This window comes from Mustelus asterias, unplaced genomic scaffold (assembly GCF_964213995.1).
Source record: "Mustelus asterias unplaced genomic scaffold, sMusAst1.hap1.1 HAP1_SCAFFOLD_449, whole genome shotgun sequence".
Lineage (NCBI taxonomy): Eukaryota > Metazoa > Chordata > Chondrichthyes > Carcharhiniformes > Triakidae > Mustelus > Mustelus asterias.
The window spans coordinates 213,695-357,873 of NW_027590402.1; the positions used below are offsets into that span (position 1 = coordinate 213,695).

A 144,179-nucleotide genomic window follows, 5' to 3' on the forward strand; every position below is an offset into this window, starting at 1 on the left:
ATTCCCACAGCTTCATTCACACAGCACACCAGCACTCTCTCAGCCGCACATGGGCTCTTGGCTGAGCAAATTCTTTGTTCTTAAAATTCTCATCTTTGTTTTCAAACCCCTCCATGTCATAAGGTTAAGGTTGCATAAGGTTAAACCTCACGGGATCCAGGGTGAGACAGCCAAATGGATACAAAATTGGCTTGATGATAGAAGACAGAGGGTGATTGTAGAGAGTTGTTTTTCAAACTGGAGGCCTGTGACCAGCGGTGTGCCTCAGGGATCAGTGTTGGGTCCACGGTTATTTGTCATTAATATTTGGATGAGAATTTAGGAGGCATGGTTAGTAAGTTTGCAGATGACATCAAGATTGGTGGCAGAGTAGACAGTGAAGAAGGTTATCTCGGAATGCAACAGGATCTTGATCAATTGGGCCTCTGGGCTGACGAATGGCAGATAAATGTGAGGTGATGCATTTTGGTAGATCAAATCAGGGCAGACTTACTCAGTTAATAGGAGGGTGCTGGGGAGAGTTATAGAACAAAAGAGATCTAGGAGTACAGGTTCATAGCTCCTTGAAAGTGGAGTCACAGGTGGACAGAGTGGTGAAGAAGGCATTCGGCATGCTTGGTTTCATTGGTCAGAACTTTGAATACTGGAGTTGGGACGTCTTGTTGAAGTTGTACAAGACATTAGTAAGGCCACACCTACAGTTCTGGTCACCCTATTATAGAAAGGATATTATTAAACTCGAAAGAATGCAGAAGAGATTTACGAGGATGCTACCTGGACTTGATGGTTTGAGTTATAAGGAGAGGCTGGATAGACTGAGATTTTTTTCCCTCGGGCATCAGAGGCTGAGGGGTGACCTTATAGAGGTCTATAAAATAATGAGGGGCATAGACCAGCTAGATAGTCAATATCTTTTCCCAAAGGTAGGGGAGTTTAAAACTAGAGGGCATAGGTTTAAGGTGAGAGGGGAGAGATACAAAAGTGTCCAGAGGGGCAATTTTTTCACACAGAGGGTGGTGAGTGTCTGGAATGAGCTGCCATATGAATGGAGTAGGAATGGAGGGATACAAAAGAATGGTCTAGTTTGGACCAGGGAGCGGCACGGGCTTGGAGGGCCAAAGGGCCTGTTCCTGTGCTGTATTGTTCTTTGTTCTTTGTTCTTTGTTCAGAGGTAGTAGTAGAGGCGGGTACAATTTTGTTTTTTAAAAAACATTTAGACAGTTACATGGGTAAGATGGGTATAGAGAGATATGGGACAAATGCAGGCAATTGGGATTAGCTTAGTGGTAAAAACTGGGTGGCATGGACAAGTTGGGCCTGTTTCCATGCTGTAAACCTCTATGACTCTATATCCTCACCCCTCCCTATCTCTGTAATCTCCTCAAGCCCCCAAAATTCTCCGAGATATCCACACTCCTCTACATCTAGTGTCTTGATCATCCCAATTTTAATTTTACCACCACTAGCAGCCTAGGCCTTAAATCTAAATGTTAAATAAATCTGCAAATGAAAGCCAACAAGGGAACTGCAGACCTGAAATCAGTCATCGGGAAAATACTAGACTCTATAATAAAGGGTGTGATAACTGAACACTGAGAATAGTAGAATTGGACAGAGTCAATGTGGATTTATGAAAGGGGAATCATGTTTGACAAATTTATTAGAGTTTTTTGAGGATATAACAAGTAGAATAGATAAAGGGGAACCAGTGGGTGTGGTGTATTTGGATTTTCAGAAGGCTTTCAGGAAGGTTCCACACAGGAGATGAGTAAAGAAAATTAGAGAGCATGGGATTGGGGAAATATACTGACGTGGATTGAGAATCAGTTAATGAACAGAAAACAGAGAGTAGGAATGAACAGGTTATTCTCAGGTTGGCAGGCTGTGACGAGTGCAGTTCCACAAGGATCAGTCCTTGGGTCCCAGTTGTTCATAATCTATATCGATGATGTGATGAGTTGGATGTGTGGATCAATTGTAATATGTTCAAGTTTGCTGATGATACAAAATTAGGTGGGAAAGTGAGTCGTGAGAAGGATGCAAAGAGGTTTCAAGGTGATTTAGACAGGCTCTGTGGGTGGAATTCCCATGGCAGGCTGATGGGAAACCACACCATCCGCGATGTAATTAATTATGCGTCCAGGGGTTTCACGCCATCTTTCCTGGCAGGGTGGGCTTGACGGCGCACCTCCTGCTGTCATCCCCTCAGATGCCAGATTGAAAAGGCACCCATCACTGGCCTACCATTGAAGGAAGAAGATGGATTTCTGGGAACGGGCGGCACGGTAGCACAGTGGTTAGCACTGCTGCTTCACAGCTCCAGGGACCCAGGTTCAATTCCCGGCTTGGGTCACTGTCTGCGTGGAGTTTGCACATTCTCCCTGTGTCTGCGTGTGTTTCCTCCGTGTGCTCCGGTTTCCTCCCACAGTCCAAAGATGTGCAGGTTAGGTTGATTGGCCATGCTAAATTGCCCCTTAGTGTCCTGGGATGCGTAGGTTAGAGGGGTTAGCGGGTAAATATGTAGGGATATGGGGGTAGGGCTTGGGTGGGATTGTGGTCGGTGCAGACTCGATGGGCCAAATGGCCTCTTTCTGCACTGTAGGGTTTCTATGATTTCTATGATTCTATGAACTCTCTGAGACTGGAATATGGACTTCCATGACTTCCCCCCACTCTGTCCTGCTCTGCTCTGGTGTTCCAGGTCCAGGGTCGCTGGCGGCCTCCATCTCGAATTCCAGAGGCAGCTCCAAGCATTGTTCAATAAGTCCCAACTCCTGCACATCAACTTGTTCCAGACATGTTCTGGACGTGTTTTCCCGGTGGCGTTGTGGAGAATCAGGAGTCGGGGGCAAGATTTTGGTCAGGCCTTTGTCAACATCCCATTAGCAGGAAGCAGATTAGTTTCACACTGGCCTCCAGCACGATTCCCGATCTACGCTGGTGAGCAGAATAGAAAGATCCCATTGTAATTTCACAGGAAGGTGGTGGCATTATGGTACGCCAACATCCCGCTGAATTAAATGCCCTTCCTGCCTCGAAGCTCGCCAATAGTGAGCGCAGAAGATCCTGCCCATTAACTCTGTTTCTCTCTCCACAGATACTGCTCGACCCACTGCTGTTTTTCGAAGAATTAGCTCTGGAGTGAGAAAGATTGAAAGCTTGGGGAGAAAGGTTTAAAGTTTATTAATCAGTGTCACAGGTAGGCTGACATTAACAGTGCAATGAAGTTACTGGGAAAAGTGCAGTCGAGAGTAATCAATACAGGTGTCTTGAACCAAATGGCCATTTCTTTTTTCTTAACCTCCCCCCACCCCCCCAACCCCATTCCTCAGTAGGAATTATCTGGCAGTGTCCATGCTGGGACAATAGGTCCCCAACCGTATATTGATCATTTACTGGGAATGATAACTTGATTAGGTGTACTGATGATATATTGATTCTCGATTGACCATGATACATGAGTATGTGATACAGCTCATGGCAAAGATAATTCAAGATTTGTGAAATCCACTGAGTTGTTAAACATCTTCAATGTTTTTCTCGACAAGGTTATCATTATGTTACTTAATAACAGGAAAAAGTGAAACTCTCAGATAGTGGCAGCTTTCCAGAGGGACAGGGTTCTTTTAATGAGAGGATCGTGTCCATTTGAACTCACCCATTTGACAGTTCTTTTTGATTTGTTTGTGCTTTTCTGTAATAAATCGGTTAATATGGAAAGAGAGCAATTTCTGACCCGCTTATCTATTAATAAACTAATAACATGAAGAAATAAAATGTAAAGAGGCAGAAAAAAATCTTCTACAATGTAACATTCTTTCAAAACTAAAACATTATCTTCTCCTACACCCTGGCTGTTGTTCCTTCCGATGAGTGGAGTCACTGACCAGGATGCGACTGACTCACACAAATCCACGAGCGGGATAGACCTCGCAGAGGGGGTGGCACAGTGATATAGAGTCGGGAGGGAGTTGTCCTGGGAGTCCTCAACATTGACTTGGACCCCATAAAGTCTCTGGTATCTGGTCAGACATGGGCAAGGCAACCTCCTGCTGATTACATCAGTAAAGTGTTGTAAGCGTTATCAAGCGGCACTTACTCAGCAATAACCTGCTCACTGATGCTCAGTTTGGGTTCCGCCAGGGTCACTCAGCTCCTGACCTCATTACAGCTGTGGTTCAAACATGGACAAATGAGCTCAACTCCAGAGGTGCGGTGAGAGTAACTGCTCTTGCTATCAAGGCAACATTTAACTGAGTGTGGCATCAAGGAGCCCTCGCAAAACTGGAGTCAATGGGAATCAGAGGGAAACTCTACACTAGTTGGAGTCATTCCTGGCACAAAGGAAGATGGTTGTGGTGATTGGAGGTCAATCATCTCAGCTCCAGGACATCTCTGCAGGAGTTCCTCAGGGGAGTGTCCGAGGCCCAACACTCTTCAGCTGCTTCATCAATGACCTTCCTTCCATTATAAGGGCAGCAGTGGGGATGTTCGCTGATGATTGCACAATGTTCAGCACCACTCGCAACTCCTCAGATACTGAAGCAGTCCATGTTCAAATGCAGCAAGTCCTGGACAATATGCAGGCTTCGGCTGACAAGTGGCAAATAACATTCACACCACACAATTGCGAGGCAATGACCATCTCAAAAAAGAGAGAATCTAAGCATGGCCCTTGACATTCAATGGCATTACCATCACTGAATTTGCCAGTATCACCATTCTGGGGGTTACCATTGACCAGAAATGTGGCTGGATTGGCCATATAAATATTGCGGTTACAAGAGCGGATTAGAGACTCTGAATCCTGCGGTGAGTAACTCACCTCCTGACTTTCCAAAGCCTGTCCATAATCTACAAGTCACAAGTCAGGAGTGTGATGGAATACTCTCCACTTGCCTGGATGATTGCAGTTCCAACAACACTCAAGAAGCTTGACACCATCCAGGACAAAGCAGCCCCGCTCAATGGACACCACATCAACAAACATCCATTCCCTCCACCACTAACGCACAGTGGCAGCCGTGTGTACCACCTACAAGATGCTCTGCAGGAACTCACCAAGATTCCTTGGGCAGCACCTTCCAAACCCACGATCTCTACTATCTAGAAGGACAAGAGCAGCAGATACCTGGGAACACCCCCACCTCGAGGTTCCCCTCCAAGTCATTCACCATCCTGACTTGGAAATGTATTGACCGTTCCTTCAGGGTCACTGCATCAAAATCCTAGAACTCCCTCCCTAACAGCCCTGTGGGTCTATCTACACCACATGGACTGCAGTGGTTCAAGAAGACAACTCATCACTACCTTCTCAAGGGCAATTAGGGATGCCCACGTTCCATGAAAGAACTTTGGAAACACATCCATCAACATTCCCCTATCCTCCAAGCTAGTGACCTCCTCAAAACTTTCAACTGGATTAGTCAGACATGATCTACCCTCACCAAATCTTCTGGACTTCTCTTTGATCAATTGATCCAAGTCCCTGAGGATAAATTCCACTCCTGGAATAAATAACTAGAATCCTACAGTGCAGAAAGAGGCCATTTGGCCCATCGAGTCTGCACCAACCACAATCCCATACAGGCCCTATCCCCATATCCCCACATATTTACCCACTAATCCATGCATCCCGGGACACTAAGGGGCAATTTAGAATGACCAATCAACCTAGCCCACACATCTTTGGACTGTGGGAGGAAACCGGAGCACCCGGAGGAAGCCCACGCAGACACGGGGAGAATGTGCAAACTCCACAGACAGTGACCCGAGCCGGGATTCGAACCCAGGTCCCTGGAGCTGTGAAGCAGCAGTGCTAACCACTGTGCTACCGTGCCGCCCCTGTCTACACTGTGAAGTGTAGACAGATTTACTGGCCTTCCTGACCTCAATGCTTTTCGAGCTTTCAGCTTTCGAATGTGGAATTTTTCAGTTGTTCACCTCAGCTTGGTCAGGTGTTGTTAATAATGAAGTACCTGGGCGCTCGTTCCCCTCAATGTCTCACATGTTCTCCTTCCTATCAGAAGCTCCCCCCTGGCCGGTTTCATTCTCTGCCTTTCTGTTTTATGTATGCAAGGACTGCAATGCAAGGTCACTTCAGACTGCAGGAAATATCTGGCATTTGTTTTTAGCCTAGTTTGATTCCTTCCAGAACTTTCCGTGATCCCAGTAGCCACCAGGGTCAAGTCCATGAGGCAACTGCCCTTATTAAAGTTTTCCCTGACCTCTCCCTGTAACTACACCACCAAATATAGGAAAGATGTTATTATTGGCCTTGAGTTGCGTGACCGAGATGATTTAGAGGATCAGGAATTTCAGTTGAGGGGAAAGGTTGCCTTTGTTTTTCTTTTGAAGAAGAGGAGGTTTCAGTGTGAGCTCATTGGGAATTTGCACATTGATGAAGTCAGTTTAAGTAAATTGTTCTCTGTGGCATTGGGTTTACATCATTCACACATAGAAGCTGGAAATCTTCATCACGCCCAGTGGTGTAATGTTGTACTATAAGATTATTGGGCTAGATATATAAGATATAATTGTGCTTGAAGGTACAATTGTGCAAACTGTACACAAATAAACCTCACTATCAATCTTTATAGATTCAATCCCTGCTACCTTTATAGATAAATCGCACTATCTCTATCCTCGCTGGCTCTATAGATAACCCCATTAACTATCTCGATATATAATTATCATTAACCCAACTCTGTACAGATAATCTGTGATTCCATGGCACAATGATGGGACATGAGTCTGCGGGCAGGATTTAATGCCCTCTCCCAAGACGGGAGTCATTTATTCAGGCAGGAGCATGTCAGATGGGGACTCCTGCCATTTTCCCACCTCTGTCCTAATTAATCCCATGCCAGAACAATTAGTGAATGGCCTTCCTGCCCTGATACCAAGTTGGCAATGAATCATCCAGCGGTGGGTGGGGCAGTCACTGGTTCAATGAGCAAACCCTGTTGAGTTTGCCTGTGGAATGCTGATGGGGAGGGGGTCGTTCCTTATCATCGCGGGTCCCAGCACTGGGAAGAGAGGGGTTGTTTGAGAGCCATACCCCTTCCCTTTCTTCTAAACACCCTGCCCTCCCCCCTTGTCAGTGAAGCCCCCCATTGTGAGCACTATCCTACCCTTACATGACTCTCAATGGCAATTAGGGATGGGCAATAAATGCTATTTTTGTCAGCAATGCCCAATCTCAATGCCACATTCAGAGTGGCCTGGGTCCCTCACTGATCCTGGGTCCCTCACTGATCCTGGCTCCCTCACTGATCCTGGGTCCCTCACTGATCCTGGGTCATAGAGTCATAGAGGTTTACAGCATGGAAACAGGCCCTTCGGCCCAACCTGTCCATGCAGCCCAGTTTTTAACCCCTAAGTTAGTCCCAATTGCCCATATTTGGCCCATATCCCTCTATACCCATCTTACCCATATAAATGTCTAAACACTTTTTAAAAGACAAAATTGTACCCGCCTCTACGACTACCTCTGGCAGCTTGTTCCAGACACTCACCACCCTCTGTGTGAAAAAACTGCCCCTCTGGTCACTTTTGTATCTCTCCCCTCTCACCTTAAACCTATGCCCTCTATTTTTAGACTCCCCTACCTTTGGGAAAAGATGTTGACTATCTAGCTGATCTGTGCCCCTCATTATTTTATAGACCTCTATAAGATTACCCCTAAGCCTCCTATGCTCCATGGAAAAAGGTCCCAGTCTAACCAGCCTCTCCTTATACTCAAACCATCAAGTTCAGGTAGCATCCTACCAAGCGGTACCTTGTCAAAGGCCTTACTAAAGTCCATGTAGACAACGTCGACTGTATTGCCCTCACCTACCTTCTTGGTTACCCCTTCAAAAAACTCAATCAAATTTGTGATTTTCATGATTTTCCACTAACAAAGCCATGCTGACTGTCCCTACTCAGTCCTTGCCTCTCTAAATGCCTGTAGATCCTGTCTCTCAAAATACCTTCCAACAACTTACCACTACTGATGTTGGGCTCATTATTCTGTAATTCCCAGGCTTTTTCCTGCAGCCCTTTTTAAACAAATATACAACATTTGCCACCCTCCAATCTTCAGGCACCTCCCCGTGACTATCGATGATTCAAATATCTCTGCTGGGTACCCGCAATTTCCTCCCTAGCCTCCCACAATGTCCTGGGATACATTTCATCCTAGAGTCTTGGTTGCCTCCACAGAAACGCCTGTCCATTCCCCTTATAATTGAGGTTCCCTCACTGATCCTGGCTCCCTCACTGATCCTGGGCCTCACTGATCCTGGCTCCTTCACTGATCCTGGCTCCCTCACTGATCCTGGCTCCTTCACTGATCCTGGCTCCCTCACTGATCCTGGCTCCCTCACTAATCCTGGGCCTCACTGATCCTGGGTCTCACTGATCCTGGCTCCCTCACTGATCCTGGGCCTCACTGATCCTGGCTCCCTCACTGATCCTGGCTCCCTCACTGATCCTGGTCCTCACGATCCTGGCTCCCTCACTGATCCTGGCTCCCTCACTGATCCTGGCTCCCTCACTGATCCTGGCTCTCTCACTGATCCTGGCTCCCTCACTGATCCTGGCTCCCTCACTGATCCTGGCTCTCTCACTGATCCTGGCTCCCTCACTGATCCTGGCTCCCTCACTGATCCTGGGCCTCACTGATCCTGGCTCCCTCACTGATCCTGGCTCCCTCACTGATCCTGGTCCTCACGATCCTGGCTCCCTCACTGATCCTGGCTCCCTCACTGATCCTGGTGATGCACTATCAATCAGGTCAAGACTAGTTGTGAGCAAGACAAATAGGCTTTTATTAGCAAGAACTTGGAGCCATCCCTGTCGGAGATCTGGTCTGTACTGAAGGCTAGGGGGAGGAGCCACTGCCTTTATACCCAGACCAGGGGGAGGAGTCTTGGGCGGAGCCGACAGGGATGTGCCACTTACACAGGTAACAATAAATACTAACTAATAGTGGTTAACCACAACAGATAACAGATAACAGTGGTTTACCACACCTGACTCCCTCACTGATCCTGGCTCCCTCACTGATCCTGGGCCTCACTGATCCTGGCTCCCCCACTGATCCTGGCTCCCCCACTGATCCTGAGCCTCACTGATCCTGGCTCCCTCACTGATCCTGGCTCCCCCACTGATCCTGGCTCCCCCACTGATCCTGAGCCTCACTGATCCTGGCTCTCTCACTGATCCTGGCTCCCTCACTGATCCTGGCTCCCCCACTGATCCTGGCTCCCTCACTGATCCTGGCTCTCTCACTGATCCTGGCTCCCTCACTGATCCTGGCTCTCTCACTGATCCTGGCTCCCTCACTGATCCTGGCTCTCTCACTGATCCTGGCTCCCTCACTGATCCTGAGCCTCACTGATCCTGGCTCCCCCACTGATCCTGAGCCTCACTGATCCTGGCTCCCTCACTGATCCTGGCTCTCTCACTGATCCTGGCTCCCTCACTGATCCTGGCTCTCTCACTGATCCTGGCTCCCTCACTGATCCTGGCTCCCCCACTGATCCTGAGCCTCACTGATCCTGGCTCCCTCACTGATCCTGAGCCTCACTGATCCTGGCTCCCCCACTGATCCTGGCTCTCTCACTGATCCTGGCTCTCTCACTGATCCTGGCTCCCTCACTGATCCTGAGCCTCACTGATCCTGGCTCCCCCACTGATCCTGGCTCTCTCACTGATCCTGGCTCCCTCACTGATCCTGGCTCCCCCACTGATCCTGAGCCTCACTGATCCTGGCTCCCTCACTGATCCTGGCTCTCTCACTGATCCTGGCTCCCTCACTGATCCTGGCTCTCTCACTGATCCTGGCTCCCTCACTGATCCTGGCTCCCCCACTGATCCTGGCTCCCTCACTGATCCTGGCTCCCTCACTGATCCTGGCTCCCTCACTGATCCTGAGCCTCACTGATCCTGGCTCCCTCACTGATCCTGGCTCCCTCACTGATCCTGGCTCCCTCACTGATCCTGGCTCCCTCACTGATCCTGGGCCTCACTGATCCTGGCTCCCTCACTGATCCTGGGCCTCACTGATCCTGGCTCCCTCACTGATCCTGGGCCTCACTGATCCTGGCTCCCTCACTGATCCTGAGCCTCACTGATCCTGGCTCCCTCACTGATCCTGGCTCTCTCACTGATCCTGGCTCCCTCACTGATCCTGGCTCCCTCACTGATCCTGGCTCCCTCACTGATCCTGGCTCCCTCACTGATCCTGGCTCTCTCACTGATCCTGGCTCTCTCACTGATCCTGGCTCCCTCACTGATCCTGGCTCTCTCACTGATCCTGGCTCTCTCACTGATCCTGGCTCCCTCACTGATCCTGGCTCTCTCACTGATCCTGGCTCCCTCACTGATCCTGGCTCCCTCACTGATCCTGAGCCTCACTGATCCTGGCTCCCTCACTGATCCTGGCTCCCTCACTGATCCTGAGCCTCACTGATCCTGAGCCTCACTGATCCTGGCTCCTTCACTGGTCCTGAGCCTCACTGATCCTGGCTCCCTCACTGATCCTGAGCCTCACTGATCCTGGCTCCCTCACTGATCCTGGCTCCCTCACTGATCCTGGCTCTCTCACTGATCCTGGCTCCCTCACTGATCCTGGCTCCTTCACTGGTCCTGAGCCTCACTGATCCTGGCTCTCTCACTGATCCTGGCTCCCTCACTGATCCTGGGCCTCACTGATCCTGGCTCTCTCACTGATCCTGGCTCCCTCACTGATCCTGGCTCCCTCACTGATCCTGGCTCCCTCACTGATCCTGGCTCCCTCACTGATCCTGGCTCTCTCACTGATCCTGGCTCCCTCACTGATCCTGGCTCTCTCACTGATCCTGGCTCTCTCACTGATCCTGGCTCCCTCACTGATCCTGGCTCTCTCACTGATCCTGGCTCCCTCACTGATCCTGGCTCCCTCACTGATCCTGAGCCTCACTGATCCTGGCTCCCTCACTGATCCTGGCTCCCTCACTGATCCTGAGCCTCACTGATCCTGAGCCTCACTGATCCTGGCTCCTTCACTGGTCCTGAGCCTCACTGATCCTGGCTCCCTCACTGATCCTGAGCCTCACTGATCCTGGCTCCCTCACTGATCCTGGCTCCCTCACTGATCCTGGCTCCCTCACTGATCCTGGCTCTCTCACTGATCCTGGCTCCCTCACTGATCCTGGCTGCCTCACTGATCCTGGCTCCCTCACTGATCCTGGCTCCCTCACTGATCCTGGCTCCCTCACTGATCCTGGCTCCCTCACTGATCCTGGCTCTCTCACTGATCCTGGCTCCCTCACTGATCCTGGCTCCCTCACTGATCCTGGCTCCCTCACTGATCCTGAGCCTCACTGATCCTGGGCCTCACTGATCCTGGCTCTCTCACTGATCCTGGCTCTCTCACTGATCCTGGCTCCCTCACTGATCCTGGCTCCCTCACTGATCCTGGCTCCCTCACTGATCCTGGCTCTCTCACTGATCCTGGCTCCCTCACTGATCCTGGCTCCCTCACTGATCCTGGGCCTCACTGATCCTGGCTCCCTCACTGATCCTGAGCCTCACTGATCCTGGCTCCCCCACTGATCCTGGCTCCCCCACTGATCCTGGCTCCCTCACTGATCCTGGCTCCCTCACTGATCCTGGCTCCCTCACTGATCCTGAGCCTCACTGATCCTGGCTCCCTCACTGATCCTGAGCCTCACTGATCCTGGCTCCCTCACTGATCCTGGGCCTCACTGATCCTGGCTCCCTCACTGATCCTGGCTCCCTCACTGATCCTGGCTCCCTCACTGATCCTGGGCCTCACTGATCCTGGCTCCTTCACTGATCCTGGCTCCCTCACTGATCCTGAGCCTCACTGATCCTGGCTCCCTCACTGATCCTGGCTCCCTCACTGATCCTGGGCCTCACTGATCCTGGCTCCTTCACTGATCCTGGCTCCCTCACTGATCCTGAGCCTCACTGATCCTGGCTCCCTCACTGATCCTGGCTCCCTCACTGATCCTGGCTCCCTCACTGATCCTGGGCCTCACTGATCCTGGCTCCCTCACTGATCCTGGGCCTCACTGATCCTGGCTCCCTCACTGATCCTGGCTCCCTCACTGATCCTGAGCCTCACTGATCCTGGCTCTCTCACTGATCCTGACTCCCTCACTGATCCTGGCTCTCTCACTGATCCTGGCTCCCTCACTGATCCTGGCTCCCTCACTGATCCTGGCTCCCTCACTGATCCTGGCTCCCTCACTGATCCTGGCTCCCTCACTGATCCTGGCTCCCTCACTGATCCTGGGCCTCACTGATCCTGGCTCCTTCACTGATCCTGGCTCCCTCACTGATCCTGAGCCTCACTGATCCTGGCTCCCTCACTGATCCTGGCTCCCTCACTGATCCTGGCTCCCTCACTGATCCTGGGCCTCACTGATCCTGGCTCCCTCACTGATCCTGGGCCTCACTGATCCTGGCTCCCTCACTGATCCTGGCTCCCTCACTGATCCTGAGCCTCACTGATCCTGGCTCTCTCACTGATCCTGACTCCCTCACTGATCCTGGCTCTCTCACTGATCCTGGCTCCCTCACTGATCCTGGCTCCCTCACTGATCCTGGCTCCCTCACTGATCCTGGCTCCCTCACTGATCCTGGCTCCCTCACTGATCCTGGCTCCCTCACTGATCCTGGCTCCCTCACTGATCCTGGCTCTCTCACTGATCCTGGCTTCCTCTTTGATTCCCCCACACAGTGACAGGACTGTGATACCCCCACACTGCGATGGGACATTATTAACTGAAATATCACCGGGTTAAGTTGTCAAACTGTTTGTCAATTCACTATCACCCATTTCACACTAACTCACAATTTCAGAATTATCCCCTTCGTTCCCAAAATAACTGATTGGAGAACAGATGTAAATGCTCAAAATTCTGTTTCAATACCACATGTTGTCCTAATTTGGTTTCACGGGTCAAAGGGTACAGAATTAAGCAAAATTCTTCTCCTGTAATCCCTCAGTCCCTGTACTTCTATTAATTAGGCCTATTTTAAGAAGGTCTATAATTCGCTGTTTGGATTACATTGAGTTATCCTTTCTATTGGCCTTTTACTGGTCAGAAAGAAGCGAGAGAATTTCAAAATTTTTTAATGTTGTTTAAAAGAAAATTGGAAGCAAAAAGCTGGGTAAAAGTGACAATGAAGCTGTCAGGTTGTCACAGAGACCCAACCTGTTTGCTGATGTGGAAATCTGGCATCCTTACCGGTCTCAGATTCAATGTAACTCCTGACCCAACCAATGTGCTGGACTCTTATCTGAATTGTGATCAGTGAAACTCTTCCATTTAATTCTACTCTCCACAGGATTCCCAGCCTCTGACCTGGTCTCGTTGTCACAGTATTTCTATGGCTAGTCCAGTTTGGTTTCTGGTCAATGGTAACCCGCAGGATGATGATACTGGGGGATTCAGCGATGACAACGCTGCAGGAATGTCAAGGCCGATGATCTCTCTTGTTGGGGGTGATCATTGTCTGGCACTTGACACAAAGGTTGGTGGATTTGCGGATTGCGATGAGGACCATCAGAGGATACAGCAGGATATAGATCAGTTGGAGACTTGGGCGGAGAGATGGCAGATGGAGTTTAATCTGGACAAATGTGAGGTAATGCATTTTGGAAGGTCTAATACTGATAGGAAATATACAGTAAATGGCAGAACCCTTCAGAGTATTGATAGGCAAAGGGATCTGGGTGTACAGGTACACAGGTCACTGAAAGTGGCAATGCAGGTGGAGAAGGTAGTCAAGAAGGCATACGGCATGCTTGCCTTCATCGGCTGGAGCATTGAGTTTTAAAATTGGCAAGTCATATTGCAGCTTTATAGAACCTTAGTTAGGCCACACTTGGAATATAGTGTTCAATTCTGGTCGCCACACTACCAGAAGGATGTGGAGGCTTTGGAGAGGGTACAGAAAAGATTTACCAGGATGTCGCCTGGCATGGAGGGCATTAGCTATGAGGGGAGATTGGTGAAACTTGGTTTGTTCCCACTGGAGCGACAGAGGTTGAGGGGAGACCTAATAGAAGTCTACAAGATTATGAGAGGCATGGACAGAGTGGATAGTCAGAAGCTGGTAGGCTGGTGAAAAAGGTTGGATCTCATGGGATAAAGGGGGAGGTGGCTAGATGGGTGGAGAACTGGCTTGGTCACAGAAGACAGAGGGTGGTAGTGGAAGGGTCTTTTTCCGGCTGGAGGCCTGTGACTAGTGGTGTTCCGCAGGGCTCTGTATTGGGACCTCTGCTGTTTGTGATTTATATAAACGATCTGGAAGAAGGTGTAACTGGGGTGATCAGTAAGTTTGCGGACGACACAAAATTGGCAGGACTTGCAGATAGTGAGGAGCATTGTCAGAAGCTACAGAAGGATATAGATAGGCTGGAAATTTGGGCAAAGAAATGGCATATGGAGTTCAATCCTGATAAATGCGAAGTGATGCATTTTGGTAGAAATAATGTAGGGAGGAGCTATACGATAAATGGCAGAACCATAAAGGGTGTAGATACGCAGAGGGACCTGGGTGTGCAAGTCCACAGATCCTTGAAGGTGACGTCACAGGTGGAGAAGGTGGTGAAGAAGGCATATGGCATGCTTGCCTTTATAGGACGGGGCATAGAGTATAAAAGTTGGGGTCTGATGTTGCAGATGTATAGAACGTTGGTTCGGCCGCATTTGGAATACTGCGTCCAGTTCTGGTCGCCACACTACCAGAAGGACGTGGAGGCTTTGGAGAGAGTACAGAGGAGGTTTACCAGGATGTTGCCTGGTATGGAGGGGCTTAGTTATGAGGAGAGATTGGGTAAACTGGGGTTGTTCTCCCTGGAAAGATGGAGGATGAGGGGAGACTTAATAGAGGTGTATAAAATTATGAAAGGCATAGATAGGGTGAACGGTGGGAAGCTTTTCCCCAGGTCGGTGGTGACGTTCACGAGGGGTCATAGGTTCAAGGTGAAGGGGGGGAGGTTTAACACAGATATCAGAAGGACATATTTTACACAGAGGGTGGTGGGGGCCTAGAATGCGCTGCCAGGCAAGGTGGTGGAGGCGGACACACTGGGAACATTTAAGACTTATCTAGATAGCCATATGAACGGAGTGGGAATGGAGGGATACAAAAGAATGGTCTAATTGGACCAGGGAGCGGCACGGGCTTGGAGGTCCGAAGGGCCTGTTCCTGTGCTGTATTGTTCTTTGTTCTTGTTCTTTTTCCCAGGGTGGAAGAGTCAATTACTCGGGGGCATAGGTTTAAGGTGCGAGGGGCAAGGTTTAAAAGAGATGTACGAGGCAGATTGTTTACACAGAGAGTGGTGGGTGCCTGGAACTTGTTGCTGTGGGTGGTAGTGGAAGCGGATACGATAGTGACTTTTAAGGGGCGTCTTGACAAATACATGAATAGGATGGGAATAGAGGGATATGGTCCCCGGAAGGGTAGGGGGCTTTAGTTAAGTCGGGCAGCATGGTTGGTGCAGGCTTGGAGGGCCGAAGGGCCTGTTCCTGTGCTGTAATTTTCTTTGTTCTTTGTTCTTTGTTCTTGTGTAGCACATATGTTGCTGGCCATTTATCAGCCCATACCTGATTTGCTCAGATAAAGCCAAAATACTGCGGATGCTGGAATCTGAAACAAAAATAGAAAATGCTGGAAAAACACAGCGGCTGGAATCTTGCCAGCATTCCCGCCCCGATTCCAGGGGCAGGCGAGGCTCGCAGAGCAGCATTCTCTGTTGGCCTTGGGGCGGGATAGTACAAACCTCAAGTGAACATGCTGGTAAAATTCCACCCAGCAGGTCTGACAGCATCTGTGGGGAGAGAAAAGAGCTAACGTTTTGAGTCTGGATGATCCTTCGTCAGAGAGGTCAGTTTGGATTTTGGAAATTGTAGGTAGTTGAGAAGGTTCCGTCCAGGAAATTATATGAGATTGTGAAAACAGAGGTAATCCTGTGTTGCTGGGGAGCTGAGAATTGGGATAGAGGGGTTGTCCTCTGATTGGTTGAATGTGATGTGTGATGTTCTCAGGAAGCTGTTTGAGGACAATAACTTTCACCCACAATCACTAATGACCCGGATAAAGGATTAGGGAACTGTATTTTAGATGGGTGGGAAGTGATGTGGATGGGAGCAGGAAGTTACAAAGGGACACTGATGGACTCAGTGAACGGACCAAACTGTAGCTGATGGAGTTCAATTGGGAAAGTGTGAGATCATTCACTGTGGGCGTGAGAAAGACAGAGGAGAAGGTGCTCCTCGTGGTGAGAGACTGGGAGCTGTGGAGGAGCAGAGAGATTTGAGTGTCTGTGTACGCAAATCACCAAAATCCCGTGGACAGGTCTAGAAGGTAATCAAAGAGTCCAATGGGATGTTGGGCTTTACCTCAATGGGATTGGAATTCACTGGGGAATGAAGCGATGATTCAGTTGTACAGAGACTTGGTCAGAGTCCACCTGGAGTAACTGGGTTCAGTTCTGGGCCCCACACCACAGGAATTGATGAGCCAATTAAATCCAGGAACTGAGCCACTATACTAAATCACTATAATCAAATAATCTGTTAATACTCACTGTCTGGGCCCACACATGAGGAAGGGATACTCTTGAGTAAGGTGTTAAATACTAACATCCTTCTCAAAGTCAGGTCCACAAGCATTCAGGCCAAACTGTTTTCCCAACTCTCAGATGGCCAGCATTCCAGGGGAGGACAAGAAAATGCTACAAGGTCAACCTGGGGATGGGAGTACACGCACCTTTACTGTGATTCCTGTATGTCACTAGAATGAATATTTAATATAAAACTTACATAACAAAAAAAACTTGGGTAAAAATGCCTGGAAACACAAGCTAGCACGCGATGCAGGAAACAGGAAAAGAAAGGTTGACCTACAATGCAGGTCACTGAATGATTAAAGCAGGCATGCTGGGGGTCACCAGGGCTATATAATATTATAAGTGTTGCCAATTTCTTTTACAAGTAGATTAATGAGCTTTGACATGTCAGAAATCGACTAATTGTTTTCAACAAGACGGAAGTATAAAAAACAGGCCTGAATGACTCCCTCAAGGTAAAATCAAAACACATTAGCATTGCCCTACAGCCTGGCTGCCTTTCACAACATAGCAAAGAACAGCAATTTGGATTAAATATTGGACTGTGTGTTATACTTGTTATTCTGGCAAACTCCTCTGATGATATTTTAAAAATTTAATCCTTGGCATCGCCGGCAAGGTTGGCATTTAATTGTGCCAACTCTAATTGCCCCTTCAGAAGGTCATGATGGGTCTTGGACAGGTGTGGTCCGTGTGGTGGAGGTGCACAGGGGGTGCATCCACACCCCCCAGCAACACCCGGGGCCAGATGCCACTTCTATGAGTTATGCCATCGTCACGCCACTCAGGGTCAAATGCCACTACTAGTTTTGCATTTTTTGAAGAGTTTGCATATCTTCAGGCCACCTTTACAGCCAAGGTAACACTTATTTTGAAACGCAGTCACTGTGGTAATGCTGGAAATGTGGCAGCCAAATTTTGGACAGCAAGATCCCACTTTTCACTGTATGTTAATACATGTGACAATAATAAATCAAATCAAAGGCCAGATAATGACCAGAGAATATATTTTTTGCGAGTGGTTGAGGGATAAATATTGGTAGGAAAACTTCCCATACTCTTATTTGAATAGTGCTATGGGATTGGCAGGAGTTCAGCAGTATAGTATTTTTACAACACTAGGTATTGAATAAGAACACTTCCTTCCAAATAATGCCATGGCATCCTTAATAATAATGTTCTTTATTTTTCTTTTCTTTATAGTTGGGGTGGATTGGCCATGCTAAATTGCCCCTTAGTGTCAGGGGGACTAGCTAGGGTAAATGCATGGGGTTATGGGAATAGGGCCTGGATGGAATTGTGGTCGGCGCAGACTCGATGGGCCAGATGACCTCCTTCTGCACTGTAGGATTCTTTGATTCTATGTGGGCATGACTGACTAGGTTATCACTTATTTCCCATTCCTAATTGCCCCTTGAGAAGGTGGCGGTGAGCTGCCTTTTTGAACTGTCTTGTCTGGAGACAATACACATCTTTTTAGCCTGTCTTGATGCTCTCTCCACTCCCATTGTTTATTAGTTGTAAGTATTCGCATTCCAACCATTATTCATGTAAATTGAGTCTGTGTCTTTATAAGCTCTGTTTGTGAACAGAATTCCCACTCACCTGAAGAAGGGGCTTAGAGCTTCGAAAGCTTGTGTGGCTTTTGCTACCAAATAAACCTGTTAAACTTTAACCTGGTGTTGTTAAACTTCTTACTGTGTTTACCCCAGTCCAACGCCGGCATCTCCACATCACATTTTTGAACTGCGACAGTTCATCTGGTGTAGGTACACCCACAGTGCTGTTAGGGAGGGAGTTCCAGGATTTTGACCCAGTGGCAGTGAAGGAACAGTGATATATTTCCAAGTCAGGATAGTGAGTGGCTTGAGAAGGCGCGGGGGGGTGGGGGGGGTCTTGCAGGTAGTGGTGTTCCCAGATGTCTGCTGCTCTTGTCCTTCTGGGAATAGAAGTCACAGCTTTGGAAGGTACGGGAAGGAGTCATGGTGAGTTGAAATTATTTCTGTGAGAAGTGCTCTCTGTTTCCATGGTGCACCGATGCTGGAGGGATTAAGGAGGTGGATGAGATGTCAATGGGGTTAAGAAAACAAACCTTAATATCATACCCTTCTCTGCAATAGCTGCTCAAGTGCTGGAGAAACCACAACCGACTCAATCAGGCTGAGGGAATCACAAGCTGAGCTGAGCTGACACACTGGGGGATGTTCCAGTAGGAGTTGTACTGGAGTCAGAGGCTGGGGAGTGAGGGTACTCTGCCGTAGCTCCATCTCTGTCCCACTCCTGGAGAACACCACACTTCCTCTTTGTTCCTTCAGGACAAACCTCTTTACTCAGAGAGTGGTGGGAATGTGGACCTCTCTACCACAAGGAGTGGTTGAAGGCAATAGTATAGATATGTTTGAGGGGAAGTTAGACAAGCAAAGGAGTAAGAAAGGAATTTGAAAGTTATGGTGATAAATTTAGTGAGGAAAGATGGAAGGAGGTTTAATTTGAGCATCAACACAGATAAGATTGATTGGGTTGAATGGCCTTTTGTATTGTATCCACCTCAAACCTATCTAATCCTTCTATTTTCCACTTCTTTTCTGCCCCTTTAGACTTGCCCCTTTAGACTTTCCCCATGTTCATGTCACTTGTGGAATAGAACATTCACCAGCATTACCTACATTCCTACATCTTTGAAACATGCCATCCAATTGGCCAAGGTCTGGATCCAAAGATTGATTCAACAGCCAATCAAACACCAGGACACTGCTTGCAATGGTTGTGTCATTGAGGAGATCAGATTGAGATAATGATGATTATTCTTATAAAGGGTCCAGTCTCCACACCCCCCCAGCAACACCCTGGGTCAGATGCTACTAATATGAGTTATGCCATCGTCACGCTACTCAGGGTCAAATGCCACTTCAAAAACAGGTATTTCTGAGTTTGTTCCAATGGGCCTTACTAAATGAACTATGTTACGGGGAGAAGTTGGAGAAATGGTACTAGGTGGATTCCTTGTTCAGAGATCTGGCCCAGACAAAATGGGACAATTGGCCTCCTGTGCAGTAACAATTCTGAGATTCCATTACCCGATTGATCAAAGCTGGAGAAACGCGGTTTAAATACTTTCATTGTGATGTCACAAAAGAGTGATAGTTAAGAACTGCCTCCATCTCTCTGGGTGCATCAACAAATGTTATCCTTTGGACAACTGAAGCTTCTATTTCTCCTGATTACTTTGCAATCTTCCTTTACCCAGCCACGATGTTTCATAAAATATGATTCTGAAGTGAAATACTACTTAAGCCTTTTATAACTCCAAAGTTCAAAGAATATCCAAAAGATGTGCTGGTTAGATGCATTGGCCATGCTAAATTCTCCCTCAGTACCCAAACAGGCGCTGGGGTGTGGCGACTAGGGGATTTTCACAGTAACTTCATTGCAGTGTTAATGTAAGCGTACTTGTGACTAATAAATAAACTTTACTTTAATTTTTAAGATGTGCCGGTTAGGTTGACTGGGGGGTCATGCTAATTTGTCCTTTATTGTCCCTTAGTGTCAGGAGGACTAGCAGGGTAAATACAGGGGGTTACAGGGATAGAGCCTGGGTGGGATTGTTGTCGGTGAGGGTTCAATGGGCTGAATAGCCTCCTTCTGCACTGTAGGGATTCCATGATTCTATGATTCTGTGATTCTATGATTCTAAAACACTGGTTAGGCCTCGGCTGGAGAATTGTGTCCAGTTCTGGGCACAGCACTTCAGGGAGGATGTCAAGGCCTTGGAGAGGCTGCAGGGGAGATTTAGTGGAACTGTGGCAGAGATGAGCAACTGTGGATACATGGAGAGACTGGTACTGTTTTCTTCAGAAGGATAAGGGGAGATTTCATAAAGATATTCAAAATGATTATAGGTTTTCCATGAAGTAATGACAGAGAAACCAAATTCACCAGTAGGAAAGTCAGTAAACAGTGGACACATGATAACTAGCAAAACAAATATACACGGGAGTGGGGGGGGCGTTGTGGGCAGAGAGTTGTTATGCAGCAAGTTGTGTGATCTGGAATGTGTTGCTTGATGCAAATTTAATAACCTTTAAGCAATTGAATATATATTTGATGGCTCAAGATCTGCAGGACTACAGGGAAAGAGTTGGGGAAGAGTGGGTCTAATTGGATAAGTCTTTCAAAAAGCCAGCACAGCCAAAATGGGCTGAATGGCCTTCTTGTGCTGCCTAATTGATTCTGCCATTGTTTTGGGAGGCTGGTGGGGTGTCCCCCAGCCCTTCAGATGTGTGAGGATGCTTTGCCTCGGCTGGAAGGTTATTGATATAAATTCCGTTCTCGAAATATTTTATTTTCTCTCAGTCTTGCCAGTCAGTAAATCTGATGGTTGGTATGGGAACCGGAACGTTGGTAAACTCTGACAGCACAATGCCTTGCTCACGACCTCCATTTTAACTCAAATGAACAGGCTTCAAGTGAAGAAATTCTGCTCCAGACCCAAATCAGACTGAGAACATGATCCCTTCAGACAGGAGCTGGAGGAGCGCCTGATTCAGAATGAGCAGAAATGGAGAAGGATTGTTTTATTGGGACAATTATCAGAAGTGGGATGGTCAAATTCTCCATGGTGGCAGAAATGGATTCTGCTGTGGGTGGGGGAGCCATTGGGTGAAAGTTGACTTGACAAGATACAAGTATGGATAAATATCACATTGCTTCATAGTACGGCAAAGAAACAGACCTGTCTAGGCTTCATAATTGCAATGGGTCTCCCTGCATTGTATCGACTTCATCTCAGCCTTTCAACAAATCTTTCTATCCCTTATTCTCTCGTCTACTTATCTCGTTTCCGGTATCTGATCTATTTGCCTCAACCACTCTCTGTGGTAGCGAGTTCCACAGTCTCACCACTGCTTGAGTAAAGAAAGGTCTCCTTATTTCCCTATTGGATTTATTAATAATTATCTGTTATTTATGGCCCCTTGTCCCACAGGGGGTAACAGCCCCTCCACACTTCAATGCATTCATCATTTTAAATTCCTCTTTTTTTTATATTTGTTCATAGGCCAGGGTATATTGCCTATCCCTACTTACCCTTGAGATCTCCTGCAAGTCATTTTCCAAAAGCAAAAACCCCAACCGATTCAATTTCTCTCGATAGCGACAATCTCCCTGTTATGGTAACATCCCTGAAATACTTTTTGCACTTTTCCCAGTTCTTCCATTTCTTTCTAATAGCGTGGATTTGAGAAGAGTGCCCAGGGCTGTCGTTGCAACCTCATCAGGCTGCTACCCATGTTCAACATAACTTCAAGACATATTCTGGAGATTTGCATTGATTGCCTTTTAGGGGTGGGTTCGTATTCAGGGAAGCATTTTAGGGGCGGCACAGTGGTTAGCACTGCTGCCTCACAATGCCAAGGACCCGGCTTCAATTCCAGCCTCGGGTCACTGTCTGCGTGGAGTTTGCACATTCTCCCCGTGCCTGTGTGGGTTTTCTCCACGTGCTCAGGTTTCCTCCCACTCTCCAAAAATGTGCAGGTTAGATGGATTGGCCATGCTAAGTTGCCCCTTAGTGTCGGGGGGATTAGCAGGGTAAATACGTGGGGTTACAGGGATAGGGCCTGGGTGCGATTGTTGTCAGTGCAGACTCACTGGGCCAAATGACCTCCTTCTCCACTGTAGGGATTCTATGATTCTAATCATATCGAAAATATCCTCTACAGCGATGGTGAGTTGTGGGAGGTGCAGCTACACATGGGCCTTGATCAGGAGGCAACGCAATGGACGGAATTCTGTCCATTCCTAGGTTTTGCTGAGGGTTAAGGAGCAGATTTATTGGTCCATTGGATTTTTAATGGAAACTTTGTCTCATTCCCTCCCTTTCCTTCTCGTGGGCTGTCAGTTATTCCTCTCTTTAGCTGTTGCTGCTTCTCTGCACCAGATCATCCTCAGGGCAGAAAGAAAAACCTGCATTTCTGTAGCGCCCAGTACAACTTCACAACATCCCAAAGTATTTGAAAGACAATGAAATGTTTATGGAGGGTAGTCACTAGTGCAATGTAGGAAATGCAGCAGCCAATTTCCACACAGCAAGATCCCACAAACAGCAAGGTGATAGTTCCGGATAATCTGTTTCAGTGATACTGGTTGAGGAATAAATATTTGCCCCAGGTCACCAGGGAGAAGGCCACTGATTTTTACCCCACTGACAGAGGTTAGATCTTTTACAGCCACCTGGGAAGGCAGACAGAGCCTCATCCATGGTCTCATCCGAAATGCAACACCTCTGACAGTGCAGCTCTCCCCGAGTACTGCATTTAGATTGCCAACTTGTACTATATGCTCAAGTCTCGAGAATGGGACTTGAACCCAAAACTTTTTGGCTCAGAGATCTTTGACAGAATTGCAGAATTTTACATCACAGGAAGGGGTCATTCAGTCCATCTAGTCTATGCTAGCTGCTTGTAGAAACAATTCAGTTAATTCACTACGTATGCTTTCCCTATGACTTATGTATATTTTCCTTTCAACAACCTATCCAATTCTCTTCAGAAAACAGCTATTGAATCTGTGTATACATGTGCGTTTTGTATGCATGGCTACACATGTATCCTTGTGTTTGAGCACATGTGTGCATGTTTGATTTGATTTATTATTGCCACATGTATTAACATACAGTGAAAAGTATTGTTTCTTGCACGCTATACAGACAAAGCATACCGTTCATAGAGAAGGAAACGAGAGAGTACAGAATGTAGTGTTACAGTCATAGCTAGGGTGTAGAGAATGATCAACGTAATGCAAGGTAAGTCCATTCAGAAGTCTGACAGCAGCAGGGAAGAAGCTGTTCTTGAGTCGGTTGGTACGTGACTTCAGACTTTTATATCTTTCTCCCAAAGGAAGAAGGTGGAAGAGAGAATGTCCAGGGTGCATGGGGTCCTTAATTATGCTGGCTGCTTTGCCGAGGTTGTGGGAAGTGTAGACAGAGTCAATGGATGGGAGGCTGGTTTGCGTGATGGATTGGGCTACATTCACGACCTTTTGTTGTTCCTTGCGGTCTTGAGAAGAGCAGGAGTCATACCAAGCTGTGATACAGCCAGAAAGAATGCTTTCTATGGTGCATCTGTAAAAGTAGGTGAGAGTCGTAGCTGACATGCCAAATTTCCTTAGTCCTCTGAGAAAGTAGAGGCGTTGGTGGGCTTTCTTAACTATAGTGTCGGCATGGGGGGACCAGGACAGGTTGTTGGTGATCTGGACACCTAAAAACCTGAAGCTCTCGACCCTTTCTACTTCGTCCCCATTGATGTTCTCCTTTGCGCTTCCTGAAGTCGATGACAATCTCCTTCATTTTGTTGACATTGAGGGAGAGATTATTGTTGCCGCACCGGTTCACCAGATTCTCTATCTCATTCCTGTACTCTGTCTCGTCATTGTTTGAGATCCGACCCACTACGGTGGTGTCGTCAGCAAACCTGAAAATCGAATTGGAGAGAATTTGGCCGCACACTCATATGTGTGTAAGGAGTATAGTACGGAGCTGAGGACACAGCCTCCAGCCAATTCGATTCACTCCACGCGATAGTAAAAAAAAGTAAAGACAGTGTAAAACTTAAAGAAAAAGCATAGATTTGTGCAAAGACAAGGAGTAGATCAGATGATAGGATAGAATATAAACACGTGCAAAGGACAATAAAAATATTAACAAAGAGAAAAAAATTAGAGTGTGAGAGAAAGCTAGCCAGAAATATAAAGACACATCGTAAGAGTTTCTATCGATACTTAGTGAAATTTGGTTCCATAGAAAGTGAATCTGGGAAATAATGGAAAATAAAGAGATGGCAGATGAATTAAACAGGTATTTTGCAACAGCCTTCACTCTGGAGGATACAAGTAACATCCAATGAACAGCGATAAACCAGGAAATGGGAGGGGGGAGGAACTCAGGAAAATTACAATCACCAGAGACATGGTACTGAGTAAATTGTTGAGGCTGTGGGCTGAGAGATCCCCAAATGGACTTCATCCTCGACTTCATATTAATTCATTCATCGTCTGTGGGTGACGCTGGCGAGGCCAGTATTTATTTTCTATCCCTAATTGCCCCTTGATAAGGAGGTGGTGAGCTGCCTTCTTGAACCGCTGCAGTCCATGTGGTGCAGGTACACCCACAGTGCTGTTAGGGAGGCAGTTCCAGGATTTTGACCCAGCAACAGTGAAGGAACTGTGATATATTTGCAAGTCTGGATGGTGAGTGGCTTTGGGGGTGGGAGGGACATCCAGGTGGGCTGTCAGTTATTCCTCTCTGGTGTGGCCGCACTTGGAGTATTGCGTACAGTTCTGGTCGCCGCATTATAGGAAAGGGTGCAGAGGAGATTTACCAGGATGTTGCCTGGTATGGTGGGAAGGTCTTATGAGGAAAGGCTGAGGAACTTGAGGCTGTTTTCGTTAGAGAGAAGAAGGTTAAGAGGTGACTTAATAGAGGCATACAAGATGATCAGAGGATTAGATAAGATGGACAGTGAGAGCCTTTTACCTCGGATGGTGATGGCTAGCACGAGGGGACATAGCTTTAAATTGAGGGGTGATAGATATAGGACAGATGTCAGAGGTAGGTTCTTTACTCAGAGTAGTAAGGATGTGGAATGCCCTGCCTGCAACAGTAGTGGACTCGCCAACATTAAGGGCATTTAAATGGCCATTGGATAAACATATGGATGATATTGGAATAGTGTAGGTTAGATGGGCTTTAGATTGGTTTCACAGGTCGGCGCAACATTGAAGGCCGAAGGGCCTGTACTGCGCTGTAATGTTCTATGTTCTATATGCCTTCTTCACCACCTTTTCCACCTGTGCTGCCACCTTTAAGGATCTGTGGACTTGCACACCCAGATCCTTCTGTGTGTCTATACTCCTGATGGTTCTGCCATTTATTGTATAGCTCCCCCTGCATTAGATCTACCAAAATGCATCACTTCGCATTTATCTGGATTAAATTCCATCTGCCATTTCTCCGCCCAATGTTCCAGCCTATCTGTATCTTGCTGTATTCTCTGACAATGCTCATCAGTATCCGCAACTCCAGCAATCTTTGTGTCGTCCGCAAACTTACTAATCAGACCAGCTACATCTTCTTCCAAATCATTTATATATATCACAAACAGCAGAGGTCCCAGTACAGAGCCCTGCGGAACACCACTAGTCACAGACCTCCAATCAGAAAAAGACCCCTCCACTGCTACCTTCTGTCTTCTATGGCCAAGCCAGTTCTGTACCCATCCAGCTAGTTCACCTTTGATCCCGTGAGATTTAACCTTTTGCACCAGCCTGCCATGAGGACAATGTGATAATGACCAGGTAAACACACTAGCAATGTTGTAAGGAGAATAAATATCAGTCCAGGAGAAATCCCAGCTCTTCTTCAAAATAGGGACCGCTTGGGAGCTCGTATATCCACCTGAGCAGACAGGTGAGGCCTCGGTTTAATATTTCACCTGAAATACAACAACACCCACAGTACTCACTGAAAAAAAACCAGATAGATCTGGTCATTTATCTCCTTGTTGTTTGTGGGATCTTGCTGTGCATTTGTTTGTCATTGTCTTACAATAGTGACTGCACCTCAAATAACATTCCATTGGCTGGGAAGCACTTTTGGGACATCCTGAGGTTGTAAAAGGTGCTACAGAAATGCAGGTCCATGTGTCTTTGCACTTTATCCTGATTGTTAATCTGACTCCCCAAAGCCTATTCACCATCTAAAAGGCACAAGTCAGGAATGTGATGGAATACTCCTCACTTGCCTGGCTGAGTGCAACTCCAATAACACTCATGAAGTGCCACACCAACCAGGACAAAACAGCCCACTTGATTGCTACCCCATCCACCACATTCAACATTCACTCCCTCCACCACCGACACACAGTAACAGCCATGTGCGTCATCTACAAGGCGCACTGCAACAACTCACCAAGGCTTCTTAGACAGCACCTTCCAAACCCTCCACCTCTACCATCTAGAAGGACATGGGCAGCAAATACATGGGCACACCATCACCTGCAAGTTCCCCTCCAACCCACTCACCATCCTGACCATTCCTTCACTGTCACTAGGTCAAAATCCTGGAACTCCCACCTAAGAGCACTGTGGGTACCTATACCACATGGACTGCAACGATCCAAAAAGGTGGCTCACCACCATTTTCTCAAGGGGCAATTAGGAATGGGCAATAAATGCTGGCCTAGCCAGTGACACCCACATCCCACAAATACATTTTATAAAATTGGACAAACAGGAAGGAGAAAAGGCAGAGCAATAGATTTGTTTGCAGCATTGGAAATGCCTGACTTCATCACTGCCTCAGCTCATCTTTTGCTGAAATCCTCATCCATCCTTTTGTCACTGTCAAATTTGACTGTTCTAATGTTCCCCTCCACCCACCCCCTCCCCCCCTCCCCAGTCTATATAAACTTCAGCCCATTCAAATCTCACAGTAAGGGGTCACCCATTTAAGACAAAGATGAAGAGGAATTTCTTCTCTCAGAGGGCAGTGAATCTGTGGAATTCTTTACTGCAGAGGGCTGTAGAGGTTGGGTATGTTCAAGGCTGAGATAGACAGGTTTTTAATCAGTAAGGGAATCGAGGGTTATGGGGACAAGATGGGAAAGTGGGGTTGAGGATTATCACATTAGATCAGTCATCATCTCATTGACTGGCAGAGCAGACTCAATGGGCTGAAAGGCCTACATATGCTCCTATGTCTTATGGTCTTATAGTCTCTGCTATATCCTAACACATTGTAGGTGCTGTTCTGCTTTCACCATTATGCTCACTGACCGACACTGACTCCCCGTTAAACAGCACCTGGAGGTTAACGTTCTCATCCATGTTTTCAAATCCCTCCATTGTCTCATCTCTCTGCTTCCTTCAGTCCCAAAACTCTCCATGATATCTGTGTTCATCTATTCCTGCATCTTCAGCACCCCAATTTCCCTCACTCCACCACTGGCAGCCATGCCTTCAGCTGCCTGGGCCCCAAACTCAGGAATACCCTCCCTAAACCTCTCTCCACCACCTCTCTCTCTCTCCCTCTCTCTCACACACCCCTTACCTCCCTCTGTGATTCAGCTTTTGGTCACAATCTTAATCTTTATGTAGCTCAGTGTCAAATTTAATAATTTATGTTCCTGTGTAGTGTTTTGGGATGTTAAAGATGCTATATAAATGCAAGCTATTGTCATTATTGTGAAGAGGAAGATTGGAAGCAATCCGGAAGCTGCTAAAACTCACAGGGCTGTGGTAGGAGTGAGGTAAAATGGGTGCCCTGATGAGACAAAATGGGTGCACGAGATCACACAGCAGGATTTCCTGTTTACTGTGCTCACAGACAAAAACTCCTGTGTCTGCTATTCTAACACCAGGCATTAAAATAAACCTGTTAACAATCGTATTAAAACCCTAGTTCACTAACCGAGGGGTTAACTAGTGCACTGCCAGCAAGGAATGAGTGAGGACATGACTGCAGGCTCGAGGGAGAGGATTAAGCTAGATCTTCTCCCCAGCCCCACAAACAATGAGAGTGGCAGTAACTGCAAAGAGTACAATTAAATCGAAGTGGGCGGGGGGAGGGGGGGGGGGGCAACCGGACTGGGAGGGTAAAGGTGGGGGATGTGGAAAGGTGATCAATTCCTGACGATCTCCACTCTGAGTCCCAGGCTGCAGATACAGCCCATGTGACAAGGAGCAAGAGATGAAAATAGTCAACGGGAATGCATTCATTCTCCCTGGGTCCAAGGGCAAACCTTGGGGCTTGTTCGATAAAACAGGCAAGACGGATGTGAAGGGATGGTGAGCTCTGTGTGGTTCTGATAGAAATACTTTCATTGCAGCTCTTTTTCTGGGCGTGTGTACGTTTGAGTCTGTGAATAGCTATGTAAGTGTGTGCCTGTGAAAGTACTTCTGATATCTGTGTTAATGTGTGTGTGTGTGTGCATGTCTGATGTGTGTGTTTGTATCAGTGTGTGTGCCTGTGTCAGTGTGTCTGTGTCACTGTGTGTGTGCGCCTGTGTCAGTGTGTGTTTGTTAATGTGTGTATGTCTGATGTATGCGTGTCTGTGTTTTTGTGTCAGTGTGTACGTCTGGTATGTCTGTGCCAATGTGTCTGATGTATGAATATCTGTGCGTGTGTGTCTCTGTCAGTGTGTGTGCATGTTTGTGTCAGTGTGCATGTGTCTGTGCGTCTAATATGTCTCTGATGTGTGTGTGTCAGTCTGTATACCAAGAGTACCATCTCCCCCTTCTGTTTAAGTACCAAGGCTGCTTTCTCTCTCTCTCCCTCTCTCTGCAGTGTGCCAATTTTACGTCGTGACGCACAGAGGCAGCTCTGCTCTGGGTTTTTCCACTCATGCATGAGGTTAGTGCTGAAGGAGGGCTGCTTAAGAACAGGCCCCTATAAATGAAATTGACTCCTTCTCCAGTCACCGATCCAGTTGCAGTAAAACTAACCGAGAGATCTGTGGCCAGCTCAGGGATCCTCCAGCTCCTGGGATCCCAGACACAGGTAATCAAGAACAATTCAGGGACATTCTTTTTGAGCGAAAGATACATTCGATCTTTTTAAACATGTAGCGATAATGATGAATTGTAAGCATTGTTAACTTGCAGAGTGTAAAATTGATTCCTGGGGCTTTGTGTGTGTAGGTTGGGAATTATTTTTCAGGGACAAATTTCTTTATAAAACCCAACCTGACGGAGAGAACTCTGAATTTAAACATATAATACATGATATTAAAGAATTAATTCAGAGGATTCATTCTGCGCTGGTGTGGTTGAACAGGCGGAACCGCTTGATGTTTCCCAGCGAATGAAACAAAGAAACCATCAGAAATCCCCAGCTAAAAACCATTGAAAGATATCCCGAGCGATGTTAAATATTGCTCAGCTCATTTCCCTCAGAGTTTTGATAATTGGAAGCTGGTATATTTGAGGTTTAAAGGATTTTTACAGTGGGGGAAACATGTAGCTGATGTATTTTCCGTGTTTGTTTGCGAATTGTACTATAGATCCTTTTCCCGGCATTGTATTCTCTCTCTCTCGTTTTTTGTTCTTTTCTGGTTTTTTTTCTTTATTCTCTCAAACAGAAGGCTGGACAAGTGTACTGGACGGAGAATAAGGGCGTTATTCCCGGAGTACAGTACTGCTTTTGTTGTATGTATTGTTGATGTAGCGAATTACTGACTTACATTATTTGTTTTTTTGTTTAAAAAAAACACACACAAGACAAAAGACACGAAAAACATGATTCTTTTAAAAAAGAGTAGACACTAGCGTTGCTTTTTAATTAGGAAAATGAATCAGGGAATTACAGATAATCGTTTCTTTTTTTAAAAAAAAGAAGGGGAAACAGTTCACATTTGGGGGCGGTGGGGGAGGTTTGAGGTATGGAGGAAGAAACGTGGGGAAGTGAAATGAACTGCGTACAGAGAGGGGGAGATGCAGTTAGCGGAAACGGGGCCAGATTCTGGGGTTAAAATGAGATTGGAAAACAATCTTTTCTTTGTTTTTTTATATTAATCGATGGGACAGGGTGTGAAGGCATTGGAGGACGGGGGCGAATTGAAATTTGGCCATGGGGAGGGAAGGGGGCGGGGGAGAGGGGGCGGGTAACAAGAAGGCGAGGTTTCTGTATATATATCTTATAAGCAAAAAAAATAGGCAAAATGGAGATTGGGTCAAGAGGAATCTCTTTATGGAATGAGCTGGCGTGGGGGAGAGGCAGATTAATAAAAGATGGTTGAGGGATAACTATTTGAGACAGATCAGTTAGTGTAAAGGGCTGTGTAGTTGGTTTTGATTAAGGGCTATGCTCAGATGATTTGTGACTTGCTCTTTTGCATGTTCTACCGGGGATATTGATTTGAGTCCTCTGTCTTTCTCCCCCTCTTGTGTGTGTGTGTGTGTGTGTGCGTGCGAGACCAGGAATGGCCCGGGGTGAAAAAATGCATTGCTTAAAAGATTTTCACAAAGACATCCTGAAACCCTCTCCCGGAAAGAGCCCAGGCACTCGACCTGAGGATGAAGCGGACGGCAAGGTGCAGCGAGAAAAATGGGCCAACAAGCTTGATTTCATCCTATCTGTGGCTGGGGGGTTCATCGGACTCGGCAACGTCTGGAGGTTTCCCTATCTCTGCTACAAGAATGGTGGAGGTAAGCGTCTGCGGAATACTAGCTCTGCTTTCAGGCTTTTTACCCCTTCCCGGTGAGGGGGGTAAGGGTGGGAATAGTGTCACCGTCTGTGGGGAGGGGCTGTGTTCTGATATCTGAAAGTGAAAGGCAGGCAGGGTGCCTTGCTGCTGTCATCTGTGAAATGTTAGTGTGTTTGTCTGGGAAGGAAATCGGCTACATTTGGACAATTGGGAATGCACATGTTAGAATCCTGCTCAGTAAATTAAAACCCTGGCGACAGGCTGTACATGTCATCTCAATATCTCTACACCAGGTTAAATGTGACCTGCATATGCACTTACTGATAAAATGGTGGAAGTGTGTGTGTGTGTGTGGGGGTAGGGTGGAGGGGGGGGGGGGGTATTGATCGCTGTGGCTGCTTTACACCCTCACTGAATGTGGCAGGTGTTTTCTTAAGCAAATATCCAACTGGCATTCACTCAATGGGCAGAATGGCCTCCTGTGCTGTCTCTATTATTTGCAAGGTGTCCATGAAAACAAATGCCTGAGGTTAAAATGGGGTCAGCAGTTTCCACTGGACAATGCTGATCTGTAAAGGCTTTATTATCGTGTAGGTTACCACCTTGTGCACTCACACAGAAATAAAAAACAACGGTTTGCCAAATTATCTTTCCTCCACTGAAACACAGGTCCTTCAATTTGAAGATGATTTTAATTACCAGATGGGATTGCAGGTTTGCAATAGCGATGCTAATGCTGCAAGGAGCAAAAACAGCGTCGGAGAAGCCAGAGTTAAAACTATCTGCTCCGTGCCAGTATTTATACTCCCGGGAAAACCTCTCTCCCTCTAATTAACTCTCTACCCCCCCTTTCCTTGACATACGCACCAAACACACAAGCACAATCTGTAACGTCACAACCCAGCATATTCTCCTCTCTACCATTACAACCAAGCCAGGCGATCATGCCTGGTTCAATGGAGAGTGCAGGAGGCATATCAGGAGCAGCACCAGGCGTACCTAAAAATGAGTTGTTAGTCTGGTGAAGCTGCAACACAGGAATACTTGCATGCCAAACAACATAAGCAGCAAGTAATAGACAGAGCTAAGGGATTACACAACCAACGGATCAAATCTAAGCTCTGCAGTCCTGCCACATCCAGCCATGAATGGCTAACTGGAGGAGGAGGCTCCACAAATATCCCCATCCTCAATGATGGAGGAGCCCAGCACATCAGTGCAAAAGATAAGGCTGAAGCATTTGCAACAATATTCAGCCAGTAGTGTTGAGGGGATGACCCATCTCGGCCTCCTCCGGAGGTCCCCAGCATCACATATATCAATCTTCAGCCAATTCAATTCACTCCACGTAATATCAAAAACAGTTGAAGGCACTAGATACTGCAAAGGCTATGGGCCCTGACAATATTCCGGCAATAGTAGTGAAGGCATGTGTTTCAGAACTTAGCAGGCCCCTAGCCAAGCTGTCCCAGTACAGCTACAACACTGGGATCTACCCAGCAATGTGGAAAATGTCTGTACACAAGAAATGGGACTAATCCAACCCTGACAAGTACCACCCCATCAGTATACTCATCAGCAAATTGATGGAAGGGGTCATTAACAGTGTTACCAAGCGGCATTTACTCAGCAATAACCTGCTCATGGACGCTCAGTTTTGGTTCTGCCAGGGTCACTCAGCTCCTGACCTCATTATAGCCTTGGTTCAAACATGGACAAAAGATCTGAATGCCAGAGGTGAGGTGAGAGTGACTGCCCTTCACATCAAGGCAGTATTTGACCGAGTGTGGCATTGAGAAGCCTTAGCAAAACTGGATCAATGGGAATCAGGGGGAAAACTCTTCCCTGGTTGGAGTCATACCTGGTACAAAGGAAGATGGTTGTGGTGGTTGGAGGTCAATCATCTCAGTCACAGGACATCACTGCAGGAGTTCCTCGGGGAAGGTGTTTCATCCGTGACTTTCCGTGCATCACAGGGGAGCATGTTTCCTGGTGATTGAATGTATCCAGTTCCATTAGCAATTCCTCACATAGCGATATAAAAGCAAAATGATGCAGATGCTGGAGATCTGAAATAAAAACAGAAAATACTGGAAATACAAAGTAAGTCAGGCAGACTTCTCTGTGGAGAGAGAAACAGAGTTAGTGTTTGTTTTATTTATTTTACGGGGTGTGACGTCACTGGCTAAGCCAATATTTATAGCCTATCCCTCATTGCCCATGAGAAGATGGTTGTGAGCTGCCTTTTTCAGAGAGACCTGTTTCAGGTCAATGGCGTTTGATCAGAATTCTACAAGATGCACTCCAACAACTCAGCAAGGCTCCTTCGACAGCATCTTCCAAATCCATGACCTCTACCAGCCATAAGGACAAGGGCAGTAGATGCATGGGGACACCAGCACCTGCACATTTCCCCACCCCAAGTCACTCACCATTCTGATTTGGAAATATATCACCGTTCCTTCACTGTCGCTGGGTCAAAATCCTGGAATTCCCTCCCTAACAGCACTGTGGCTACACCACAGGAACTGCAGTGGTCCAAAAAGGTAGCTCACCACCACCTTCTCAAGGGACATTTGGGAATGGGCAATAAATGTTGACATTCACATTCTTGGAATGAGTAAAAAACTCAGGTCACTATCTGGTCTTTTCTTTAATGTTGTAAGCAGCCCCAAACCTGTTCAGTTTTTCCCGACCGTTGCAACTTCTCAATTCTGGTATCATTTATTAAATCGTTTATGCACTTCTTCAATGTTGCAGCATCCATTTTATAATAATGAGTAGAAGTGTACTCTGAAAGCAGTCCGTCAAAGAAACTATCGAGATAGATTGAAACATTGCTTTGTTTCTCTTGATGTGAACCCCTCTTCCAAAAATTTACACCCATTATCAACCAACGTGGTTACTTTTCATTATTTCGTGCCTCTATTCCCAGATTTTGTTTCTCCTCCACATTAATTACTTTTATAATTTTCCTCGGAGTGTTTCCTTCTTATTCCTGCTGCTGAATTGCATCATGTGACATCACTATATTGAACTTCATCTGGTATTTTATTTAAATCTCTCACATTCCGCCAGTCTGTGTACTTTGGTACAATCCTCCATATTACTAACAGTATGCAACACCAACACCCTGCGGCACCCCAATCTCTGACTGGTGCCCCAGTGGGTATCACTTTTGTTTCTGAGTCAGAAGATTGTGGGTTTAAACCCCACTCCACAGAGACTTGAGCACGACAGATCCAAGGCTGGTGCAGTGCTGAGGGAGTGCTGCACTGTTGAAGGTGCAATCCTTTGGATGCAATGCCCAGGCTGCCCTCTCAAGAGCAGGGGTGTTCTGCTCAATCTCCTGATCCATATTTATCCTTTGAACAAAATTGCCAAAACAGGTTAGCTGATCATTTGCAGATAACTCCAAATTGGGTAAAACAAGAAATACTTGTCTATCCATAATGCCTTTCCAAACCACAATACCTCCCAAAGAGCATTACAGATGATGAAATATTTTCCATGGGTAGTCACTGCGGATGCTCTGGCCATTGCCACGCTGTTGTTTGTGGGATCTTGCTGTGCGTAAATTAGCAGCTGTGCCTACATCACAACAGTGACTCCACTTCAGAAAAGTAGTTCATTGGCTGTACAGTACTTTGGGACATATTGAAAGGCACGGAAGAAATGCAGGAACTTTTGTTCCAGCTTGCTATCATCTGCAAATGTCGACATGGTTTGTGTGATTGCTGAGTCTAGTTTATTTCTGTATTTGGTGAAGTGCAGTGGTGCCAGCACTAATCCCTCTGGGACGTCAATTCCCCACTCGCTTACAACCCCACAAACTTCCCTTCGCTCACAGCCGTTGGTTCTCTTCTGTTTTTGTAGCTGCGTTGAACCTCAGAAGGCATTTCCTGTACGTTTCTGGTTGCTGAAACTTGCAAGCGTTTCCTTTTTGCTGCAAGATATTTTGTTGTGCTGCCTCTGGCCTGTAATCAGTTTTCTGTATATTTAGAAGTGATCACACAAGCAGAGTGGCTGCAATTTGCTTGAATAAAATAATAGGGTTTAGCAGAAACAGTTATTTAACGAGGCCTGTGTGTATCTCGTGTAGATTCTACAAGAAATATCTCCCACCCTCAGACCCCTCCCCTTGCCATCGTTAGGTGGGGCTGACTGGAGCTACTGTGCACTTAACACAATGCACCTCATAACAAGTTTGGACAGATAGCTTGTGGTTGGACAGATGCTGATAGTGGAAAATTGGCACGGAGGAAATTGCAACAGAGAACTGATATTCCAAAAAAGACATTTGCAACCTAGAGATTGCAGAAAAACATCCAATCGTCATGCAATTTTTTTTTTTAATGAAGGGGCTTTTGATAAGCGAAATGTACAGTGGATGTTTCCAATTATCCAACATAAGGAGCATACATAATCACTAATAAGTCCAATGGGGAATTCAGGAGAAACGTCTTTACCCGGGGAGTGGGGAGAATGTGGGACTCGCTCCCACAGCAAGTGGGAGAATGTGGGACTCGCTCCCACAGGGAGTGGGGAGAATGTGGGACTCGCTCCCACAGGGAGTGGGGAGAATGTGGGACTCGCTCTCACGGGGAGTGGGGAGAATGTGGGACTCGCTCCCACAGGGAGTGGGGAGAATGTGGGACTCGCTCCCACAGGGAGTGGGGAGAATGTGGGACTCGCTCCCACAGGGAGTGGGGAGAATGTGGGACTCGCTCCCACAGGGAGTGGGGAGAATGTGGGACTCGCTCCCACAGGGAGTGGGGAGAATGTGGGACTCGCTCCCACAGGGAGTGGGGAGAATGTGGGACTCGCTCCCACAGGGAGTGGGGAGAATGTGGGACTCGCTCCCACAGGGAGTGGGGGAATGTGGGACTCGCTCCCACAGAGAGTGGGGAGAATGTGGGACTCGCTCCCGTGGGGAGAATGTGGGACTCGCTCCCACAGGGAGTGGGGAGAATGTGGGACTCGCTCCCGCAGGGAGTGGGGAGAATGTGGGACTCGCTCCCGGGGGGAGTGGGGAGAATGTGGGACTCGCTCCCGGGGGGAGTGGGGAGAATGTGGGACTCGCTCCCACGGGGAGTGGGGAGAATGTGGGACTCGCTCCCACGGGGAGTGGGGAGAATGTGGGATTCGCTCCCACGGGGAGTGGGTAGAATGTGGGACTCGAACCCACAGGGAGTTGGGGAGAATGTGAGACTTGCTCCCAGAAAGAGTGGGGAGAATGTGAGACTTGCTCCCAGAAAGAGTGGGGAGAATGTGGAACTCACTCCCACAGGGAGTGGGGAGAATGTGGGACTCACTCCCACAGGGAGTGGAGAGAATGTGGAACTCACTCCCACAGGGAGTGGGGAGAATGTGGGACTCACTCCCACAGGAAGTGGAGAGAATGTGGAACTCACTCCCACAGGGAGTGGGTAATGTGAATAATATCGATACATTTTAAGGGGGAATTTGGATAAATACGTGAGGAAGAAAGAGTGAGATGAAGAGGAGGTGGGAGGAGCCAACTGGAGCATAAACACCAGCATGAGCCAGATAGGCCGAATGGCCTGATTGAATTTACAACACAGAATCCAATGTAACTTTCTGTGATGTTAATGAGTAACATTGGCATAAGCCTTGGCAATACTGACTCACTGGTTGTGTTACAGTGATATCCCGAAATGTTTGAAAATCCTGTCAGCAGTGGATCTGAGGTGTCAAGACTATAAATGGTATTTTGTGCAAAGGTTTGAAATTGATTTTTAAATGAGTTAAATTGTATGCCAGCCAATATTACACAAACAATAGAGAGTGCCAGTTATATAACACCTTGAATCTTGGAACACAAAGCAAAAACCTTCATGGGAAGCAGGCTAAGAATTGGACATTGCAGTAACTTGGCACCAACACATACATCGAGCCACAAAAAACAATTCACAGCCAATCCAAAGCTGGGTTAAAGTTCAAAGGAGCATCTTAAAGAAAGAGGGACAGATGGAGAGGTTTAGGCAGGGAATTCCAGAGCTTGGGGCCCAGACTGTTGAATGTACGGCCACCAACGGTGGAGCGGTTAAAATTGGATATGTGCAAGCTGCCAGAATTGGAGGAGGGCAGAGGTGATGGAAGCACAGGACAGAGCAACCGAGCACTTTCAGGAGCAGAGAAAACAAGCGGGAGCAGCGCAACCTGCTCTCGGAGGTAAGGTTTCCATAATGACTACTACACCCCAGTGTTATACAGTGACAGCCCTGTCCCCACCAGTACTGTACCCAGTGTTATACAGTGACAGCCCTGTCCCCACCAGTACTGTACCCAGTGTTATACAGTGACAGACCCAACCCCACCAGTACTGTACCCAGTGTTATACAGTGACAGACCCAACCCCACCAGTACTGTACCCAGTGTTATACAGTGACAGACCCGTCCCCACCAGTACTGTACCCCAGTGTTATACAGTGACAGACCCGTCCCCACCAGTACTGTACCCAGTGTTATACAGTGACAGACCCAACCCCACCAGTACTGTACCCAGTGTTATACAGTGACAGACCCAACCCCACCAGTACTGTACCCACTGTTATACAGTGACAGACCCGTCCCCACCAGTACTGTACCCAGTGCTATACAGTGACAGACCCAACCCCACCAGTACTGTACCCAGTGTTATACAGCGACAGACCCAACCCCACCAGTACTGTACCCAGTGTTATACAGTGACAGACCCGTCCCCACCAGTACTGTACCCAGTGTTATACAGTGACAGCCCTGTCCCCACCAGTACTGTACCCAGTGTTATACAGTGACAGCCCTGTCCCCACCAGTACTGTACCCAGTGTTATACAGTGACAGACCCAACCCCACCAGTACTGTACCCAGTGTTATACAGTGACAGACCCAACCCCACCAGTACTGTACCCAGTGTTATACAGTGACAGACCCGTCCCCACCAGTACTGTACCCAGTGTTATACAGTGACAGACCCAACCCCACCAGTACTGTACCCAGTGTTATACAGCGACAGACCCAACCCCACCAGTACTGTACCCAGTGTTATACAGTGACAGACCCGTCCCCACCAGTACTGTACCCAGTGTTATACAGTGACAGCCCTGTCCCCACCAGTACTGTACCCAGTGTTATACAGTGACAGACCCAACCCCACCAGTACTGTACCCAGTGTTATACAGTGACAGACCCAACGCCACCAGTACTGTACCCAGTGTTATACAGTGACAGACCCAACCCCACCAGTACTGTACCCCAGTGTTATACAGTGACAGACCCGTCCCCACCAGTACTGTACCCCAATATTATACAGTGACAGACCCAACCCCACCAGTACTGTACCCAGTGTTATACAGTGACAGACCCAACCCCACCAGTACTGTACCCAGTGTTATACAGTGACAGACCCGCCCCCACCAGTACTGTACCCCAGTGTTATACAGTGACAAACCCATCCTCACCAGTACTGTACCCCAGTGTTATACAGTGACAAACCCATCCTCACCAGTACTGTACCCCAGTGTTATACAGTGACAGCCACGTCCCCACCAGTACTGTACCCCAGTGTTACACAGTGACAGACCCATCCCACCAGTACTGTACCCCAGTGTTATACAGTGACAGACCCATCCCCACCTGTACTGTACCCCAGTGTTATACAGTGACAGACCCGTCCCCACCAGTACTGTACCCCAGTGTTATACAGTGACAGACCCGTCCCCACCAGTACTGTACCCCAGTGTTATACAGTGACAGACCCGTCCCCACCAGTACTGTACCCCAGTGTTATACAGTGACAGACCCGCCCCCACCAGTACTGTACCCCAATGTTATACAGTGACAGACCCATCCCCACCAGTACTATACCCCAGTGTTATACAGTGACAGCCCCGTCCCCACCAGTACTGTACCCCAGTGTTATACAGTGACAGCCCCGTCCCCACCAGTACTGTACCCCAGTGTTATACAGTGACAGACCCGCCCCCACCAGTACTGTACTCCAGTGTTATACAGTGACAGACCCATCCCCACCAGTACTGTACCCCAGTGTTATGCAGTGACAGACCCATCCCCACCAGTACTGTACCCCAGTGTTATACAGTGACAGACCCATCCCCACCAGTACTGTACCCCAGTGTTATACAGTGACAGACCCGTCCCCACCAGTACTGTACCCCAGTGTTATACAGTGACAGACCCATCCCCAGCATTATTTCACCTTTGTTTAATACACTCCCTGGACCCAATCCAGAAATCATGGATCAACGTTTCAGAGTTCTCGGGGACAGCGTGGAACTGGCATCTCCGCATTCGGATCATAAAAGCTCACATCTAGGAGCGTTCAATTACATAACTATTGATGCCCCAAAGTTTCTGCTAACCGCCTCAAAACCAGCAGCACGCTGAAAATCCCTCTCAGCCAGAACAATGACACGCTAACTCCCAGTGACAGCACACAGATTGGAATCAAATTCACCTTGACTTTTATTCAGTTGCTGTGTTCATTCATGGGATTGGAGTGTGAGTGCCAAGTCCAGCATTCAATGCCCAGCCCTCATGGGTTTATTTCAACCCATTCAGGTCGGTCTTGGTTTTTGTTTTCCGGAAATCCGGTGTTATTTTCGTTGTTAGAATTTGGTTAAATGTTCTAACTTTGACAGACTCATCACGGACCAAAGATCAGAAGTAGTTTGTTAAATATCTGTGACTCGTGCTGATGATGCTGGTTTGAAATGCCTCTCAAAGTGAAGTCACTGGTATAGTCTAGGAAACGCAAGAGTTAATTGGTGCACAGCAAGATCCCACAAACATCAGTGTGACAAAGCACAGGCAATCTATCTGAGCAATGCTGGTTGAGGGATTCGCTCGGGACTCCGTGGACAAACAGCTCTTGCCCTCTGTGAGAGAGAAGGTGGGACCTCAGTGTATCCGCACAGGTGAAATGAATAGATTCTGGGTACAAAGGGAATTCTTTGAATCCCTACAGTGCAGAAGGAGGCCAATCGACCCATCGAGCCTGCACCGACTCTCCAAGAGAGCATCTTACTAAGGCCCTTTCCCTATAATCTCACTAATCGCCCTCACCTATACATCAATTTAGCATGGCCAGTCCACCTAACCCGCACATCTTTGGAGTGTGGGAGGAAACCGGAGCACCCGGAGGAAACCCACGCAGACACGGGGAGAACATGTAAACGCCACACAGTCACCCGAGGCCGGAATTGAACCCGGGTCCCTGGCGCTGTGAGGCAGCAGTGCTAACCACTGTGCCACCCTGTGTAAGGTGGGATAATGAGTTGGTGCAAAAGATCAGCCATAATTGTATTGAAGGCAGAGGCAGCTTGAGGGACTGGACGGTGTATTCCTGCTTGTATTTTTTAATTTGTTTTGCGGGTTTAAGAAGGCAAATCACCATCTTTTTCTCAAGGGGCAATTAGAGATGGACAGTAATTACGGGTGTAGCCAGTGAGGCCCACATCACCTTCTCAACTGAAAGATGGCATCTCTACACTGCTACCCTCCCTTAACATTTCAGTTTTGTTTCTGCAATGTTAAGATTCAGAGATTAGGGTCCACCCACTAAACCATGGCTGACCCAGGGATTCTCACATAGCCGCATAAACAGGGATGACAGATGGAATGATCCAATGCAGGAGTCAGGGTGGTGGTGTGCAGGTCAGGGTGATGTTACTGGGCCAATAATTCAAAGACCCAGTCTAATCCACGGTGGCACAGTGGTTGGGTGGCATGGTTGGCACAGTGGTTAGCACGGCTGCCTCACAGCGCCAGGGACCCGGGTTCAATTCCAGTCTTGGGTCACTGTCTGTGTGGAGTTTGCACATTCTCCCCGTGTCTGGGTGGGTTTCCTCCGGGTGCTCCGGTTTCCTCCCACACTCCAAAGATGTGCAGGTTAGGGTGATTGGCCATGTTAAATTGCCCCTTAGTGTCAAGAGGGAACTAGCTAGGTTGAATAGGGGATAGGGCCTGGGTGGGATTGTGGTCAGTGCAGACTCGATGGGCTGAATGGCCTCCTTCTGCACTGTAGGGATTCCATGATTCTAATCCAGAAAATCTGAATTAAAATCTCACCGTGGCCCATTTAAAATTTGTTTTAAAATGGCTGATGGCGATGATGCTGTTGGATTGTCGGAAAAACCCCACCTGGTCGCGGCTAAGTGGGCAGAGTTGCCATAGGCGGGCTAATGACATTTCTCAAGGATGATTGGCTGAGTAACACTAATTGAGTCCTTTTAGTTGACCAGTTAGAGATGAGATCACCGAGTGATCCGGGGATGGCACATTTAGACAAGTGAAAGTGACAGTATCAAATGTATCTCTCAATCAAGAAGCCACTTCAGAGGCTATTTCTACACTCAGAACTCATCAAGCAGTTTGCCGTGAGCACGTGTGTATGAGTGTGCCTGTCTGTGCAAGTGTGAGCATGTGCATGTTTGTGAGAACGTGTGTGTGTGCGGGCACGTGTGTATGGGAGTATGGATTAAACAGGACAGTTGGTGAACAGATGTGCGTGTTGTCAGGGATTATATAACACTCGGGGATTATCCTCACTGTAAAAGAACAGAATGGATTTCTCTTTCCAACATCATTCCTTCATAAATACATTATGAATAAATCTGAAGGTAGATCCTGACTTTGTACAGTGATGTGACACTGGGTATTAGCAAATCAAACATTTCACATCCCTCACCAGTTTTGTTTGCTGGGAACACCACTGCACAGTGGGTAGCTCCCTTTCACCCCTCAGTCAAACAGTTGTGGTTTCCAGTCTCACTCCATGGACCTGAGTACAATGCAGGTCCTGAGGGAGTGCCGCACTGTCAGAAGGTCAGTGCTGAGGGAGTGCCGCACTGTCAGAAGGTCAGTGCTGAGGGAGTGCCGCACTGTCAGAAGGTCAGTGCTGAGGGAGTGCCGCACTGTCAGAAGGTCAGTGCTGAGGGAGTGCCGCACTGTCAGAGGGTCAGTACTGAGGTAGTGCTGCACTGTCAGAGGGTCAGTACTGAGGGAGTGCCGCACTGTCAGAAGGTCAGTGCTGAGGGAGTGCCGCACTGTCAGAAGGTCAGTGCTGAGGGAGTGCCGCACTGTCAGAGGGTCAGTACTGAGGTAGTGCTGCACTGTCAGAGGGTCAGTACTGAGGGAGTGCCACACTGTCAGAGGGTCTGTACTGAGGGAATGCCGCACTGTCAGAAGGTCAGTACTGAGGGAGCACTGCACTGTCAGAGGGTCAAAGAACAGTACAGCACAGGAATAGGCCCTTCAGCCCACCAAGTCTGTGCCGACACAGATGCCTCTCTAATCTAATGTTTTCTTGCCTCTACATAGTCCATATCCCTCTATTCCCAGCCTATTCATACACCTATCCAGATGCCTCTTGAACACTGTTATAGAATCTGCTGTGTTACCAGAATCTTCCTGACCACTTGCTGTACCTGCGTGTGATTCATGTACCTGGACACCCAGATCCCTCTGTACCTTGGTTCTGCAATCGCTCTTAATTTAAACAGTATACTACTTCTCTATTCATCCTGCCAAAGTGGGCAAGTTCACATTTTCCCAGAGTATACTCCATCTGCCAATTTTCTGCCCACTCACTTAACCTGTCTAGATCCCTTTGCAGACTCTCTATCTCCTCTTGACAACTTACACTCCTACTTGGTGTTATGGCGAATTTGTTTGGCATTCTTTCAGTTCCTTCATAAAATTATAGAATCACCACAGTGCAGAAGGAAGCCATTTGGCCCATCGAGCCTGCACTGACAACAATTCCGCCCCTCACCCAGGCCCTATCCTTGTAACCCACAAATTTACACTGCTAATTCCCGTGCCACTAAGGGACAATTTAACATGGCCAATCAACCTAACCCACACATCTTTGGACATCTACATTCAAATCATTGATGTAGGTTGTAAATTGTTGAGGCACCCGCACTGATCCTTGTGGGACTCCACTTGATACAGCTTACCAACTCAAAAATGTCATTTATCCCTCCTCTCTGTTTCCTGTCAGCTAACCAATCCTCTGTCCATACTAACATATTACCCCTTATATTGTGCAGTAACCTTTGATGTGATATGTGGCACCTTATCAGATTTCTTTTAGAAATCCAAGTACACCACATCTACAGATTCCCCTTTATCCATCCTGCTTGATACTTCCTCAAAAAACTCTAATAAATTAGTTAAACACAATTTTCCTTTCTCTAATCCGTGTTGACATTGCCTGACCATATTTGTGATTTCCTAAGCATTCTGCTATCATCTCCTTGATAATAGATAGATACCCTACAGTGCAGAAAGAGGCCCTTCGGCCCATCGAGTCTGCACCGACCACAATCACACCCAGGCCCTATCCCCATATCCCACCCACTAATCCCTCTAACCTAGACATCTCAGGACTCGAAGGGGCAATTTTAGCATGGCAAATCAACCTAACCTGCACATCTTTGGACGGTGGGAGGAAACCGGAGCACCTGGAGGAAACCCACGCAGACGAGGAGAATGTGCAAACTCCACACAGACAGTGACCCAAGCCAGGAATCGAACCCAGGTCCCTGGAGCTGTGAAGCAGCAGTGCTAACCACTGTGCTACCGTGCCGCCACTAATGGATTGTAGAAATTTCCCCATGGCAGATGTTAGGCTAACTGTCTTAAAGTTTCCTGCTTTCTGTCTCCCCCACTTTCTTGAATAAAGATTTGCTATTTTACAATCCACTGGGCCCCTTCCAGAATTAAGGAAACATAGAAGATTATAACCAATGCCCTTACTATCTCTGCAATCACTTATTTTAAGGCCACCAGGACCTGGGCACTTGTCAGCCTTTAGGTCCAGTGCATTTTCCAGCACCTATTCCCTGACAATGGCCATTGTTTTAAGTTCCTCCCTCTCACTTCTTGATTTTTCAATTTTTCGGTGAAGTTTTCTAAGTCTTCTACAGTGAAGACAGACACAAAAGTGACCTATTCAACACTGGCTTTAGTAACTCTTTTCCTTTGCAAATACTCGTAGAAAGTCTTCCTATCTGTTTTTTATAGAATTATAGAATCTCTACAATGCAGAAGAAGGCCATTTGGCCCATCGAGCCCGCACCGACAACAGTCCCACTCAGGCCCTATACCTGTAACCCTAACATATTTACCCTCCAAACTCCCCTGACACTAAGGGGCAATTTAGCATGGCCAATCCACCTAACCTGCACATCACTGGAGTGTGGGAGGAAAACAGAGCACCTGGAGGAAACCCAAGCAGACACGTAGAGAACTTGCAAACTCCACACAGTCACCCAAGGCCGGAATTGAACTGGGGTCCCTGGCACTGAGACAACAATGCTAACCACTTGCCACCATGGCGCCCATTTATATAAGGCCATAAGATATCGGAGCAGAATTAGGCCATTCGGCCCGTTAAGTCTTCTCCACCATTCAATCATGGCTGACAAGTTTCTCAACCCTATTCTCCCGCTTTTTCTCCATAACCCTTGATCCCCTTACCAATCAAGAACCTATCCATCTCTCTCTTAAATGCACTCAATGATCTGGCCTCCACAGCCTTCTGTGGCAATTAATTCCACAGATTCATCACTCTCCGGTTGAAGTAATTCCTCCTCATCTTGGTTCTAAAGGGTCGTCCCTTTAGTCTGAGGCTGTGCCCTCGGATCCGAGTCTCTCCTCATAATGGAAATATCATCCCCACGTCCACTCTATCCAGGCCTTTCATTATTCTGCAAGTTTCAATGCGATCCCCCCTCATCCTTCTGAGCTCCATCGAGTACAGACCCAGCGTCCTCAGACGCTCCTCATACGTCAAGCTGTTCATTCCCGGGAACATTCTCATGAACCTCCTTTGGACCTTCTCCAAGGCCAGCACATTCTTCCTTCGATACAGGGCCCATAATTGCTCGCAATATTCTGAATGTGATCTGACCAGAGCTTTATAAAGCCTCAGCAGTGCAACCCTGCTTTTGTATTCTAGTCCTGTCGAAATGAATGCTAACACTGCATTTGCCTTTCTAACTACCGACTCAACCTGCAAGTTAGTCTAAAAAGAATCCTGAACCACGACTCCCAAGTCCCGTTGTGCTTCTGATTTCTGAATTCTCTCCCTATTTAGAAAATAGTCTATGCCTCTATTCTTCCTACCAAAGTGCATAACTTCACACTTTCCCACGTCGTATTCCATCTGCCACTTCATTGCCAAGCTATGTCGAGCTATCTTTCTCTTATATTCTTAATTTCCTTCCTTGTTTCTCCAAAGCTTCCAGTCTCTCTAACCATCAGGAAAATATTTTGATCAATCTCTCAGAACCAGAGAAAACGGCTGGAATTTTCCAGCCATTCATGCCAGGTGGATTCTCCAGTTCTGCTGCAGTGAACAGAGATTTGGCTGAGCGCCAAATTCTCCGTCCTCGCTTACAGCAACCGCGGGGCGTAAATAGCTGGAAAATTCCAGCCCACACATTGGTGCACTGCCATTAAGCTGTTGTTCCAGTGGAATAGGAAGATGTATGATGGGGTAGGTTGCAGGTTTGGTTTAGCTCAGTTGGCTGGACGGCTGGTTTGTAATACAGAGCAATGCCAACAGCACGGGTTCAATTCTTGTACCGGCTGTGGTACCTCAAGGCCCCGCCTTGCCTGAGGTATGATGATCTTCAGGTTAAATCATCACCAATCAGTCTCTCCCCCTCATAGGGGAGAACAGCTTCTGGTCATCTGGGACAGTGGGGACTTTGCCTTTATTTACAGTGAAGAGCAGTTGCCCATATCAGTCTGTCCGGACAATGAACATGTTGGCTTTTCAGTGAGGGTGTGAGTAATAAATATCATCCTTTGCTTGGACTGAGGCAGTAACCTAGGTCAGCACAATCTTTCAAACAGAAGCTCCATCTGCCCTCTCAGGCGGATCCTTGGACACTTTCTTTGAAGAAGAGCAGGGGAGTCCCGGCTAATATTTCTTCCTCAATAGCACAAAGTCCGAGATTCTCTCTGAATGATCACAGTGCTATTTGTGGGAGCTTGCTGTGCGTTAGTTGGCTGCGATGATTCTTACACGACAGCAGTTGTTACACTTCAGAAATACTTCACCAGCTGTCAAGTGATTTGGCATATCCATGAGGTGGTGACAGGCGCTACAAAAATGCAAGTTCCTCACTGCTGGGGTGGGCCTGGGAAAAAAAATTGGTTGAAAATTCATACGCTGACAAATCAAAAACCGAATTCAAGGCCTTAAAAATAGTTTTAAGAACTATTAAATAAGCAGTAATGCTGCAGGATTTTAACAGATAACCTGTGTTGTCGTGTAGCTATAAGTATTGTAATATGAGATGTTTTTATTGTTGCTCTTGGCAATACTCTGGCAGACCGTGTTTCCAATTCTTACTGGTCAGAGGGGAGCAGCCATTTTGTGAATTTTTTCCTGTTGCAGCCTGCCAGGGTTGTCTTGTAAATAAATAATTGGTCATCTCTTGGGAGGTGGTTTAAAAAAAAAGGCTCAGCTGGGCTGGCCCTGCAGCACTCCCCTCCCACCTCCGCACACCCGCATCCCAGAGCCAAGACTGAGTCAATATTTAACAAGGCCACTCTGCGAAGGGTCCCGTGTGCAGGAGGAGCAGTCGGGTTAGAGGACACTCGTGTCCCTCACGGTCTGTGTGACACAGCTGGGTGTCAGCGCCCTCTGTTTGCAGTCAGTCGGACAAGGGGTCTTTGATAGCCGCAGGCACGGCTGAATGGAAAACTCTGGGAGTGTAATGTTTCCAGTAAGTGGCGAGCTGTGAGCATACTTATTCTAATCTCCTGCCCACCCACATAAAACTTCTTCTAAATATTTTCCAAAAAGAACTCAGCATCGTTTACATGCCTTCATTGTCCTGGTCATTGGAAAGCTGGCTCAGGGGAACAATAGTGAGCTATCAGGGAAAGGCGGGAGTGAATGAAATTAAACCCCACAGAATGAGGCTATTCAACCCATCATACCAATGCTAGTCCTTTGAGTGCTGCTCAATTCCACTGCCAGGGGGATTCAAACAAAGCCGCTTCCCCCTGGCTCTCTCTCTCTCCCCTGACTCCAGGTTCATGACACTGGGTTCCAATGATGTCTGCTACCTTCACTCAAACCTGACTGACGCAACAGGCTTGGGCGTTATAAGTACTGACTGCTAACTGGAGGCTTGAGTGACGAGGTCATTCTCTAGATAGGGAGGGAGCCTGTGCCTAGCCACTGCCAAGTCAGCAACTGGATACTCTCATCAGCTTTGGACTGAATGAGGGTTAAAGCAACAAGTTATTGGTCACTGCAACCCCTGACCTCCTAAACCCTAATCTGAAATGTGGGCAATAATTTCTCCGTGTGTGAGTGTGACCGTGTGTGAGTGTGACCGTGTGTGAGTGTGACCGTGTGTGAGTGTGACCGTGTGTGTGTGTGACCGTGTGTGTGTGTGACCGTGTGTGTGTGTGACCGTGTGTGGGTGTGTCTGTGTGTGGGTGTGAATGCTCGTTCAGCTGAGTAACAATCGCTTCCACTCAGAACCCTTTGCAAACACACAGGGGTCAGAGCGGGGCAGCTGAAGGGACAGTGAAATAATTAGACAGGAGGGATTCTACCGGGATGGTGGGATTCTGCTGCAGGTTAATACAAGAAAAATACACAAAATCGCTTTTAGTTTCGTCCAGAGAAATGCAGAAACTCTCACCCATCTTTGCAAGTTTTTGCTGGGACATTTTGGAATATTCGGGCAAAGGGAAGGCACGAGAGGGTAAAAGGGTGATACAGAATGGGGGTAGCAGGGTGATACGGATTGGGGGTAACAGGGTGATACGGATTGGGGGTAGCAGGGTGATACGGAATGGGGGTAGCAGGGTGATACAGAATGGGGGTAGCAGGGTGATACGGAATGGGGGTAGCAGGGTGATACGGATTGAGGGTAGCAGGGTGATACAGATTGGGGGTAACAGGGTGATACGGATTGGGGGTAACAGGCTGATACGGAATGGGGGTAGCAGGGTGATACGGAATGGGGGTAGCAGGGTGATACGGAATGGGGGTAGCAGGGTGATACGGAATGGGGGTAGCAGGGTGATACGGAATGGGGGTAGCAGGGTGATACGGATTGGGGGTAACAGGGTGATACGGATTGGGGGTAACAGGATGATACAGAATGGGGGTAGCAGGGTGATACAGAATGGGGGTAGCAGGGTGATACAGAATGGGGGTAGCAGGGTGATACAGATTGAGGGTAGCAGGGTGATACGGATTGGGGGTAACAGGGTGATACGGATTGGGGGTAGCAGGGTGATACAGAATGGGAGTAACAGGGTGATGCAGAATGAGGTAACAGGGTGATACAGAATGGAGGTAGCAGGGTGATACGGATTGAGGGTAGCAGGGTGATACGGATTGGGGGTAACAGGGTGATACAGAATGGGGGTAGCAGGGTGATACGGATTGGGGGTAGCAGGGTGATACAGAATGGGGTAACGGTGATACAGAACGGGAGTAACAGGGTGATACAGAATGGGGTAACAGGGTGATGTGGAGATGCCGGCGTTGGACTGGGGCAAACACAGTAAGAGTTTTAACAACACCAGGTTAAAGTCCAACAGGTTTATTTGGTAGCAAATGCCATTAGCTTTTGGAGCCCTGCTCCTTTGTCAGATGGAGTGGAAATCCATCTGACGAAGGAGCAGCGCTCCGAAAGCTAATGGCATTTGCTACCAAATAAACCTGTTGGACTTTAACCTGGTGTTGTTAAAACTCTTACTGTGTAACAGCGTGATACAGAATGGGTGTTTGTGCTGAGAGAGGGGATGTCAGGCGGGGAGAGGAAACTTCCTCCAGAGTTCCAGCAGCCAATCACAATTCAGTGAGAGCTGATGGAAAGTGTGGGCATGGCTGCTGCGAGAGGATCTTTAAAATGTAACAGTGATGCACCACACAGTTGAATAGTCAGGCAGCGCTCACTACCTGGGCTTGCTTTGGATGGGTGATGTTACCAAAATGATCACATTGCCAGCCGTAAGTGTTTTGGAAGAAGGGAGACAACAAATCTGAACAATTTTTGACTGCTTTGATTGAAAAATTGCTCTGCCACTGGGAGCTGGTAGCCTAGGTGGAGAGGGAAGAACTTGGAGACACCCTGGTGTGTGTGTGTGTCTCCAGCCAGAACTGTTAAAGTCATTGATGAAGTCTAGTGTTTTTCATTTGAAACCATTTGGGATTGTGTACTGATGTGAGGATGGCAGGAGGAAGTGGCTTCACAGTGAGATAACTTGTTGGACTGGCACTCACTCAAATATCAGCTTAACTGATAGCAAGAGTCTGTAAAATGGAATGCAAACAGTTTGAAGCACACTTTGCTGAAAGATCGAATCTCAGTCACAAAAAACAAGCTCAAGATGGATGTTCTAAAGCATCTCTTCCTGCTTCAGCCCTGTTCCCTCTGGGGCCCCCAAGGGTCTACGCTTCATCGCTGCTATTTCTCATCTACATGCTGCCCTCAGCAACACCACCCAAAGGCGCAGTGACAACACCCAGTTCTCCCTCAGCACCACCTCTGTCAGGCTCGGAATGGTGAACAGAATTCCCACTCACCTGAAGAAGGGACTTGGGGCTCCGAAAGCTTGTGTGGCTTTTGCTACCAAATAAACCTGTTGGACTTTAACCTGGTGTTGTTAAACTTCTTACGAGGCTCGGAATGATCAGACTGCTTATTCCACATCCGGATGAGCAGAAATTTCTGCCAATGTGTCCAGGCCCCATTACAAATTCCAATTCTATTCCCCTCCCTGCCAACAGGCCTCAGGCTAAAGCAGATCATTCACAACCTCGGTGTCACCTTTGACCCTGAGGTGAGCTTCTGACCTCACATCCTCACCATCGCCACGAATGAGCTATTTCCATCTCCAACGTCACCTGATTCCTTCCTGCCTCAGCTCTTCTGCTGCTGAAATCCTCACCCATACCATTGGTTCCATTGGATTTGACAATTCCAACACACACCATAGAAACCATAGAATCCTACAGTGCAGAAAGAGGCCATTCGGCCCATCGAGTCTGCACCGACAACAATCCCACCCAGGCCCTATCCCCGTATCCCTACATATTTACCCGCTAATCCCTCTAACCTACGCATCCCGGAACACTCAGGGGCAATTTAGCATGGCTAATCAACCTAACCCGCACATCTTTGGACTGTGGGAGGAAACCGGAGCACCCGGAGGAAACCCACGCAGACACGGGGAGAATGTGCAAACTCCGCACAGACAATGACCCGAGCCGGGAATCGAACCCAGGTCCCAGGAGCTGTGAAGCAACAGTGCTAACCACTGTGCTACCGTGCCGCCCACCTGGCCCAACTCCTACCCATTAGGTCAGCCAAAACTCTCCTGACTGTGTCCTAATCAGAGGTGGACTTACACCTTTTGGGGGGCCACGCTCTACCTTCATGCTTGGCACCCCCCTCCCCCCCCCCCCCCCCCTTGGCATCATGCCCCAACCCTGATGTGGCACTCCACATGCTGTGACATCAAGTCCTGCCCACCAATGATATCAAGCCCCGCCTCAAATAATATCAAGCCCCACCCCAAATGACATAATTGTCCTCCTGACCTTGCCCACCCTCTGCTCACACAATTCAAGGCACAAAAATACAGAAAAGTTCACAAATCACTGCTCGCTGCTTTGTAACGTATGAAAACAAGCCTGTAATCGATTAATTCAAATCCAAGCCTACCTGTTGTCAGCATGACGATAGGGATGGTAAATATTGCAATCTCTGTATCTTGAAGCAAGCAAACATGGAACTGGTCGATGAGCAACGAAATGGAGAAATCAGCCGATGATGCCTGCAGCACAGCACAGGCCAGTGCGGGACAGAATGAAAAAGTCCAGTGTCGGAGCAAGTACTCCAATCAAGTGTAGTCCAGTGAGTCCAAGTCCAATATCAGTGGCTTTGCTGGCAGCTGTCTGACAGGATTCCTTTCTTTGTCCAAAAGAGACTTTCTGAAGGCCAGTATTGAGAGTGATGGGGGATGGCAGTAACTCACCTGTTATAGCTGTCCACAAGTGACCGCCAGGACATCAGACCAGCAAATAATGGCCCCATTTAAACAAGAGAATATGGAAGAGGAACATATTAACATTTTCTTGCTTCATCAGTTTAGAAAGCTTTTTTTGACATTTTATCTTCACAAAATTATCAATAACATCATCATAAAGAACATTCACCGGAAGCATTTGTGACAGGTATTGTTATTTTCAGAATGGTTTCCACATTTGGCAAGGTTGCCTACAAACCGTTGTGTACAAGTTTGTACAAATCAGCTGGTGATCTCGAAGGACAGAACTCATCATTATCGATTAAATGAATGAATTGTTTCATTTCAGCTTCACAAAGATTTGTGTCTATATCCTCCTGATTTGTGTCTATATCCTCCTGATAGAATTCACTTTTTTTTTTACTGTAGTTGGTTTTAGCATTCTCATCCAAACTTCTGTTGAAAAGCATACAAAATAAATCAACAATTTTCTTCAGAGATTCACTTCTACTCTGCAATTACACCATTATTGAGTCACAAATAACATTGGCAGCAGCAATGATGATCTTCTCTTTCTCTTTTAAAATGAATTTATTGTCTCTAGTTTCATCAAAACAAACTTCCTGTGACTTGTGCGCTTCTCATCATCAGAGGGACCTGTATGTTTTGTTGGTTAGGGTCTCTGCTTCCACTGGGATATAGTCATTTAGAACTTCCATGACAAAACTTCCAGCTAAGGCTAATTGTGGGGAATTTAATAAAGTTGTATCAAAACTTTGCAGTGATTTGCTGATGGCATTGATTCTTTGAATTAAACAGTTCCACAAAATAGCAATATCATACTTTTCAATCTTCTCTGCTAAAGATTTTGCTTCAGCTTTCACACGCGGTTTTTCTGAATTTGATGCGGCTATGTCTGATAAGCATTTCTTTATATTGAACAGTTCAGTTTCAAACCCAAAACAACATCTGCATGAGCGGACCACCTGGTATCACAAATTCTTTTGACCATCAAAACGTTTTCCATGCATCTGTTCCAAGCATGATTGCAGCATATTCATCAAAGTTAGGAAACCAAAAAAATAAAGGCATAGAGATTTTGAACAAAATCAAAAAAATGTACGGCTCTCCCACGGGATTCAGCTGCAGCATTGCAGATTAAATTCAAGAAGTGACTGAAACATGGGATGCATAGTGCCACACGGGCTTGCACAGAGTATGGGCCTCGGCCTTGCCCTTTGTTTCCCAGTCCTCCTCAGCCTTGGCTGGGTTCATGCTGCCCCTGCTCATTCAACAACCTCTGGCTGCCTGACCTCCTTACATTGCCCTCGGCTCATTGCCCACCGGCCTTGCTGCCGGCCTGGTGGGGTCGCCCCGCTGTTCTCCTCAACAACCGCTGGTGCCTCCTCAGCTCTCACACCTCACCTCTGCTCGACAGAGACCTCAGGAAATGTGCTCGCTCACTCACTGGCTGCCTGATCTTCAGTTCATTGCCCACCAGCCCTGCTGCCCTTGTGGAGTTGTCCTGTTGCTCCCCTCAATGACTGATGGCTCATTCTTGGCTCTTGCACCCAAAGGAAGCTCATTGTTGGTTCAAGCTGCTGTGGCCTCCTTAGACCCCTTGGGGTCTCCACCAATCAGAGCCCAATGTTGCTGACAGGTTGATTTCCTATCAGCAAATTCAGAGCTCAGGTTTGATTGGTGCTCCAAGGCCAACAGACAGCATGGGGCCGCCCCATTGGTCAGGGCCCTGCATGCTGCACTGTAACTGCTCAGTTATCACCTCTCCCATTTGCTGACCTACATAAGCCACTGGTTAAGCTGCACTTCAATTATAAAATTCTCATCCCTGCTTTTAAATCCCTCCATGGCCGACCTTCTCCTGAGCTCTGTAACCCCCTCCAGCCTCCGAGCTGTTTCACCAGATGTGTTACTGATGGTGTGAGTCTTTCCAGAAGTTGCTGCAGTAATGTTGATGCCCACAGTCTCATCAAATGGAATTAATGGGTCGTTGTGTGTGTTCTGGAATATTTATGAGTGAGGTTGTTCTCTGGATCTTGATGTTTACAGCCTTACATTAACAAACTGTCTTCACGACATTCTGAAGGAGCTGGCTCCTGGACTTACAGTGAGGTTTCTCTAGATTATCACTGAAAGTGGCGAAGCGTGTGCTGAATTCACATCTTACGTGAAACACAAGAAATAGGAGCAGGAGTTGGCCAGCCCCTTCGAGCCTGCCCTGCCATTCACTACAATCATGGCTGATCTATGCCAGCCTCAACTCCTTTCCTGTGCCATTTCCCCACAGCTCTCTATTCCCCGATCTATCAAACATACATTCACCTCCACTTTAAATATTTCTAATGATCCAGCGGGGTGCCCGGGTGGGTGGGGGATTCAGCAATGGTAATGCCATTGGATATCAAGGGGAGATGGTTAGGTTCTCTCTAGTTGACGATGGTCATTGCCTGGTACTTGTGGTGTGAATGTTACTTGCCACTTGTCAGCCCAAGCCTGGATATTGTCCAGGTCTTGCTGCATTTGGACATGGACTGCTTCAGTATCTGAGGAGTTGTGAATGATTCCGAATATTGTGCAATCATCAGCGAACATCCCCACTTCTGACCTTATGATGGAAGGAAGGTCATTAATGAAGCAACTGAAGATGGTTAGGCCTTGGACACTAACACCGAGGAACTTCTGCAGTGATATCCTGGAGCTGAGATAGTTGATCTGCAACCACCCCTCTTATCTACTTGGGATGAAGATAATTTGGCTCACAGAAGGTGCATTTAGGCAGTTAATCAGGCTGTGAATCATTCCACTAATTTACTCTGTGCTCTAATGGGAGGTTGTGAAGATTCTTGATTATGGTGTGAATGAATCTTCTACTGGCCCTCCTGAAATTCCAATCTATCTGAATTCAGGGGTCATTGGAAGAGAAGATTTTACATTGGTGTTGTGACTCTTGCCTTGTTCTTGCACTGGCTGGAATTCTCCAACCTTCTCCGATCGTGCCTGTAGCTGGAGTTCTTCAACCTCGCCCATAGCTGAAATTCTCCGACCGTGCCCGTAGCTGCAATTCTCCGATCGTGCCCGTAGCTGGAGTTCTTCAACCTCGCCCATAGCTGAAATTCTCCGACCGTGCCCGTAACTGGAATTCACCGGTGGTTGAGCGCCAAATTCTCCAATCTCGCTGTCAGCGGCAGCGGAGGTGTGAGAGAAGAGAATTCTGGCTCCTGACTGAAGCTCAAGCAATTAGTGCCGTCTTGCTGCAGTGACTGTGCTTGGGACCATAGCTGCTCCGGAGCTGTCGGGAACTCGATGTTAACGACGAGGGAACCCTTCATGCTGGAACCTCCAACCCACAAGATCACAGGAGCAAGACCGTCAGAAATTACCAAAATATGACAGAAAAACCAAAAACAAATATCTGATTGCGGAAAGGCCCCGTGGACCGTGGATTAACAAGGTCTTAATGAGGAATTAACGAGCGACTACGGATTAGCGAGGGATTAGGGATTAGCGAGGGATTGGGGACTAGCGAGGGATTGGGGATTAGTAAAGGATTGGGGATTAGCGAGGGATTGGGGATTAGCGAGGGATTGGGGATTAGCAAGGGATTGGGGATTAGTGAAGGATTGGGGATTAGCGAGGGATTGGGGATTAGTAAAGGATTGGGGATTAGTAAAGGATTGGGGATTAGCGAGGGATTGGGGATTAGCGAGGGATTGGGGATTAGCGAGGGATTGGGGATTAGTGAAGGATTGGGGATTAGCGAGGGATTGGGGATTAGTGAAGGACTGGGGATTAGTGAAGGATTGGGGATTAGCGAGGGATTGGGGATTAGCGAGGGATTGGGGATTAGCGAAGGATTGGGGATTAGCGAGGGATTGGGGATTAGCGAAGGATTGGGGATTAGCGAGGGGTTGGGGATTAGCGAGGGATTGGGGATTAGCGAGGGGTTGGGGATTAGCGAGGGGTTGGGGATTAGCGAGGGGTTGGGGATTAGCGAGGGATTGGGGATTAGCGAGGGATTGGGGATTAGCGAGGGATTGGGGATTAGCGAAGGATTGGGGATTAGCGAGGGATTGGGGATTAGCGAGGGATTGGGGATTAGCGAGGGATTGGGGATTAGCGAGGGATTGGGGTTTAGCGAGGGACCCGGATTAATGAGAGATTGGGGATTAGCGAGGGATTGGGGATTAGTGAGGGATTGGGGTTTAGCGAGGGATTGGGGATTAGTGAGGGATTGGGGATTAGTGAGGGATTGGGGTTTAGCGAGTGACCCGGATTAATGAGGGACTGCAGATTGACAAGGGATTGGGGACAGGGAAAGATTCGATGTCAGCCACTGACGATAGAAAAATCTGAGAGTGGAAACTGAATGTGCAAAATGAGAATTGACATGAGCCCTGGGGGGGACAGTTCCTCGGAGTCTGTGAGACCCCCAAAATGGAGTTAATATGCAGATCAGCCATGGTTGAATTGTTTTGAGGGGCTGAATGGTCTCCTGTTCCTGATGCATTGAGATTTCTAGGAATCAGAAAGATGTTCAATGCGAGACCGTGTCCTTGCCATAATGAGAATGAGTCACGGTGGCGCAGTGACAACCATTGCGATTATATTCTCACCCTATTTACATCCCGTGAACAGCTTCTACCTCATCTGTTTACTCCACCCAACCAAAGCAGCTTCCAAAAGAAATAAATTCCACCCTTTGGGAAATTTGCTGCAGCAGTTCAGGTTTAGCGATGAGGATAATTTGGGAATTGCGACCAGTGTTGGCTTGGCATACTTTATTCTGCCTCCAATTCTATCTGTAAAACTTTACACCCACTGCCACCTCCACACTACCTCAGCACAAACGTGTAAATCACCCTGGGAACAGCCTGTCATGTTGCTTTGACGTACTCTCCACCTCTCTGCCTGCTCCCTCCCGCTGCCCTGTCATTGTAATTCACTGTACAGTCCTTCACACTGATATGGCAAGGGTAAATGTTCTAAATATAGGACAGCACGTAGCCATCAGCCTAGTAATAAAAATCCATCGAGGGAGCTGAGCTGAGCTGAGCTTGTTGATGCTTTCACTTATGTTCCGTTCGAGCAGCTTGTGTTATAGCATCAGCCCCGTCCCAGAAAAAAACAGCCTCATTTGTTGTTGCTGTTGTTCCAGTGATTGTTTTCTGATGAGTGACTGATGATATTATATCCACTCAATTCAGCAACAAAATGTTTATCTAAAAGATGTCCATATATAGCCCCTTCCCTTTCACCCAGCAGCTCACGCACTTATGCACACACATTCTCAAATGCTCACTCACACGCAAACACGCATTCACTCACACTTGCTCATATATACACCATGCACACACACACGCTCACACACACCCACACACATACACGCTCACACCCACTCATACGCTCACACTCACACACACACATGCTCACACACACATACATGCACTCACACACACGCTCACACACATACACGCTCACATACACACACACATGCTCACACACACATACACGCTCACACACGCACACTCACATGCTTACACGCACACTCGCTCATACATTCACTCACACATGTTCTCACACTCACAAATGCTCAGTCACACTCAAACACACATTTACTCACACACATGCTCACACTCACATGTGTTCATTCATATACACACACACACACACACATACACACTCACACACCAAACACCTGAAGCTTCAATCTGGGCTGTTATCTCTGACAGATCTAGTGTGTTGCAACCATTTTCTGATGCTGCTCATTGTCTAATGGATAACAGGTCCACCCAATGTGTCGATCCAATTGAAGGCCAATAATGCAACATGTTCCCAGATTGCTCTTGCCTTGTGAGGATCCTGTCTGCCTCTCTTTCCTCTGAAGGCCCTCCTTACAATTTACCTCTATGGGTAGGTGTTTGTTCACCTAAAGCAGCTAAAACGTAAGAACTAGAAGCAGGAAGAGGCCATTCAGCCCCTCGAGCCTGCTCCACCATTCAATACGACCAGGGCTGATCTCATCTCAGTCTCGACTCCACTTTCTTGCCAGTTCACCATAGCCCTTCCAACCCATTACTCATTAAAAATCTGTCCGCCTCTTTTTAAAATTTACTCAAAGTCCCAGCTCTGGGTAGTGAATTCCACAGATTCATGACCTTGTGGATGAAGTAATTTCTCCCTATTTCTGTTTTAAATCTGCCGCCCTTTCTTCTAAAACTGTGACTTCTTCTCCTAGATTGTCCCACAAGAGGAAACATCCTCTCCACGTCTACTCTGTCAATCCCCTTCAGTATCGGCCTAAACTGCCCAATCTCTCTTCATAAAACAAACTCCTCATCAATCAATCCAGTGAACCTCCTCTGAACCGCCTCCAATGTAACTACAGCCCTCCTCAAGTGAGGTGACCAAAACTGTGCACAATATTGAGTACCGTCTCACTAATGCTTTGTACAGGAGCAGTAACACTTCCCTACTTTTATACTCTATTCCTTTCTCAGTAAATGTCAAAATTGTATTTGCCTTACTCATTGCCTGCTGCACCCGCTTACCAGTTTTCTGCGATTAATGCATGAGGACACCCAGATCCCTCTGCACCAAAGCACTCTGAAGTTTCTCCCCATTTGGATAGTAATTTGCCTTTGTATTTTCCCTACCAAAATGGATAACTTCACACTTATCCAGGTTAACTCCATCTGGCACATTTTGCTCTATTCACTTAACCTATCCGTATCATTTGTAAGTTTCGGATTTCATTATCACAACTTATTTTCCCACCTATTTTCATATCAGCTGCAAATTTGACTATTGTACGTTCTATCCCTGAATCCAAGTCATTAATATAGATTGTAAATAGGTGGGGCCCTCAGTATTTATTGGTTTATACTGTGTTCCACTGCAGAAATATGGTTTGGGGACCTATAGATTACTCCCACCAGGGACTTCTTTCCTTTTCTATTTCTTATTTCTATCCAGACTAATTCCACATCTTGATCTCCAGCGCTTAAATCATTTCTCGCTACAGCACTGGTCCTTTCATTCACCAGCAAAGTTAAACCATCTCCTTTTCCTTTCTCTCTATCCTTCCGAAATACTGAATACCCTTGGATATTCAACTTCCAAACCTGGTCTCCTTGTAACCACATCTCAGTAATTGTCACACATTTGTCTCTAATTGCAGAGTTAATTCGTTAATTTTATTCCGAATGCTTTGTGCATTCAGACACAACCCCTTTAAGTTTGTTTTTTTTAAATCTAATTTCTTCCTCTTGTATGAGTGCTTGGTGCAATATGACTTTCATATGATCTGTCACTCCCTGTTGCTTTCTGTTGACATTCAGACCCATCACTAACCTGTACTCCTACCTACTCCTAATTTTCCACACACCTGTTCTAATGTTCTTTGGACAGTTACTATTGTTAATCTGATGGTGCTTCAGTGAAGCACCTTGGAATAGAAACTAGAAGCAGGAGTAGCCATTCGGCCCTTCAAGCCTGCTCTGCCATTCATCTTGATCATGGCTGACCAACAAATTCAGTGTCACGATCCCCCCTTCCCCCCACATCCCTTGATCCCTTTAGCCCCAAGAGCTAAATCTAATTTCTTCTTGAAATCAGACAATGTTTTGGCCTCAACTACATTCTGTGGTAGCGAATTCCACACATTCAGCACCCCCTGGGTGAAGAAATTTCCCCTCACCTCAGTTCTAAAAGGTTTGCCCCTTATTCTCAAACTATGACCCCTATTTCTGGACTCGCAGAACTCCCAGGGATGTTAATGTAGGTGCTATATAAATGAAAGTAGTTGCTGAATTTACATTACACTGAGTTTCTTTCAAGAATGGAAGAATAAAGGACATCATTTTATCCAATTTTTCATGCCTTCCGGACATTCTCATTGAAATTGACAATCAGTTTACTATTTATAACAATCAGTTACATAGAAAATCAGATAAACAACAAGCTAATGTGTTTTTGTGATGTTGGTTGAGGGATAAATGTGTCCAGGACACCAGGGAAAACTTTCCTGTTCTCTGAAGTGGTACCATGGGATCTTTCACACCCACGCGAGAAGGGACATCTCCACAGAGATGAGGTCTATAATCCAGGCATAATTCCGGTGTAATTAGAGAGGGAACATCGTGCTGTTGGAGATGCTGCTTTCCAGAAAATACATTAAACCGCGGCCCCCGTCTGCCCTCCCCGGTGGATGTGAAAGATCCCTGAGGCCATTATCTGGGAGGTGCCCCCCTTCCCTCCATCCCTCTCTACTCCCACCCTCCCTGACATCCTGGACAATATTTATCTCTCTACCAATATAACAAAATCAAATTCTTGGCACATTCATTGTACTGCTGTTTGTGAGATCTTGCTGTGTGCAAAATGACTGTTATATTTGCTACATTGCAACAGTGCCAATTCTTCCAAAGTAGTTAAGCGGCTGCAAAATGTAGTGGGACGTCCCTGTGGCTGGGAACGGTGCTCCCGCTGTATAACTTTGTGTTGGTCGCTTTTTTCTCCATACATGACTGATTGCTGAATCATTGTCAGTCTCCCTGGACCCTGCAATAAGCTAGATGGATTTGCAGAACTCTCTCTCTCTCTAACAACTGTTAACAATATGCAGTTTAATCAAGTAGTCCCTTCCAGATCCTGGGGGTACGTAAGTTTTAAAATATATTTTGCCTGTTAAAGTGTAAACACCCATCGCTCTCCTGTACTCCCTGATCTCCAGTGACTCCCAATCCACCAAAACCTCCATTTTAAAATTCCCATCCAAAGGCTTCACTCCACCGCCCCCCGCTCCCCCCCCCCCCCCCCCCCTCACAACTCTCCTGAGATCTCTGCACTCCTCCAATTCTGGCCTCTCAAATACCTCTGATTTTAAGCGCTCCACCATTGGCGGGCGTGGGTTCAGCTGCCTGTGTCCCAAGCTCTGGAATTCCCTCTGCAAAGCTCTCTGACTCTCCCTTCCTTTAAGATGTTCCTTAACACCTTCCTCTTTGACCAAGCTTTTGGTTGCCTGTCCTGTGACTGTGTCAACTTTCGGTTTGATAACACCCCTGCCAATCACCTTGGGCCCTTCTTACCATATGAAAGGCTCTCGGTCAATGCTGAACAGCCTAGACTAGTGTTTGGTGGGCCTCACTCAGAGCCTAGATGGACCACGTATGACCCCTGGGCCGCGGGATGTCCACCGCTGGCCAAAGTTGCAGTTGCTGCTTTAGCCGTTGAAAAGCAATTTGGTATTCTCAGCCTGATTCTGATTGGCCAAAACACAGCCTGATTCCCATTGGACAAAACACAGCTTGATTCTGATTGCCATGATGTGGAGATGCTGGCGTTGGACTGGGGTGGGCACAGTAAGAAGTCTCACAACACCAGGTTACAGTCCAACAGGTTTATTTGGAATCACGAGCTTTCAGAGCGCTGCTCCTTCCTCAGGTGAGTGAATGATGAAGGAGCAGCGCTCTGAAAGCTCGTGATTCCAAATAAACCTGTTGAGCTTTAACCTGGTGTTGTAATTCTGATTGGATAAAACACAGCCTGAATCTGATTGGATAAATCACAGCTTGATTCCCATTGGAAACAGCACAGCCTGATTTCCATTGGACAAAGCACAGGAATGGCAGCGGAGAAGCAATTTTGCTCTGACTGACCTGAATGTCTGCTCAGTTGCTTCAAATTATTGGCAGTGCCTCGAGGAACCCACCTTCAGCATGGAAAGAATCTTGGAGGCAATGCCAGGAACTTTCAGCTTCCGTGTCGACTTCTCCAGTTACGAGTTCCAGCTTCAAAAGGCAAATAAATAAAGTAGACATCAATGTCAGAGACTATTCTGATTTAGTTCCGAACATCAGAAACCCCGTCTGCTGTGCAGATAAACAAATCCTCCACAGCCTCATATGGAATATCTTAGAGGTGAGAGGAAAGTTTCACCAAATTGTTGAGGAAATTTCTTATAGTCAATCCCTGGTTTGTGAAAATAACGGGGGCACGTTGCCATGGAGATCCAGAGCAGATCCAGGGTGGACTGTTAGCACAAAACCAGCTTTTGCTCAACCCTTAGATTAGGCGTTAGGGAAAATAAAAATGGGCAAGATTCCTGCCCCCTCACCCCCAAACTCCTGCTCGCTGACCTACACTTCCTTCCAGCCCAACAACACCTCAATTTTAAAATTCTCATCCGTGTTTTCAAATCTTTTCATGGCCTCACCCCTCCCTCCCTATCTCTGGAATCTCCTCCAACCTCACAACCCTCTGCACTCCTCCAATTCCAGCCCCTTGATCATCCTGATTTTAATCCTTCTGTCAATGGCGGCCATGCCTTCGGCTGCCTGGGGGCCCTCCGCTCTGGAATTCTCCCCCTAAAACTCTCCGCCTCCCTCTGCCCCGCTTCCCTCTTTTCACTGAGAGGGTGGTGGGAATCTGGAATGCACTGCCTGGGAGGCTGGAAACCTTACAACCTTTAGAAGATACTTGGATGAGATCTTGAAATATCATAACATTCCAGGATTTGGGACAAGTGCAGGAAAATGGGATTAACGTGACTTGAGTGGTAGTTATTGTTGGTGCAGACTCGATGGGCCGAAGGGCCTTTTCTGCACTGTATGATTCTATGGCCAGAATTTTACTGTCCCGCCCGACACGGGAATCGGAGTGGGCGAGGGGTGGACAATGGGAAGGTCCACTGACCTGGGGCGGGATTTTATGATTTCAGGCCAAGCGAGGACATGAAATCCAGCCCTATGACTCTTTTAAGGCGCTCCTTAAAAAATCCACTTCAAGCTGCCAGTCCCCCTGCCCTTGTGTGATTCACTGCCAGATTTATGATCTTGTGAAGCAACTTGGATGACGAACAGCACGATATAAAGACAGGTTGTATTTATTGCAGTGACCTGGCCTCTTCCCTGTCAGCAGAAGCTGGAGATTTCACAGGCTGGGAATAAGCGACAGGAATCTCGCTCCATAACTAGCCACTCACCTAGTCAGGGCCTCTTCTCCTTCATGTACCTGAGCTGTGGCCTTTCAGGGAGAGTAAGACAATCGGGAAAAGCCCACGTGCTTACAGCAGACCCTAGAAATAATGCAGCAGGAGGCATGTGAGGAGAGATACCTTCATAGAGTCATAGAGGTTTACAACATGGAAACAGGCCCTTCAGACCAACTACTTGTCCATGCTGCCCAGTTTTTACCACTAAGCTAATCCCAATTGCCCGCATTTGGCCCATATCCCTCTATACCCATCTTAACCATGTAACTGTCTAAATGCTTTTTAAAAGACAAAATTGTACCCGCCTCTACTACTACCTCTGGCAGCTCGTTCCAGACACTCACCACCCTCTGTGTGAAAAAATTGCCCCCCCAGACACTTTTGTATCTCTCCCTTCTCTTCTTAAACCTATGCCCTCTAGTTTTAGACTCCTCTACCTTTGGGAAAAGGTATTGACTATCTAGCTGATCTATGCCCCTCATTATTTTATAGACCTCTATAAGATCACCCCTAAGCCTCCTACGCTCCAGAGAAAAAGGTCCCACTCTATCCAGCCTTTCCTTATAACTCAAACCATCAAGTCCCGATAGCATGCTAGTAAATCTTTTCTGCACTCTTTATAGTTTAATAATAACCTTTCTATAATAGTGTGACCAGAATTGTACACAGTATTCCAAGTGTGGCCTTACTAATGTCTTGCACAACTTCAACAGGACGTCTCAACTCTGTATTCAATGTTCTGACCGATGAAACCAAGCATGCTGAATGCCTTCCTCACCACTCTGTCCACCTGAGACTCCACTTTCAAAGAGCTATGAAGCTCTACTTCTAGATCTTCTTGTTCTATAACTGTCCCCAATACCCTACTATTAACTTGAATAGGTCCGCTCTGATTTGATCGTGCCCCTCCACCCAAGCCCCTAATACTATGGCTGTCCCAGTCAATGTTGGGAAAGTTAAAATCCCCTCCTATTACCACCCTATTTTTCTTGTTTACGTATTTGCTCCACAATTTCCCGCTGACTATTTGGGGGCCTGGAGTACAATCCGATCAAAGTGATCTCTCCCTTCTTATTTCTCAGTTCTACCCATATAGACTTGTGGATGAACCCTCGGATATATCCCCTCTCTGTATTGCCGTGATGTTCTCTCTAATCAAAAATGCAACTTCCCCCTATAATAAATAAAAGCAAATTACTGCGGATGCTGGAATCTGAAACCAAAAGAGAAAATGCTGGAAAATCTCAGCAGGTCTGACAGCATCTGTGAGGAGAGAAAAGAGCTGACGTTTCGAGTCCAGATGACCCTTTGTCAAGGCTTCTCTTTTGGTTTCACGCAACTCCCTCTCTTCTCTTACCTCTTGTTCTATCTTTCCTATAGCATTGGTACCCTGGAACATTGAGCTGCCAGTCCTGCCCCTCCACTTCACCCCTTCACTTCACACACAGCCCCAATTATCGCAAAGAAATTCCATGCATTGTCTGTTCTTTCTGAATTAAATCTCATTTTTGTAAAAAAAAAGTAGATACATTTTCTGAGAAAATTTTCCTAACAAATGGAAATGATGAATGTCGAAATGAAGACAATTGTTGTCGGCTGCTCCTTGGAGTGTTATGACCCTGGGTTCATAGCTAGATTATAAAGCTCTGGTGGTGCAAACTGAGTCATCGGTATTTATATAAAGTACTTACTCAACCTTTACATTAATAAACCCAAGGTTAAATTTATCAGAAAACAAATTATAGTTTATTTATATATCTCAGGGAAAAATGTTAATGCTGGCAATGTCACGCACTTCAGGTAGCATGTGTGGCATTTTTGCAACCCTTGGTTGATAGCAGTGATGTGGCTAAGGCATAAAATTTGGCGCCAGCCGTCAAGAAGAACGCAAACTTGTGCCGTCAACAGCAAACTCTGTTTTAAAAACAAACAATAAAAAGTCTCCAATGTCTCCTCTCATTATCTGAAGCCAGCCTGGAGTTGGAGGAGTGGGGGTGGGGAGGCGGCTGTCATGAACTTAGGCCCTTGGATGTTGGTGGGATGTTCAGCTGCTCAACATCCCAGCCGCTGTAGCCCTTTCTCCTCCACTCCCCCACCACCCCGTCCCCCCCAGGCTCTAATCCTTGGCCAGGCAGCACTGACTGAGCACTGATGGAACTAGAGAACATTAATGGCTCAGATCAGGGATCAAGTGTCTTCAATGGCACAATGGCTTAGTCTCTTTTCAGTCAGTAATGCTGTGAGCCAGCTGGTTCTCAGCTCAGTCTCTTCCTGCTCAACAGTGAGGTTAGCATTCTAGTCAGAATCAAGAATAAAGGGCTTATTGATCCCTGGACCAGCTGCCATATTAGTGTGGTATGGAGAGCGAGGGGTGATTGTGACCTCCAAACACAGCACCCCCCTGTAGGACTGGAATCAGCACCGCTCCGGAAATCCACAAACAGCACTCCCTGTAGAACTGGAAGCAGTACCCCCCCCTCCCCCCCCCTCCCTTCCCTCCCCTCCCCCTCCCCTCCCTCCCCTCCCCCTCCCCTCCCCGACACCCATACACAGTGCCCCCTGTAGGACTGGAGGCAGCACCACTCCTGACATCCACACACAGCATCTCCTGTAGAACTGGAAGCAGTATCCTCCCCCGCCTCCCCACACCCACGCACAGTGCCCCCTGTAGGACTGGAGGCAGTATACACCCTGACCTCCATGCACAGTGCCCCCTGTAGGATTGGAGGCAGTATAGATCCTGACCTTGACGCACAGCGCCCCCTGTAGGACTGGAGGCCGCACCATTCCTGACATCAGCATGATTCTCTTCCTGAGACCCAATCAGCACTTTGGTAGTCTGATTTCACAATTTTAACATTAAAAAAACACACAGGTTTTTTTTCTGTTAGGATATCAGTTCCCTCGCTTAATATTTCTGAATGTTTTTTCTCTATGCAGGTGCTTTTCTTATCCCATATTTTATCTTCCTGATTGGTGGAGGTCTGCCTGTGTTCTTCCTGGAGGTAGCGCTGGGTCAGTACACTTCCCAAGGGGGCATCACCTGTTGGGAGAAACTCTGTCCCATTTTCTCTGGTAAGTGGCAACACTCCGTGTAACCTCGAGGCTAATGTCCTTCAGGGGTGGGGGAGAGAGTCGAAAGGGAGGCAGAGGGAGCGTAGCGAAGAAAATGTTCAGAACGGATGGATAGATTTGCTTATTTGCCAAGGGTAGTAAGGGACTTGGAATTAAGGTGTAGATCAATCATGATCTGATCAAACACCCAAACAGGCTTGAAGGGCTAAATGGCCTCCTTTTCCTGTCTTCCTATGATTGAGAAAATGAAGAGGGAAATGAAGGAAAATTGTAGCCAAGATATGATTAAGGCAGTAATGGCTCAAGCTCGTAAACCTGGTCCTGAGTTGCTGTAAACATTCGAATTGAACACAATGAAGAGTATTAGTACAAAGAGTAAATAACTGCTCCACCCAATCCCGAGATTCAAATTGATCCCACCCCCAAATCAGCTGTGTTTTTCAAATTTAGAATCATAGAATCCTACAGTGCAGGAGGCCATTCAGCCCTTCGAGCCTACACCGACCACGATCCCACCCAGGTCCTATCTCTGTAACCCCACGTAGTTACCCTGCTAATCTCCCTGACACTAAGGGGCAATTTAGCATGGCCAATCCACCTAAGCCGCACATCTTTGGACTGTGGGAGGAAACTGGACCATCCGGAGGAAACCCACATAGACACAGGAAGAACATGCAAACTCCAGACAGACAATGACCCAAGGCCGGAATTGAACCCGGCTCCCTGGCACTGTGAGGCAGCAGTGCAAACCACTGTGCCACCGTTCTGCCCATTTACAGCACAGAAAGAGGCCCTTTGTGTCTATGTCAATCTTCTAAATTTCTCAGGATGTGGGCATTTCCAGTGTGTTCAGCACTCACTGCCCTCCCATTGGTTGCCCTGAGAAGATGCCGCTGAAACTTCTTCATGAACCGTTTCAGAGGGCAGGTCAGAGTCAACCACACTACTGTGGGAGTCACACCCAATGAGATCAGGATATGGGGTGGGTGAGGGTTAGGGAGGTGCCCAATGTTCATGGAGATTGGGAAAAGTGGCTATGGGGGTGCGGGGGGTGAGTTTGGTGAGGGGGGAAGGAATCAATGGGTGGGTAGCTGGTGGAATGTTAACTGTTTGCTTTCTTCCATGTGAAAAAGAATGATTATCTTGTGTCTCTGGTTGGCTAGGAATCGGCTGTGCATCCGTCGTCATTGTCTCCTTGTTGAATGTTTACTACATCGTAATTCTGGCCTGGGGACTCTACTACCTCTTCCAGACCTTTCAGAGTGAACTGCCCTGGGCTAGATGTGGCCACAAATGGAACACTCCGCACTGCATCGAGGACAAACTGAGGAGGAATCTCTCTGTCTGCATGACCTGCAATGGCTCCAACCTCACGTCACCCGTGACAGAATTTTGGGAGTAAGGAAAGCCAGCAATTCCATTCTTGTGTCATTTTATATAAATCACATTTTGCCAAGATCAGGCGGCACGCTTTGTGCTGATAACCCCTTCTCTCCTGAAATACACATGAGCAGCCTGGGAATGGAGGGATACAATGGAGGGATACAAACGATTGGTCTAGTTAGACCAAGGAACGGCACAGGCTTGGAGGGCCGAAGGGCCTGTTTCCTGTGCTGTACTGTTCTTTGTTCTTTGAAAGTGGACAGCTGCCAATCTGGGCAGGTTGTTGAATATGCCACCCCACTGTGGACGGTACAAAGCCGGCTTGTCCATTGTAATGGTGACCATCCCTAGGCCTGCAGGCCGCTGTGTGGGCATAGTGGGTAAAACCATCCTTGCTCATTCAAAGAGCCAGCATGGGCACAATGGGCTGAATGGCCTCTTTCTGAGCTGTATCAGTCACTGATCATGCAAACTGTATAGACCTGGTATAAAGTCAAGTCTGTTGCCCAGTTGCAGAGGGCCAGGAAGGTCGCTGTCACATGTAGGACCCCTGATTGACTCCTATCCCTCGTCCCTCACTCCTGTCTACCCACCTGTCAGCCCTCTGATCCTCTGACCAATTTGGAAAGTTTCTAACTCCAATTGTCCAATCATTGAATTGAACAATCTGCTCCATGATTTTTCACTCTGATGATCTCTGAATCCACCTTGTTTCCTTTCAGCACCGACTCAGCCAGTCCCCTCTGGATATTCACCACCTCCATTTGACTCAAACTTGCTCTCAATCTCAGTTACTTCCATCTGAACCTGACTCACTTTCTCTGTGTAACACTGGCTGTGTGGGTGGCACTTTCTGCTCTCTGTCCAACTTAAAGATTTTTCATTGGGCGCCAGCCACTGCCCCGTATCAGAACTCGCACCAAGCCCCGTACACCCAGCACTGCCTATGAGCTTTGGCCTACTCTGGCTCCCAGTCCAGTCCAACAGTTGTTCAATGATAACATTTCCAACCCTGTTTCTAAATTTCTCTATGGCCTTTTCTTGGTAATCTCATCCAAACCACCGAGATCTCTGCACTCTTCCAGTTTCCTAATTTCGCCTCTTCAGCATCCCCCGATTCTCTCATTCCACCATGGGTGACCATGCCTTTAGCTTCCTGGTCCCCAAGCACAACAGTTTTAAAACCTACCAAACTGTTGGTTACCTAATGTCTCCTTCTGTGTCTCAATGACCATTTGTATTTTACTCTCCTGTGAAGCACATTGGGACACGTTACTGTGTTAACTGGGCTATAGAAATGTAAGTTGTTGTTGACTCTGCTTCTTACACTGATCTCTCCCTCACCTTTACACCAGTGTCTCTCCTCTCCTGCCAGGTCTCCACTCTCCATCTTAAGCTTTAATTTTTGCAATCTCAATTAGGATTTTCAGGTTAATTGGAATTCTGTTTCTTCAGCTCCTTTCCTGCGAAGATCCCAACACTTTCCATTTCTCCCATCTCCATGACATCGCGTCCAGGTTTTTCGACAGGCGACTATCTTCCTCGGTCCCAGCTCTCACTTGTCAGTGGTGAACAGGTGTCTACATTCAAAGACCATCCCCTTCTCTCACAACCCAACCCTTATCAAGCATGTCCTTCAGCTCAAAGTTCCACCATCCAGCGCATCATTCCATCACCAAAGATATCTTCACCTCCATTATCCCACAGAGGAGTGTTCCTTGACAGAGGAATCTTCCTTCCTGAGTCACCTCCCCATGCCACATCCAATGCACAAGACCTGCCCCAAGACCTCTTTCCAGTCTCTGTTTGAAGCCACTTCATCCATTTCCTTTGCAAGTCCATCCTCATAGTGGGACCTCAGGTACATTAGAGGAAGCAGCAACCGATTGGCTACCAGATGTGATTCAGTGGGTGGCAAGGGAATAAGATGGTCCCTGAGTGCCCAGTCTGGGCACGCAAACCCCAGTGCCAGTGCTGAAGGAGGACTGCACAGTTAGAAATGCCGTCTTTCAAATGAGACTTTTAACCCAGACCCCCATCTGCCCTCTCGGGTGGATGGTTGAAGATCCGGCAGCCATTATTCGGGGAAGAATTGGGGAGTCCTCCCCAGTGCCCTGGACAATACTTATCCCTCAGCCAACATCACCAAAATATTTGATCAGTATCACGGTGTAGTTTATGGGATCTTGCTGTGCACAAATTGCTGCTTTTCCTACATTTCGGCAGTGACTACACTTCAAAAGCACGTCATTGGCTGTAAAGCACATTGTTGTCCCACGGTTGTAAAACTCTCTGTATCGTTTCATTAAACATCTCCACGGTGTCCTCAGGTCTGATCCTGTCCTCCCTGCGGACCGACATGCGGCTCTCCCATTCCTGATCCACCCTTCCAGCCATGCACACTGAGAGCAAACCCAGATGAATGAAAGCTTGGGGATTGAGATCTCGCCTGCTGCTTGACGTTCTGCCACTCTCTTGTCCTGAGCACTGATTGTGCGTTACTCCCCAGATCATGTCTCTCACTCTCTGTGATTAGCTCTGCCAAATACGTCTTCCTTTTCTCTTGCCTGAAGGCCATTCCATTGCCTTGCTGATGGTCCAGAGTGTAGCCGGTTGTGAATCAGGAATGGCAGCATTCCCTTACAGTACGATATTAATAAACAGGTTGGGTTTCCCAGCAAACTGGAGGCTTACCCCATCATCCTTTCGGCTTGCTGCTTTTAGAAATTCTGTTTTACTCTGTTCTGTTTTAAAGTTTATGAAACTTTGAGTCATAGTCCCAATAGCAGAAACAAGAGCCTATTACAGCGAGCACGGCATGTTGTGGCTGGTGGATTGAAACCTATTTCTTCACTCTGCTCTGTAATATAAACAGCCTCTTCAGTTCTTCTCCTGACTGTTAACAAAGATCTGCAGCCAGCACATTAACCTCTCCTTTCTCTTTCCAGATTTGATGAACCAATCCTGTGTCTCCAACATTTTCTGCTTTTAATTCAGATTTTGTCATTTCTCCAACAAGAATGGGGAGTGAAACAGAAATGTTCCTAAAGGACAACATGGGGTAGGATTTTATACCTCGCTTGGGCGAGGCTCGTAAAATCCCGCCCGAGGCCAACGGAGAATTCCGTTCTGCAAGCCTCACCTGCCCCGATTCTGGGGCAGACGAGGCGGTAAAAGTCCGGCCATGAAATCCACACACACAGTGGGGGGAGGGGTGGAGGCAGAGTAAGAGGGAGCTTTACTCTGTATCTAACCCCATGCTGTACCTGTCCTGGGAGTGTTTGATGGGGACAGTGTAGAGGGAGCTTTACTCTGTATCTAACCCCATGCTGTACCTGTCCTGGGACTGTTTGATGGGGACAGTGTAGAGGGAGCTTTACTCTGTGTCTAACCCCGTGCTGTACCTGTCCTGTGAGCATTTGATGGGGACAGGGTAGAGGGAGCTTTACTCTGTATCTAACCCCATGCTGTATCTGTCCTGGGAGTGTTTGATGGAGACAGTGTAGTGGGAGCTTTACTCTGTATCTAACCCTGTGCTGTACCTCTCCTGGGAGTGTTTGATGGAGACAGTGTAGTGGGAGTTTTACTCTGTATCTAACCCCGTGTTGTATCTGTCCTGGGAGTGTTTGATGGGGACAGTGTAGAGGGAGCTTTACTCTGTATCTAACCCCGTGCTGTACCTGTCCTGGGAGTGTTTGATGGGGACAGTGTAGAGGGAGCTTTATCTGTATCTAACCCCGTGCTGTACCTGTCCTGGGAGTGTTTGATGGGGACAGTGTAGAGGGAGCTTTACTCTGTATCTAACCCCGTGCTGTACTTGTCCTCGGATTGTTTGATGGGGACAGTGTAGAGGGAGCTTTACCCTGTATCTAACCCCGTGCTGTACCTGTCCTGGGAGTGTTTGATGGGGACAGTGTAGAGGGAGCTTTACTCTGTATCTAAACCTGTGCTGCTCTTAACCCGGGAATGTTTGATGCTATCACTGAGTATCTGAGATATTATCCCCATAATGACTCCCTAAGTCATTGAAATTAAATGCTTTTGAATAGATATATATTATATATATATTTATTTATAGTTTAATAAGTTGCTGTATAAACTAAGAGGGGATGTTTTTCAAATATAAGCACGGATGTTTTGAGATCAGTTTGTACAACTATTTGTGTTTTCGCTGTTATCTTACAGTTTTACTGCCTCTGTGCCACTTGTAAACACATGGCGGTGTCTTGTACTGTGGGCAGAGGGGTGCCCGAGCTGCCCAATCAGCGGTCCAGAACACTAAACCGCGTAGATGAATGGGACAGGATCAATGTCACTCCATTCATTGGGAATCCTTAATAATCCTTTATCCTTGAATTTGCGAGACCATGCCAGGGTTCCTTATTGTGATGTCGAGGTCACAAACAGAGTCAATTGGAAGTTGTTTTAATTCAAAGGTAGCCCTTGGCTATTTTGTTTTTTAATCTTTACCAAAGACATTTATTTTGCATGCCAGCTTTCACCCCTCCGAGGACCCCGGGGCATGCTCGCCTGCTTTCAGTGAGCATGTTAACAGCAGCACCGTCCGAATGGGACCGTGGCACGTGCCTTCATTTCACTTCTTTGCTTCTCCGTTTGTTTTTGCCCTTCGAGTAATATTGCTTTTTTTCTCTCTCCCTCTCTCCATTCCTCTCCCTCTCTGCTTTTTCTTCTTTCTCACTTCTCCCTCTGATACTGTCTCCCTCCTCTCTCTCTCCTGCTCACTCTCTATCTCTCTGTTTGTTTCCCTCGTTCCTTCTTTGTTTCTGTCTCCGGCTCTCTATCTCTCTTTTCCCCTCTTCCTCTCCCTTCCTCTCTCTCTCTTCCTGTCTCTTCCACTCCCCCTTATTCTTATTCTTTCCTTTTCCGTTTCTCTCATTCTCTTCCCCTCTTTGTGTCTCTTTCTGTCTCATCTCTCCTTCCCTCCCTTTCCTTTCCCCTCTCCCTTTCATTCTCTTCCACTCTTTGTTTCTGTCTCTCTAATCTCTCCCTCCATAACTCTCTCTCTTTCTCTCTCTCCCTCTTTTCCTCTGTCTCCTCTTCTCTCTTTACCTCTCATGCCCTCTCCCTGTCTCTCTCCCCCTCACTTTCCCAGGCGGAAGGTGTTAGGCCTGTCCAGCGGAATTGACCACGCAGGTTCTCTGAGGTGGGAACTAGCTCTCTGTCTCCTGGCCGCTTGGGTTGTCTGTTTCTTCTGCATTTGGAAGGGTGTCCGATCGACGGGAAAGGTGAGGCTGAAGATATTTTGATTAATGGTTCACACGGAGGCTCTTTACTTTTCACAGTCCCACCGCGGGCCCCCCTCCCCCACCCCCACCCAATCAGTTAACCTCTGCCCTTGTCTCTATTCATTAGACGATGTAACTACACTGGAATGCCGAGGTCACTGGAGGCACTATATACAGCTCCTCACTATCTTTTGAACCTCCTTGAGCCCTACAACACTCCACAATCACTGCACTCCTCTAATTCTGGCCTCTGCACACCCCTGATTTTAGTCAATCCACCATTGGCAGCCGTGCCTTCAGTATCTAGGGCCCCAAGCTGTGGAAATCCCTCCCAAAACCTCTCTACCCTCCACCTCCCACGCGAAGCTCAGAAATTGGCTCACTCTAACTCCTACTTTTTGACCACAAATGGCATAAAAGTGATCAATTCCCTCCCCCTGTGTAAGAGGGGCGACACGGTAGCACAGTGGTTAGCACTGCTGCTTCACAGCTCCAGGGGCCTGGGTTCGATTCCCGGCTCGGGTCACTGTCTGTGTGGAGTTTGCACATTCTCCCCGTGTCTGGGTGGGTTTCCTCCGGGTGCTCCGGTTTCCTCCCACAGTCCAAAGATGTGCGGGTTAGGTTGATTGGCCAGGTTAAAAATTGTCCCTTAGTTTCCTGAGATGCGTAGGTTAGAGGGATGAGTGGATAAAATATGTGGGGATGTGGGGGTAGGGCCTGGGTGGGATTGTGGTCGGTGCAGACTCGATGGGCCGAGTGGCCTCTTTCTGCACTGTAGGGTTTCTATGATTCTATGAAGAGTGATGAAGAATTGAGTTCAGTCTCTTTGTGTCAGTTTCCGCTGGCCTGCTATATTTTCCTGCATTTGGTGCAGACACTTGAACTCTGATCAGGATGGTGTCAAACCAATGTTTACACTTGCTGGCCCAGTATGAGTTCTTGCAGTGGCCCTGGGCGATCTCTTGCCACTTAAACCAAATAAAGTGCTCACACTGTGCATGCAACTCCAAAGATTCACCTCACTGAACTCATCACGCAGAGGCCTGGACTAATGACCCTGCAACCAGAGTTCAAATCCCACCAGCAGTGGAATTTAAATTCTTTTATGGGAAGTGAGCATCGCTGGTAAGGTTGATACCCATCCCTCGAGAAGGTTCCTGACAATGGAGTGGCTTGCCAGGCCATTTCAGATGACAGTTAAGAGCCAACCACATTGCTGTGGCTCTGGAATCACATGTAGGCCAGACCGGGTAAGGACAGCAGATTTCCTTCCCTAAAGGACATTAGTGAACCAAAAATAAAGACAGAAAATGCTGGAAACATGCAGCAGGTCTGGCAGCATCTGTGGAGAGAGATGGGTTTGTATGGTCAACATGAGACCATCTTTTATTCATTGAATTTAAATTCCTGTTGGGATTTGAACCCGTATCCTCGGAACACCAACCTGGGCCTCTTAGTCTGGAAATGGTCGAGAGCTTCAGGTTTTTAGGTGTGCAGATCACCAACAACCTGTCCTGGTCCCTCCATGCTAACGCTATAGTTAAAAAAGTCCACCAACACCTCTACTTTCTCAGGAGGCGAAGGAAATTCGGCATGTCCGCTACGACTCACCAATTTTTACAGATGCACCATAGAAAGCATTCTTTCCGGATGTATCACAGCTTGGTCTGGCTCCCGCTCTGTCCAAGACCGCAATAACTGCAAAGGGTTATGAACGCAACCCAGTCCGTCACTCAAACCAGCCTCCCATCCATTGACTCTGTCTACACTTCCTGCTGCCTCGGAAAAGCAGCCAGCATAATTAAGGACTCCACGCACCCCGGATATACTCTCTTCTGCCTTCTTCCATCAAGAAAAAGAAAACTGACTCGAGAACAGCTTCTTCCCTGCTGCTCTCAGACTTTTGAATGGACCTACCTTGCATTAAGTTGATCTTTCTCTACACTCTAGCTGTGACTGTAACACTACATTCTACACCCTCTCCTTTTCTCCTTCCCTATGTATTCTATGTACGGTATGCTTTGTTTGGCGTGCAAGAAACAATACTTTTCATCGTATACCCATACATGTGACAATATTACATCAAATCAAAAGACATTAGCACTATGGCAGCATCACCCAAATTAATCTGGATTTTAAAATGTTAGTCACAATAATGATGCTTGAGAAACTACTGCATCACCCGGAAACCCACCTGGTTCACTAATGTCCTTTAGGGAAGGAAATCTGCTGTCCTTACACGGCCTGGCCCACATGTGAGTCCAGAGTCACAGCAATGTAGTCGGCTCTTAAGTGCCCTCTGGAATGGCCGAGCAAACAAGTCGATTGTCAGGAAGGTAGCTCACCACCGCCTGCCTAAGGGCATTTCGGTTTGGGCAACAAATGCTGGCCTAGCCAGTGACTCCCGCACCCTTCGAAAGAATAAAAAAATCCCCTCGCGCAACAAACATCTGGCAATTTTACGGGGAGAGTTCCAGATTCCCACTCCCCTTTGTGTGAGGAAGTGCTTCTTGACATCACCCCTGAAAAGCCTGGTTCTCATTTTAATTTTCTGCCCACCTTGTTCCAGGCTCCCCGCCAGCCCCCCCCCGGCCATAACCTCACCCAACCCCCACAAGAGGAAATGGTTTCTCTCTACTCACTCTGTTCAATCTGTTCAATCGTTTTAGACACCTGATTAGATCACCCCTTAGTCTTCTACACTCAGGGGAATACAAACCTAGTTACAGACCCCATCTATTCCTGATGCCCTCCAAGGTCAGTCTCTCCTTCCTGTGGTGTGGGGCCCAGAACTGAACCCAGTTACTCCAGGTGGACTCTGACCAAGTCTCTGTACAACTGAATCATCGCTTCATTCCCCAGTGAATTCCAATCCCATTGAGGTAAAGCCCAACATCCCATTGGACTCTTTGATTACCTTCTAGACCTGTCCACGGGATTTTGGTGATTTGCGTACACAGACACTCAAATCTCTGCTCCTCCAATCACTTTCCATCGAGCTTTGTATTTTTCACAGGCTCAATGCTTCAGGGGGTTTGTGCCGATGTGATTAATCTATATTCTTGTCTACTGAACAGGTTGTTTATATCACTGCGACCTTTCCCTTCTTGATGCTGTTGGTGTTGTTGATACGTGGAGTGACTCTGCCAGGCGCAGCTCAGGGAATCAAGTTTTATCTGTATCCTGATATGACACGCCTTGGTGATCCACAAGTAAGTGTGCTGCTGCGGGAATGACAGGGTTAAACACACCCTCCCGGGTAATGACAGGGTTAAACACACCCTCCCGGGTAATGACAGGGTTAAACACACCCTCCCGGGTAATGACAGGGTTAAACACACCCTCCCGGGTAATGACAGGGTTAAACACACCCTCCCGGGTAATGACAGGGTTAAACACACCCTCCCGGGTAATGACAGGGTTAAACACACCCTCCCGGGTAATGACAGGGTTAAACCGAGCCTCCCAGGTAATGACAGGGTTAAACCGAGCTCTCTGAATCTCACCTCTTGCCCACAATGAACATGGCCAATTCCAGAGATGATAGGTTCTGACTGCATGTGCAGTTTTAATAAACATACTGTACTGTACGAACATGATCATTTTCACCGTCACTGGGTCAAAATCCTGGAACTGCCTTCCTAACAGCATTGTGGGTATACCTACACCACAAGAACTGCAGTGATTCGAGAAGGGAGCTCACCACCACATTCTCAAGGGCAATTATGGATGGGCAATAAAGACTGGCCTGGCCAGCGACTGCATCCCATTAAAGAATTTGATAAAGATTTTGAAACCAACTATTTTTATGCACTTCCTCATCTTCAATCTACTCCACAAATCACACTGGGACAAAACAGTTTGTTGTAATACTCTCTGATGGTCAGTGCTTCAGAATACAAGCTGATAAACAGTCAGAAAGTGATCTCAATCTTCCTGAGACCTGTTGACAGAACTGGTTCTCACACCTCAGTGCCTGATAGTGCTGCTTATTAACCTTCCACCTTTCGAGATGGTGATGGTCCCAACATCAAACCCCAGACTGATCTCGAGCAGAGTAAGGATTTCTACTGATTGGCCTCAGCACTCTGATCACTACCTGGTAATGGGGAGTGCCCATGTGAATGAGCATCAAGTTGGGAGGGGATTCCCATACAGTGTGAGGCCCACCATGCTCAAACAGCCAGCCTACACTCCTATAAGAGAATGTCCGCTTGTACAAGGCAGGGGCTGAGGGCTCTACATGAGGGGGCTGAACCCCAACACAGGCTGGAGAAATGTAACACTCAATAATAGGATTCTGTATTGCATTGCGTTTGTCCCCCTTGGCTAATCAACTGTCTCCTTCTTTCTCCCCCCTCTTTCTCTTTCCCTCCCTCTCTTCCCGTCTCATTTTTTCTCTCTCCTCCCTCACTCCCATTCTCTCTCTCCCCCTCTCATTCTCTCTCTTCTCTTCCTCCCTCCTCCCTCGTTCTCTTTCTCTCCCTACCCCTCGTTCTCTCGTTCTCTCTCCACTTCTCTCTCTCCCCCTCCCTCCCTCTTTCCCCATCTCTCTGTCCCTCCATCATTCTCTCTCTCTCTACCTCCCCCCCCCCCCGGCTTCTCATTCTCTCACTCTCCTCTCTCTCTCCTCCCTCTCTCTTGTTCTTTCTCTAGGTATGGATTGATGCTGGGACTCAGATCTTCTTCTCTTATGCAATCTGTTTGGGAGCGATGACATCACTGGGAAGTTACAACAAATACAAGTATAACTGTTACCGGTACGTGCCGAGTTGGGGGGGAGTTTATCAGATGGGGAGGGGAGGGTGGCGGGTGATTGGGAAGAAAAGTGGGTCTGTTGACACAGGTCCTGTTCAGCACCTTATTAACTTGATGCATCAATTATGACATATGTACAAATAGGGACTGTATGCTCCTGGGATGTCTCAACAGCGGCACCAGTTTTGTATCGGGCTTCGCCATATTTTCCATCCTTGGCTTCATGGCTCAAGAACAAGGGGTGGACATAGCGGATGTAGCGGAGTCAGGTACGAGCAGCACCCAGTACAACCGACAACGTAATGAATCTGCGCAACATAGACATTTGATCAGTCTTTAATCATTATCTTTGTAGCATGCGTAATCCTAGCTTTGTGCTGTATGAGTTGATCCTCTGTCTGATTTTAACTGGCAAATACTCCTGCCCAGCTTTTCAGACAAACAACTAATCAAGGGGCTGTTTGCCCCCGATCCCGCTCCCCACTCCCCACCTTCCTGACGCGCTGTATATCGGCTCCCTCTCCCTCGTTTAGTCAGTTGCGGTTGGGCGGGGGGGGGGGAGGGGGGTGATCTCCTCTAGTGACCAGTGGACAGGCTGTGATGCCAGTGTTAAGTAACACTTCACCAAGTGGCCAACAGTTGGCATCTCCCTCTCGATTGTCACTTGCTGGCAAACTTTTAAGTAACTTGCGATTGGTTGTGGTTGGCAGTGTGACTGTGTCATGTTGATGTGCTGGGAAGGTGTTCTAGGTGTTCTGGACTATTCCATGTCCCCACTTACTCCATTGCCAGCCCTGGCGGTGGGGGGGTGGGGCGTGGAATGGCGGGGGCTGCTTTTCCCTCCATTCCTCTCCCTAGAGCTGATGAGAGAGGGGTGGAGGGTAAACAGCATTGCCACCATCCCCAGACACCCCAGACTCCACCCTTACCGTCCCTCAGCCCATCTCCTCACTGCTGGCTAGAAGCCAGCTGCTTTGTGATGCCTCTGTTGGGGATCAGTCCCGTTGTCTCGGTTTGTTGCTGCCTTTGGTGGGGGCACTCTGGAGTCAGTACTTTCAGTGGAGTCCCTGTCCCCAGCCGTGTACACATTATGGATCAATTGTGACTGGTTACCATGACAACTGCACACTTTTGAACCATTTTTTTCCATGTAGTCCCATGTGTCCATCAGTCTCAATTAAAGGCATGTTGCAGGGTTAGGCAGCAGGGCGAGAACCTGAACAAACCCAGTGGAGCTTTGATCACCAGTCCTGGGGGCAGCAGACAGGCCAATAGCGAGACAGGAGTGATGGGCTCACTACTTCTCTCTGTCTTTGTCATTGGGTTTCAGTCTACCACACTGGCACATGACTGAGTCCCCACCCCCCTCTTATATATGTTCTCAATGGGTAAGGATCATAGCAACAGCTTCCTCCCAGCACAGAAGTTCAAGGCTGGGAGGCACTCTCAAACAGTCTATAAGGACAACTGGTGCAATCATGGGTTACATTTATGAGATTAGTGCTCAGGTACATTCATGAGGACAATGTAAAGGGAGATTTACTCTGTATCTAATCCCGTGCTGTCCCTGTCCTGGGAGTGTTTGATGGGGACAATGTAAAGGGAGCTTTACTCTGTATCTAACCCCGTGCTGTACCTGTCCTGGGAGTGTTTGATGGGGACAGTGTAGAGGGAGCTTTACTCTGTATCTAACCCTGTGATGTACCTGTCCTGGGAGTGTTTGATGGGACAGAGTAGAGGGAGCTTTACTCTGTATCTAACCCCGTGCTGTACCTGTCCTGGGAGTGTTTGATGGGGACAGTGTAGAGGGAGCTTTACTCTGTATCTAACCCCGTGCTGTACCTGTCCTGGGAGTGTTTGATGGGGACAGTGTAGAGGGAGCTTTACTCTGTATCTAACCCCGTGCTGTACCTGTCCTGGGAGTGTTTGATGGGGACAGTGTAGAGGGAGCTTTACTCTGTATCTAACCCCATGCTGTACCTGTCCTGGGAATGTTTGATGGGGACAGTGTAGAGGGAGCTTTACTCTGTATCTAACCCCATGCTGTACCTGTCCTGGGAGTGTTTGATGGGGACAGTGTAGAGGGAGCTTTACTCTGTATCTAACACCATGCTGTACCTGTCCTGGGAATGTTTGATGCTGATACTGGTGTTCCATCACTGAGATCACTAATAAATCTCACCCAAATATAAACTATTCACCGCCCTAAAGCATGAAATGTTTTCCCAGTTTTTTTCCCCTCCCCAAGATTTCTTGGCTGTCCAGTTCACTCTTGTGATGAGAGCTCTCTGTTGTCCAGGGATTGGGGTTTTGCAAAGTTGCAGCAAATGCTGGGGGAAGGAGAGGGGACAGTTTCAGAGTCAGACATGAGTTGAAAACTCTTGTGTGTGGAGCATAGTCCTTTGGCAGTCACCAGCGATAGGAGTCTTCAGCCAAAGGCTGCTTCAGATCTCGAGCTGAAATGAAATGTGGCCTGGACTCAGAATGCTGCAATCTCCCTGAGATCAAATTAACAATAAAGAATAAAGCAGGGATTGAGTGATTGCCAACAGAAACATTGTAGAATTTAATCATTATGATTATACGTCTTGTGACTGGCTAATATCTCACATAGCAGCCAAAGGCATGTTGTCGGTGAGATATTTAAAATGGATTTCTTTCAAAAAATATATAGTGTACATTAAAATATAAAGTCTGATTCTTAACCAATAATGGAAGCTCCCATTTGTTTACTTGAAATCAGTTATTGATTTGTAACCGTGTTGGACCCTATTGCCAACCATTCCCTAGAATTTGCTGCCCTAATTTTTAACAGTTCTTGTGGAGCGCAGAATTCTGAATTGCGATCAGTGTTAGAGCTCTCCAGCTGCATCTTGCGTTGGAAAAATTGGAATTTTTGATGCCGTTATGAGGAAATTAAGTTTCCTCCCAGTTTATTGGACTGACGACATGGATCCAATCCAGCATCAGTCCAGCAACAATTCAACTCATAGATTCACCAGGTTTTTACTAATTATTCCAACTCTGCTTATTTCACATTGTATGGGGCATTTCTCTGTAAATACAACCTCCCCAACCCTCCCCCAGAATGTTCATTCAATCTCACAGCTCCTCCATTCAACCACTTCCCCATTCCCAACATACAACCATTCCCTCTGCTACCCCTCCTCCACACTCTTCTTGAATCACAAAAGCTCCACTCCAATACCTCGGGATGTGTCCCACACCCTCCATAGAGGAGGAGGATCTCTGAGTTATTCAGAGGCTGCTAGCCATCTCCCTGAGTTCAGTCCTGCCCTCGCTGTCTTCCTGGATACCATCTCAATGACCCTTTCCTCTCTAAAAGGGCATCTACATAGAGGTAAAGTCACCAGTCCCTCCCCCATCACCATCCAGTATCCCTCCCCATCATAGACCCATATCCTCTCCCCATCACCATTCCATACCCCTCCCCCATCACCATCCCCTCCCCAACATAGATCTATACCCCCTTCCCCATCACCATCCTGTATCCTTCCCCCATCATCATCCTGTACCCCTCCCCCATCACCACACACTAAGAGATACACACTCAGGCACACACACATACTCACTCACTCTCGCACGCTCAGACACACACACACACACACACACACATAGACTCAAGCCGCTTGACAGAAATTGCCTCATGGGGGAGCATGTTTTCACACAATTACCCAGTACAGGCCACTCGTTACAACGTGCCCCTGCTAGCTCTTTGAAGGAGCTGTCCAATGTAGATTCACTTCCTCTGCTTTTTCCCCTTCAAGTATTTATCTAATTGCCTTTGGGAGTTTTTATAAAATCTGCTTCCAGGCAGCGTGCTGAGTAAAAAATGTTTCGCCATCTCCATCTCTGATTCTTCTCACACTCACTGTAAATCCATGTCCCTTTGGGCAGATTTGACCTCAATAACTACTCACACACACGGTGAGATGTGTGTTGTAGCTGTGAGATTTATTCAATTCTGGGCTGAAACCACATTCTGAGCCATTGACAGGAGTGATGAACTGTATGGAAGGTTCTAGCACTTCCAGCCTGGACTCTGCAGATCTGGATAATGGCTTGATATTCATCTCAGGACATGAACTTCAACTGTTGTCACCTGAGTTCAGGGGGAACCCTGAAGGTGCTGGGTTTACAAATTGGCCTCCCACCTTTCCCCTCAATCCAACCTCCTCAACATTCACTCATCCCCCAACAGCCCTCTCTGCATTGCACCCCCCCCCCCAATCCCATCCCTCCATACCTAGCTCCCCATCTACCCTCTTACTCCATCCCCACACATTCTCCATCCCAGAGAGGCTCTTTGATCCCAGTGAAAAGGTTTTAAACACTCGGTTTCCATGATGGGATCACGCTCAAACCTTGAACCACCAGCTCACCACAGCAATCACCCCGTGCTAACTGGCGTCACAATTTAATAACACACACCATTAAATTCAATATCTTTAATGGTCGATTTGGAAAGTTTGAGCGTGAACTGTGAGTTCCATCAAACTTTTATTTCAGTAAATGCCACATCAGAGAGAACGCGAGAAACCCCGTTAATCATTCTCTGTCCTTATCATCTGGGCTCCGAGCTTTCTGCGCTGGACTTCTTTTCAAACCCGCATTCCTCAAGAGTTTCCGGAACATTTCTGACCCGGGAAGGTGAACTCCCCAGCAGAAATGCAAATAACCTCTCATGCGGTCCAAAACTAAAAAGGAGACAATGAGATATGTTCTTCCCTGTTACAGGCCAGGAAACCCAAGATTTCTAATCGTGGTTTTGTTAAAAGAAATAAAGGTTAAACTCTCATTACTGTGAACGTGCGGTGAACCTCCAATCAGACCCTGGAATGAAAGACCATTCAACCCATCTGGTCCATACTGGTGTTCCTGCTCCACACGAGCCTGGTTAGATAGCAGGGTGTAGGTGGTGAGATATTTATCCCTGGTTTAAGCATTTTCCCAGTGCAAATTTAAGAAAGGGAGTTTGAAAGGTTGATACGCATGCTAGCTGTGTTTAAGAGTTTCTGTGATTTAAAGTACCTGTGTATTTTTGTGATATGAAATTACATGATCATTTAGTGCCTCTTGTAACTCCCTCCTTTCCTCACCTCCCCCCTTATTTCTCCCCACCCCAAAACCCCCACTCCCCACCCCCCCATCTCTCTGCATTTGCCTCCTTCTAGGTCCCGGTTTGGCATTCATCGCTTACCCTAAGGCAGTGAGCATGATGCCATGGCCTACATTCTGGGCTGTCTTGTTTTTCGTAATGCTGCTGCTCCTCGGATTGGACAGTCAGGTCAGTTTCAACACGTAGAGGGTCATGTATCTAAGGTCATGAACAGTAACCGGCTCTCCGCGGTTAGCTGGGGAGGTGGCAGGGTTTTGGTGGGAGAGGGCTGAGCTTCTCTCCCTCTCTTTTCTCTCTCCGTCTCATCAGAAAAATGGTGAGAGAGAGAATTTCGATCTGGTTTTGAGAGTGTTTGCACTTCACCCTCCCCTCCCCACCCCGCACCCTACCTCCAGCTGCGTCCTCACTGTGGAATTTTTTTACGCCGTGTAACTTTCCTCGGCACTTTTTTCCTTACCGGGGGCTGGAGAGTCTGTCCTGGCATTTCATACCCCTCATTTTGCCATTGAGCCAAGCCGGTGGGATACCTGGTGGCTTGCGTTTGCAGTGTGAAGCCTGTGATTCTGCCCCTAGCCCATCAGCTCACTCGGGGATGTTGCAACAACCACCCCCCTCCCCCCGGCACCGTCCCTGTCCCCCACCAGCATCGTCAGACTGTGCCAACTGCTGCCAATGCATTGGGGACCGCTTACCATCCACCAGTTGTGGGAGAGCTGGTGATAAATCTTGTCCCACTGATTGTCGCAATTAGACCGACAGATTGGGGATGCACCGTGTCCATCACACGTTTTTCTCTGGCTCACGCGTGTTTCTCTAGGTCGTGTGTGTTCCTGCACACACGTCTGGTTTGCTGGCGCCCACATGCGCGTCTTTGCATCTGTGTGTTCCTACACGCGTGTCTCTGGGTTTGCGTGTGCTTTCCCGCGTTTCTCTGGGTCATGTGTGTTCCCACACATGTTTCTGGTTTGGCGTGTGCTCACACGCACATCTCTGGGTCTTCATGTGCCCAAGCGCATGTCTCTGAGTCAGCGTGTGCTCTCGCGCGTTTCTCTGGATCGTGTGTGTTCCCACACACGTATCTGGTTTGGCGTGTGCCCATTTCTCTGGGTCACTGCGTGCCCACGTACATGTCTCTGAGTCAACGTGTGCTCTCCCGCGTTTCTCTGGGTCGTGTGTGTTCCCACACGCGTGTCTGGTTTGGCGTGTGCCCACACACATCTCTGGGCCATCATGTGCCCACGCGTGCACATGCACATCACACATACACACACACACACATACACACACCTGTCCAGGTACTCTTGGATGTCCTTCATAGGTTCATATGTGCATGCGTGTACATTTGGACACGCATGGGTATGTGATTGTATGTGGATAGCACTGCACGTGTATGCTTCTGATCCCGTTAGTGCGAAATAGGTATAACACGCCTCCACACAAGACTGTCTCTGCTCACAAACATGAAACATACATGGCTTGGTCAGTTAAATCGCATATGGCTTCAAGCCCCCTCTTGTTCGCTGTCTCCATTGTGAGCTTTTTGTTTTATTTCTTTTCAACACGCCAATGGCAAATAAAGAACTAAAGACCAGATCAGATCAGAACTCCTCTCCCACCTCTGCAGCCTTGTGAGGAGATTTGTGAGGGCAAAACTAATTCTGTTTTTGATGAGGGAACAGGGAATGAGTGAGCATTTTAGTAGCTTGTCTGAAAGAATGCCTTATCTCAGCTGCTAGGAGGGCAAGGAGAGATGGGTTGTTAACTGGATGTACACCAGTGTTAATTAAAAATACAATGAAAGCTCTGTGTGCTGTTTGCCAATCTGGGAGGTCTGAAGGTTTTTGCAGAGAGGCTCCTGGCAATTGACCGAGAAAGTTGGCATGTGAGTTAATTATTGTACATCACATCCTGTTTAATATGTGTGGACAGGTAAGTGATTGTTAGCTGCTTTGTTCTTTGTATTTTGAGGGTGGAGCTGGTTGTGTTTGACTGGTTTGAGTGGTGTTTGTACCTGGAGCTATTTTTAATCTGCCTTTACTCACTCATGCAGCAGGGAGCATGGATTAGTGTGTGTCCAGGGTGAAAGGGTCTTAATAGCTGAATATTGCATCCAGCACCCCTCCTCCATGGTTGTTCTGCCCCACCCAATCAGGGGAATATTTGGGCAATGTATTGGAGAGGCTACCAAAACCTCATGGTACCCATTACCCCAAATGAAGGGGCAAAAGGGAGATGATTAAACTCCTGACCCAGCTGTAAACGATAGCTAAACTTGCAGTATTTACCTAGACTCACATTTATGTGTGGTAATCTCCTGATGTATACCCAGAACAGGTGCTGGCTAGAGAGCTCCAGATAGTATTCACCTCAGTGTTTACCCAGGTAGGATTAGGATTCAGACTTTATTCCACCTCTCCCCCAACTACATCAAAGATCAAAGAAGCAAATGATATGAAATCACCTGCTGTAAATTATGTTTACTTCAAGATGTAACTTTGATAACACACAAATCAGTCAGAAATAGCTGTTGTATTTTAATACTGAGCTCAGTGAGCATTCACAGCAAGCATGACCCGTTAATTCCAACTCTTAACCATTAACCTTTGACACTTGGTCTTGCATCCAATCCTGCCAGATATCAGAGTCCATACTGGGTACGGACTCAGGAGATTGGAACAGTGTAGAGGGAGCTTTACTCTGTATCTAACCCTGTGCTGTACCTATCCTGGGAATGTTTGATGGGGAACAGTGTAGAGGGAGCTTTACTCTGTATCTAACCCTGTGCTGTACCTGTCCTGGAAGTGTTTGATGGGGAACAGTGTAGAGGGAGCTTTACTCTGTATCTAACCCTGTGCTGTACCTGTTCTGGGAGTGTTTGATGGAAACAGTGTAGAGGGAGCTTTACTCTGTATCTAACCCCATGCTGTACCTCTCCTGGGATTGTTTGATGGGGACAGTGTAGAGGGAGCTTTACTCTGTATCCAACCCCGTGCTGTACCTGTCCTGGGAGAGTTTGATGGAAACAGTGTAGAGGGAGCTTTACTCTGTATCTAACCCCATGCTGTACCTCTCCTGGGATTGTTTGATGGGGACAGTGTAGAGGGAACTATACTCTGTATCTAACCCCGTGCTGTACCTGTTCTGGGAGTGTTTGATGGGGGACAGTGTAGAGGGAACTTTACTCTGTATCCAACCCCATGCTGTACCTGTCCTGGGAGTGTTTGATGGGGACAGTGTAGAGGGAGCTTTACTCTGTATCCAACCCCGTGCTGTACCTGTCCTGGGAGTGTTTGATGGAAACAGTGTAGAGGGAGCTTTACTCTGTATCTAACCCCATGCTGTACCTGTCCTGGGAGTGTTTGATGGGGACAGTGTAGAGGGAGCTTTACTCTGTATCCAACCCCATGCTGTACCTGTCCTGGGAGTGTTTGATGGGGACAGTGTAGAGGGAGCTTTACTCTGTATCTAACCCCATGCTGCAGCTATTCCCGGCAATGAGGTACATCATGTTGATGATGGAGATGAACTGAAACGGATGTTAATGAACTGAAATTTAACTCACTGTTTTGTAATTCCACTGAATTTGCAGGTTTGTTAATGTTAAATCCTCCAATTTAAGATTTAGTACTCTTGCTCCACCTGAATGGAGTCCAGTTCCTGACTGTTCGTCACTGGACATGAGAGAGATCACCCTCCCCAATTTTACCCACATCCCTCCCCAGACTCTCCCTCAGCCCTTCCACCCCTGTCTCTCTCCTCCTTAATCCCCTCTCCTCACTCTCCCCTCCTCTCCTCCACACTTCACCACCTCTCTCCTCTCTCTCCTGTTCTCTCTCTTTTTCTCTCTCTGTCTCGCTCTCTCTTTCTCACTCTCCCTCTCTCTGCCTTACTTGCTAATGGATGGGGTTCCATTCAGTGGTTCCTGCAGCCTGTGAACATGAGATGTCCACTGGACAGGGTTTGACTCTGATTGCTTGCGATGTTTGATAATGGCACTGATTCTCAGTGTTTTGGGGGGCGGGGGAAGGTGGGGTAGTGAGGGGGGGTGGGTAAGGGGAGGTGTGGGGGTAGGAGGGAAGTGTGGGGGTAGGGAGAGGTGTGAGGGGTGGGGGAAGAGGGGTGGTGGCTGGAGTGACTGCTTGTTGAGGAATGTTTTAGTCCACAGTGTGAGGGAGACAGACTGAGAGGGATTTGTTGCAGAATGTCAGATTGTACATCCAGCTTTAGGGATTCTAGATGATTAGAGTTTGCTGTTCAGTCAGGGAGGATCAAATCTGTGTCGTCCTGACGGAGTGACAGACATGATTAGATTGACACAGGACAAGCTTGGGAAGATGTGAATAGCGGGAATGTGACTGATGGTGATGCCTAACCTGTTTGTTTTGTCTTTGGCTTGTTTTCTGACAGTTTGTGGAAGTTGAAGGGCAGATTACTTCCCTCGTTGATCTTTACCCATCCTTCCTAAGGAAGGGTTACAGACGGGAAATCTTCATAGCTATAACGTGCTCACTCAGCTACCTGCTGGGGCTGGCTATGGTGACTGAAGTAAGTATTGGATACAATACAAAGATGTTCTTCACATCTTTGATGTTTCTTTTCTAAAAGTCTACGTTATAAAATCTGTAAAAGTACTTTTCAAAGCATTTTGACTTTAAAATTACAGGAAGTGCAATAAAATTCAACTTCTCTCCACACAGCGTGCTCCACCCTGTTTGTTGGTGAGTGTTGGCGGGAAGCCAGGCTAAAAACACCAAAACCCTTCCTGAACCCGGTTTCAGGGTCCCCAACTCTGGTTGGACAATCCTGGAGGTTCCATCACGTGACTTCCCGCCTCTGACTACACTCCCCACACTTTGCCCATTGGTCACACGTTGCATTTCCATCCTCGAGGGACCCCCCCCCCCCCCCCCCTCACCCAGCCTCACTCACTGATCACTGGTTACCCATCGCCTTCACAACCCCATTGGGTAGAAAGCACACTGTGCTTGCTATCTGATTGGATGATTATTCACTGTCGATCAAATAGAGCCTTTGGCCAGGATCTTATGCTCTTGCTCGTGCGAGGTAGTAAAATCCTACCCGAGGTCAACGCAGATTTTCCTTCTATGAACCTCGCCCACTCCGGTTCTGTGGTGGTAGAGTTCGGGCCATCATCTCTGCCCCTCCCCCCACCCCCTTAGTGTGCAGTCACTCTCCCAGACAAAAACATTCCCAATCCTGGAGACTCCAGGGCAATCCTGGAGGGGGTGGCAAAGCTTGCAGCAACTTCTGGAGTCTCAGTGTTGCCGGAGCAGTTGGCTCAAGGAGCTGGCCCCAGGGGTTTGCCCTCTGAGGGGGGTCTGATTGGACAAATGGAGATTATTTTCCCTGTTGCCAGAGGCTATCACAGTTCATGAAGTTGCAGCAGCCCAGCTGCAAGTTGACATCACAGATCTCCATCCCCTCACTCACATCCTGCTGCTGTGAATCACCAGAGGTGTCCCCAAAGAGAGAGAAAAAACTTGCATTTCTATAGCACCTTGCACCACCTTAGGATGTCCTGAAGTGCTTCACCGTCTGCAGTCACTATTGTAATACTTGAAAACACAACAGATTATCTGTGCACAGCAAGATCCCACAAAGTGCAATGAGATAAGGAACACAAATAGGTCACATTCTACCCCTTGAACATGGACCACCATGTTCTGTATCATAATCCCATTTGAACACTTTAACCCACTGAACCCCCCCAAACCCACCGAACCCCCAGGCTCGACAGCTTTCTGGGGGAGACAGTTCTAGATTTCCACTCCCTTTGTGTGCGGAAATGCATCCTGACGTCCCTCCTGAATCGCCTGGCTTTCATTTTAAGGAGGCTGAGGAAGGGAAGGGGTGGAGGGAGTTGGGAGATGGTGGGAGGATGCAGATGGAGGGAGGGCAGAAGCAGGAAGAGATGGAAGGAGAGGGGAGGTGGAGGGAGGGCGGAGGTGGAGGGAGTGCAGAGGTGGAGGGAGTGCAGAGGTGGAGGGCGGGCAGAGGCAGAGGGAGGGCGAAAATAAGAAATCTGTTCTCTTTACTCTAAGTGACGTATTCTCTGCTTCTTTCTAGGGTGGGTTGTATGTGTTCCAGCTGTTTGACTACTATGCAGCCAGCGGCATGTGCCTTCTCTGGGTGGCATTCTTTGAATGTATTGCAATAGCTTGGGTGTATGGTAAGTGATCATTCAGCTCTAACCCAAAAAGAACAATTCACAAAACCAAAATTGAACTCACAGTTAATGTTACCCCAGTGTTATACAGTGACAGACCCGTCCCCACCAGTACTGTACCCCAGTGTTATACAGTGACAGACCCATCCCCACCAGTACTGTACCCCAGTGTTATACAGTGACAGACCCGTCCCTCCAGTACTGTACCCCAGTGTTATACAGTGACAGACCCGTCCCCACCAGTACTGTACCCCAGTGTTATACAGTGACAGACCCGTCCCCACCAGTACTGTACCCCAGTGTTATACAGTGACAGACCCGCCTCCACCAGTACTGTACCCCAGTGTTACACAGTGACAGACCCATCCCCACCAGTACTGTACCCCAGTGTTATACAGTGACAGACCCGTCCCCACCAGTACTGTACCCCAGTGTTACACAGTGACAGACCCGTCCCCACCAGTACTGTACCCCAGTGTTATACAGTGACAGACCCGTCCCCACTAGCATTGTACCCCTGTGTTATACAGTGACAGACCTGTCTCCACCAATACTGTACCCCAGTGTTATAGTGACAGACCTGTCTCCACCAATACTGTACCCCAGTGTTATACAGTGACAGACCCAACCCCACTAGTACTGTACCCCAGTGTTATACAGTGACAGACCCGTCCCCACTAGCATTGTACCCCTGTGTTATACAGTGACAGACCTGTCTCCACCAATACTGTACCCCAGTGTTATAGTGACAGACCTGTCTCCACCAATACTGTACCCCAGTGTTATACAGTGACAGATCCATCCCCATCAGTACTGTACCCCAGTGTTATATAGTGACAGACCCATCCTCACCAGTACTGTACCCCAGTGTTATACAGCGACAGACCCGTACCCAACCGTACTGTACCCCAGTGTTATAGTGACAGACCCATCCCCACCAGTACTATACTCCAGTGTTATACAGTGACAGACCCGTCCCCACCAGTACTGTCCCCGTGTTATACAGTGACAGACCCATGCCCACCAGTACTGTACCCCAGTTATACAGTGACAGACCCATGCCCACCAGTACTGTACCCAGTGTTATACAGTGACAGACCCATCCCCCCCAGTACTGTACCCCAGTGTTATACAGTGACAGACCCGTCCCCACCAGTACTGTACCCCAGTGTTATACAGTGACAGACCGATCCCCACCAGTACTGTACCCCAGTGTTATACAGTGACAGACCGGTCCCCACCAGTACTGTACCCCAGTGTTATAAGTGACAGACCCATCCCCACCAGTACTGTATCTCAGTGTTATACAGTGACAGACCCAGTGACACACGTCCCCACCAGTACTGTACCCCAGTGCTATAGTGACAGACCCATGTCCACCAGTACTGTACACCAGTGTTATACAGTGACAGACCCGTCCCCATCAGTACTGTATCCCAGTGTTATATAGTGACAGACCCATGTCCATCAGTACTGTACCCCAGTGTTATACAGTGACAGACCCATGCCCACCAGTACTGTACCCCAGTGTTATGCAGTGACAGACCCATCCTCACCAGTACTATACCCCAGTGTTATACAGTGACAGACCCATGTCCACCAGTACTGTACCCCAGAGTTATACAGTGACAGACCCATCCCCACCAGTACTGTACCCCAGTCTAATACAGTGACAGACCTGTCTCCACCAGTACTGTACCCCAGTGTTATACAGTGACAGACCCATCCCCACCTGTACTGTACCCCAGTGTTATACAGTGACAGACCTGTCCCCACCAGTACTGTACCCCAGTGTTATACAGTGACAGACTCATCCCCACCAGTACTGTACCCCAGTGTTATACAGTGACAGACCCATCCCCCCCAGTACTGTACCCCAGTGTTATACAGTGACAGACCCGTCCCCACCAGTACTGTACCCCAGTGTTATACAGTGACAGACCGATCCCCACCAGTACTGTACCCCAGTGTTATACAGTGACAGACCCGTCCCCACCAGTACTGTACCCCAGTGTTATACACTAACAAATATTCCCACTCCATCTAGTTTTCCAGCACTGTATTCATCTTTAAGTGGGAGCAGGAAACCTATAGAATGTTGTAAATTCTCGAAATGGGCTGAAGAACAGCTGCAAGTCTGTGATAAAAAGATTTCAAATGCATTCAGCTAAACTCAGCCTATCGTACATTACAGAATAAACAGCTGGAATGGTGTTGATGTAAAATTAGAAGCAGAATAAGCTGGTTCAAACAGTGAATGAAACTGATGAGATGGGGATTTGCCAGGATGGGGTCCCTTTTATAAGAATCATCTCTCGTGAAGCAGCTTTCACCCTGAGAAAAAATCCAAATCGTGCCAAATCCAAATATCTGGAATAAATAGGGAAATGCTGGATAAACCCAGCTGGTCTGGCAGCCTCTGTGAAGAGAAACAGAATTAACAGTTCAGGTCGATTGGTCACTGACCGTAAACATTAACTCTCCCCACAGGAGCTGTCTGGCCAGCTGAGAACTTCCAGAATTTTCCATTTCTAACCGAGCTGTCATGCGATTACTGTGCACGATATTGGAAGGTTATTTTCCCTTGAATGGGGGGGGTGGTGAGAGCTGCTTTCCTCAGCACTGCCCTCTGACACCATGCCACACAGGGAGGGGTGCCACCTGGTCACCAGCACTGTAAACGCTGCTCCACCACTGGAGGCTGATGGGGAAATGGGGCCACAGGAGTCACAGTCCCAGGAATAGGCACACAGCAGTGCTGACACACACACGGGTCTCAGTAAAGAGTGAAAACTTTCAGTAGAATTCGATAGAAATAGAGTTTACAGCAGTGAGAATATGCTCCACACAAGCTTCTTTCCATCCCCTCTTCATCTCACACTATCTCCATCTCCTTCGATTCCTTTCTCCCTCATGCATTTATCTACTTTCCCCCTTAAATGTATCGATACTGTTCGCCTCTCCCGCTCCATGTGGAAGTGAGTCCCACTTTCTCCCCACTCTCTGCAGGAGCAAATCCCACATTCTCCCCGCTCCCTATGGCAGCGAGTCCCACATTCTCCCCGCTCCCTGTGGCAGCGAGTCCCACATTCTCCCCGCTCCCTGTGGCAGCGAGTTCCACATTCTCCCCGCTCCCTGTGGCAGCGAGTTCCACATTCTCCCCGCTCCCTGTGGGAGCGAGTCCCACATTCTCCCCACTCTCTGTGGGAGTGAGTCCCACATTCTCCCCGCTCCCTGTGGGAGTGAGTTCCACATTCTCCCCACTCCCTGTGGCAGCGAGTTCCACATTCTCCCCACTCCCTGTGGGAGTGAGTCCCACATTCTCCCCACTCCCCGTGGGAGTGAGTTCCACATTCTCCCCACTCCCTGTGGCAACAAGTCCCACATTCTCCCCGCTCCCTGTGGCAGCGAGTCCCACATTCTCCCCACTCTCTGTGGGAGTGAGTCCCACATTCTCCCCACTCCCTGTGGGAGTGAGTTCTATATTCTCCCCACTCTCTGTGGGAGTGAGTCCCACATTCTCCCCCCTGGGTAAAGAAGTTTCTCCAAATTCCTGTTTGGATATATTAGTGCCTAAATTATACTGATGGTCCCTAGTTTTAGACTATCCCACACAAGTGGAAACATCTTCTCCACATTGATTTGTTTTGATTTATTATTGTCACATGTATTAGTATACAGTGCAAAGTATTGTTTCTTGCGCGCTATACAGACAAAGCATACCGTTCATAGCGAAGGAAAGGAGAGGGTGCAGAATATAGCGTTACAGTGTGTAGAGAAAGATCAACTTAATATAAGGTGGGTTCATTCAAAGGTCTGATGGCAGCAGGGAAGAAGCTGTTCTTAACCCTCCTATCAAACAATTTCATCACTTTAAAGGTCTCTATCAGATCATTTCTCAGCCTATTCTTTTCCAATCTGTTCTCTCTTTCCTGATAGCTACAACCTCTCAGTTCTGGGAGCTGAGCTGTGCCCAGTGCTCTAATTTTCAAGCCAGTCCCTCTAGAATGCTTAGAGTGCTTTGTTAGCTTGAGTTTAACAGCCTAACCTGCACCCACTTAATCTGCGCCTCCTTCTTGGAATTGTGTGACTCAAGAGTCCTGACTGGCATTGTGACTGTTGTTGGGGTAGAGTGTAAGAGGCCGAATGGCCCACTCCCACCCTGTCTTCCCAAGAGAGAGAAAACTTGTATTTCTATACCGCCTTTAATGGCCTGAGGATGCCCCTTTACAGCAATGTGGTTGTCTCTCAACTGTCCTTGGGCAACTAGGGACGGACAATAAATGCTGGCCAGCCAGCAACGCCCATGTCTCACGAATGAGTAATAAAAAATGAAATACTTTTGAACTGTTGTAGTGTAGAAAACATTTCAGCCAATTTGTGCAAAGCAAGATCCCATGAACAGTAATGTTCAGATAATCTCTTTTACTGGTCTTGGGTCTTCAGCTTCACGAGAGAGAGAAATTCAGATGGAGTAAAGGCTTTTGGATAGCTCAATATCAGATCTTTGCTCTTCAATCCTCTCCTCCTCCCCCTTCATATCTCTACCTCCCTCCCTACCTTTCTCCCCACCTTTAAGAAGTTCCTTAAAAACTGTCTCTTTTTGGTCACAGATCCTAATATCTCCTTATGTAGCTCAGTGTGAAATTTACCTTGCTAACCCTCCTGTGACACTCCCTGTGATGTTTTATTGTAATATGGGGCACAATTTCAGGATACCTATTTGGTCCAAACACGGGGACCTCAAACCCCACAGGAAGATCCAGCCCAACATTTTGCATCAACCTGTCATCAGAACGAGAACTGGTTAGAAATGTGGCCTGAGAGATTAAATTACTGATGGTTTGATGATCTAAACGGTATGGTAACAGGACAAAGAAAGCACCAGAATGATGAACAGCAAAAGCAAAAGAAAGACATTAAAACGAAAATCAGCCACAGAAAGTGAGAAGAAACTGACAGCAGGAATATCAATGTAACTTATTGTTGATTGGGATGGCTGAGCTGCTCAGTCTGTTGGTGTTGGTGAGAAGGTTTATGGTCACCAGTGTCAACAGTGGACACTGCTGCCCAGGTAACAGGGGATGCTGTGTGTGCGTGTGCAGGGGATGGTGCGTGTGTGTCTCGTAAATTAACAATCTCTCTCTTTCAAACCACGACAGGAGCTGATAATTTCTATGATGCAATTGAAGACATGATTGGCTACAGGCCTGGGATCTGGATGAAGTGGAGTTGGACTGTGATCACTCCACTGTTGTGCATGGTGAGTTCACAGTCTCCATCCACTGCTGCACAACCCCCCAAACTGTTGCAAGGAAGAAAGACGGAACTTGCATTTCTATAGTGCCTTCCCCATCCTCAGAATGTTCCAGTGTATTTGACAGGCAGTGAAGTACTTTTGAAGCAGAGTTGTTATAATGTAGGAAATGTAGCAGCCAATTTGTGCACAGCAACATCCCAACGAATTGCAATAATGACCAGATTGGCCCCAGACACCAGGGAGACCTCCTCTGCTCTTCTTCCATGACCATGGGATCTTTTACATCTACCTGAAAGAACAAATGGGGCCTTAGTTTAACATCTCACCTCTGACAGTGCAGCACTCCCCCAGCGCTGCACTGGGGTGTTGGACTGGATTCGATCAGATTTCTGGAGTATGACACAAACCCTCACGTTTCTGACAGTGAGGTTACCCGCTGAGGCATAGCAGACACTGCTGAGGCCTTACGTCCAAAGTGAGTGAGCTGATCAAAGCTAGTACAGCACATTGTAGGAGGAAGGTGAACAGATAAGCAATGTTTTCAGTCCCATGCTAAGGAGAGAATGGGAGAGGGTGAGAAGTCGACATTCCTTCTGCACTAATTCAGCTGTGACTGTGTGGCACTCAGAAAATGTTGTTTAGTAATGTTGAAGGAGCAGCCCTCCCCCTTCGCAGTGTTTCCATGACTACCGTATGAGTCAAACACCAAATCCGCTCAAGCCTTAGCTCTGGATGTTCACCCAGACCAGACGACTGAGACGAGAGCCTGTTCTCTCTGGGCTTTAGCCTCCCACAAGAAATGAATGTGGATCCATCTCAATCCAGTTATGACTAAATCTTGGCTCCACAACAAAAAATGACTCAGTTTTGCCCAGAAATGACCTCATCGCTGGAAATAGTTCACATTGAGCAGCAGAGAAATTTCTCTAGACTGAGACACAGGAGTTGAAATAAAGGGAGCTTCACTCTGTATCTAACCCCGTGCGATACCTGTGCTGGGAGTGTTTGATGGGGGCAGTGTAGAGGGAGCTTTACTCTGTATCTAACACCATGCTGTACCTGTCCTGGGAGTGTGTGATGGGGACAGTGTAGAGGGAGCTTTACTCTGTATCTAACCCCGTGCTGTACCTGTCCTGGGAGTGTTTGATGGGTACAGTGCAGAGGAAGCTTTACTCTGTATCTAACCCCATGCTGTACCTGTCCTGAGAGTGTTTGATGGGGACAGTGTAGAGGGAGCTTTACTCTGTATCTAATCCCGTGCTGTACCTGTCCTGGGAGTGTGTGATGGGGACAGTGTAGAGGGAGCTTTACTCTGTATCTAACCCCGTGCTGTACCTGTCCTGGGATTGTTTGATGGGGACAGTGTAGAGGGAGCTTCACTCTGTATCTAACCCCGTGCTGTGCCTGTGCTGGGAGTGTTTGATGGGGACAGTGTAGAGGGAGCTTTACTCTGTATCTAACCCCATGCTGTACCTGTCCTGAGAGTGTTTGATGGGTACAGTGTAGAGGGAGCTTCACTCTGTATCTAACCCCGTGCTATACCTGTGCTGGGAGTGTTTGATGGGGGCAGTGTAGAGGGAGCTTTATTCTGTACCTAACCCCCTACTGTACCTGTCCTGGGATTGTTTGATGGGGACAGTGTAGAGGGAGCTTTACTCTGTATCCAACCCCGTGCTGTACCTGTCCTGAGAGTGTTTGATGGGTACAGTGTAGAGGGAGCTTCACTCTGTATCTAACCCCGTGCTATACCTGTGCTGGGAGTGTTTGATGGGGGCAGTGTAGAGGGAGCTTTATTCTGTACCTAACCCCCTACTGTACCTGTCCTGGGATTGTTTGATGGGTACAGTGTAGAGGGAGCTTTACTCTGTATCTAACCCCGTGCTGTGCCTGTGCTGGGAGTGTTTGATGGGGGCAGTGTAGAGGGAGCTTTATTCTGTACCTAACCCCCTACTGTACCTGTCCTGGGAGTGTGTGATGGGGACAGTGTAGAGGGAGCTTTACTCTGTATCTAACCCCGGGTTGTACCTGTCCTGGGAGTGTTTGATGGGGACAGTGTAGAGGGAGCTTTACTCTGTATCTAACCCCGTGCTGTACCTGTCCTGGGAGTGTGTGATGGGGACACTGTAGAGGGAGCTTTACTCTGTATCTAGCCCGGGGTGTACCTGTGCTGGGAGTGTTTGATGGGGACAGTGTAGAGGGAGCTTTACTCTGTATCTAACCCCGTGCTGTGCCTGTGCTGGGAGTGTTTGATGGGGACAGTGTAGAGGGAGCTTTACTCTGTATCTAACCCCGTGCTGTGCCTGTGCTGGGAGTGTTTGATGGGGACAGTGTAGAGGGAGCTTTACTCTGTATCTAACCCCATGCTGTACCTGTGCTGGGAGTGTTTGATGGGGACAGTGGAGAGGGAGATTTTTCAATGTGACTGTGTTTTCTCCTGCATGTGTAGGCCTGTTTCATCTTCTCACTTGCCAAGTACACGCCGTTGACCTACAACAAAAGCTACAGGTTCCCTTTCTGGGCCGAGGGTTTGGGTTGGTTGTTGGCTCTGGCCTCCATGATATGCATCCCACTGGTGATGGTTGTCAAGATTATTCAGTCGGATGGGCCAATAATTGAGGTAAGACTTTAATGGACGCTAGATGTTCAGACCTGGCACTTAAACCCTGAGGACTAAGCTGCCATCTGATGATAGAATGGAAACCAAATGGAATATTTGTCAGGCTTTTAGATTTGGATAGAATCTCTGATCTAATTAAGCCTTCGGCCTAACTGCTCTATGCTGGTGTTTAGGCTCCTTACAAGCCTCCTCCTGTTCCCTGCTTATGTGGTAGTTATGTTACTGTTATTTAAAGCTCTTCTTAGACCCCATTTTGAATGCTGCACTATGTTCTGAGCACCGAACCTCAGGAAGAATCACTGCATCCTCTGCATGAAAGAAAGAAGTTGTGTTTGTTTAACACTTTTCACAGCTTCCAGACATATTGCACATGTACAAAGGGTGTGTGATAGCGTAAATAGAGAGAAACTATTTCCTCTGGTGGAGAGAGTCCAGAACAAGGAGGGGGCAGAAACTTAAAATTGGAGTCCAGCCGTTCAGGAGTGATGTCAGCAAGCACTTCCTCAAACAAAGGGGAGTGGGAATCTGGAACTCTCTCCCACAAAAAAAGGTTGTTGAGGCTTTGTAAATGTCAAAATTGAGATTAAGATATTTTTTCCTTGACAAATGGACTTGGGGCAATTGGATCATGGTGGCCAGGCAGAGTTAAGATACAATTTGGACACAATGTAATTGAGTGGTGGAATAGGCTGGGGGGGGGGGGCTCAGTGGCCTCCTCCTGTGCCAATGTGTCTGTATTTCATTGTTATCAGTTCTAATCCTCTTCTCCTCTCTGATCTCCCCCTCCAGCGGATAAAGATGCTCACAGCACCCAAAGGAGAAGGAAGGAAACCAAAAGACCTGGCGTTGGATGCTGAGGCCACAGTTCCACTCAGTCCCAATGGGACTGCAGGAAATGATGTAGGAAAGCCCACACAGATAATAATAGAGACTGCGATGTAAGCTCTCTATGAGAGACTAAAATTGTGCTTTTTTTTGACATAAACTCTAGCCTTTCTAGGACCAGATTTCCCCATTCCCTAAAGCAATGCCCACCCTAGACCTAGGTCTGAACTCGATGGTTAATCCCTCAGAGGTCACATTAAATAAAACAATGGAAGCAACTAACTTGCGTATCTTGTACTAGTAATCATTCGCAAGCATTTTGAACACAGTTCACTCCAATCAGAAGGCTAGGTCCTGCTTCCTAATCCTTGTGGGAAGACTGACTATCTTTCCAACATTAAGGTGATCCTCTGGAGATTATTCTCTATTTTGCTCAGTTCCCTCCTTCACCCCACCTCCCTGTCATGAACTTCACCGCAATGTTCTGATGGACAGACCGCAAGAGTTGCAGGCGGGTCTGAGAGGCTCCCGTGATGCTTTGGTGACGTGATCAGGAGATGAAGCTTGGAGCAGAACCATTGGAATTCCAATTTCTTCCTTACCCTTTCCCCCCTCCCCCGACTATCTCCCGCCCACCACCAACCCCCGCCCCCATTGTTTTTTGTGTTTTAGGTGAAATATTCAAGAAACAGGAATTCAGTTAAAAACACTGTTGCATTGTAGGAGTCTGCTCCCCCCCTCTCCACCTACTATCCCCCTCCCCAACCTCCAATTACCCTCCACTTACCCTCCTCCTTCCCCACTCCACCTACCCTCCCCTTCCCCCCTTCTCCTCCTACCCTCCCCTCCTCCACTTACCCTCTCCCTCTCCACCTACCCTCCCCCTCTCCACCTACCATACCCCTCCTCCACCTACCTTCCCCCTCTTCCCTCTCCCTGCGGTGAAGGTGAGAGGCTTGATCCCACAAGGCACTGGACCAAACCACAGTGGACTGGGGTATTAGCAGCAGGAGCTATTTTGTGAATAATTTGCAGTTGATAGATTTACAAAAAGCTTAAAAAAAATGTTGCACAATGTTTTAAGTTTTTTTGTGTGCGCGTGTGTGTGGTAAAAGAATATGACATTGTACCTGTGGCTTTTTTTTAAAACTACAATCATTGTGTATATAACAATACGGATGATTTCAGTTCAATGTTGTAGGGAGTCCAATGAAGATTTTCTCACCCTCGTTTATTTTCTATGAAGCCTATTTATCAATCTGTAATCCCCGTGTTCTAGGCTTTATGGTTCTGTTACAATGTGTTGCATATGTTCCGGCAACTCATTGATTCTAGTCTGTATCACTGGATGTGTAAGCAAGTCAGGAGAGTGTAGAGACACTCTCAATCTCACTCTGTCTCTCTCTCTATCACACATTGCATTTGTGGGAACAGTGGTTTAGCAGATCTGATACTCGATCCCATTCCTTTCGAACCATTGAACTGTTTGTAAACCCTTTGCGAAAAATAAAATAGATTTTATTTTTGTTTTAAGTTGCCTGTGAGTGCAGAATGTAAGGTGGGAGGGTGTATGAGAGTAGGGAAAATGCTAACCTTGGGTTAAGAATTAACCAAGTAATCTATGGTCCCAACCTTCATGCCTCATCTCACACCTGATCCAATTGTAGGAACTGGCATTGGAGGTTTAATGTAAGGGAGGTCTGTTGGAGGGTGGCAGAGTGATTTTAACTTTCAGACTGAAGTTTATCAGTGAATGGACCCATCAATTCTTCCCCTTCCACACTCCCACAATGGGACTCAGGGAGAGTAGACCCACTCCCACTTTCTTGAGGAGTAGCTTGGGACATGCAGGGAATGCCACGTCATTGCTGCCACACCCCGAGAGCATGCTTTTAACAAATTGATCCCCCCAGAGGGAAGTTCATGGCTAAACAGGCACAAATTGTCCTGAAGAGAATTCCTCAACTCCCAAATCTTTCATCCATCTTCATGTCCACACTCAACCATCAAAGGGGCCAACCCCCACATTCCAGCTAGAGCATGGTGCCAATGCATGAGTTATCTGGTTAATTCAACGGTCCGACTGTCTGTTCCATTGGCTGAAGATGGTTTATGCTCCTTCCCTTCCTTGTCCCTTGAATCACTGAACTCCATTCCATCCCATGAGCTGAATGAATTGAAAACTGCCCTCCTTATGCAATCTGAACTAAAATATGGCTGCAGTCTACACACCACTGTGCCTAATATTTAGCTGTCCTCTCAAATGGCCCAGAAAGACACTCGGTTATATTCAAGGTGGTGGCTCACCTTCTGTAGGGCACTTAGGGATGGGCATTGAATACTGGCTTAACCCATGATGCCCACCTCCCATAAATGAATGTGGGAAAGGAATATTTATGACAGCTTTGCTGTGGTGCTTTAATCTGGAGATTGGAGGAGGTGAACATCAGATTGATGTTGATGTCATTTTCGGACCTGATGCACCCAGCATAAATATTTCACACCGCCACAATTTATATTCAGCCCAGGTTCCTGGACTGATGAGTCAAAGCAGCATGTGGTGCAGTAGCCACTTCTGTTGTAGGTCAGTCAGTGTAGGCAGTTGGAACAGTGAGATCATAGAGAATGAGTGCCTCTAAACTCTTGACTTTAAATTGACTGTACCAAACCGATGTGATTAAACTGACAGGATTCCACACTCATGGACAGATCAGTTGGCAAAGGGAAGCAAAGATAACTTTCACAATAGAACATAGAACATAGAAAGCCACAGCACAAACAGGCCCTTCGGCCCACAAGTTGCGCCGATCACATCCCCACCTCTAGGCCTATCTATAGCCCTCAATCCCATTAAATCCCATGTACTCATCCAGAAGTCTCTTAAAAGACCCCAACGAGTTTGCCTCCACCACCACCGACGTCAGCCGATTCCACTCACCCACCACCCTCTGAGTGAAAAACTTACCCCTGACATCTCCTCTGTACCTACCCCCCAGCACCTTAAACCTGTGATGATGTGTGTCGACATTTTATTTGGACACTTTTGTTTATAAATGTAATGGTGTCAAAGATGGGGGCGGTGGGGGGGGGGGGGGGGGGTGCAGTGGGGATGCGGGAGCAGGTAGTTTGCTCGATGAGTCACAAGCTCATGCGGCTAAACCTCCAGGAGGCCCAATCAGAGTTGGTGACCTCAGTGAGCCTGGCAGAAGGGGGTGAGGGACCCGATCTCTATCCTGATCACTCCCTGGGGTCACAGGGTGTTGGAAGGCCAGAGATTCCCATTCCTAGGCTTGAGTCCCACAGCTTCACAGATCCTGGACTTGCTCCAACTCCAACCCTGTCTTTTAACGAGGGTAACATTTAATAATCCAACAAAACCCATGACTCCTACCTTTGAACACAGAGCAGCTGTTCCCCAATTTGTGAACTGTTCTCAGAATCAGGTCTTGCTTCTCAGTGAAGAAGCCATGTTAAAAACTGTTTTTGACTTGGGTTTTTTTTTAAGTTTGATCAGTGTGGATATGTTATTTTCAGAGGGAGAAATACACATTACAAAACCAAACACAGGGCTTGACACCAGAATGGTCAGGAGACCTGTAACAGTGAAATTTCCACCACCCATCCCCAACCATTGTCATGGGGCACAGAGTGGTTCAGGGGCTGGACATGTTTTCCATTGCCTGGCCAGCCTTGTATGAGCTCAGGGATTGGGTTCAGGGTCTGCAGTTGGGCTGCACTGAACCAATAGATGAAAATGCCGATGTAGATTAAAACAAGCGTTGGTTTTTTGGGAGGATCGGGTGCTCACTTCAACACACACAGACACACACACACATATACAGACATGCACACACACAGACACACATACAGAGAGAGAGACAGAAGTCATTGAGTGCCATGCAAACTGCACTGGCTTCAGTCCTATGGGGAACTCGGGCCGTGTGTGACCCTGGTACAGGAGGCACCACACTGAACCTCACAGTGTTATAAAGGAATTGGCTGCTTTGATTAATGTTTAAGGTAACTAGTGTATTAACAGAAGCTTCATCACCTTGTGGTGCTGCAGTGTTTCACATTTTGGTTCATTGACTCGAATATCCTGACTGAAGTTGGCAATGTGAATCTGACAAACAGAAAGAAAATCCCCAGAAACTGTTGACTTTATTCCTCCATCTGTAAATATTGACCAGCCCAGAACCTCACAGTCACATTTCATCATTACTCTGGCTTTTTTGTGTCAAAACTACGCATCATGATGATAGATATTAAACTACACTTTTAATAGTGAATAAGCTTTTAAAAAAAACAATGTGTATTTTTTTTATTTTTAAAACTTTTGAGAAGGACTGTGTCTCCTTATTCGACATGTACAAGCTGGTAATTCTCTCATTTTTTTTTGTAGATTCATTTTGATTTAGTTGGCAGGAACTTTCACCTCTGACCTCCCAGTCGTTAGGCTTGAACTAACAGCAGGGGGAGGGGGAGCCTTCGCCTGATCTCTCCACCCACCCGCTAGGCCCCAGGCATTTGAAATTCATTCTTCCCGACCTGAAAGAATGTTCCTCTTTCACTCTCCCCTGCCCGCCCCTTTTCTCTCTCTCAACACATTTCTCTCACTTTTCCCCTTCCCCCACTCCTTTCTCTTAACTCCTTTCCTCCCATTCTCTTCCTCCCCTCTCACCTCTGTTCCTCTCTCTCCTCACTCCATTTGTTTCTCTCTTTTCTCTCTCTCTCACTCTTTCTCTCTCTCCCATCTCTGAAAGTGGAAGAAGGGTTTTAGGTGGGTGAATTTGGGGAGGGAGAGGGAAGCACTGTTTGGTTTTCCCCACTTGCTGTTAATAGGTCAAGGATGAGTGACTCCTGTCCATTCCTCTCTTGAACATTTGTGCTCTTGTGGAACAGAATTAGACGTTCCATTTTTAGCCGTTTGCATTTTTTTAGAAGAAAAGAGAAGATATAAAGATATGTATTTATATTATACCGTATATCCAAGTGTCCTGTGCTTTCTTAGGTGATGGTTCGAGAATTGTATTAGAAATTTTGATCTTGTACCCGTGTGGAAAAATAAAACAAGTTTAAAAAAAATGAATAAATGTTTACAGTTTTCATTGGAAGTTTCATTCTTAATTTGTTTTTTTTTATGAGGCTTGTTCAACCTTAACTGAGGGAGGTACAGTCTCACTCTCCCCTCAGCAATGGGTTCACAACCCACCTATAAAAATCAGCACAAAATCCATGCTCACGCTCTCAGTGCAGTACTGAGGGAGTGCTGCACTGTCAGAGGGTCAGTACTGAGGGAGTGCTGCACTGTCAGAGGGTCAGTACTGAGGGAGTGCCGCACTGTCAGAGGGTCAGTACTGAGGGAGTGCTGCATTGTCAGAGGGTCAGTACTGAGGGAGTGCTGCACTTTCAGAGGGTCAGTACTGAGGGAGTGCCACACCGTCAGAGGGTCAGTACTGAGGGAGTGCTGCACTGTCAGAGGGTCAGTACTGAGGGAGTGCTGCACTGTCAGAGGGTCAGTACTGAGGGAGTGCTGCACTTTCAGAGGGTCAGTACTGAGGGAGTGCCACACTGTCAGAGGGTCAGTACTGAGGGAGTGCCGCACTGTCAGAGGAGCAGTACTGAGGGAGTGCCACACTGTCAGAGGGTCAGTACTGAGGGAGTGCCACACTGTCAGAATCAGTATTTTTGATTTGATTTATTATTGTCACATGTATTTATACAGTGAAAAGTATTGTTTCTTGCGCACTATTCAGGCAAAGCATACTGTACATAGAGAAGGAAAGGAGTGCATAGTGTTACAGTCATAGCTAGGATATAGAGAAAGATCAACTTAATGCGAGGTAGGTCCGTTCAAAAGTCTGATGGCAGCAGGGATGAAGCTGTTCTTGAGTCGGTTGGTAAGTGACTTCAGACTTTTGCATCTTTTTCCCGACGGAAGAAGGTGGAAGAGAGAATGTCCGGGGTGTGTGGGGTCCTTAATTATGCCGGCTGCTTTTCCAAGAAGTGTAGGCAGAGTAAATGGATGGGAGGCTGGTTTGAATGACGGACTGGGCTTCGTTCATGACCCTTTGTAGTTTCTAGCAGTCTTGGAGCCTTCCAATCTGTGATGCGACCAGAAACAATGCTTTCTATGGTGCATCTGTAAAAGTTGGTAAGAGTCATAACTATAATGTCGGCATGGGGGGACCAGGACAGGTTGTTGATGATCTGGATACCTAAAAACATGAAGCTCTCGACAATTTCTACTTCGTCCTCATTGACGTAGACAGGAGCATGTCCACTATACTTCCTGAAGTCAATGAGGTGATGGCCTACTGGTATTATCACTAGACTATTAATTTAGAAACTCAGCTAATGTTTTGGGGACGCGGGTTCGAATCTCGCCATTGAAGATGGTGGAATTTGAATTCAATAAAAAAAACTCTGGAATTAAGAATCTACTGATGATCGTGAAACCGTTGTCAATTGTCGGAAAAACCCATCTGGTTCACTAATGTCCTTTAGGGAAGGAAATCTGCCATCCTTACCTGGTCTGGCCTACATGTGACTCGAGCCACAGCACTGTGGTTGACTCTCAACTGTCCTAGGACAACGAGGGATGGGCAATAAATGCTGGCCAGCCAGTGACGCCCATTTCCATGAATGAATTTTTCAAAATTTCCTTAGTTTTGTTGACATTGAGGGAGAGATTATTGTCGTCACACCAGTTCACCAGGTTCTCTACCTCATTCCTGCAGATGGGGACCTCAGATAGTTGTAAAGAGAGGTTGAAGACATCTGCGAATACCCCCGCCAGCTCATCCAGGCAGGATCTGAGTGCTCGTCCAGATACCCCATCCGCGCCAGTAGCCTTCCATGGGTTGACCTTCGAGAAAGCGACTCTGACATCTGCAATGGTGACCTCAGATACAAGTTCATCTGAGGTTTCCAGGGTGGAGGGCGTGCTCTCGCTGACCTCTTGCTCAAACAGGCATAGATGCATTGAGCTCATCAGGGAGAGATGCGTTGGTGCCGGCGATTTTACATGCCTTCATCTTGTAGCTTGTTATGTCTTCCAGACTTTGTCATAGTCGGTGGGGGTCCATGTGGCTAGCTTGGAACTCTAGCTTGGTCCGGTACTGTCTTTTGGCATCCTTGATGGATCTCCTTAGATCATATCTGGCTTTCTTGTATAGGTCAGGTCGCCTGACTTGAACGCCTCAGACCTGGACTTCAGCAAGCAGTGGATATCCCTGTTCATCCACGGTTTCCAGTTCGGAAATGTGTATATTTGTTTCTTTAGCACACAGTTTTCTACACACTTATTAATGAAGTCAGTTGTTGTGGTGTCGTACATGTTCAGGCTGGTCACAGAGTTTTTAAATACTGACAAGTTCACTGACTCTAAGTAGGAGATTGTCCGATTCCTCAGACCAACATTGCACGACTTACTTTAACAGATTCTCCTGTTTCAGGTTTTGCTTGTAAGCCGGGAGCAGGAGCACAGCCTTGTGGTCTGATTTACCAAAATGTGGGCAGGCACTAGAGCGGTAGGAATTTTTGGTATTTGTGGAGCAGTGGTCGAGGATGTTTGGGCCTCTGGTGTAACAGGAGGCATTTGGTGTTATCTTGATAGGACACCCTTGAGCTTGGCCTGATTGAAGGCCTCAACCACGATGAACAGGGCCTCAGTACTGAGGGAGTGCTGCACTGTCAGAGGGTCAGTACTGAGGGAGTGCTGCACTGTCAGAGGGTCAGTGCTGAGGGAGTGCTACACTGTCAGAGGGTCAGTACTGAGGGAGTGCTGCACTGTCAGAGGGTCAGTACTGAGGGAGTGCCGCACTGTCAAGAGGATCAATACTGAGGGAGTGCCACACTGTCAGAGGGTCAGTACTGAGGGAGTGCCGCACTGTCAGAGGGTCAGTACTGAGGGAGTGCCGCACTGTCAGAGGGTAGTACTGAGGGAGTGCCGCACTGTCAAGAGGATCAATACTGAGGGAGTGCCGCGCTGTCAGAGGGTAGTACTGAGGGAGTGCCGCACTGTCAGAGGGTCAGTACTGAGGGAGTGCTGCACTGTCAGAGGGTCAGTGCTGAGGGAGTGCTGCACTGTCAGAGGGTAGTACTGAGGGAGTGCCACACTGTCAGAGGGTAGTACTGAGGGAGTGCCGCACTGTCAGAGGGTAGTACTGAGGGAGTGCCGCACTGTCAGAGGGTCAGTACTGAGGGAGTGCTGCACTGTCAGAGGGTCAGTGCTGAGGGAGTGCTACACTGTCAGAGGGTCAGTACTGAGGGAGTGCTGCACTGTCAGAGGGTCAGTACTGAGGGAGTGCTGCACTGTCAGAGGGTCAGTACTGAGGGAGTGCCGCACTGTCAGAGGGTAGTACTGAGGGAGTGCCGCACTGTCAGAGGGTAGTACTGAGGGAGTGCCGCACTGTCAGAGGGTCAGCACTGAGGGAGTGCCGCACTGTCAGAGGGTCAGTACTGAGGGAGTGCCGCACTGTCAGAGGGTAGTACTGAGGGAGTGCTGCATTGTCAGTACTGTTGGAAGACAAATGGAGTAGTTTCCCTGGTAATTCAACCAATATCACATAAAACATTTATCACGTGGGATCTTGCTGTGTGTAAGTTGGATTCGACGTTTCTGCATTAGAACAGTTCAAAAATAATGAATTGTCTCTGAAGCACTTTGGGACATCTTGATGTTGGGAAAGTCACTTTAGAGACATCTCTTTTTGGTGAGATTCAGATAGCCATACCTGACCTGGCACCATGAGATGAAATGTTATCAGCATGGGAGTTTACCTCAGCTCTCAGTAGAAGGAACCATTAAACAACAATTTCATAAAAGAAATCCAGGGGCAAAAGGCCCTGAGAGGCGGAGAGGGATGACTGACCCGTTGTGGGAATTCTGTCCCTCTTTGATGGAATTCCTGCCTTGGGGAGATGTCAGCTTGACCATTGTCCTGCCCCTCCAAGCACAGTGCATTTGTGGTCAGGAGAGGTACTGCAATGTCTGAGTCCTGGGACCACACTTCAGGGACGGACCAGGTGTCCCGACGCTGGGAGGGTAGGGGATGCCCTGGGGGGCAATCACGGTTTCGGGGGATAAATCGGGTTGGAGGGGGAGTGCGGAGGGAGAGCCGGATCTCCCTGCTCCCTGAGAGGAGGGCGACCCAATTCCATGCCGAGGCCGTGTGGGAAAAGGCCCTTAAGGGCCTCTATAGGAGCATGGGGAGTCTTCCAGACAGGACCCTGCCCACCCCACCATAAAATTGCACCTGTGCCAGCCATCAAGTACTACTCCTAATCCTATTTTCCAGCACTTGATCTGTAGCTGTGTATGCTATAGTGTTTCAAGCGCTCATCTAAGTGCTTCTTAAATGTTGTGAGGGTTCCTGCCTCCACCACCTTTTCAGGTAGTGATTTCCAGATTCTCACCCCCCTCTGGGTTATAAAGTTTTTCCTCAAATCTCCTCTAATTCTCCTGCCTCTTATGATAAATCTATGCCCCCTTGGCGGCACGGTAGCACAGTGGTTAGCACCGCTGCTTCACAGCTCCAGGACCTGGCTTCGATTCCCGGCTTGGGTCACTGTGTGGAGTTTGCACATTCTCCTCGTGTCTTCGTGGGTTTCCTCCGGGTGCTCCGGTTTCCTCCCACAGTCCAAAGAGGTGCAGGTTAGGTTGATTGGCCATGCTAAAATTGCCCCTTAGTGTCCTGAGATGCGTAGGTTCGAGGGATTAGCGGGTAAAATATGTAGGGATATGGGGGTAGGGCCTGGGTGGGATTGTGGTCGGTGCAGACTCGATGGGCCAAATGGCCTCTTTCTGCACTGTAGGATTTCTATGGTTCTTTCTATGGATATTGACACCTCTACTAAGGGTAGTTTATTCCAGTCTACTCTGTCAATGTGCCTCATAATTTTGCACACCTCAATGAGGTCCCCCCTCGGCCTTCTCTGCTCTAAGGAGTGGCAGTTATGTCCTAGCTATGATCTGGAATTACAGATTATCCTTCTTGCCTTTGCATTGGGGCTGTCAGACTAACTTGTCCTCTGGGTATGAGTTCTGTGCCTCATACAGCCTCAATATTACTCTGGAGGGATTTATTTTTGGATCAGCAAGCTGAGCCACGTTACACAGATCAATGAAGGTTATGTTGCGTGACACCCCAGTGTCTATCTGACATGTCTTGCTCACCTGACACACTCCCTCTGTGTTCCTCACAGTAAGTCACAAACCATTTGTCACCTATGACTTGACTGAACCAATCTTTTTTTTTGATTTGATTTATTATTGTCACATGTATTAACATACAGTGAAAAGTATTGTTTCTTGCGCGCTATACAGACAAAGCATACCATTCATAGAGAAGGAAATGAGACAGTTACAGTCATAGCTCGGGCGTAGAGAAAAATCAATTTAATGCGACGTAGGTCCATTCAAAAGTCTGATGGCAATAGGGAAGAAGCTGTTCTTGAGTCGGTTGGTACGTGACCTCAGACCTCAGGTATCTTTTTCCCGATGGAAAAAGGTGGAAGAGAGAATGTCCAGGGTGCATGGGGTCCTTAATTATGCTGGCTGCTTTGCCGAGGCAGCGGGAAATGTAGACAGAGTCAATGGATGGGAGGCTGGTTTGTGTGATGGATTGGGCTTCAATCACAACTTTTTGTAGTTCCTTGCAGTCTTGGGCAGAGCAGGAGCCATACCAAGCTGTGATACAACCAGAAAGAATGTTTTCTACGATGCATTTGTAAAAGTTGGTGAGAGTCGTAGCTGACATGCCAAATTTCCTGTGTTGGCATGGGGGGACTAGGACAGGTTGTTGGTGATCTGGACACCTAAATACTTGAAGCTCTCGACCCTTTCTACTTCATCCCCGTTGATGTAGACAGGAGCATGTTCTCTTTTACGCTTCCTGAAGTCAAAGACAATCTCCTTCCAAATGCAATCTATTGTATCGTGTATAGTTCTTCATCAGACTCTCTGGCTGAAATCTCTCCACTGGCCATCTGTAAAGATTTATTTTGTTTTTATTCTGGCCAGGAACTAGTGTGTGAACTGATATTGCTTCTTGTAGTTAAAACACTGCCTTCCTCATACTGGGCAATTCTTTTCCTGTGCATTTTGCACTCTGCAGCGTCTGTATCCTGCCCTTTGTCTGTGATTGTTCCACTTTTTTAGCCTACACCATCTCTCAGCATAATGCCATACATATGCTCTAGCTGACCTGTCACAAGTTCCACATTTCGACAGACGCCTATTGCTTTCTTTAGCATCACTTCCTCATCCTTCAGTCGAAGTGCTCTCACCATGGGGATCTCTTACTCCTAGGACCAATCTATCTTTAAACAGATCATCTTTTAACTTTCCAAATTCATATGATTCTGCTAGCAGCATTACTATCGTGACACACCATTCAATGGTTTTGTCTTCACTCTGAACTCTAGTGTTGAATACTTAATGTTCATGTGTAACATTCACCAAGGGTTCAAAATGTGCATTCAAGGCTTTCAAAATCTCTGTTGCCTTTGTTCTTTGCTCATCGGTCTGGTTACATTTCAAAACCTAAACACTCTCTCCCTCGCGCTCTCTTTCCACCTCTATCTCCGTCTCTTATCTCCCTTTCTCTCTTGCTCTCTTCCCCCCTCTCTCTAACTCTCTTTCTCACCATTGTTCTTTCTCTCCTTCTCTCTCTCACTGCCTCTCTCTCTCTCTCTCTTACCTACATCAGCAGGACAATTTGCCAATCTCTTGGGGCTGAGGAGGCTTCCAATTAACCTTCTAGTCTTTAATTGGACAGTGGGCCTGCACCCTGGCCACTATTTGGCCAACTTTCAAAAATCGTTTCAAGAATTAGATGTCAGAATAATGCAGGAAATGGTCCCAACATCAGCATCCCAACCACAAAAGAAAATTCCTACGCCAGTAGTCACATCCAGCTCCCCAGCTCCTCCAGTTTCCCAGAAAGGTCAATAATTTGCATTCAATTCCAGGAGTTTGAAACAGTCACTTCACAGGAACTTTAACAAATGCGTTCCTGAAGTCCATACAAAGAAGATTCATCGACATTCCCCTTTCTGCTGTCAAAGTAGCCAGAGTGTTACTGGGACAAGATCCAGTTTTAAAAATTCTTTCATGGGATGTGGGTGCCACTGGCAGGACCAATATTTGTTGCCCATTCTAATTGCCCTTGAATTGAATAGTTTGCTAGTCCATTTCAGGGGGCAGTTAAGAGTCAAACCACATTTCTATGGGTCAGGAGTCCCATGTAGACCAGATCAGCAAATTTCCTTCCCTAAAGGGCATTAGTGAACCAATTGGGTTTTATGACAATGGTTTCACGATCATCATTAGACATTAATTCCACCATCTGCTGTGGTGGGATTTGGACGCAGGTCCCCAGAGCATTCATTACCCTAGATCTCTGGATTACTAATCCAGTGACAATATCACTGTGCCACCACCTCCCTGTTGTCCTGTTGGTGTCTCAGAACCAAGGATATCGGAAAGGAGAATGAGGAGGTCACACTATGGGAGTATTGGAGCTAAATTAAGGTAACCAGAACCATGTGCAACTTGGCTTGAGGACTATCTGATCAGGAAAGTGAATGTGTGGCTGAAACGCTGGCGGGAAAATGAGGGCAGCAAAGAATCCTGGCAAGAGTGCAGGAACAAGAGGGAGTTGTTCCGCTTGGATGGCCTGCATTTGAACCAGGCTGAGACCAAGGTCCTGGCAGAAAGGACAAATAGGGCAGTGGAGATGATGTTAAACCAATAAAGAGAGGGGAGGTTCCAAATGAACATAAAAATAACTTAAAGATAAGGGAAAGAGGTCGGAACAACGGTTAAAGTACAGAACAGATAAAGGTAATATAAATACAACAGGAACCGGTTGCAACAAGAAATAATAAAGGTGTCATTTATAAAGTAGGAGTGTTAAAATTTATAACATGTTGTCACCAGTGCAACAGTTTACCCAACATCAGTGACTAAATGTATGATAGGTCAAAAGTATGAAAAATAACGAATCAGTAATATGTATAGGCTCGGGTGGAGACAGTTGCCAACATAAGAGTTCTGGGTACAAATGGGTAAAAAATAAATGTTTTAAAATACGCAAATTCAGCTTATAGAGCAATGATTTTCTTAGACAGCACCTTCCAAACCCACAACCACTACCATCTAGAAGGACAAGAGCAGCAGATACCTGGGAACACCACCACCTGGAGGTTCCCCTCCAACTCACTCGCCATCCTGACTTGGAAATACATCGCCATTCCTTCACTGTCGCTGAGTCAAGATCCTGGAACCCCCGTCCATAACAGCACTGTGCGTATACCTACACCTCAGGGATTGCAGCGTTTCAAGAAGGCAGCTCACCACCACCTTCTGAAGGGCATTTAGGGGTGGGCAACAAATGCTAGGCCTAACCAGTGATGCCCATATCCCAAAAATGAATAAAATACTTAGAGGAGCCAAGGCACCGATGTGGCATAAATTGGAGCAGAATTTTCCACGCAATAGGATCTTCCCAAAGGGAATTCGAAAATCCAGTGAGGACAATGATTTCGCGACTAGAAAGAAGAACTATGGGTAAAATTTGAGAGTACTATTCAATTAGTCCCACTGCCCCCCCCCACCCACCCTGCCCTCCTCACCCTGCCCTCCTCACCCTGCCCCCCCACCCTGCCCTCCTCACCCTGCCCCCCCCACCCACCCTGCCCTCCTCACCCTGCCCTCCTCACCCTGCCCTGCCACCCTGCCCTCCCACCCTGGCTCTTTCTCCTTAATCCTACAATACATTCCTTTTCAAGTATTTCTCCAATTCCTTTTCTGAACGTTCCTATTGAATCTGCTTCCATCGCCCCTTCAGGCAGCACCTTCCGGATGACAACAACTTGCTGTGTTTAAAGAATTCTCATCTCGCCTCTGGTTCTTTTACCAAGTTTCCCTGTGTCATAGAACATAGAACATAGAACATTACAGCGCAGAACAGGCCCTTCGGCCCACGATGTTGCACCGACCAGTTAAAAAAAAAAACTGTGACCCTCCAACCTAAACCAATTTCTTTTCGTCCATGAACCTATCTACGGATCTCTTAAACGCCCCCAAACTAGGCGCATTTACAACTGATGCTGGCAGGGCATTCCAATCCCTCACCACCCTCTGGGTAAAGAACCTACCCCTGACATCGGTTCTATAACTACCCCCCCTCAATTTAAAGCCATGCCCCCTCGTGCTGGATTTCTCCATCAGAGGAAAAAGGCTATCACTATCCACCCTATCTAAACCTCTAATCATCTTATATGTTTCAATAAGATCCCCTCTTAGCCGCCGCCTTTCCAGCGAAAACAATCCCAAATCCCTCAGCCTCTCCTCATAGGATCTCCCCTCCATACCAGGCAACATCCTGGTAAACCTCCTCTGCACCCTCTCCAAAGCCTCCACATCCTTCCTGTAATGTGGGGACCAGAACTGCACACAGTACTCCAAGTGCGGCCGCACCAGAGTTGTGTACAGTTGCAACATAACGCTACGACTCCTAAATTCAATCCCCCTACCAATAAACGCCAAGACACCATATGCCTTCTTAACAACCTTATCTACTTGATTCCCAACTTTCAGGGATCTATGCACACATACACCTAGATCCCTCTGCTCCTCCACACTATTCAAAGTCCTCCCGTTAGCCCTATACTCAACACATCTGTTATTCCTACCAAAGTGAATTACCTCACACTTCTCCGCATTAAACTCCATCCGCCACCTCTCGGCCCAACTTTGCAACCTGTCTAAGTCTTCCTGCAAACTACGACACCCTTCCTCACTGTCTACCACACCACCGACTTTGGTGTCATCAGCAAATTTGCTAATCCACCCAACTATACCCTCATCCAGATCATTAATAAATATTACAAACAGCAGTGGCCCCAAAACAGATCCCTGAGGTACACCACTTGTAACCGCACTCCATGATGAATATTTACTATCAACCACCACCCTCTGTTTCCTATCCGCTAGCCAATTCCTGATCCAATTTCCTAGATCACCCCCAATCCCATACATCTGCATTTTCTGCAGAAGCCTACCATGGTGAACCTTATCAAACGCCTTACTAAAATCCATATATACCACGTCCACTGCCTTGCCCCCATCCACCTCCTTGGTCACTTTCTCAAAAAACTCAATAAGGTTAGTAAGGCACGACCTACCTGCCACAAAACCATGCTGACTATCACCTATCAATTCATTACTCTCCAAATAACTATAAATCCTATCCCTTATAATTTTTTCCAACATCTTGCCGACAACAGAAGTGAGACTCACCGGTCTATAATTCCCGGGGAAGTCTCTGTTCCCCTTCTTAAACAATGGGACAACATTCGCTAACCTCCAATCTTCTGGTACTATACCAGAGGCCAACGACGACCTGAAGATCAGAGCCAGAGGCTCTGCAATCACTTCTCTTGCCTCCCAGAGAATCCTTGGATAAATCCCATCCGGACCAGGGGATTTATCTATTTTCAGACCCTCCAGAATATCCTGCACATCCTCCTTATCAACTGTAATACTGTCTATTCTACTCCCTTGCAACCCAGTGTCCTCCTCAGCTATATTCATGTCCCCTTGCGTGAACACCGAAGAGAAATATTGGTTCAATGCTTCACCAATCTCCTCCGGTTCCACACATAACTTCCCTCTGCCATCTATAACTGGCCCTAAACTTGCCCTAACCAACCTTCTGTTCTTGACATACCTATAGAACGCCTTAGGATTCTCTTTAACCCTATCCGCCAAAGTCTTCTCATGTCCCCTTTTAGCCCTTCTAAGCTCGCTCTTCAACTCCCTCTTAGCCAATCTAAAGCTTTCTAGTGCACTACCCGAGTGCTCACGTCTCATCCGAACATAAGCCTCCTTTTTCTTTTTAACCAACAAAGAAACTTTTTTGGTGCACCACGGTTCCCTAGCCCTACCAATTCCTCCTTGCCTGACAGGGACATACCTATCACAGACTCGCAGTAGCTGCTCCTTGAAAAAACTCCACATGTCGGACGTTCCCAGTCCCTGTAATCTCCTAGTCCAACCTATGTTTCCTAATTCTCTCCTAATAGCCTCATAATTACCCTTCCCCCAGCTAAAACCACTGGCCCGAGGTTCATGCCTATCCCTTTCCATCACTAAGGTGAACGTAACCGAATTGTGGTCACTATCACCAAAATGCACACCAACTTCCAAGTCTAGCACCTGGTCTGGCTCATTTCCCAGCACCAGATCCAATATAGCCTCACCTCTAGTTGGCCTGTCTACATACTGAGTCAAAAAACCTTCCTGCACGCTTTGAACAAAAACTGACCCCTCTAACGAGCTAGAGCTATAACAATTCCAGTCAATATTAGTCAAGTTAAAATCCCCCATAACAATTGCCCTATTACTTTCACTCCTAAGCAGGATTGACTCCGCAATCCTTTCCTCAACCTCTCTAGAACTTTTAGGAGGTCTATAAAAGACTCCCAACAGGGTGACCTCTCCTCTCCTATTTCTAATCTCCGCCCATACTACCTCAACAGATAAGTCCTCATCAAACCTCCTCTCTGACACTGTGATACAATCTCTGACCAATAATGCTACCCCTCCCCCTCTTCTACCTCCTTCCCTACTTCGACTAAAACATTTGAACCCCGGGACCTGCAGCATCCATTCCTGCCCCTGCTCTACCCATGTCTCTGAAATAGCCACAACATCGAAGTCCCAGGTACTGATCCACGCTGCAAGTTCACCCACTTTATTGCGAATACTCCTGGCATTGAAGTATACACATTTCAAACCCTGCTCCACCCCACCTCTGCAATGCCGTGCATTGCAGTCCCCATCCATGCATCCCTCACTTTCAGCCCCACTACTCAGGATCCCTCCCCCCCCCCGAATCAGTTTAAACCTCCCTGCATGGCCTTAGCAAATTTACCCCCCAGGATATTGGTCCCCTTCTGATTAAGGTGTAGACCATCCTTCTCATAGAGGTCACACCTTCCCCAGTACGAGCCCCAATTGCTTAAGTACCTGAACCCCTCCCTCCTGCACCATCCCCTCAGCCATGAATTCAAACCTTCCCTCTCCCTATTCCTCTCTAAACTATCCCGTGGTACAGGCAAGAGTCCAGAGATAACCACTCTGTCAGTCTTGGCCTTTAGTTTCCACCCCAACTCCATAAATCCCTGCCTAATATCCCCTTCCCCTATCCTCCCTATGTCGTGTGTCCCCACATGTACAATAACTTGTGGTTTATCTCCCTCCCCCCTAAGAGTCCTGAATACCCTGTCAGACACATCCCGGACCCCAGCCCCTGGTAGGCAACACACCAACCCTGAGTCCCTACCTTTAGTTCCGACTCTCCTATCTGTCCCCTTAATTGTGGAGTCCCCAATCACAAGGCCCAGTCTTTTACAGCCCCTAACCACCTGAGCTTTCTCACTCGGCTCACCCCCAGAGATCTGCTCTCTATGCTCAGTTGATTCCTCCTCAACTGTAGCCTCCAGCACCGAAAACCTATTATGGAGGGGAACCGCCCCAGGGGATTGTCTTCCCGATTGCTTCTTACCCCTCCTCCTGTCCCTCTGGTTACCACCCAACCTGCCATGATTTTGAACCCCTCTATCAAATTGAACACCCTTAATCTTCTCTGTTCAGTTCCAGTTTCTCACGTCCTTCCATCGAACTGAAGTTTCCCATCCATGTTACCATTATCAGTAGCTCTACCCTGTAGCCTCTCCAAGGCTATAACATGCTTTCTGCAGTGCGATGGCCAGGATTGAATACCGAGGTCAAGTCAGTGATTTACAAAGGCTTAGTATAACTGACTCCCTTTTGTTCGCTCAGCCCCTTTTTATAAAACCAAGGAGACTGTCGGCAGGATTTCCCACCCCGCTTCCCGCCGCAGCTCACCATTGGCCAGTGACAGGACCTTTTGCTCGCACTGATATCTATGCCGCTTTGCGTTGGGGGCTAAGGGGGGAATGGTGGGGGGCGGGGGTGGGGCTGATCTTTTGTGGGACCAGAAGATCCTGCTGGCGTGAAAAGCTGGAAAATCCCCACCCTATGGCTTGAATTTTCCAGTCCCGCTGCTGTGGATGGAGATTTAGCTGAGTGCCAAATTCTCCGTTCTCACTGGCTAGCGGGTATGTGAGACCGGAGAATTCCGGCCTGTGTGTGCTCTTATACCTGCCCTCTCCTCTGCAAAGATTTTACACTCCCCTGCTTCAATGTTTCTGCACTTGCTTTAAGATTGCAACATTTGGCTCATATTGCCTTTGTTCCTCCTTCTGAAATGCACTTCGCACATCTCGGTGTTCAGTTTAATCTGCCACATGTCTATCCGTTTTCACAGTCTCTCCCTATCCTCCTGAAGTCTGTTTCTGCTCTCCTACCCGTTTGCTACATTCCTGGGTTTTATACTGTCTGCAGCTTTAGAAATTATGCCCATGTATACTCAGTCGAGGGGCAAATATTAGCAAGAGTAAGTGTGTGGCATTGGAAGTAACCTGGTGATAAACGTCAGACGTTGTTTATGAGGGTAGGAGACAGAGAGTAGGGAATGTTCTCTGTGGGACTTGATGACTAATGTTCCCCAGTGATTTGTCCTAGCGCCTCAGCTGTTCACCATAATGCAAGGATGTGAAAACGAGAGGAGATAGAAAGTTGTTCTTCACCTCAAACGATCCAGAACACAGAATGAGGAAGTTGGAACTGAGCCTTGAGGTCATCTGGAGGACATCGTTCAGTTCCACATGCCACACCTCAGGAAGGATGTGGATTGCTGAGAGAATAATGTAAATAATCCTGGCTTCCTCAGAGGCAGAAAGAGCAGAAATGTATAATGCAGAATAAAGAAATAGCAGGGCAGTTAAACAAATGACTCCATCTGTCCTCACAAATAAAAAATCCCAAAAAGTAGAGAACCAGGGATGAATAAGGAGCCTAAAGAAATCAGCATTAGCAAAAACAAAACACACTGGAAAAATTTATGGAGCTAAATTTATAAAATCCCCAGGAGCAGATGATTGACATCATAGGTGTTTGAAAGTGACAGAGAAGGCTGGGTGCTGCAGCAATGGTGGGTACGTTGTTTTCAATCTTCTAGAATTTCCTCCATTCTGGAACAGTTCCCATGACTTGGGAGGGAGCAAATGTAACTCCAACATTGAAGAGAAGCATGAAAGAGAAAACAAGAAGCTACAGGCCAGTTAGCCTGACACCAGCCATCAAGGAAATGTTCAAATCTATTATTCGGAAGGTGGTAACAAGGACACTTAGAAAATCAGAATATGATTGGGAGGAGGGGATCGAGACGAGGTGACTGGGAGCGAGGAAGTTAGCTCGCAAACAGAGAAGGGTTATAGACGGTGCAAGAGGGAGGATGGACGGGGGATAGAGAAGGGGAGAGCTCAGACCAAAGGATTGAGATGTGTTTACTTTAGTGCCAGGAGTATAGTGAATAAAGGGGATGAGCTCAGAGTGTGGATCGATGCCTGGAAGTGTGATGTGGTGGCCATTACGGAGACTTGGATGTCTCAGGGACAGGACTGGATACTCCAGGTGCCGGGATTCAGATGTTTCAGGAAGGACAGGGAGGGAGGCAAGAGAGGGGATGGAGTGGCACTGCTGCTCAGGGATAGTGTCACAGCTGTAGAGAAGGTGTATGCTGTGGAGGGATTGTCCACAGAGTCTCTGTGGATGGAAGTTCGGAGTGGGAAGGGGTCGATCACTTTGCTGGGAGTTTTCTATAGGCCGCCCAATAGTAACAGGGAGGTGGAGGAGCAGATAGGGAAACAGATCCTGGAGAGATGCAATAATAGCAGAGTTGTTGTGATGGGAGACTTTAATTTCCCAAACATAGATTGGAATATCCCTAGGGTAAGGGGATTGGATGGGGAGGAGTTCATTAGGTGTGTTCAGGAGGGTTTCCTAACACAGCATGTGGACAAGCCTACAAGAGGAGAGGCTGTACTTGGTCTGATACTGACCAATGAACCTGGACAGGTGTCAGATCTCTCAGTGGGAGAGCATCTTGGGGATAGCGATCATAACTCTATCTCCTCTATGCTTGCATTGGAAAAAGAGAGGATCAGGCAAGCTAGGAAAGCGTTTATATGGAGTAAGGGGAAATATGAAGACATAAGGCAGCAAATTAGAGGAGTAAATTGGAAGGAGGTATTCTTGGGGAAATGTACTGAAGAGAGGTGGCAGTTTTTCAAGGAATGTCTGTCTAGAGTTCTACAGGCCAACGTTCCGAGCAGACAGGGAGGAGTTGGTAGGTTAAAGGAACCGTGGTGTACGAAAGCTGTGCGGGACCTAGTCAAGAAGAAAAGGAAAGCATACAAAAGGTTCAGAGAGCTTGGCGAAGATAGGGATCTAGATGAGTATACAGCTTGTAGGAAGGGACTAAAGAAGGAAATTAGGAGAGCCAGAAGGGGTCACGAGAAGGGCTTGGCAGGTAGGTGATGCACTATCAATCACGATACGAGGACTCCAGTGAGTGAGTGAAATTAACAGGCTTTTATTCACAAAGAACAGGAGCACACTCTTGTAGCTGAACTGGCCCAGACTGAGGCGAGGAGGAGGAACCATCACCTTTATACCTCGCTCTGGTGGAAAGGGAGGAGTCTCAGGTGGAAAGGGAGGAGTCTCGGGCCAGGTGCAGCATGAGTGTGTCCAGGCATACACATGTAGTTACAGTGGTTCACCACAGTAGGATTAAGGAAAACCCTAAGGTGTTCTATAGATATGTGAAGAGTAAAAGGATGAGACGTGAAGGAATAGGGCCTATAAAAGGTGAAGGCGGGAAAGTCTGTACGGAACCAGTAGAAATGGCAGAGGTGCTTAATGAGTATTTTGCCTCGGTTTTCACAGAGGAGAAGGACCTGGGTGGATGTACTGCGGGCTTGCAGTGGACTGAAAAGATTGAGTATGTGGACTTTAACAAAGAGGTTGTGCTGGAATCTTTGAATGGCATCAAGATAGATAAGTTGCCGGGTCCGGATGGGATGTACCCCAGGTTACTGTGGGAGGCGAGGGAAGAGATTGCAGAGCCTCTGGTGATGATCTTTGCGTCGTCGATGGAGACGGGAAAGATGCCAGAGGATTGGAGGATTGCGGATGTGGTTCTGGTTTTCAAGAAGGGGAATAGGGATAGCCCAGGAAATTACCAACTGGTGAGTCTAACCTCAGTGGTTGGTAAGCTGATGGAGAAGATCCTGAGGGACAAGATTTATGAGCATTTAGAGAGGTTTAGTATGCTCAAGAATACTCAGCATGGCTTTGTCAAAGGCAGATCGTGCCTTACGAGCCTAGTGGAGTTCTTCAAAAATGTGACTAAACACATTGACGAAGGGAAAGCGGTAGATGTGGTTTATATGGATTTTAGCAAGACGTTCGATAAGGTCCCCCATGCAAGGCTTCTAGAAAAAGGGAGAGGGCATGGGATCCAAGGGGCTGCTGCCCTGTGGATCCAGAACTGGCTTGCCCAAAGGAGGCAGAGAGTGTGTATAGATGGGCCATTTTCTAAATGGAGGTCGGTCACCAGTGGTGTGCCCCAGGGATCTGTTCTGGGACCCTTGCTGTTTTTCATTTTCATAAATGACCTGGATGAGGAAGTGGAGGGATGGGTTGGTAAGTTTGCTGACGACACGAAGATTGGTGGGGTTGTGGATAGTCTGGAGGGATGTCAGAAGTTACAGAGGGACATAGATAGGATGCAAGACTGGGTGGAGAAGTGGCAGATGGACTTCAACCCAGATAAATGCGTCGTGGTCCATTTTGGCAGGTCAAATGGGACGAAGGAGTACAATATAAAGAGAAAGACTCTTAGTACTGTAGAGGATCAGAAGGACCTTGGGGTCCGGGTTCATAGGACTCTAAAATCGGCCCCGCAGGTGGAGGAGGTGGTTAAGAAGGCGTATGGTGTGCTGGCCTTTATCAATCGAGGGATTGAGTTTAGGAGTCCGGGGATAATGATGCAGCTATATAAGACCCTCGTCAGACCCCACTTGGAGTACTGTGCTCAGTTCTGGTCGCCTCATTACAGGAAGGATGTGGAAAAGATTGAAAGGGTGCAGAGGAGATTTACAAGGATGTTGCCTGGATTGAGTGGCATGCCTTATGAGGATAGGCTGAGGGAACTCAGTCTTTTCTCCTTGGAGAGACGTAGGATGAGAGGAGACCTAACAGAGGTATATAAGATGTTGAGAGGCATAGATCGGGTGGACTCTCAGAGGCTTTTTCCCAGAGTGGAAATGGCTGCTATGAGAGGACACAGGTTTAAGGTGCTGGGGGGTAGGTACAGGGGAAATGTTAGGGGGAAGTTTTTCACACAGAGGGTGGTGGGCGAGTGTAATCGGCTGCCGTCAGTGGTGGTGGAGGCAAACTCAATAGGGTCTTTTAAGAGACTCCTAGATGAGTACATGGGACTTAATAGGATGGAGAGTTATAGGTAGGCCTAAAAGGTAGGGATATGTTCGGCACAACTTGTGGGGCCGAAGGGCCTGTTTTGTGCTGTAGTTTTTCTATGTTTCTTCTATGTCAACATGGATTTCAGAAAGGAAAGTCCTGTTTGACTAATCTGTTCGAATTTTTTTGATGATATAACTGGCTGGGGAGAGATGTGTATTTGGAATATCAAGAAACATTCAATAAGATGCCACACCAGGGATTATTTCACAAGATTAGGCTCCGTGGAATTGGGGTGAGCACTGGATTGAGGATTTGTTAATAGATGAAAAAACCCACAGTAACCCACAGGTCATTTCCATGTTACCGGGCTGTGATTGGTGGAAGGTTGCAAAGATTAGTTAAGTTTAAGTTTATTTATTAGTCACAAGTAGGCTTACATTAACACTGTAATGAAGTTACTGTGAAAATCCCCTTGTCACCACACTCTGGCACCTGTTCGGGTTACACTGAGGGAGAATTTAGCGTGGCCAGTAAATCTAAACGGCATGTTCTTGAGTCTCAGCTTCACTTTTTTGCAAAAATATAATTTATTCCTAAAATATCTGAAAGAACATTGAAAACATTTCAAAATAGCCAACACACAGAGTGCAATAATATTCAAGTTTTGCACAGAAATCAAGTTGCATTCTGAGATGCTTCAATACAGTCAAAGAAACATTAGATCTCAGACCGGTCATTACAAATGGTGCAAAGGTATTTAAGTTGTTGGCATTGATCGTTTTGCAGTCTGAGGTGCTTCAGTACAATTGTGAAAATGTAATATTCACTGTGTACATTCAATGTAAGTCATACAGCCAGAGGGGATTCTATACGATTCCCCACCCCTTAGTCCGCTACAGCTGAAAGGTCTTACACAGTGACCTTCCCCCATTGCGCCTTGGCAGCGTCTGCCCCAAGCTTTAGTGCACCCCTTAGCACATAGTCCAGGGCTTTGGAATGTTCTAGTCTGCAACACTCGTTCGAGGACAATTCTTTGCCCTAGAAGACCAACATGTTTCAGGAGAGCGTCTTTCACCAAGTTGACGATCCTCCAGTAGCAGTTGATGTGTGCGTTCCTGGGAACAGCCTGCAGAGCACAGACTCCTGCATCACAGAGCTGCTCAGGATGAACCTCAACAAATACCACTGCATCTCTCTCCAGGCCTTCTTTACAAAGGCATATGCCACAAGGAGGTGGAGAACAGTCTCTTCCCCACCAGTCACCTCAAGGACAATGTGCATTTACAATCTCTATCAGTGACTTTGATGAAAGAATTAAGAAATGTATTCAGGTTTGCTGCTGTTACAAAGTGAGGTAAGAAGACTGTAAAGAGGATGCAATTGGATATAGACAGGTTGAGGGAGTGGGCAAGAACATGGCAGAGGCCGGTAACGGGGCAGGTGTGCAGGTCAGTCATGATCTAGTCAAATGGTGGGATAGATTTTTGACAGACAGGGTGTCAATGGTAATGCGAGGCAGACAAGACCATAGGTCCTGGTGTTAGACTAAAACCTAGTGTTATCTGGTCCAGAGATAGGGACACTACTATACAAGAACAATGTTCAAATGGTGGGACAGGCTCGAGAGGTGCCAAACATTAGCCTTAGTCTCTTAACATTTGGTAATAATCTTGTATCAAAAAACTTCTGGAAATCCGTGAAGATAAAGTCCATAGACTCTGTCTTAACGACCTCACTATCTGCTTTGAGTACCTAGACCAAATAACAAGGTGATAATTTAACTTTCTATTCTGAATCTGCCGCACCACGTCATCAAAAAACCTCGACCTGATTGGAGTTATTGGCTCCAGATCCCTGTTGTGGTAAATTATTTACCCTAATCTCATCAGCACGCACAATGACTTGTTACAGGCAACTATTTACTTTCTGTGGATGCCACCTAAAGTTCACTGAGTTCCAGAAATGCTTTGAAGACATTCAGGACCACAGTCCCTCATGCTAACTGCCACCATCGACCGACAGATGCCAAGGGAATTTGTATAGATTGTGTTACATGAGAAAGACCCAGCCTCTTCATTCCAATTAGAGTTATTTCACATTCGAGACTGTCACAACATCACCAAAAGGATAAGCCCAAAAAGGAAACTGAATTCCATAAATCCCTGTCCGATAAACACAGAATAAAATTCTGCCATAGCTTTGAAGATGATGAAAGCATTTCTAAAGGATTGCAGTCAGTAGTCATTAGGGCAGATATTGGGAGCAGAGGGAACTTTAACCTTTCTGGAATGAGCCTATTGTTCTGAGCAAACTGGATGTGGCAGAATTACATTTCAATTTTTTATTAAAAGATTATTATTATGTAGGCATTGCTGACAAGGCTGCATTTGTTGCTGGTCTATAGATGCCCCTTGAGGGATTGAGAAACAATGGTGTCAAGTTGGATTGGAAAGGAACATGTAACATTTCTATTGCACATTTCACAACCTCGGGATATCTCAACGCATTTTACAGCTAATTATGTACTTCCAAAACATAGTCACTGTTGTAATGTAGGAAACAGGGCAGCCAATATGTACAGTGCAAGATCCCACAAATGGCAAAGTGATAATGATCAGATAATCTGTTTTTAGGTGTTGGTTGTAGGATAAATATGGGTTCAAGACACTGGGAAGAAAACCCTCTTTTTATTCAAACAGTGGCTGTTGAATCTTTACATCCACCCAAGAGGGCAGATTGGGGCTCTGTTTAAAGTCATCTGAAAGGTGGCACCTCCAACAGTGCAGCACCCCCTCAGTACTGTCCCTCTGAGAGTGAATGGTGGAGAGGTAATGTCAATGGACTAGCAATCCAGAGGCCCGGTTAATGCTCTGGAGACATGGGTTCAATTCCCATCCCTTCACCTTCCTCCCTCCCTGATCAGCAACCAATGATTTGTAAAGTGAATTGAAACAACTGTCTGCCTACATGGAACATTGTAATAATAACAATCACAACAAAATTGAACATTGACTGAAATATCAAGGAAGTTCTGTTAAAACTTTATAAATCACTAGTTAGGCCTCAACTGATGTATTAGACTCGATGGGCCAAATGGCCTATTTCTGCTCCTATATCTCAGCAGGTTCCTTGCCTCTGGCAAACCTCTGAGTGCTGGCACAGCAACACCCTCGGACATCCCTGCAGCCACACCCCCCCTCCCCCCTGTGGATCAGGCAGTGCGCTGCACTCACCAGGTTTTGACCCTGACACAGAGGTGTGCGTCTCTGCACCGGTGGAAGGAGTGGGTGAGCACTGTGACAGAGTTTCAATCCTGGTGTCCGCAGATTCCTCTTCCGAGGTATCCTCAGGGCTGGAGTCGATGACCTGGCTCATGGACATTCACTCAACTGCTTCCCGGAAGTGCCCGAGAGAGAAAAGGGAGATAATTAGTGAATGGCAGGGAATAGGAGACAGTGCTCACAGCATGGCTGTCTGATAGGTGTTGCAGGGCAGAATCCTCACTCGGTGAGCACTACTGATCTCAGAACGGCCCACATCATCACTGGCCAGCTGGATGACTCAATTTTCAAAATCCATGTAGACTTTCAGCTTGGCCAAGCTTCCCCAAATCTGTGATGCCTCTCTCTTGTTGTGGGATAACTTATCTTGCATGGAGACAGATGTAGAGAATGTACGCAATGTGCCAGCCAGGCAAGGATACCTTGCATGGGTGGAGTGCAGGTGGTGCCACGGAGGGCATGAGGACATGGTGGACGAGGGAGTGAGAGTGTTTGTGAGAGTGAGTGGTGATGTCCCTTGAGCCAGCAATGAGAGTGAATCCTGTGGATGTGTGATGAGTTGAGAATGATGAGAAGAGTAACTTACCCTGGCAGAACGGGAGAGGTCATTCACCTTCTGTGCCACTTGGTGGCTGTCCTCCTTTAGAAGACGTGGCACTCACCAGGGCTGCCACTGCTTCCCATACTGGATTGGTGAGTTAGGTGGTTTGGAGAGCAGGGATATAGGAGGCTATGGTGGTTTTCCACTCCATCCTGGGTGTCCCCAGGAGGCATCACTAAATTTGAGGGAGGGTGCGGCCTGTTTCCTCCCTTTGGGAGCTGAGAGAGTGCGAGCACTATGCAGAGGCATCCTTTAAGTATGGCAGTTGGAGCAGAGATGCTCTGAGGTCACAGTGGAGTTGGCGAGTCAGAGACTACTATGTCAGCAAGAGAGTGTGAAACCCGTGAATGAATAATTAATTAAATCAGGAGCACACGATATGGTGGTTAAAAACCTCCAATGCTGTCAGTGGCTCAAACACCAATTTTGATGCCAGCTGCCGGACTTTGCTGGGAAAATTCAAGGAAAATTCCGTCAGCTTTTTCTTTATTTATTCCATCAAAACCCCTCAGCACCACTATCAAATCTCCTCTCCACCTTCTCTGTTCCATGGAGAACATTCCCAGCTCTGCCAGTCTCTCCAAATTAACTGACAGCTATTGAATGATACTCTATGATATTACTAAAACAACCAGGAGAAGAATAGAACAGATCTGATTAACAGACTGAAATAATTAATTGGACTCATTAGAGTCTCAAGAAATTAACTTGCACAACTCCAGGGAGCTTCATAATTGCTTGAGTAGTGACATTGAAATAGAAACATCAATCTATATGTTTAGGGACTGGAAAACAGTCACTCAGTTGGGTCCCAACTGTTCAATGCAATTAAACTTATCACAAATCAGATTTAGGAGTCAATCTGCCAACAGTTATTTTTATATCTAGCTATTCAATAGGGTGACCCTGACGCATAAATTATTGGGACTATTTGGGTTCAGGTGGAAGTGGCTGGATAAATATTAATACCAAAATAAATAAAAGGGAAGAGGCTAACAGTCAAAAATTGTGCTTGAAGTACCACAGGGAAAGGGAAAACCAAACAATGTAATCAAACCAGGAGAGAGAAATAAGAAGCGCATGAGAAAGTGTTCTTCGTGATTCTACCATTCACATCTCCTCCAGACATGCTGATTCTTTCTTTCCCTGTCCCATTGCAGCTTCCTCTAGTTTGGCACCAACTACCTTGTTTTGAAAAGGAGAAACCAGATGAAACTACAGGTGAGGTGGATCTCAACAGGATGAAATAGAAAATATCCACAGTAAAATGTGCAAATCTGTTCATCCTAAAAACAACAAATCATCTTCCAAAGGTTTTCTTGATTCAGAAACTGTTTGCTCAGATTGTAAAATTATAAATATCGCTCCACAAGGTAAGGAAATTGAGAGGAAAATCAAGGGATATGAAGGCATTGGCCTAATGGATATTAGATATTGGAAATTGGATATTAGATATTGGATATTTCATGTTTATATATTAGACATTGGATATTAGATATTAGATAAAGGATATTGGATATTAGAGATTGGATATTAGAAATTAGATATTAAATATTCAAAATTACTTTTTAGAAATTGGATGTGGATAATTGAAATTTGATATTGGATATTATAATATCCAATTTTGCCTCTTTCTCGGGAGGCGAAGGAAATTCGGCATGTCCACTCTCACCAACGTTTACAGATGCACCATAGAAAAGATTCTTTCTGGTTGTATCACAGCTTGGTATGGCTCCTGCTCTGCCCAAGACCGCAAAAAACTACAAAGGGTTGTGAACATAGCCCAGTCCATCACGCAAACCAGCCTCCCATCCATTGACTCTGTCTACACTTCCTGCTGCCTCAGAAAAGCAGCCAGCATAATTAAGGACCCCACGTACCCGGACATTCTCTCTTCCACCTTCTTCCGTCGGGAAAAAGATACAAAAGTCTGAGATCATGTACCAAATGACTCAAGAACAACTTCTTCCCTGTTAGACTTTTGAATGGACCTACCTTGCATTAAGTTGATCTTTCTCTATACCCTAGCTATGACTGTATTACTACATTCTGTACTCTCTCATTTCCTTCTCCACTATGTACTCCATGAATGGTATGCTTTGTCTGTATAGCGCGCAAGAAACAATACGCCAGCGCCATTAACAACAGCTCTACATAAGTGTGAATATGGCGCCTTCGCCTCTGAGAGGATTTTGGAGGTGAGCGCTCAGGCAGCCTGCACTCTCCATGGTGTACACACTGCTCAGGAGGCACCAGAGAGAACTCAGGGAACACAGATAAGTTTAACTTGGGGCGAGGAGTGAGGGTCCCAGAATCGCCATTTTGAGCAAGAGGGGTTAGCAGGGGTCACTTGCAGGCCTTACATCCCCTTCATTTGGGGCTGCCCCTTGCTCTAAAGGGGTTGTGAAGACTGGTATGCAGGCAGTGCTTCCTGTGTCATCCTGTCCATATCGCAGCTGAGTGAGTGCCCTTCCTTAGTGGAGCTGGCAAGAGGGTGGGAGGGATATAGCACTGCCATTCTCACACTCCACAAGGATGAGGCATCGGGTGAGTGCAGGGTTCCCCCAAGGTTGGTGGCATGAACAGACATGATGGGGGCTCTGTGGGTGAACAAAGTGAAATTTATTGCCAAATATTCAAAACAAAATGTTTACCTATCCACACGAATGCCTATATTCACCTGTGTCCACGAAGTGCCTATGGTTTCTTAATCTTCCTCATCCCTCCCACTACGCGTAGATGTATCTCCAGGATCCACAGCTGAGGTTGAGGCAGCCTGCTGACTTCCACCCCCTTTTGCCTGAGATAATGGGTGTCACCTGGGGGCTGGGTCTTTGAGGGTCCAGGCCTGCTTTCGGGCAGCATGGGGATGTTTGCCTGCTGCCCTCCTTGGTGTCATGGGCTGGAGGTGTGTCACTCACAGGGAGGGGGGATGTCAGATAGGCTAGTGACACCTAGAGTCCCCTGGCTGGAGAGCTCTAGGCTGTACTCCTGCTGATCTCTTCCCTTTGGGTTCCCGGAGGACCCTGTGCTCTTCCATGGGATGGAGGGGCAGCTGGAGTGAAATCCAGAAGCCTCGCCGCCCTCTGGCACTGACACCCGTGGATTCCCACCAATACCTACACCATGCAGCCGAAACCCTGCAGTGCATGTCCTGTGCCAAGGTCACCACTGCTGATGCCACTCTTGCAGTGTTGGCCTTGGTGCGCTGCAGTGACGTCACCATCTCCTCAGATAGAAGGCAATGGGACTCCACCAATCGGCCTGGTACTCCGAGGAGGGCTGCTCCCATCCCTTCCTGGTACTCACGATTCTGCCTTTGCAGCTCCATCAGATGTGGGATGACCGGGCCCAGGGGCACATCATCGGCAAGGGGCTCAGCAGAGTCCTGGGCTCCGGCTTCCCTCCGAGTGCTGGTTCCCCGGGACATCCCTGCCTCTGCCTGCTGTGGATCTTCAGCTGTGAGGTGCTCACCAATGAGTGACCCAGAAGCTGTCTACTTCATGAACCCACCGAAGTGTAAGTATCTGTGCCTGTGCCGGGTACGAGTGGCAGCTGTGACACCTCTTCAATGGTGGGATTGGACAAGTTCCCCTCTGCGCTGCTGGAGTCTGGTGGTTCCAGGGGGCATGAGGATGGTCTGGCCTGTTCCAGTGGTAAGCCTGCAACGGAGATGACATCAATGCATTACAAAGGATACGGAGGGAACATTGAACACTGACTTAAGTCTTGAGGAATGGCAGCATATGTGTTGAGGATTCTAACGTTTCTCTGCTGCCACTGCTTTACCAGCAGCACAGGCAACGCTTTTCCTCCGCCCCGGCCAGCTCGAGGGCTCGCTCCTCAATATGCATGAAGGTTCTCAGCTCAGACATGACTCCAGCTGGCTGTGTCCACTGGCCCCTGTTGTGGTTGAATTTCTCCTGCAATGACACAGAGAGGAAGAGTGAGAGTGGAAGCGTTGACGTTTAAGATGGTGTTGAGGTGTGGGGCTTAGGTGGGAGCTAGAGTGTAAGGAGCATAGTGGGGAACATGGTGATTGTGGAACGGAAGGGGGAATCTGGTGCCTGGTGTTGGCAAGGGTCAAGGTGGCTGAGTGAGAGAAAGGGTTGGGGGTGCGATGGGTGAGCGAGGGGATCCAGTTGGAGACTGGGGGTGGTTTACTTACCTTGGCTGAGCAAAGAAGATCATTCATCTTCTTCCAACACTGCTGCCCCATCCTCTGCACTTGGACTGACCAGGGCTGCCACTGCATCCCAGGCGGGGCTGGTAATCCTGCTGTAAGGTGGTCTCCTGGAGCGGGGGTAGAGTGTGTCCCACCTCTGCATCCAGCATCACGGGTGAGGGTCCCCTCTGAAAAGCACGGTGCTACCTTCTTGCCTGCCATCCCCTGCAATTGTTGTGGAACAAGTGCTGGGAAGCCGTTTACATGGAGCTCCCCAGTGCTTGCAGCAGTTAAATCATTGCAGGGCGAGGACGTCAGAGGGAATATATTGCTGGAGTGCTGTGAAACTGGTGGGCATAAAATTATCGCTAAAGAGGCAAAAGATTCGCCCCGAAAACATGCCTGTGCTGTTGGCGGGAATCACTGTTTTTTGTGCCGGACCAACACTCTGCCATTTTTGGTAAGGTTTTACCCAATATGCTAGATATTAGATATAACATTTTAGACCATTGACCTAACATCTGTTGTCAGGAAATTATTAAAGTCTAGAATTAATGTTAGAGTGACGGAACATCAGGAAAACGATGAGAGAGTCAAGCCGAAATTTTGAAGGGTAGCTCAGACCTATCTAAAGCAATTGCATTTTCTTACACAGGTGATTCAATTTAAAGGACTGAGGAATGTCTGTGGATGTTCCTTACCCTTTCTTTTTCATCCTTTGAGGGAGGCAAAGATATCCATGTCCTGATCTTCAGAAGCTTCAGGGAACCTGAACCTTGAGCGGCACGGTGGCACAGTGGTTAGCATTGCTGCCTCACAGCGCGAGGGATCCAGGTTCAATTCTAGCCTCGGGTCACTGTCTGTGCGGAGTTTGCACATTCTCCCCATGTCGGGGGTTTCCTCCAGGTGCTCCGGTTTCCTCCCATAGTCCAAAGATGTGCGGGTTAGGTTGATTGGCCATGCTAAATTGACCCTAGTGTTGGGGGATTAGAAGGGTAAATATGTGGGGTTACAGGAATAGGACCTGGGTGGGATGTGGTCGGTGCAGACTCAATGGGCTGAATGGCTTCCTTCTGCACTGTAGGGATTGTGTGACTCTATGATTTAACTCAAGCCCAAAGTTGCTGTTGATGTCAGTGAATAAGTTCATTTATCTCGGCAGCACTCTCTCTCTCTCTCACAAGCTCTCTGTATTGATGACAATACAAGAATTGCCAAAGCAAGTGTAGGCTTTGGCAGACTTCGAACATCAGTCTGGGAGTAAAAGGAGTAAGTCTGCCTGTCAGACTGAGACTCCTGTCCACTCTGCTCCACACGTGAGATTTGGGGCCGGATTTTCCGCAATCCGCCACCTGTGTCATGGTGGCAGAGGCGGCCCACTATTGGCTGACAGTGGAATCTCCCACATGATCAAGGGAGTTTCTCATTGAATGCACCCCTCACCACCAGGAAACCCGTGGCAGGGGTAGATCCCTGCCCTGCTGGAAAGTCACGGCCTTGGTCTGTGTTCCAGTGTCCGGCTGGAGCTCCTTCAGAAGCGTCAGATGATCAGGTAGCAGAATAAAAATCCCAGACACTGAGGGTCTCTCCAGAGTTGGAATGATAAACATCCAGACCACACTGAGACAGTTACAACTAAACTGATCTGGTCATGGAGCCAGAACGTTATTTATATTAGGTTCCAGAAGGCATTTAATAAAGTCCCTCAGAAGAGATTGTTAACTAAAGTTAATTCCCATGGAATTGAGGGAGAATTATTGACCAGGCTGGCAGTGGGTTAAATGGCAAGAGACAGAGAGAAACGATAATGCGTAGATACGTAACTTGCAGAATGTGGATTGTAGTGTCCCGCAGGATGTGTGTGAGGCCCGCAACTATTTATCTTACTTGTTAACAGGTTGTATGATGGGATAGGAAGCCACAAATCCAAATGTTCTGATAATATAAAGATAGCACTGTGCACCATGTGAATGGAATCTTAATATTGCAAAGAGATATTAATAGATTAAGTGGATGGGAAAAACTGTGCCAAATAGATTTGAATGTAGGCAAATGTGAGCTCATCCGCTTAGTCTCCAGAAGTCTCAAACAAAGGACTTTCGAAATGGTGAAAAATGAGAAGCAGTGCAGAGGGCACCAGGTACAAATACTATTAACATATCATGAAGAGGTACAAAAAGAACCAGAAAAGCGAATGGAATGCTGGTTTTTATAAGTACCTCGAGGGCTAGAATACAAGGGGGTAGAAGTCCTACCTCAGCTATACAAAGCCCTGATTCGACCACACAAGGAGAAATTGGGAACAGTTCTGGGCACCTCACCTTAGGATATGCTGACCTTGCAGGAGGTGCGGTGTAGATTTACCGGGAATGATTCCTCAAGTCCAAGGATAACATTTTGAGGAGACATTATACAAACTCAAATTGTATTCTCTGCAATTGCAAAGGTGTGGGGTGATTTGATTGAAGTTTTCAAGTTATGAATGGGAAAGATAGGGTAGAGATGGAGAAATTATTTTCAATGGTTGAGGAATCTAAGTAAGCATGGGGTTGGATACAGAGTAAAGCTCCCTCTACACTGTCCCCATCAAACACTCCCAGGACAGGTACAGCATGGGGTTGGATACAGAGTAAAGCTCCCTCTACACTGTCCCCATCAAACACTCCCAGGACAGGTACAGCACGGGGTTGGATACAGAGTAAAGCTCCCTCTACACTGTCCCCATCAAACACTCCCAGGACAGGTACAGCACAGGGTTAGATGCAGAGTAAAGCTCTCTCTAATTTTCTTCATTCTATATTCTTTGTACACTGTCGCCCATCAAACACCCCCAGGACAGGTACAGCACGGGGTTAGATACAGAGTAAAGCTCCCTCTACACTGTCCCCATCAAACACTCCCAGGACAGGTACAGCACAGGGTTAGATGCAGAGTAAAGCTCTCTCTAATTTTCTTCATTCTATATTCTTTGTACACTGTCGCCCATCAAACACTCCCAGGACAGGTACAACACAGGCTATATATACAGTGTTTGTGATGAACTGTATTTCAGCTGAGGAATCTTGCCGTGTGCCATGTTTCCTACATTACAACCATGATTATGCAAGAAATTACTTAATTTGCTGTAACGTGCTTTGTGACATGCTGATCTTGTGATAGGTCCTATCGAAATGCAAATCTTTCAGCCCTTTGTCACGAGCTGTGCGTTTCCTTGTTTGGATATATATTGCTGCACCAGCAACTCTCTTCCCACTCCATAAGGACAAGCAGCTTTTGAATGAATCTCAACTGTTAAAATCTTGCAATGGAATGTCAGCAATCCCACCAGATTTCCAGAATGTTGATGTGCTGGTTAGGGTGCATTGACCCGAACAGGCGCCGAAGTGTGGCGACCAGGGGAATTTCACAGTAACTTCATTGCAGTATTAATATAAGCCTTACTTATGATATAGATATAGATACACCCAGAGTGCTGTTTAAGCACTTTCAGGATTTTAACCCAAACATATTTGGCCACCAATCCAAGCAGGCGAAATAGGGCAGCGGGAGAAGATTAGTCAAGCAGTACAGACTGACTGACCATTTTTTTCTTATTCTTTCATGAGATGTGGGCGTCGCTGGGTGGCCAGCACTTATTGCCCATCCCTAGTTGCCCTTGGAGGGCAGTTGAGGGTCAACCACAATGCTGTGGCTCTGGAGTCACATGTAGGTCAGACCAGGTGAGGATGGCAGGTTTCCATCCCTAAAGGACATCAGTGAAACAGATGGATTTTTCTGACAATTGACAATGGTTTCAAGGTCAGCAGTCGATTCCTAATTGCAGATATTAGTTATTGAATTCAAATTCCAGCATCTGCTGTGGTGGGATTCAAACCTGAGGCCCAGAACATAAGCTGAGTTCCTGGATTAATAGTCTAGCGATAATACCACTGAGCCATTGCCTCCCAATTTTGATTGTGGGACCCTGCAACAACAAACTGGAGCTGTACTTTGCTGCAATTACTCTTCAAAAGTGCCTCACTGGTTCTGAAATGCCTTGCAACACCCTGAGATTGTGAAAGACTTGTTGTGTGAACACGATGTGAGGTCGGGACAAATTACAGGAAAAGCAAGATTTGCCTTTCTATAGCGTCTTTCATGCGTCCCAAAGTGCTTTACAGCCAGTGAGGTACTTTATGTCATCACTGAAGGAAACAAGGCAGCCAATTAGTGCAGAGTAAGATTCAAGATGGAGTAATGTGTTCAAAAGAGACAGATGGAATTTGATGTCAGGAAGTGTGAGATGACACATTTTGATCAACACTTCACAACGGCACTGACACTGAAAGCGGGCAAGGTGTTGTGAAAGAGCAGAGAGAGAGAGACAGCAAGAGACACTCACTGAACATTCAAAGTAGCAGCTCAGCTTAATAAAACTAACAGAATCCCAGGTTTGATCTCAGGGGGTGTGGAATATAAAAGTGAAGAAATAATAATGAGCAAATTATAATGACTTTAACCAGGCAATTGAGGTTGGCCTGCTTGAATATGAACTGCCTAATTGATGGTCCAATCAGGGAGCTCCAGGCTCCTACTTAAACAGGAGGGTCTGTTCCTTTGTTGGGTTGTTGTAGGCTGCCTACTGAGAGCACTCTGTACAGCATGGTAGGATCTTGTAGATAAAGGAAGTATGGCGAAGGGACTTTCGCCTCCGAGGACTTATTACACAAATATAAATCCAATTGGAGTGTCATGTGCAGTATTGAGTTCCACACAGTTGGAAGGATATGGGGAATCTAGAGCTGGAACAATGCAGGTTCCCCAGATTGCTGATGAGAGCGAGGAAATACAAGACATAAATGTCACTGGGTTAGTAATCCTGAGACCCAGGCTAATGAGACCTCCTGGGGGCACGCATTCAAATCCCACCACAGCAGCTGGTGGAATTTAAATTAAATGATTAAATCTGGAATTGAAAGCTAGTCTCAGGAATGGTGACCATGAAACTATCATCTATTTTTTTTTTAAAACCCATCTGGTTCACTTATGTCCTTTAGGGAAGGAAATCTATTTAGGGGCGGCACGGTAGCACAGTGGTTAGCACTGCTGCTTCACAGCTCCAGGGTCCCAGGTTCGATTCCCGGCTCGGGTCACTGTCTGTGTGGAGTTTGCACATTCTCCTTGTGTCTGCGTGGGTTTCCTCCGGGTGCTCCGGTTTCCTCCCACAGTCCAAAGATGTGCGGGTTAGGTTGATTGGCCAGGTTAAAAAATTGCCCCTTAGAGTCCTGGGAGGTTAGAGGGATTAGCGGGTAAAATATGTGGGGGTAGGGCCTGGGTGGGATTGTGGTCGGTGCAGACTCGATGGGCCAAATGGCCTCCTTCTGCACTGTAGGGTTTCTATGATTCTATGAAATCTGCCATCCTTACCCAATCTGGCCTACATGTGACTCCAGAGCCACAGCAATGTTGTTGATTCTCCCACTGAAATGGAGGGCACTGAGGGATGGGTCCCTAAATTAACTCTTAACTGTTCTCTGAAATGGTCCAGCAAGACACTTGGTTCAAGGGGCAATTAGTGGTGGGCCACAAATGTTGATCTCACCAGTGACACCCACATCATAGAATCACTACAGTGCAGAAGAGGCTCTTCAGCCCATCGAGTCTATGCCGACTCGCTGACAGAGCATTTTACCCAGGCCCTCTCCCCTGCCCTATCCCCACAACCCCACACATTTCCCATGGCTAATCCCCCTAACCTGCACATCTTTGGACTGCTGAAAGAATTAAAAAATGCAAAAAAGAAAAATTTATTTTTGTTCAAACCATTGATTACGTGACAAAAGCAAAATACTGCGGAACTTGTCCCATTATCACTCCCTTTAGCCTCACACCACCATCCCTTTCGTCATTTAATCTCGATCTGCCTTCTGCCCTATCACAGACATTCCCTCTGTTTTTTCCTCCCCGACTTTCCCTGATCCTGGACTTGCTGAAAACCTTTCAAAACGTCAACATTTTCTGACAAGAGGTCACAGACCTGAAACATTAACTGTTTCTCCCCCCTCCCCTGCCCCTCCCTTGCCCCCCCCCCCCCCCCCCACCCCGCTCCCCCGCAGACCTGTGGAATGTTTCCTGCATTTTCTGTTTTTATTTCAGATTACAGCACAATACAGTGGAATTTTGTTTAAGGCCAAGATGTAATTGATAGAAGCAATTTTTTTTGCAGTAGTCAAGAGGTCAGGAGTGAGGGGCCATAGTTAGAAGATTAAATGTGAAAGAATTCAAACTGAGGGCAGGAGGAATTTCTTCACGCAGAGAGTTGTGAGCCTCTGGGATTCACTCCCAAGTGCTCGTGGCTGCAGATGTGACTATTCCAAAGCTCCCCAGGCCAGCTTCCCATTCTCCAGCCTCCATAGGCCTATCCAAAAATTGGCTGCCTGTATCCTAAGCGACGGCAAATCCCATTCACCCATCACTCCTGTGTTTACATTTAATTGGCTCCCAGTCAATGCAATGCTTCCATTTAGAAATTCTCATCCTGGTGTTCAATCCCTGCATGGTCTCTTTCTCCCAGTATGTAACACACTCCAGCCCTACATCCGGCTTTGACTGCTGTCTCTGGAGCAGACTGGTTTGAGTTGCTCTACTACTTGCAGCTGTGCCTTCAGCAGCCTGTAGGCCCAAAGCCCTGGAATTCCCTCCCTAAACCTCTCCACTTCTCACTCCCCTTGTGGTAGACACTGCATAAAATCAAGCCTAAAATCCCCTCATTATATCTCAGTGCTGATTACACTCCAGTGAGGTGATATTTAAATGTGATATGTAAATGTAGCTGTAGTGTTTGAAGCAGAACTCACCAAAATTCAGAGCTGAAATGAACAGGAAATGAAGGAAAAGGGGTTGATATTTGAATACAGGTAAATGTGGCCAGAGACGTTAGCGCAGAGGTAGCTGTCATCCCAGACTGGATTAATAGGATGTCCTGTCTCCATGCTGTAAAGTCATTCATATTATGCAACCATAACATGATAGAATTCTTCATCTAGATAGAGAGTGACGTAGCTGATTGCGAGACTTGTGTCCTGAATCTCAATGAAGGAAATGATGATGGTATGAGGTGCGAGATGGCTATGACGGATTGGGAAATGTTACTTAAAGGGATGACGGTGGATTGACAATGGCAAACATTCAAGAAGCGTGTGGGGGAACTACAGGAATTGTTTACTCCTGTCTGGCACAGAAATAAAATGGGAAAGGTGGCCAAACCATGACTTACAAGGAAAATTAGAGATAGTATTAGATCCAAGTTAGAGGCATACAGATTGGCCAGAAAAAAAACAATAGATCTGAGGATTGGGAGCAGTTTAGAACTCAGCAAAGGAGGGCCAAGGGATTGATTAAGAAAGGAAAATAGGATATGAGAGTGAGCTTGCGAGGACCATAAAAACAGACTGTAAAATTTCCTATAGGTATGTGAAGAGAAAAAGATTGGTGAAGACAAATGTAGGTCCCTTACAGTCAGAAACAGGTGATTTATAATGGGGAACAAAGAAATGGCTGACCAACTGAATACATATTTTAGTTCTGTCTTCACAAAGGAGGACACAAATAAGGTACCACAAATGTCAGGGAACACAGGGTTTAGTGAGGGGGAGGAACTGAAGGATATCAGTATTAGGAGAGAAATGGTGTTGGGGTAATTGATGGGATTGAAGGCCGATAAATCCCCAGGGCCTGATAATCTACATCCCAGGGTATGCAAGAAAGTGTCCTTAAAAATAGTGGATGCATTGAGCTCATCTTCCAAGATTCTATTGACTCTGGAACAGTTCCTACAGACTGGAGGTTAGCTAATGTAACCCCAATACTTAAAACAGGAGATCGAGAGAATTATAGACCAGTCAGCCTGACGTGGTTGTGGGGAAAATTCTAAAATCCATTATCAAACATTTAATAGCAAAACTTGGAAGACAGTGGCAGGATTGGACAGAGTCAGCATGGATTTATGAAAGGGAAATCATGCTTAACAAATCTACTGGAATTCGTTAAGGATGTAACTAGCAGAGTTGATGAGGGGGGGGCAGTGGATGTTGTTTATTTGGACTTTCAGAAGGCTTTTGACAAAGTCCCACAAAAGAGATTAAAGCACATGGGATTGGAATTAGTGTATTGAGATGGATAAAATACTGGTTGGCAATATTCACTACATTTTTAATGATTTAGATGATGGAACTAAATGTAATATCTCCAAATTTGCAGATGGCATGAAGCTGCATCAGAGGGTGAGCCGTGAGGAGGGTGCAGAGATGCTTCAGTGTGATTTGGACAAGCTGAGCATGGCAGATGCAATTCAATGTAGATAAATGTGAAATTATCAACTTTGGTAGCAAAAATGGGAAGGCAGATCATTATCTGAATGGCTATAGATTGAGAGAGGGCAGTGCACAGCGAGACCCAGATGTCCTCATACACCAGTCACTGAAGGTAAGCATGCAGGTGCAGCAGGCGGTAAAGACAAATGATATGTTGGTCTTCATAGCAAGAGGATTCGAGTACAGGAGCAGGGGTGTCTTGCTGCAGTTATACAGGACCTTGGTGAGGCCACACCTGGAATGTTTGCAGTTTTGCTCTCTTTATTTGAGGAAGGATGTTCTTGTTCTAGAGGGAGCACAGAGATGGCTTTCCTGAGATGATCGGACTGACATATGAGGAGTTTGAGTTGGTTAGGATTATATTCACTCATGTTGAAAAGAATGAGGAGCGGATCTTATAAAAACCTGTAAAATTCTAACAGGATTAATCAGAGTAGATGAAGAAGGATGTTCTCAGTGGTGGAGGAGTTCATAACCAGAGGTCACAGTCTGAAGATAAGAGATAGTAGACCTTTTAGGACTGAGATGCAGAGAAATTTCTTCACCCACAGAGTGATGAGCCTGTGGAATTCGCTGCCACAGAGAGCAGTTGAGGCAAAAACATTGTATGTTTTCAAGGAGTTAGATATCGCTTTTGGGGAGAAGGTGGAAGGCGGGATCAGACAACTTGATGTGGATGATCAGCCATGATCATAATGAATGGCATTAGTATGAAAGGCGACTTATTATCTAAATGGGGAGAGATTTCGGGGTGCAGAGGGATCTGGGTGTCCTCGTTCGTGAGTCACAGAAAACTAGCATGCAGGTACAGCAGATATTAATGAAAGCAAATGGAATGTTGGCATTTATAGCTAAATGGAATATAAAGGGAAGGAAGTATTGTTACAACTATACAAGGCATTGGTGAGGCCGCACCTGGAGTACTGTGCAGTTTTGGTCCCCTTATTTGAGGAAAGATGTAGTGGCATTGGAGGCAGTTCAGAGGAGGTTCACTAGATTGATTCCAGAGATGAGGGGTTTGTCGTATGAAGAGAGATTGAACAGTTTAGGCCAATACTCTCAAGAATTTAGAAGAATGAGGGGAGATCAAATTGAGGTATACAAGATGAGGAAAGGTCTGGATAAAGTAGATGTGGAGCGGATGCTTCCTCTTGTGGCGGATTCTAGGACAAGGGGTCATAATCTTAGGATAAGAGGTAGCAAATTTAAAACAGAGTTGAGGAGAAACTACTTCTCCCAAAGGGTTGTGAATCTGTGGAATTCGCTACCCCAAAGTGCAGTGGATGCTGGAACAGTGAGTAAATTTAAGGAGGAGTTAGACAGATTTTTAATTGCTAATGGGTTGAAGGCTTATGGGGGGAAGGCAGGAAAATGGGGATGAGGAGCATATCAGCCATGATCGAATGGCAGAGCGGACTCGATGGGCCGAATGGCCTAATTCTGCTCCTATATCTTATGAGCAGACTCGAAGGGCCAAATGGCCTCCTCTTGCTCCTATTTTCTATATTTCTTGTTAAACAGTATAGTGAATCTGTGATTCCTATCTTTTTGGAAGGCTGCTAGGCGTGTTGTTTTTCCTGATGTCTGGGTTAGCAATTGTCCCTGATGTTTAATCAGCTCATGAGCCACAATGGGCGGATCACGAGGTTGGTTGAGGTGAAAGAAAAATAAGGCCTTCAGATCACATCCGGCGCTTGATAAACAAGCTGTCATCTTCATATCAGTCACGAGGCAGTGTGAGCACTCCCCGATGATACTGGAATGCACGGGTTCTGATTAAAAATAAAGACAAAGTGAAAAATCCCAGTATAATGAAACAAAAGGTTTTATTGGTAATTCTTGAGCTCCCCCTCATGGTTCAGCCAAGGGGTGACTATTTCCTGTAACACTGGGCAGCTCAAGCATTACACAAAAATTCTACCTTTAGTCCAGCTAATCGCAGCCTTGTGATAGTGGGGGTGGTGGAGGGCTGGGAGTGGAGTGGAGGTGGGGGGGGGGGCGGGCAGGGAGTGGCAGAGGGAAGGGAGTGGGGGAGGGCAGGAGGCGGCGGAAGGCAGGGAATGGCAGAGGACAGGAGGTGGCGGAAGGCAGGGAGTGGCAGAGGGCAGGAGGTGGGGGAGGGCAGGAGGTGGGGGAGGGCAGGAGGTGGGGGAGGGCAGGAGGTGGGGGAGGGCAGGAGGTGGGGGAGGGCAGGAGGTGGGGAGGGCAGGAGGTGGGGAGGGCAGGAGGTGGGGGAGGGCAGGAGGTGGTGGAGGGCTGGGAGTGGGGGAGGGCAGGGGGTGGGGGAGGGCAGGGGGTGGGGGAGGGCAGGGGGTGGCAGAGGGCAGGAAGTGGGGGAGGGCAGGGGGTGGCGGAAGGATGGGGTGGCGGAGGGCAGGGAGTGGCGGAGGGCAGGGGGTGGTGGAAGGCAGGGAGTGGGGGAGGGCAGTGGGTGGCAGAGGGCAGGGGGTGGCAGAGGGCAGGGAGTGGGGGAGGGCAGGGGGGTGGCGGAGGGCAGGGAGTGGCGGAGGGCAGGGAGTGGGGGAGGGCAGGGGTGGCGGAGGGCAGGGGGTGGCGGAGGGCAAGGGGTGGGGGAGGGCAGGGGGTGGGGGAGGGCAGGGGGTGGCGGAGGGCAGGGTGTGGGGGAAGGCAGGGAGTGGGGGAGGGCAGGGAGTGGGGGAGGGCAGGGGGTGGCGGAGGGCAGGGAGTGGGGGAGGGCAGGGGGTGGTAGAGGGCAGGGGGGTAGAGGGCAGGGGGTGGCGGAGGGCAGGGAGTGGGATGCCTGTCCTTCACCCACTTACTGACTCCCCAGTGTCAGTTTAGGATCTTCTGATAATCATCTTGTGATAACTCAAGGTGACTCAGTATGGCAGACATAAAACGGAGTTTATTCAACCAAATGAACTATTTACAACTGAATGGTTTGCAACACAACAACACAGCTCTGCTCCCAACAACCCCCCAACTCGCTCTGCCCTCTCCCAGCCCCAGGGATACTCAGCCTTGCTCCCGACTGGCTGAGGTTCATGTGCTCACACTCCATTGGTTCCAGACAGTCACCTGATCACAGGCCTGCATAGGATCACACATTCTTTCCCCTCCAACATCCCCCCAACTTCCTGAGCTATACCGATGACAAAACAAAAGTGAAGAACAGTTGTACATATTGGTATACAGTAACAAGATTACAATGGGTGCACTCTGATGGGCCGGGGGGTGGTGGGGGGGGGGGGGGGGGGCGGAGTTGGAACTAGTTCATGTCAGTCTGTCCAGAGACTTCTGGACCTGTCAGAAAGCTGCAACTCTGCTGCAGCCCCTCAGCAGTCAAAGAAAGACACAGGATCCACAGAAAGAGCGAATGGATTAGCTCACGCTGGTGTAGGCTGTTGCTGGTCCCGTCTTCTGCCTCAGCCAATGGAGCCAGAGACTCTCTTACTCCAACCCTGGTCATCAAAACCTCAAATTCAGAAGCTGGTAATATCTCCTGCGGAACAGGCGGTGACGGTATGGTCTGTGGCAGTGGGAAGTGGCTCAATGCATCCATATTTGAGGTCTGTGTTCCCGGTCTATGCTGAAAGGTATGCTACAAGCAGCAAGGTCCATCTCTGTACCCTGGCCGAGGCAATTGGCAGCACCAGCTTATCCTCACGGAAAAGCCCCAACATTGACCTCCCAACAGTTAGAGGGAGATAGAGGAGCAGATATGTAGGCAAATCAAAGAGGTGTGAGAGGAATAGGGTTGTAAGGCCTCACAGCGCCAGGAACCTGGGTTCGATTCCCGGCTTGTGTCACTGTCTGTGTGGAGTTTGCACGTTCTCCCCGTGTCTGCGTGGGTTTCCTCCGGGTGCTCCGGTTTCCTCCCACATTCTGAAAGGCATGCTGGTTAGGTTCATTGACCCGAACAGGTGCTGGATTGTGGCGACTAGGGGAATTTCACAGTAACTTCTCTGCAGTGTTAATGTAATCCTTACTTGTGACTATTAAATAAACTTTAACTTTGGATTTCAACCTTGCCAATATGAACTGGTATCACTTTAGTGTGAAAGAATTAGATGGGGTGGAATTTTTAAAGTGCACCCAGGAGAGCTTTTTGTGCCAGTATGTAAAGTCCTACTCGGGATGGGGCAGTGCTAGTCCTAATCCTAGGGAATGAAGCCGGGCAAATGGTCAAAGTGTCAGTGGGCGAGCACTTTGGGTGTTGACAGTAACTCTGTAAGTTTTAAAGTCATTAAGGAAAAGGATGAGGGTAGTCCAAAAAGCAAGTGTCTGAATTGGGGGAAGGCCGATTTCAACATCATTAGACAGCATCTGGCAAACGTAGCCTGGGAGCAGCTACTTGCAGGAAAATCTACATTTGGAAAGTGGGAGTCTTTTAAAAGTGAAAGTTAGAATTCAGGGCCAATGCGTTCCTCTAAGAATGAAGGGCAAGGGCAGCAAGTCCAGGGAACTCTGGATGTCAAGGATATCAAGGGTTTGATAGAGGAAAAAAAAGGAAGCCCATGGTAGGTATAGAGTACTGAAAATGGGGGAGGCCCTTCAGGAATATAGAGAGTGTCAGGGGATGCTTAAAAAATAAATTAGGAGGGCAAAGAGGGGTCACAAAATAGCATTGGCAGGTAAGATTAAGGAAAACTCCAAGGCATGTTATAAGTATATTAAGAGCTAGAGGATGACCAGGGAAAGAGTGAGGCCCTTTAGAGACCAAAACGGCAATCTGTACAAGGAGCCAGAGGACTTGGGCGAGGTCTTACAATGAATATCTTTTGTCTGCATTCAGGAGAAAGACATTGCAACTGGAGATTTCAATTGGGACTGTGAGAGCACATTAAGATTAATAGGGTGGAGGTAATAGATGTTTTAGTGTGAAATTAAAGGTCCATAAATCCCCAGGACCTGATGAGATGTATCCCACACTGCAATGGGAGACAAGGGAGGAGATTGGAAGGGCTATGACAGAGCTATTTAAATCTTTGCTGGCCACAGATGAAGTCGGTAAGAAGTCTCACAACACCAGGTTAAAGTCCAACAGGTTTATTTGGTAGCAAATACCATAAGCTTTCGGAGCACTGCTCCTTCGTCAGATGGAGTGGAAATGTGCTCTCAAACAGTGCAAACAGACAAAATCAAGTTGCAGAATACTGATTAGAATGTGAATCCTACAGCCAGCCAGGTCTTAAAGGTACAGACAATGTGGGTGGAGGGAACATTAAACACAGGTTAAAGAAATGTGTATTGTCTCCAGACAGAACAGCTAGTGAGATTCTACAAGCCCAGGAGGCAAGCTGTGGGGGTTACTGATAATGTGACATAAATCCAACATCCCGGTTTAGGCCATCCTCATGTGTGCGGAACTTGGCTATCAGTTTCTGCTCAGCGACTCTGCGCTGTCGTGTGTCGTGAAGGCCGCCTTGGAGAACGTGCCAGATGACTGGCGGATAGCTAATCTGGTACCTTTATGCAAGGAGGGCAGCAGGGATAAGCCATGTAATTACAGACCAGTTAGTCTAACATCAGAGGTAAGAAAATTACTGGAAAAAATTCTGACGGACAGGATTAATCAACACTTGGAAAGGCAGGGATTGATCAGGGATAATCAGCACGGATTTGTTGGTGGGAGATCCTAATTTAATTGAGTTTCTTGAAAAGGTAATGAAATACATTGATAAGGGTGGCACAGCTGATGTGATTTACATGGACTTCAATAAGGCCTTTGACAAGGTCCCACACAGAAGGCTGGTTCAAAAGGTTCAAGCCCATGGGATCCAAGGCAAGTTGGCAAATTGAATCCAAAATTGGCTTAAAGGAGGCAAAGGGTGATGGTGGAAAGTTGCTTTTGTGATTGGAAGCCTGTGACCAGCGGTGTACCACAGGGATCAGTACTGGGACCCTTGCTGTTTGATGTATACATTAACAACTTGGATGTGAATTTAGAAGATATAATTAGTAAGTTTGCCAATGGCACAAAAATTGGTGGTGTTGTTGATAGTGAGGAGGATAGTCTGAGGCTACAGACTGATATTGATCAGCTGGTAAATTGGGCAGAGCAATGGCAGATGGAATTTAATCCTGATAAATGTGAGGTGATGCATTTTGGGAGGTCTAATAAGGGTAGGATATACACAATGAACAGTAGGTCCCTCGGGAGTATTGAGGAACAAAGGGACCTTGGTGTACAAGTCATAAATCCCTGAAGGTGACAGCACAAGTAGATAATGTGGTGAAGAAGGCATACGAATGTTTGCCTTCATTAGCCGGGGCATAGAATATAGGAGCAGTGAGGTCTTGGTACAACTTTATAAAACATTAGTTAGGCCACAGATGGGAGTATTGTGTACAGTTCTGGTCGCCACACTGTCAGAAGGAGGGGAGGGGGGGGGGGGGGTGGTGGTATCTGATAAGAGGTATACAAAATTATGAGAGGCATAGACAGGGTAGAATGGGGGGGGGGGGGGGGGGGGGGGGGCACGGGGGCAGGTGGCGGAATCTGATAGAGGTATACAAAATTATGAGAGGCATAGACAGGGTAGATCGTAAGGATATTTTCCCACTGGCAGAGGTGTATAAGACTAGAGAGCAAAGATTTAAGGTGAGGAGTAAGTGGTTTAGAGGGGATCTGAGGAAAAGATTTTTCATCAAGAGGGTGGTGGAAATATGGAACACGCTGCCTGTGAGGGTGGTGGAGGCAGGTTCTCTCTCGCAACATTTAAGAAGCATCTGGATGAGCACTTAAATTGCCAAGGATTAGGATAGATTGGTATCTGATGGTCAGCATAGCCATGGTGGGCCGAAGGGCCTGTCTCTGTGCTGTATGATACTATGACTCCCCTGCTCTTCTTCGAAATAATGTCATTTGAAAATTTAGGAGAATTTCAGTGCCTTTTATCCAGCCCTGGCACATTGGGATTGTAGAATGCCGAAACTTTGAATCCCCAAGAGACCAAAGTTAGGGGTCTTGGTGATTTGTGGCATGTTGTTTGCTGCCTCTTAACGATCCACCACACCTCAGGAAGGTTTCAGTGACCTTGGAGGGGATGTCGATTCACTGGGGGAACTCCAGGGGGTTGTGGTAGAAACATCAACAATGTGAGGATATTGATTTAAGTTAATTGGCAAAAGGACCAGGGACATTTTTTACGCAGTGAGTTATGATCTGGAATGTGCTGCCTGAAAAATGAAGAAAGGACACAAATTAACTCATTAAGTAATTTATTGGTGCCATATTTTCAGCTGTAACTGTTTGTCCCCCATTTCTTCCAATGACTGCACATTATGTAATGATGCAATCTACGTCACTAATTCACAGAATCTTCCAGAATATTTTCCACTATTGGGACAGTTGCTCAGATGTTTGTAGTCTTGAGGGGTGCATCCATTTGAGACAGTGCTACCACTCTCACATGTCACAGCACATTTCAAAGCATATGATGTCAGTAACACATCACAGCAGCATCCGGTTTCTTCTTTGCTACTTTCAATATAGCAACAGGCAGCATGGTGGCACAGTGGTTAGCACTGCTGCCTCACAGCACCAGCGACCCGGTTCAATTCAGGCCTTGGATCACTGTCTGTGTGGAGTCTGCACGTTCTCCCTGTGTCTGCATGGGTTTCCTCCGGGTGCTCCGGTTTCCTCCCACAATACAAAGATGTGCAGGTTAGGTTGATTGGCCATGCTAAATTGCCTCTTAATGTCAGGGATATTAGGAGGGTAAATATGTGGCATTACGGGGATAGGGCCTGGTTGTTGGTGCAGGCTTGATGGGCCAAATAGCCTCCTTCTGCACTGCGGTGATTCTATTCTATTCTAACAGGAGGAGACCATTCTTTTTTTTATTCATTCGTGGGACTTGGGCATTGCTGGCTGGCCAGAATTTATTGCCCATCCCTAGTTGAGAGTCAACCACATTGCTGTGGCTCTGGAGTCACATGTAGGCCAGACCGGGTAAGGGCGGCAGATTTCCTTCCCTAAAGGACATTAATGAACCAGATGGGTTTTTCCGACAATCGACAATGATTTCATGGTCATCAGTAGATTCTTAATTCCAGAAATATTTTAGTGAATTCAAATTCCACCATCTGCCGTGGTGGGATTCGAACCCGGGTCCCCAGAACATTTCTGGATTAATAGTCCAGCAATAATACCACTCAGCCAGCGCCTCCCCATTCAGCCCCTTGAAGCCATTCCACCATTCAGTTAGATTATGCTGATCAGTATCTTGACTCCCTCCAGTTCCTTGGTTCCACATTTCATAATATCCTTCCCAACAAAAATCTATCAAGCTTTGTTTTAAAATTCCCAATTCCCAGCCCCCCCCCCCCCACCCCCTCACCCCCATCCCATTGATTTCCACTCCCCCTTTGTGTGAAGAAGTGCTTCCTGACATCATTCCTGTACAGTAACAGTAAATGCTGCATAAACTCAGCAGGTCTGGCAGCATCTTGTGGAGAGAGAAAGAGTTTGTATGACTCTTCTTCAGGGTTAAAGACAGGGAGAAATGTGATAGATGAGAAGACCAGGCATAGGTTGGAGCTAAAGAGAGATTGACAATGATGTCATGGACACAAAACAAAACAAAGGGAATGTTAACGGTCGTGTTAAGGACTAAAGAAGGTGCTGATAGTGGCATAAAGGCAAGATAACAGATTGTGTTAATAGAGGGCAAAGCTCAGTGCTCGGTGAAAGCAAAGCAAGGCAGGCAGCCCTGTGGGGGAGGGGAGCATTGTCTGCATTGGGACAAACCAAGGCCGCTTGGGGGAATCAAACTTCTGGTATTCCCCAACCCCAATGTGCCGGGTCTGGGTAAAAGCACTCAAATTCACCCACATTTTCAAATGACGTTATTTCAAAGAAGAACAGGGGGTTTCCCTATGATGCTCCAGCCAATATTTCTCCCTCAGTCAATATCACCAAAATGATCAGGTTACCCTCATTATCGCCATTAGTTTTAAAATTTCCAAATGACCCCCATTTCCTTGGGAGAGTGTTCCAGATTTCCA

General features: G+C 47.3%; 1 protein-coding gene across 4 annotated transcripts; it reads left to right on the plus strand.

The window, feature by feature from the left end:
- Window positions 1-29,018: 29,018 nt before the first annotated feature.
- LOC144486754 (sodium- and chloride-dependent taurine transporter-like) lies at window positions 29,019-101,490 on the plus strand. Of its 4 annotated transcripts, none has more exons than XM_078204783.1 (15): window positions 29,028-29,189; window positions 29,770-29,836; window positions 30,608-30,835; window positions 64,832-64,966; window positions 66,130-66,364; window positions 71,463-71,595; window positions 74,673-74,807; window positions 76,252-76,355; window positions 76,498-76,622; window positions 81,549-81,661; window positions 85,901-86,038; window positions 87,581-87,683; window positions 92,843-92,943; window positions 95,387-95,557; window positions 96,347-101,490. In XM_078204783.1, exons 3-15 carry the CDS (start codon window positions 30,610-30,612, stop codon window positions 96,497-96,499), a joined length of 1,872 nt encoding a protein of 623 aa, XP_078060909.1. In that variant the 5' UTR covers window positions 29,028-29,189; window positions 29,770-29,836; window positions 30,608-30,609; the 3' UTR covers window positions 96,500-101,490. The 4 variants fall into 4 exon arrangements, with proteins under 4 accessions (XP_078060910.1, XP_078060909.1, XP_078060908.1 ...); XM_078204782.1 differs by having other exon boundaries at window positions 29,773-29,836; XM_078204781.1 differs by lacking the exon at window positions 29,770-29,836.
- Window positions 101,491-144,179: the final 42,689 nt, after the last annotated feature.

Bases quoted from the DNA above. Each gene is read 5' to 3' on its own strand.
- LOC144486754 (XM_078204783.1), top strand. From the start codon at position 30,610: ATGGCCCGGGGTGAAAAAATGCATTGCTTAAAAGATTTTCACAAAGAC. The intron at 76,623-81,548 runs GTACGAGCAGCA...GCCTCCTTCTAG, and splicing joins AGCGGATGTAGCGGAGTCAG to GTCCCGGTTTGGCATTCATC. The intron at 92,944-95,386 runs GTGAGTTCACAG...CTGCATGTGTAG, and splicing joins TCACTCCACTGTTGTGCATG to GCCTGTTTCATCTTCTCACT.